We start from the raw sequence: 127,836 nt of genomic DNA on the forward strand, positions 1-127,836 counted from the left end.
CAGACAAAATGAGGTCTATACTAAAGATAGTGTTCATTTTAAAGAATGATTTAAACGTTATGAAAAACAAACCGTATTTCCCGATTTAAATCATTAACTGAACTCATCATTCGTCTTTCAAGTTTTCTTTTGTCTTTCTTTCTGATGTTTCTTTTTTGTCTCAGCAGGAAAAATGGTCGTCTTCCATTAACAACTGAATAGCATTGTGATTTATAGTTTCAAATTCTATCAACAAACAATCAAAATTCAACTCTCAGGACAGACGATCTTCGCAAGAAAGAGAAAAACAAAACCGGAAAAGTTCATGCATCATAATGACGTACAGAAGTTGTTATCTTTTATATTACCGAGGTTTTTAATTCTATTTATATGTTAAGCAACAGACACCTTAGTCCAATATTCTGTGATACAGTCTAAAATCTATATAATGTCTTCATTGCTTTGCTTTTATTTTATTTAGGATTTCGTATACTGTAATAAACTAGTTTTTTTATTATGTAACTGAGTCATTTAAAAGGGAAAGCAATAAAAATAATTATATCTAGGCTGGTCTAAAGAAATAGTGTTCTTAATCCTAAACAATCAATGTTCGCGACTATTACACAGACACGCTATAAAAGCGTAGACTATTTGATGTGATAAGAGTAGCCCAACAAAGAGTTAACTGTGGATTTTGCTCATTAACTGCTTTCCTTCTACTGTTTCAGTATAAAATTAAGGTACGAATATTCGTAAATAGCCCCTGCGCAGCTATACGCAAAATGTTGACACAATTAAATAAGTAGTTTTATTTACTGTATGACACCAAATGAAGAAATTAACGTTACGACTACATTGATTCAACAAAGCCAGTTGTAGTTGACCATAATCTGTTGGAATGCACAAAAGCGATATAGAGTATATGGACGTATTTAATGATGTTAACGCACCTTGATTATAGGAAAACGAAATATTCATATTAGATGTGAGAAAATGGAATATAAAATGTAATAACTTTAGTTAAAAGCATTAGATTATGTTCTTACTTAGTAGATGTTTACGTATTTGTAAGTATTTTTTTACCAAATAAAACGTGCGGGTGGTGTTTGCAAATATTTTAATTATTTCATTTTCGAGCCCTGTCATTACTTCATCATCAATATATAACAGAAGGTGAATGTTGTTGATTTATTTTAATGGAGTAATTTATTTACATGAATTACACATACTTTATTCATTACCAAAAAACAACAAAATTTTGTAAACTAATTTTCAGATGACTTTAGTGGTAACTAAGTATGTTTACTGGTAAACGATTTTCACATTACTGAAGCAGACAGCGTTTGTTTTCCAAAGTCTGCTGGCTGTTCATGAGCTTAGTCTGAGTTTCTCATTGTTATCGATCCATCTTCAAAGCGTTAACACGTTAAAAAAATAAGAGTAACTCGAACAACACAGATTAAACTCACGATATGTATTGTTAATTGAATCCAGAAATGTCATACTACAGAAAGCCAATAAATTATTTATTCAATAAATTATTCTCAAAATTCTGGTTTGAGAATATCAGATTGTCATGTACCTGAATTTAAATTGCCTCTTGAACTAAGAATATCACTAATGGATTCTCTAACGAATCTCTAGTTTTAAAAATTTGAACTCCGCCATTATAAATAACACGTCTTGGCATATAAAGCCACCGTCCTGAGCATGTAATGCAACTCTGCCAACGTTCATTGTCATTGTCCAAACGGTTATCCGGTTGTTGTAAGTTTACTGTCATTGCTATAAAACGTATCTATCGTTACTAGACTAAAACCTTTATATAATTTTTGGAATAAATATTATTAAAGATATACATCATCATTTGACTTGTGAGTAATGTGTTTTAAAATACAATGTTGGCTCTATTTTGTATCACGCCATTTCAATCTTATGTATGTATTTATAACCTCCATTATCGAAAATATAATATACATACACGTTAAGCCAACAAAATGTTGTCATTTAAAAAGAGTCCCCGGTAATATTTGTCAATTTTAGCTCATAGTAATTCCAAGAAAAGTTGGTAGGAATAATGAATTAGAACATATCTCATTTTATATAACTCTTTGTCTGCTCAATATAAATCTCGCTTTCCTTACTTAATACTGTATTTTCTAAATCTGCTAAGAATTACCCCTACCTACTCAATAGGTTTTATTTTATTATTTAAAACTAACTTTACTTGCTTGAAGATTTTAACATCGCCAACCATCGATAAAACTATTTTTATTTAATACTTTGGATATTACTTACTACAATGCTATTGGAAACTGTCTTCAATTTTACAGTAGTTTTTAGTTTTTAATTAATACGTGTGGAAAAAACTCGGTATTCACTCAATCCTTTTCTTATTATTAACAATGATGGAACATTCTCTTTAATTACAATATACTCTCGGTATTACTTAATACTGATAAAATACACTCTTTATTTATTTAACTTAGTTTTACGTAATATTGACTTCCATATCATTAAACAAAAATATAAATTTATCTTACGTATTTCATACTGTTGTCATTACCTAATTTTGAAGACAATTTACTTTCAATTATCTGATAACTTCAGAATTAGTTAATGTTTTCAAATATTATATTTATTTAATATTTTAATTTGACGTAATACTGATTTTGATATTGTATAGCATCAAAGTTTTTCTACTTATCCTTTAATTCGCCTTAGTTTTTAATTAATTTTGTTTCTACTTAAAAGTCCGACATGGCCAGATGATTAAGGTGCTCGATGCGCAATCTGGGGGTCGTGGAATCGAATCGCAGTTCCCCAATTACGCTCGCCCTTTCAGTCGGTCAATCCCAATATTCGTTGGTAAAAGAGTAGCCCAAGAGTTGGCGGTAGGTGATGATGATTAGCTATCTTTTCTCTAGTCTTTCACTGCTCGTGTAGTTTTGTAACAATTTTAAAAATTGACTATCTTACCTCATATGTTGAATTTTATTTAATGTTAATGGCAGGCTATCTTTACTAATTTAATGATACAAAAATATCTTTAAACTGAAAGAAAAAATATTTACTTACTTAATATTTTATTACTTATTGTCGATTGCACTAAGTCTAGTTTTTATTACTATCGATTGTATTTAATAAATGCTAAAGATTAATTTTATTTTGTTGTTCAGCGTAAGGACACACATTGGACTGTCTGTGCTTTTCCCACCAGGGTTATCAAAAGACGATGTTATAAATATTTTGACTTACTATTTAGCCAACCGGTGTGTGTGTGGGGAACTATTTTTATATAACCAATAGTTTTGATATTGTATCACTTGATATTTTCGCTATAATTTGGATATTTGGTTTTTGAAAGCTGGCAGTTTTATTCAGTTCAGATTAAAACTAGTTTCGTGTAGAAACATTTTAATTTTTTGTGTAAGATATGTAGTAAATGTTTACGTTTTATAGCAAAAGTGCGCATCTTTTATGATTATTGAAGATTTAAAAACAGAATGATATAGACTGGTGGATAAGGTATTCAACTCGCAATTTGCTGATTGGGGTTTCGATTCCCATAACCGAATATGCTAACCCTATCAGCCGTTGGGGCGTTATAATGTTACGATCAACTTACTTTTTTAAATAAAAAGTAATCCAATAGTTGGGTGTGGGTAGTGTTTACTAGCTGCATTCATTCTAGTTTATTACTATTAAATTAGGGATGGCTAGCGCAGGTAGTTTTGGAGTAGTTTTACGCGAACTTCAACAATCATACAAACCATTTAGAACTAAAGTTTAAGTTTTAAAAATACAAACAACAAAAGACCTGATCATTAGGAAAGAGAGGGGGAGTTTGTTTATCGTGAAGCACAGAGCCAAATAATGGTGCAAAATGCGCTCTGTACACTTCAGGTAATGAAACTTTATTTTTCAGTGCTATAAACCCTGAGGGGAAGTCTTGTACCATCAAAGAGCACAGACTGCAAGTCACCGTTTGTTCGTAACAAATTAACAGCTCGAAGGAATAAGAGCGGCTTATTAAATGTACAAATGTTTTAAAAACTTAGGAACTGTTAACAATTCAGACTGTAATAACGCTAATTTTAAAACTGAACGTCGATAATTCAGGCTTTTCTCACAGAACAATAGATCGATTTGTTGATCGTTAAGTGGATAAACAGTCTTCCTTGAGCCTTTATTTTACAAACATAGTGTTCAGTGAGTGAAATGACAGCATTATAACTGAATTTATTATTTGTACTATTAACATAGTGCAATGAAATTGGAAACTTCGCATTAACTTATAAAACTTGCAATGATGGTTAGGCATTATTTTGGATTGAGAAAACTAAAAATACTTAAAGTATTCTCAGAGTTAAGGTATTCAAGACAAGTATAATTATTTAATGGGAGTTAGTTTTGCAAATTATATCATAATAAAGTTTATCCACACAATGAACAGCTCGCGTTAAGGCTATGTATATATGAATAAATATGTAACAATCTTTTCTCTTTTTATATATTTGTCTGTCTAAACTACATTTTATATTCAAAAATGATTTAATTCAAGCATCAAATGTGAAGTCACCTATAAGAAGGTATTTTCAAGAAACTTTTATGTGTTTTAAATCTAAATGATCATCAAAAGTTCTAATACTAGACACTTCACCTCATTTTCTGAAATCTTAAAATATTTGTAGAAATTAGGAACAAAATAATAGAACTATGAGCACCTGAACTAATTCAACAAGAGAAACAATAAAACTATGTATACAGAACTAGTTTTAACAATAAAAACAACAAAATTACGCACATCACGTCTGATTCAACAAATAAAACAATATATGTATACAACAGATAATTCAAGAATGAAAATGTTTGTTTTGTTTTTGAATTTCGCACAAAGCTACTTGAGGGCTATCTGTACTAGCCGTCCCTAATTTAGCAGTGTAAGACTAGAGGGAAGGCAGCTAGTCATCACCACCCACCGCCAACTCTTGGGCTACTCTTTTATCAATGAATAGTGGGGATTGACCGTAATGTTATAACGCCCCCACGGCTGAAAGAGCGAGCATGTTTGGCGCGACAGGGATGCGAACCCGCGATCCTCGGATTACGAGTCGAACGCCTCAACCCACCTGGCCATGCTGGGCCTCAGAATGAAAATAATACAATTATGTACATCATATGTAGTTCAAGAAACAAAACAATAATTATATATATATATATATATACACCACATTTATTTCAAAACTTTGAATTACTTTTGAAATTAACAAGCATTCTAGCGTAATTAAATATAAATCATTCTCAGTCTGTCAAACCCTTAATAATGATTAAAGATGATAAACTAAACGTTAGGCTTTCAGCTGACTTTAGTTTAAATTGATTTACAGTTTGAATTGTTCAAGCGGTTTACCTTCTTGTTACTCCAGAATAATTATTGAAACACTTACAAAATGGGTGAATAGATGATTGACAATCAATAAACACACACAGATATTATGTGAAAATTGATAAATATAAATAAGTTCAGTCTTCTTTGAAAAATAATTTGGACGTTACTGTTTTTAATCTACGTTCATCTCTAAAATGATCAATCGCGTTGAGATCCAGAAGTAAAAAAAGATAACAGAAGTTAATGTCATGCCAGCGTTGTACAATACAAATAAGATGAGCTGTTGTATTATTGTATAAAACAGCTTTTTTTCATCCAATAAATACAACAATATTCAGGTACCCCTGTCTTAAGAAGATACAGAATCGACCCATGTCGTTTTATCTATTATGTTAACTCCACAGACTTACAATGTCGAAGGTTTGTTTGTTTTGTTTTGAATTTCGCGCAAAGCTACTCGAGGGCTATCTGTGCTAGCCGTCCCTAATTTAGCAGTGTAAGACAAGAGGGAAGACAGCTAGTCATCACCACCCACCGTCAACTCTTGAGCTACTCTTTTACCAACGAATAGTGGGATTGACCGTCACATTATAACGCCCCACGGCTGAAAGGGCGAGCATGTTTGGCACGACGGGGATGCGAACCCGCGACCCTCAGATTACGAGTCGCACACCTTAACACGCTTGGCCATGCCGGGCCCACAATGTTGAAGGAATACGGGAAGAGCTAAATGCTACACGTTCACTAACTAAAATTCGCTCTCTGAAATGAACAAACTTGTAATTTTCGTGTGATATAAATTTTTGACGGGCTAGTTGACTTTTTATAGACCCTAATAGCAGATTGTTTTAAACAGCCAGTCAAATTAACAGTCTTTGATGATGCATTAGCTAAATTAGAATTCAAAATCCTTTTCTTTTTTAATCTCATGGTGATTCTATTTCTTATCCATGCAGTCTTTTGAAAAAAGAATCAGTGTATTTTAGATGTGTGAATTTGTGCAGTGTTCTACAAATGTGTATGATTAAAGTGTAGGTCCTAATGTAGTTTAGTCAATATTTGCAAGAAACATTTGTCATTTTTTTTAAAAAAATATCCTAGAACACAATTAAGTTTTTGTTTGAGTATTAAATCACTCATATATGCACATTATTATAAAAAACTGTTTTTGTAATTAAAACAAAACCCGGAGTTATATTTTGAAGTTATGTTTCTTTAAAAGTATATTTTAGTATGTACTTTTGGATATCTTAACACTCTTACGAAAAGTGGGGCCTAATAGGCCCCAGAGCAACTTGATAGGTTATTAATATTAGGCTAATAATTTTGTATTTAAAGGAAATTGCCATTTAAATCCATTAATGAATGGATTAACGAGATTCCCACTGTCCCTATCTACTATCTAGCAAAACCACAGCCAGGGGAACGGGCTTGTAGATTTCAGGACTAGAAACGTCTTTTCGTAGGAGTGTTAAACGTACCATATTTCACAAAATAGGAACTGGTGCGGAGATTCTGTGGTTTATTAATTTTCTTGAGGTTACTTAAAAGGACACTGAAATCGCAATATATGGGTAGCAGGTTCAAATTCCTTCCCCGAACATGTTCGCCCTTTCAGCTGTAGTGGCGTTACAATATAACACTCCGTCCCGCTATTTATTGGTAAGAACCTAGACTGAATTTAGCCTCAATTAGAGGATTATACATCATAGTATATTTGATAACTTAGTTAGATTAAAATGCAAATATTTATATGATCAAAGTTATAATTTTGATACTTCCAGAAAACAAGGTGCTGTGATAAATATATCTACATATCCTAAATATCATGAAAAAGCTAGTCAAGTATTTGACTCTTCTATGTCAATCATATAACTTCATTTGAGCACGTGATAAGAGTGTTCTTGACACATCTATAATTACTTTATATTACCCCAACTACACCTATGTTGTTTTTCTCTACGTAAAAAAGTACTGAATGTGTCGTTAAAAATAAAATTCATATCTCCAGTTTTGATTTTAAGATCCTACAACAAAGCCATTCATTTAGTATTGTTGTTAAAAAGTTGTTATAGTATTATATTTATTAGTTTAATTATTCTCTAACGTAGTTTCGAAATAATGGAATGGATTGAAAGTAGCTAATCAACATAATGTCCATCAATTCTCAAGCTATACTTTTCAGACTAAATAGGATTTAACTGTCACTGTTAACCTAGAGATAGTTTTGTTTTGTAGCAACAGGACGCGAAACATGGAACCTCAGACCAAACGTCCGGCTTGCTAATCATTGTCCTGTGTTCTGCCAATGTTTTAATAAAAATTATACTGCATATAATTTATTTGTTGAAAATTAAGAATAAATTTGGTTTCTTTGTTTGTTTTGAATTTTGCGCAAAGCTACACGGGAGCTATCTTCGGTACTCTTTTACCAACAAATAGTGGAATTGACCATCATATTATAACGCCCCTAACGAACGCCCTAGCCACCTGGTCATGCCAGGTTATAATGGATAATAATCCTGTCAATGGGACATAAGCAAATATTAGTGAAATTTCTTTTAGCCTTACAATTAGGGAGCTCTGAGTTTTTTGAATATGCTTGTCTTTTCAGCCGTGAGAGTATTACGTGACAGCCAATCCCACTGTTCGTTAGTAAATAAGTAACAGTAAGTAGTGTTGACTAACTGCCTTCAATCTGGGCTACTACTGTATATTTGAGAAACTTTATTACCAATCCTCATTCCTTTGATTTATCAGTGAAATAAGACAAAAAAGAAGGTACAACTCCAAACAGTTGCTTTGAATTTTCTAGACAGGTAAACAGAGCCTTCTGAAAACTGTTTACTTTTGTAAAACATATTTTTATTTTAGTTATTCTTTAGAAGAAACAAATATAGTGATATACTAGAGTGTTTTGTAAAGAATATTCACCCGAAATGAAATTGCAAGCTTTGAGTTTGTGCAACTCGATATGAGTATGTTTAGGCTACAGGAAAAGGCAAGTATTATAGACTAGATTGATTACTATCAGTATTTTATCAGAGAACTTACCCAGTTTATTTATTTTCTGAATTTATGCGCTAGCCTTCCCTAACTTTGAAGTGGTAGAGTCAGATAATCAGCCCTACAAACCCTTTTTAACTAATCTTTATCAACAAATCGATGGATTGACCATCACATATAGCGCCCTCACGGCTGAGAACGAGATTCGAACTCACGGCCGTGATATTGCGAGACGAGTGTTCTAAATACTAGGCAATGCTAAATCGAATTTACTCTGCAGTAACAGATTATATATCATAACGTTTTGTATATCTTACTTAAGTTAAAATGCAAGATATTATATGAACAAAAAATGTTATAATTTAGTCGAGTTCCAGAAGACAATGTACTGTGAAACATACGTCTGCCTGGAAAGTTTAAACATCTTGAGAAAGCTAGGGAGACACTTGATTCTCCTAGATTGATCATACCAAATCACTTGTGCGTGAAGATATTTACAGGTAACTAGTGCTTCTCATTAGGTTAAACAGCATTTTAATTAATTCCAAAACACAAAATCTTGTATTATATACTGACAAAATTCTGATTTCATGAATGTCTTTCACAACATATCTTATAGATCTTACTATAATGTTGTTTGGTTGCTAAGCTTGTGGAATAAATGTTGCAGGTACAGTAAAAAATAAGCATCTTAGTATTACTTAGAGTTCAGATGTTAAGAAAAATTAAGTTATTTTCTAAGTTACTATAAATTATTATTTACAGATAAATTTAGGTTTGAGGATGTATAATGCTAAAAATTGGATTTCAATGCATGCGAAAATAAAAGAAATTAAATAAGATATATGAGGTTATAGAAGAGGTTTAACACCATTAAAGATATTCGCGAAATTTTGTCATGTTAAGACCAACATAGAAGAGGGTGAACAGAGTTTTTGCTCTCAATATCAATTGGAAGCTTCAGAATGCAGGTTGTAAGAAGTAGTTCAGACTTTTAAGATTATGTTCTATTTTATAAAAAAAATAAAAAACAAAAGAAGATACGAACGTAATATCATGTGTTGACTATTTATACTGAAATGATTTTGAATATGCAAGTGCTTAAGCCATGGGAATGAAACACAACAGATATGAACTTGTGATGGTAGTGTACGTATCAGAACTACATTTTGGCATTATTTGCCATTTTATAAAGGGTATCTAAAAGCCACTTTCCGAAACAATATATTTATAAATTCAGATTACAGAGGTATGTTCAAGTCGAGGATTTACAATTTCCAGGACAGGAATATCTTGTGTTTAATAGCAGCATTGAAAAACAAAGGAAAATGAATTAACCTCTGGAATCAGGATTACCCAGAAAAAGCTTCGCAGATGTTCACGCGCCACAGATAACAAAATGAAACGTAATCAAGAAGAATCTCCATCTAGAAAAATTACACAAGCTGCTTCCACGATACTGAATCGTAGCATGCCTTAAGCTGTTGGACATTAAACGAGTATTTATGTCATTCCGTACCAAGGCACACCGATAAAGTAGTTAAATGTAGTAGCGATTGATTTTTTATTTGGACTTGTCAATACATCATCAACATTTCATTGTCGATCTTAACGTGTGAACTACTACGTCAATATTATTTACGACATTTATATCGTAGCAAAGATGCTGTAAATATTTTGCAGAAAAAATATATGGACATCAGTTGATAAGTTCTATCACTTACTAATTAGCTCCATAAATTAAGGTTAAGAAAACGATAAATCTGGAAAAAAATTATAACAAAAAGTGAATTATAAATAACTTATAAAAAGGCCAATAGAAATATTTCGATTTTGAACAAAAAAAATCTTGTATTGAATATTTATTTTGAAATAAAGGAGTGGAAAGAGAAGAGTTGCTCTGCTACTAATGCCCCCCCTAGTGGCACAGCGGTATGTTTGAGGACTCACGCCGCTAGAATCGTGTTTTGACACCTGTGGTGGGCAGAACACATTGACTACACCCTTAAATCCATCTCACCAAATTCAGTCATGCTCTATCTGATGAACATGCATTTTGACAATAGCTCTGCAGCATATACTCCACTGCAAAAAGCTCTGTCATAGGGTGTTTATGTCCAAAAATACCATTCTGCCCTGTAGGCTTTTCACAACCCATCCAGCAAAAGAAGACAACAGTTTTGTAGTATAACTTGAAGCCTAATCTTGGTGAGATCATAGCCTATTGACTTTATTTCTACATGAAAAGTCTTCTTGATTATGTTGTTCACTACTGCTTGTGTAGGTTTGTGCTTAATTCTAAACAAGCAAACATTTGTAGCTGATATTATTATGTGTCAAAGAATAGAATGCATTAGTTTCATTTTTAAGAAAATGGTTAGATGTACAGTCGAGATTAATATCACCTCGCTTCATTGACAACGATATGTAGACAGATAGAATTTAAGGACAAATAAAGATACAGTGAGTTTAAATGTGCTAGAACAGGGCCCCGGTGGGACAGCGTTAAGTCTTCGGATTTACAATGCTAAGATCAGGGGTTCGACTTCCCGCGGTGAACATAGCAGATAGTCCAATGTGAGTATGCTATAAGAAATATCGCATCCACACATACTGTTATGATGGCTCGTCTTACGTAAATATTGTAAGAACAATTCTGTGAAGTGTAATTTGTTTGGAAATTCACGTACCTATTTTATTTCAAAAAATGTCAACTTTCTTATTTATATGTGGAAGTCAAACTTGACCACAACCAATAACGTATTTACAACCTGTGTCTGAGTGAAGATCACTCCTGAGATGTTACAATGTCATGTAAAAGATCGTGGTTCGTGTTCCCACGAAAGCACCTGAACCACCCACCACCCTTGATGCGGAAACAACGGATACAATATCGGAAAACTACATGTGGTTATATTAAAACAAATGCTTATGAATTTGACAACGAGAAAGCCTGTTAATAAGGCTGAGTGTGAAGAAGCTATACTGGAGTCGGACATGGATGCTTCTTAACAACAAGATAGATTCTCGGCCTTATCATGTAATATACGAAATGACGACTGTTTTGCAGGTCTTGCAAGTTTAGACACCCACACTCCTAGAGACTTCTGTTTCACGACCGAAGGACATGCGTATTCTGAATACTTGATTTAACTGTCAACATCAACGTTATTTTAAATAGGAAGTCACCCAGAAAACCCAGGTGAAGGCAAGAACATAGGGTGTGACGACCACGAGTTAATTTCTAGTATTTACCAATTGATGATTTTAATTGCAACGGTTTGAGATGTTTAAATAAATTACGTAAACATTTCGAGTATTTTGAATGACATTTTTTCTATAGTATGTTTACAAAAGAGCTTTAGTAACGAGTTTAATTCTATTTTGCGACGTTCGTAGCTTGGTTTTTTTTTATTATGCTTCAGGTAGACAAGGAATAATTATTTGTTGTTAATAATAATTTTTCTCGGTCGACATCATTATGTTTTTCTTGATAACATCGCACGTATTATAGCTCTTAAATGTCCTACTTTTAATTATACGATATACGATAATATAACATAATATCTTCTAGGTACAGAGATATTATGTAATATTATCGTATATCTAATATAACCGTCTGTTAGTTATTAGTGTTCTAAGCCATTACAATGTTTCTCATCAGTTTCCGTTCCGCTATTCCGCCCCCCCCCATTGTTGTAGCAATTTACTCGTGGTCAGTTTGTTTCTGGTGAATTAAGATAACGTTCTTGCTTCTACATCCATGCACCATTATGTTTCCGATTCCATTCAGTTATGGTTTCCCCAGGGTGAGTCTATTCTTCAGATAGACTTTCAGTTTCATACGGTTGTTCGTGGCTATAGTTATTGACATTTCAGTAATAAATTTTTGTTCGGTAATAAGTTCGTCAATACTATTTTCAGCTTAATTAGTTCTGGTACGAAGTGGGAGAAATATCTTATCGACCTTATTAATGTCTATGTTAAACGTAATGGAAACATTTGTACCGTTACATCAGATCTTAGCTTAACCAACGGATGAAGAAGCGTTCTTCCCGGTGATTGTTGTTAGACCGGAGTACTGAACGAGAGTTACGGCTTTTGAACAGTTGCCCTTCTCGCTCCCTTTTACCACTGTATGGTCTACAGGATGAGATTTTCTTGGTATCGATTTTGATGTTGTTAGTTTAATAGTTACGTTCTCGTATTCGTTGGAGGGAGGCGGACGAACACTCCAATATTTTTTTTAAAGTTCGAAACACTGTCGTTACTTCAAGCTTGAAATTCGGAATTTGTTTAATGGAAAGAGGACAAAAGTTTCTATTCACCGTGAGTTAATCTTGGTTCTGTTTCAGTGATATTCACAGTTGTATCGAGATGAGAAGATGGATATTTACAACATGTTCTTACACAGGTTTATAAGTTTCTTAGAGATGAGGCATGTTCTTACACAGGTTCATAAGTTTCTTAGTGATGAGACATGCTCTTACACAGGTTCATAAGTTTCTTAGTGATGAGACATGTTCTTACACAGGTTCATAAGTTTCTTAGTGACGAAACATGTTATTACACAGGTTCATAAGTTTCGCAGTGATGAGACGTTATCACACAAGTTCATAAGTTTCTTAGTGATGAGACATGCTTATTACACAGGTTCATAAGTTTCTTAGTCATGAGACATGTTATTACACAGGTTCATAAGTTTCTTAGTGATGATGATCAAATTCTTTCTGATTCTGATATTTCTGTTGAAGAGGTTTTTTTCAGTTGTTTTTGGAATGGATGGTAGAAAATCTCAAGGTGTGGATAGTTTTACTTCCGAGTTTTATTTTTTACCTCTTTTATTGATTTTTGTAGGATTACTTAATCTTATATTTCGTAATGGAGTGTTTTTTAGAAAGTATGAACCATAGAAGTAGTAATCAAAGTTTACTTCCTAATGGCTGTCTTATTATCTTCTTTAATGTGGGTTATAAAATGTTGGCATGACTCTTGGTCGGGTGTATTTATGAGATTATATGATCTGTTGTTTCAAAGGATAAAATTGGGCGTGTTCTGGATCGGAATATTGTGAACGTCCCTACTTTATTAAAATTGTTGATAGCTTTTCAGATGGTCCAACGTAAGGGTTGGGTGTTACTCAGGTTAGATCATATGAAGGCCTTTGATGAGATTGAACGTGAATATTTGTTTGTTTTGATTGAACAGATTGGTTTTCGTCCTCAGTTTCTATGTTGGTTACGACATTAACTCTCAGAGATGCGACCTCCTTATCTCACGTTCGAAGAATTTAAAAGGTTTACGGTAAGACTTTTAGCGATCAGGTAAATTATAAAAAGAGCAGTTGGTTGTGGATGGTTAGTTGGATTAGAAGGGCTGATGCTGTTTATGAGGGTTTTAGGATAGATAATGATAGTCTTGGTATCTTGGGTATAGTTTCCACGGCAATCCTGAGGTGATGGCTCATCTTAACTGGTCAATAGTACGAATTAAAATCACACGTATTAGAAATTTGTCTGTGTAGGGTACATTATTGGTTGTTAATTCTGTTGTAGCGACATTTCGAGTGTTACCTTTGTCAGATACTTGGTGTGACAGTTTATGTAGGGATATTTTGACATTTATTTGGGAGGGAAGCATTAATAAACTTTAGTATGAGATCTTAACACTCCATTCGTCAAAGTGAGGTATTAATTTAATTACGTAATACATAAGTATGCTTTTTGCTTAAAATTATTGTAGAAATGTGTTAATCGGCATTGTCATGAGGTTTCGATATAATCAACTAATAATTTTCTTGGTACTTACGCGAATCTAAGGATTGGTTTCGAAGTATTGAGGTGTCGCATTGTACCTCAGCTCTTACAGTCTTTAAGTCCATTTGTTCAAGAAACATATCTGAGTTGGATTCTTTTTAGTGGCGGATCTTGCTTTTGATTGAAAAGATTTTCAACAAGCTTTTGTATCGTAATACATTACTGAGCGATATTCAAGAACATGTGCTTTATTTTAAAGAGTTTGTACATACTGGAATTGTATGTGTTAGGGATTTATTATATGAGATGGTTTCATGGTTTCTAAGAAAGGAGGCCATACTTTATTTGTGCAAGGATGTTAATGTTTCACATAATCCAAGCACTTATTTTCCATTTAGACGTGTTACGTATTGTTCTTCCTCAGAGTTGGATGGCTCTTCTTTATACCTTGCCAATGTCTGACTCTTTTCAGACGGTAACTTTGTCTCTTTATAAACACTCTTTACATGGATATTTCCATTTTGTGGGGTTCTTTATGAAATACAAGTATATCAAATGTCCATATGCACCCCTTGTTAGCTCATAACTTTTGAAGTTCTCCTAATGGAAAAATATTGATGTCATGTTTTCATCCTTTTGTTGGGTTTAAGTTAGGAAAGTTAAATTTTTTACTTTGGCATCAGTGACTGCAAATGTGAAATTGATTCGTATGGACTTCTATCCAACGGGTTAGTGTTCACTTTGTTATTTATCATTATAATTTATTAATCTTTTCTTTTGTGTGATAAAGTTCTACAATTGTGGGATTTTGTTTTTATTTCGTTTCAAATATGGTGGGTCAGGTGATTGCAGATTGTGAGAAATGTCTATGTGTTTTGCGCTCTTTTGAGGTTGTATATAAATTTTATGCACAATTGTGTCGTAGTTTTAGTTCATTAACGAAATGTTTTTGTGTAATTTTTATGCAAATAAAGCATTTTGGTCAAAAAGTCAATTTATTCATTGACTAAGATATTTTAAGTCTAGGCTATAGAGATTTTGATTTCTATAATCACAGAAACGTAATCTTGGTCTCTTTTATATATAATACATGGTACAGGTGGTAATTTGGTGGAGCATGGATGCATTGGGTGAATACTTGTGCCATGTTTCACTTGGCAGTATTTATTGTATACTTGTATGTTTAATTTCTTTTGATACATTGTCTTTATTAGTTCTATTACTAATATTTTTTTAAATGTAACAATGTGTATGACTGTATTTGTTTTATTTGTACAGTTCTCATTCACTTTTATGAGGACGGTTAAATAAAGTGAACAAAAGACTTTGCAGAAATCTCGTGTTTTTAATTTTGGTATCAGTATCATCGAGAAGTTTAGAATTAATAATAGCGAAAATGACTTTGTTTTAGGAGTAAAAGAGTCTGTTCCTTAAAGGCTTTCATTCGAAATAGAATGTAGTAGACTATTGTTGAGCTATTTTAAAATGTAACTGTAATGAATATAGTACATTTAAAATGTTCTTATTTGTTCTCAAACAAGAGTAACTAATGCCATGTAGTTAACTATACTGATCATTTCTCTCAGAGAAAACTGCAGGGAGCTGATATAAGAAACTGATCATTTGCTTTCCTTGGTATAATATCCAACATAAATGACTTTAAGATCTCATTGATTATTAACCCTTTAGAAAATAAAACCGTAACATTTATACTTTACCTTTAAAACTAAAGGTTATTAATATTAGGCTAATAATCCATTTAAAAAATTGCATTTAAATCCAGTTCAGAGGCTGCAAGAGAACGGGCTGAGAAATCAGGACTAGAAACGCCTTTTCGTAGGAAAAATACACAGTAGGAAGAAAAAGAGAAGAAAAAGTAGGAAAAAAGTAGCAAGGTTAAAAGCTGATAACTATAAAAGCAGATAGTAGGAGAAATAAATCACAGGAAGAAAGAGCCTTGAAGCTTGGAAGAGCTGAAATACATGTACAAGAACCTGATGAATTAAGAAACGAAAGACTTAAAGGAATTGGGGAGTCAGTTATAGCATTCAAAGTAACTCGGCGAGGAAAGAGAGAGAGAAGGGAAGTATCAAATTTGGCAGCTCATCAGTATGATTCTCAATATCAAGAAGCTTTAATTTAGAGTATGTAACTTTCTGTCTTAAAAACAAAGGTGGATACAAATTAGATGTTATGAATATTTAATTTTTTAAAGTAAATGTTCATAAAAGAAAGCTCATGTGTGTTTTTAAATATCTATTTCAAGTAACTTTGACAATGGTGTAGCCAGTAGGATATATTGTGTAGTATCAACAGTGTTTCAGAAATTGTAGATTTAATATTTTTATAAACTGAGGACAAATATGATATGGTTACCATAACATGCACAATAAGAGTAACAGTCAACTTTTACTCTTTATTCAGCGGTGAAGCTAACTAGCTGTCAGTTCTATTAGCTTAAAATTAATAGTAGCTGCATAGCTTTGTATGAAATTCTAAAAAAACATATTAGCATTTGTTGTGTTTTTGTTTACAATCATAATAAACATAGTTAAGTAAATCTGAAAGCAGGAAATTCAGAAGCACTTAAGTGCACTTAAAACAATCGTACATTAGAAACTGAATTTTCCTTAAACACTTTAACGCAGCACAGTGTGTTTGACACTTTTTCAACTCAGATAAATTTACAAGTAGACCCTTTATAAATTAGTTCAATTGACTACATAATCATTAAAAATACAAAAGTTTATGATGTGACTCACAATTAAGGATCCCTTTAGGGGTGCTGTTAGTGCGGGCTCTGTAAGCAGTTTTGTAATCAGAAAAAATCATAATGACAGTTTTAAAATACTATGTAAGGGCAATGTGTAGTCTGGCATGTTTTTGTATGAAAGATAAAGTATAATGGTTGTTATAAACTTAAACTATTACGAACAAAAATGTTATTAGTATATTCACAAAGTAATAACATAGAGAACATATAGAGAATTAGAAATCAACTGTATTTAATGAACAAAAAATTATTGTTAGCACACATTTATTCTTCTATATTGTTCTGTATTATTTCCCAAAAGTTTATGTTAATTTATGATAATTACACATTATTGTCCATAATACTTAGATAAAGATATATAAAACAAATTTTTTTAATAGTGTAGAGATTCATAATGAATAATGCACTTACACTTTTTGATAATTCTGTAAATTTATTAATATTCAAATAATTATTATTTCTTATAATTTTGTTATGGTCTTTATGAGATGTAGAAACATATTATGAAATTGGAAGATAAATTGATGGATAAGCAATTTAACTGAATTTAAATTGATGTTTAAGTATTTTAAATTATAAGATAAATGGCTATAACTTTAAATACTACAATAACCCACATATATTGTGAAACTAATGATAATAAAACAATAAAGTTTATGAGTTTGTAATAAGGAGTCTAATGAAAATGAAACTTGTAAGAAATTAATAAATAGTCAAACAGTACTTTTAAATTTTATGAGAATGAGTTACATAATGAAAACAAAAATTGAGGTTCATGTTCCAGTAATGAACATTTGAAAATTATCATATTTCTTTCCTATTAAGAGTTGTCAATAAATCTTTGTTTCACTATGTGAGAGTTGTTCCAAAAAATGACAACAAACATATGAATGAAACAGATCCTTGGAGTCGCAATATGTGTTTTCTCTAACCTTGATAATAAAGAAAAACAAGGTATGTATGCTGTTTTGACCTGTGTTTTGTATTTTGTACTTTTAGTTTTATCCTTAAATATTTTTAAACTAAGTGAAAATTGTTTTATTTTTAATTCGAAAAAAATCTACTGAAGTAGGAATTTATGGAATACATAGCTCGCAATATACGATGGTTTATGTTGTATTTTGAAACATACAAATTAGAAATCATGATATTAAAGATTAACATCGACTGCGTCAATTTCAATAAAAAAACAACATACATTTGCTTCATATAACATACAATGAAATATTGGTGCCCTTACACAGTTAGAAAATATTCAGAAATTGTAAAAAGTGAAAATTTTATTTTAGTGTGACATTTGAGATGACCAATATTTACTTGTTTCCTCAGACAAAAACTTGAAAGTATTGAAGAATTGAATGATAACATTTTGAATAAAATTAAACAGTAATTTACTGGATAACACTACTACACAATTGATCATTAGCAAAATGAATTCCTTTTTAATCAATGACACCTTGTAGTTGAAACAAATTCAAAGCTAGCAATATTTTGTAGTTGGATAATTTTATGTTTCTGCTATCAGTATCTAAGGATAACATCATATATGAGCAGAAACCTTCATTTAGCTGTTTTTGTTATACACTATAGTGTTTGCTGCCTTGAACTAGGCTAAAAAAAGATAAAAATCAAGTCTCATTTGCAGTGTTTGGTTTACATTTTCTTCTTACTGATTATTTTCTTCTCAAACACTTGAAAAATATGGAGATATCTGACATAATTTTATTGAAGTGACTACTACTGTTTATCCTCTGGTCTTCTCCACCATAATACAATACTTAGCAGTGAGAAAAATCACATCAGAAACATAAAAAGTATATTTTCAGTTAACCAAGTACAAAATTAATATTGTCATGATAAATATTATCTTACAATTTGTTGAATTAAACATTGACACTCTGTATTGTGTGTTGAATTGAGACCTCCCTAAAGGCACAGTGGTATGTCTGTGGACTTGTACCACTAGAAACTGGGTTTTCACACCTGTATTGTTTGTTGAATTGAGACCTCCCCTAAAGGCACAGTGGTATGTCTGTGGACTTGTACCACTAGAAACTGGGTTTTCACACCTGTATTGTTTGTTGAATTGAGACCTCCCCTAAAGGCATAGTGATATGTCTGTGGACTTGTACCACTAGAAACTGGGTTTTCATACCTGTATTGTTTGTTGAATTGAAACCTCCCTAAAGGCACAGTGGTATGTCTGTGGACTTGTACCACTAGCAACTGGGTTTTCATACCTGTATTGAACAGAGCACAGATAGCCTTTTGTGCAGCTTTGTCATTAATAACAAAGAACAAAACCAATAACTGAAATACATGATGCTGGTTTTAGGAACGTTATCTTACTGTTTGGTAAAGAGAAAAAACGATTGTCACTGTTTTGAGAAACCAGTATCATTTTTGGTTAAATAAAGAATTGGACATTCTTTTGAGCAACAGTTCTTAAAGTTTGTTCAAATGAAAATTATTACATTGTTTTAAGCAATAATGTAGTGTCATCTGGATAAGTGCATTTTATGACTCTGTTTTGCTTAATTGTACCTTATTTTTAGTTCAGTACAAATATTAATTTAAACACAATGTGAATATTAGTTCAGGATAACTTGTTTGTGTTTGTGTTTCTGTGTTTTAGGTGACACATTCATCTATCTGTCATGTTTTAGCAATAAAATGAGCATCTAATATAAAATAAGGTACAATTTATTTTGGTAAAAGTTTTTAAAATCCAAAATGAACGTATTAAGATATCATTTTATAACTTGTACTAATGGTTTATTTTCAAGATTTAAAACGTTTGCATATCTTTTAGTGTAGTTCTATACGACTATACGTGTTTTCTTCCTTGGTAGTTAATGTTTTAGAATTACTTTACATACTGAGTTTATGTAATTTATATAAAATGTCACTCAAGGAAACAACTAATTTCCTCTCACCCTAGTTGTTCATGGTACTAGGTTATTCAATTATGGTTTTCTGTGAGCTTTCTTATGGAAAAAAATTGCTTTAGTATCTAACACATAGAAATTAGCAGTTATATTATCCAATGGCAAATTAAATGATGCCCAAGAAATACAATATCCCTTGTTTTGAATCACGAGTGACTGTCTGTCACGCGGATAGCGCCTGCAACTTAAGAAAATTAGTATTGTCGTGATTAGTGTGTTATGCCATAGTCTTTCAGTTTAAAATACATCCATACACATATAACTTACAAGAACTTAGCAACATTTTTATTAACCACATTATACAATATTTACTGCTTAAGTAAAGTCGCCACACCTTATATTTTACTTTAACTTTGATTGTGTTTGAATGTTTAAAATAAATACTTTTTTTACTGTGTGTAACTCATGTCCAGTTTCTTTTTTTTAATATAGTAACACCTATTATATAATTAATAACACTTGTTTTTGTTTTCAGGTTTGTTTTCAAGTTACTGATTTTAATATGTAAAACGTTTTATATTTAACATTCCTAAAGATTGTCCGATATACTGTTAAAGATTGTTCAGTAAAGTCTGATGTTTGGTATGTGTCGTGGTTTGAAGTATCTGACACATCTGAAAACTACATGCACTTTTCAAACACTGTTTTAAAATTTGACATAATTTTCATGCAATTATAAATTACCTTTCTCTGCTTTTGTATCATGATTAATAAATAGACGTTTACTCATGCTTTTAGTTGCAAAGAATGCTAGAGTTCGTTATAAAAATTGCATAAGAGTAAGGGGACCAACCAAAAACATTGAGCTTATAAATCACGATTTCCTCTTGAAAGAACAAAAAATTCGTCACTAAAGAGGCTTACGCTGTAATTATCTACTGAGAAGTATTAATAAAAGAATGATCCATACAAAGTTTTATCGTTGCTGTTATCTTAATGATCCTAGTGTTCAAGGAAACGATCATACATTATATACAGGCTAGGAAGTTCTTCATTATTTCAATAATGTGTATGCTTTCCTCACTTTCAAGAACCAAAGAAAAGAAATGGGAACAAGTGATAAAAACAACAGATGATCTAGCATTTTGTTTTCAATACTTATTATGACTTCAAGTACGTTATAAAGCACTTTTGTTTGTTAGAGAATAATCTATTAGCTCTACAATATAAAACTGTTAGCAGAATAAGTCTTAGAGTTCTAGATGGAGTAACACAGAGAAGATATCTGGAAAGTAGTTTACGTTTTTGTAATTAAATTCCAGAGCTCAGTGTTAACAAAACTTTTAAACAGAAGCATGATAAAAATCATGGTTTTGTTTCATACTTTCACTATCTTTAATGTATTTCGGTTTCTATGGGTTACAACATAGTTATGTTATTGATTATTTCATCTTGTCATATCACTCATACTTTTCTTTTTGTTGCACCTGTGAGCATGTTTCAAAATTTTCAACTTCGATTCAGTTAAAAACTCAAACTGACGCTTTCAGCTTTATAACAGTAACATTAGTAAAGAAACAGCCGATAATTTTAAACGCGATAAAAGCGTCTATTGGCTGAGCTGTTCTTCATCAAAAGAAACTTCAGAAGCTGAAAAAGTGTGGTTTCTTTTGAACTAGAAGTCCATTCATACAGGAGATTATCTTGAAGGTATTTTGAGCTACTACTAACTCTTTCTTACCGTAACAGGATCTGTTGTTAAGGGTAACTCTCGTATGCTCGTTTAATCGCATAGCATTGTCGGAATCGAGAATACGACTATTGTGCAACACAACAAATTCCATTAAAACAGTCCTCAGCTAGTACAGCGGTAAGTCTATGGATTTACTGCGCTAAAATCAGCAGTTCGATTCCCCTCGGTGGGCTTAGCAGATAGCTTGATGCGGATTTGCAATAAGAAAAACACACAAAACATACCACTGAAACAAAAATGATTTAGGCAAATTTTTAGGAACTTTCTTCGATTAAAATTTTTCTCTAAGTCATGGAATTTATAAATAAAGCTTTAAGGCTTGACGTATTTACAGATTTTTAAGTGATGGAGTCCCATTCTTTAACCCTCCAGTGGCACAGTTTTATGTCTGCAAGTTCACACCGCTAGAAACTGAGTTTCGATACCAGTGGTAGGCAGGGCACAGATATCCCATTGTGTAGCTTTGCACTTAATTCGAAACAAACAAACACATTCTTTTAAATTGATACACATTTAGTCTAAGCAATTTATATCTTATTCTATATAATTCAATCAGTACTTAAGAGACATTTCTTACGATAGTTTCAAGTGATATTGTTTGATGGCGAAACGGTTTGGCATGGCCAAGCGTGTTAAGTCGTGCGACTCGTAATCCGAGGGTCGCGGGTTTGCATCCCCGTCGCGCCAAACATGCTTGCCCTTTCAGTCGTTGAGGCGTTATAATGTGACAATCAATCCCACTATTCGTTGGTAAAAGAGTAGCCCAAGAGTTGGTGGTGGGTGGTGATGACGAGCTGCCTTCCCTCTAGTCTTACACTGCTAAATTAGGGACGGCTAGCGCAGATAGCCCTCGAGTAGCTTTGTGCGAAATTCAAAATACAAAACAAACAACAAACTGATGGCAAAACACGTAAACAAATACTGTTTTTTTCGTGAAAAAGATATTCTTTTACGACGAGAAAAACTAATTTCTATGGCGATAACACTTCTAATTATGCTGGAAACCAGTATAAGTATATTTGTTTCAAATTATTACATTTCAAAAGTGCAAAAAAAATAAATGTATCCAATAACAAATAATAACATACTCAGCTTTAGACATTCTCTTTTTGACTCACTTATTTTAATTATTCTTTAATGAGATGTTCACTTTATTTCAGCTATGCTTATTCCTAAAAGCTGTGCCATATTGAGAAAGTGTAAGTCTCGTGTGTTTTATTTTATTAAATATCTCTTATCAGTTATCTTCCATTATATTTAGTAAACATGTATTTTTCAACCATTTCTTCTATAGATCTTAAATTATCTTAACGAATGTTTCTCTCCATTCATATACACTGATTGATTAAAGAATATAAAGTAATATAAGGTGTTTACGTGTCAGGGAAATCTAATTATGCATTTTATATTATATATTTTATGTACGCTGTCTTGTTACATATTAATGAGAAACGTTTGATAGATATATTTTAAATGTTTTACAATGTTACATTTTAACCAGTAAGTGTATTCAAGGACTGAGGTTTTAATAATATGAATTATTGTGAAAGTGGCTTCATTTTGTGTCCAACAATGATTTTTTGTTGAAAACGTAGCGTCACTAATCACCAACATAACCATTTATGAATATATTTGTAGGATCAACTAATGAGATTTCATTTTATAATTCAGAGCTATTAAACCAAAGGGCAGCAATTCCTTGTAAAACAAAACCCAACAGCTATGTAAAACATATGTTTAAAACAGACGAAAAATGTCTTTGTATGTAATTACATTACAAATGTAATTTGATATATATTTGGCAACTAAATTTTATGACGTTGTTGCTATAATTTCCTGTTCCTGCGCTTCTCTTCCCGAACAAAACTGTGAATCAAGAAACATTGCGATGGAAGAAGAGAAAAATATAATTATACTTTATCTGTTTGATGGGCCACTTGAATGAATAACTCAAACGGCTGGGCTTGCGATTAATTCCCACGAGATTATATATGTGCATATCTTTTGTAAGTGCCTTAATCATGTATAACAACTGTACATTGATTTTGTTTTTCTGTTCTTCTGTTTCTCAAAATGTTTCATACGCCTACCTTTTCTTTCGAAGATGCTATAATATTTGTTTAAATATTTAGAACACTTTAATTAACTTTAGTATAACGACGAAACATGGAGAAATGGGAAAAGATTTAATAACTTATTTATGAAACGTTAATAAGAAAACTTAGAATGCACAAAAAACTTTCAACGAATCTATGTGTATTGAAATGTGTATTTGTTGTGCTTTAGAAAAACTATGAAAACTAAATACTGTTACTTTTATTGATTTGTTTTTGTTAAAAATATATTTAAATATTTATAATTACTTCAGAAAATGAAGTGTACATTTTAGCTCGTGCTTTACAACAACTAATATACGTGATTAACTTAGTAGAAGTGATCACTTTAGTGTGATTATTTTAGTATACGTTATCACTTTAGTATATGTGATCACTTTAGTATACACGATTACTTTAATATACGTGATTACTTTAGTATACGTGGTAAATTTAGTATACACGATTACTTTAGTATATGTGATCACTTTAATGTACACGATTAGTTTAGTACACGTTATCACTTTAGTATGTTATTACTTTAGTATAAACGATTACTCTAGTATACGTTATCACTTTACTCCATCTGTAGCTGAGTAATATCATAAAATCTGTAGTTGGAATGGTATATTGTAGTTGTTTTGGAGAAAAAGAGAACTTGAATTATAAATGTACTCTCTGAATAATTAGAGAAAAGTATTTTTTTTATAATAATCTAAAATTACTAAATAAAACTAAATAAAGTGAAATATCTTTAAGATCTAATGAGCTAAATGCTGTTTAGTCGCTAACAATCTTAACTTCTTAAACCAGGTGAGTCGATTCGTTAGTTCAGCACACTGTTTGGTAGAAAACGAGACTAACAAACAAATTGAAATACTAATTGGAGAAACTATGTACTTGATTAGCTAGGAAATGTATTTCACTGCCTGCTCGTTGAAATGTAAAGTATAAAACGGTCCTCTACCCCTGTATAACAATAATAAAATACTTAATAGAAAGATAATTATTCAGTTAATGACCCTAATTGCTCAGCTGTAAGTCAGTGGGCGTATTTGAAATATTTATGTATTTGAAGAAGCAGTTTATTAACTGACTGATTAATGATGATAAAAAGCTTGAAATGCTAATTGTTTCTTAAGATTTCAAAATATATAAGCATTTCATCATTTAAATATTAACTAATTATTTGCTCAATAGCAGGCTTTAGTTCACCTTGCAGAGCAAGTATCAGTAACAAATTATAAAGAGACAAACGTATGAAATAATTTGTCGAATGTTCAACTTTGTTTCGAAAATATAAATACACACTAAAACTGACTTACAAAGAACCCTGTGAATTTGTTCACTTTACGTACTGGGTTTGTGAAACGTTTCAGCAGAGAAAGCAAAGTGAAAGTCCTACTGATTAACTGTAGTTCAATGGTTTCAGATTTTAGAATAAAACGTGAAAATAAAATACTTCTTAGCAACCTGTTTCCAAAAGTTGGATGATATTAGTTTAATGCGTTTGCAAAACACATGCATGTTAACAATAGCAGTAAGTTGCTTTTACGAGCCGTAAAAATTTTGCTAACCTAGTAAGTTAATTAAATATAATAGCAATACATCGTGCTGCAACTAAACTTATAAGAGTCACAGTGAAGACATTAATAATACAGAGTGAAAACATTAATAATAAGGGAGAAAACAGAGACGTTGAATCCTTTCAACGAACTTATGTCACAAATTGCGCATCCTTGTGCTTTAGTCCTTCAATAGCTCTGGCTTTAGCTTAAGGTAACACTCATAATTAAAGACTCTCAATGTTGCTTTTATATCCTATAGCTGCTCAAGTAGGACAAATGTTAACAAGATTGAAACACGGAGACTAGAAGATTCAATGATATAGCTGTGGTTATTGTTTCTTAACTTTATGAGAAGAATATAAATACCCTTGTCGGTATCTGTTACTATTGAATTTCGTATAACATATTTGTCAAACATATTGCTGATTTTTAAATGTGTACAGCTATTCCAATGTATATTCTCCATTATATACTGTGTGTAATTTAATATATAACTGATACCGTGTCTGATCAAATAATTTCGTTTATTTATTTAGTCTTTAGTCAGTGAAACCTACGATTAGTTATAAAAAAAGCGTTCAAGATAAAAAAACACACACGTAGACAGAGTTGTTGAAATCTAAATCGCGTAACAGATAAATTTGTAGAATATAAGGAAATAAATCATAAACACTACAGGTACGATCTGTTGAACATAATTGTGAAAGAGAAAATAGGAAAATAGCATTTATGTAGAGATATTTGTTAAAATACAGTTTAAACAACTTTAAGAGTATGTATAAATGTAAAATTATTGAATGTACCAGGTGTAACTAAAAATCTACACATTTGATGTGTCACAGGCACATTATGATCAAGAAGGAGAACAATACCAGGAGGAAGATATTTAAAGTTTGTTACTTTGTGTGATGTATTGATCAATCAACTTACAAGAAGCTGTCACTTTTCATTTCTCTCCAAGAAAAAGAATCCTAAAAATAAATTTATACAACTCCTGGTTTGCCTCATGTACTTAAAATTAATATTTCGTATCACTCATAGCAGACAATATGGGATGAATGTGTGAAAAAGGTAACTATTTGAAAGTTTATGTTTAAAATTTTTAAGTTTATAAAATTTACGTTATTTAATTATTCCAGTCTTTATGTGATGATTGACCTCGTACATGCTTGAAAAGTACACTTGACTGCATTATATGTCAATATAATTATCAAGTTAAAAGACTATTTGTATAGTTGATATAAAAATTGCCTCTGTGAATATTGATAAAGAAAGGCTTAGATGGGACGATATGTTAGTAAATTCAATGTATAATGTATGAAATGTAAGGTAAACCATTGTAAGTATTTTACAATGCAACTAGTACTTGCATTTCAAGTGCCTTAATCATGTATAACAACTGTATATTGCTTTTGTGTTTTGTTCTTCTGTTTCTCAAAATGTTTCATACGCCTACAAGTTTAACTTGTACATCCTTAGTACAAATTTCACACTAACTGAAATCATAAGATTTGCTCAGAGTTTAGGGTTCTTCAGTTTCTAGATACCTCGTTATACAAGCTATTAAATAAGAACTTATTACTTATTGTTTTCACACAGTTAATACAATAGTTTCTAGATACCTCGTCATACAAACTATATCCAAGTTTGAAAAAACGCAAAGCAAGTTAAAGCATAGCTGCGTATACAATCTTGATTTATATAAGCAATTAAAGCACGCTTTCTCTATTTAAACCTTAAATAAAAAGTTACAGCGAAAGGAAAAAAACACGTTGTTATTGTTATCTATCTGGCGAAGAGCGGGCAACTGAATCGAGCCTTTATATGTAGCAACCAATCAAGTGAACCTCTGACACTGAAACTGACAATCAAATTTCACCCACAATGTAAGAAGAAATGCAATATCAATCTAGAAGACTAAGTGTAATATGAAACGAAAATGTGCACTTTCTCTCTTGGACACGTAGTGAACACACTAGAGAGAAAACGTTCAACGCAATTACGACGTATGAAGTCAGCACGAGTGGTAACGTATATTTTGCTCAAGAGATATTTAGGTTCAATGGATGCCAGATTCACTTGGTCTCTACTGGACAACTTCTTACTGGCTCTAGTTTAGATTCAAGCTTGTATTGTGTTAATTGTTCTGCTATGTCTGTTTTATTCAAACCTCACAGAATAAAATTTCTTAAAATACATGAATTTAAAGAATGGTAGTTAAATAAATTCACGAACTTATATAAAAAGTTATTATTAATGTTAAAGATTAAAAGCACCTAGTGAGACAAATTTACAACAATAAGTGTTAACAAAATGCTTCTGAGTTATCTTCAGTGTTATTTTTTGAACATGCTTTTACTTTTTTACTCTGACTTCCCGTTACCCTAATATTTTTGTCATACCAATATTTTATTGTATTGCAGTCAATCACGTATGTTTAAGGCTAATTAATAAACCGAGCCCCCAGTGGCTCATTTGGTAGTGTAAAAACTTATAACGTTAAAACTGGGTTTTGATACCCGTAGAGGTCACAATGCAGATAGCATATGGTAAAGTTTTGAGCTTTAACAACAAATTAACAAAATATAATGAAACATTAATGTTTACTGTCTATGGCTTTTCATGACGGTGTTCATAGTTCAAATATTAAATTCGACATTATTGACATTCATAAGTTGCATTTTGTGCTAGTCTCTCTTAGACTAACAAAAACAGCACTGTTGGTGACTTACATTGGTTCGCAATCTATACGAACTGCTAAATTATTATTAAAAAAACAAAACGTTAAGACCGAAGTTTTCAGAAAGGTCTTAACGCCTGAAACACATGATGTAAACCTATTCTTTTCTCGCATGAATTTATTAAATTTCCCTTAGTATATTATGGATGTCAAAAGTCAGTCTAAACAATTCAGTATTGTTTTAGCCTAAAGAGATTTCTTGCTTAGAAAGTGAAGATAATTCGCACATTAAAATCATCTTTTGGTTCTACTATGTTGAATTAGTTCGACTGGTATCACTTTAACTTTTTTTTCTTTATTTGAGCTTACAGCTGAAGATACCGTTTAACGGGGAAGAATCAAACTGATAAAATAATTCGGTTTAAATTTGAAGATATATCTATACAAAGTTATTCATTTTTATAAGTGAGGGTCGACTAAATTATTTGTTTTAAATACGTTTAATAATTATCATTAATGTAAGTTTTCATACATGCTCACTTGTGAGCCTAAACAACTTGAAACCCACCATTTAACTTGTATCATTATGTCCAAACCTTTTTTTTTCTTTTATCCTGCACGATCAGCTGAAATAATTAATTTGAGAAATTTAACTTCAAATATTTTTTAAAAAATATATTAGCCAATCACTTGTCTCTTTCCCTGAGTGTATGTTTGTTTTTCTAGATGTTCTATGTGTTTTTCTCTAATGAAATGTAACTATCAGATGTACAACCACTTCTTTCTTATTCACACTATAATGTGATTAGATTAAACTATTTCTTTGTTTTTCATATTAACAAGCCATACGATGAAAATTTTAAAATTTGAAAGTGATAAAATATTTCAACTTTTATATTATGCTTGAATTAGCTGGTATTAAGCTCAGAAAAACGTATCATTTCATTTATAAATTAACTATTCTCCTTAATAGCTTAGAGTTGATTACGTTTCAAACAACGATACGTTGGTTATTCAGAAAACGATAATATTTCTATAGAACAGCATAAAAGTTCTTAGATAACTTGTACCAAAATGTCTTGGATGAATATTATAGATTTAATTAGTGGTAAGTGAAGCGCCAAATAGGAAGATAATCAGATTTTGCCTGTCACAAGAAGCTTATGAGTGAGCAGAGGAAAGGGTTCATAGTGATTTGCTTCTTCAAGGGAATATTTTAAAATTAAGATTAAAATTAAGGCATAAGTGTTAAAGAAATAAAAGACCGTAATAGCAAAATAAATAACTCTTGGTAGCGTATTATAATTATATAAGTTGAAGAAAAAAACTTGTTCGTCTAACATGAAATATAATGAAACACTCTCAAAAATCATTTTGAGGAGTTTTGATGTTTAACTTATTGGATTCACTGAGAAGTATAAATATCACAAACCAAGGTAGTGTTTCATAATAAGGATTGATCATTCGTTCTTCTGTTTTACAGTTTAATATTGTTCTTTCAACCCACATCAAAAGTGGATCTGAATATTCTAACAAAACCTGGGCAGTGTTACTAAATGTATCATTGTGCATTGTATCGGGCATTCTTTAACATTATATAGCTACCTAGTGAATAACAGCAGCTATATAACTGTTAACACCCAATTATTTTAATGTAGTTTGTGGCTTATATGGAGTCTCATAATCTACTATATACATGCGTGTATAGCTGTGTGCAGATCATGTATTTAATTTAATGTTTATATGGCAAGCATGACTCATGTACCATAATTATTACCAACGTATTGTTGTAAATGTATTAACTACGCATATCATTGATTTTTATATAAGGTTCCTGCATTTTCAAACACAATGCTATTGATAGGATAAAAGGTTGTTGTTTTTTTAACCGTTACATAATCATGTTACACAACGTCTAAAAAGTTACATAAACTTCTAGACCGTCTCTTACAACAGAAATCTTCTAGCCATATTTTAAAAGATAGCACAAAGCACACTTTCGAACATCGGTTCGACAAATAATGATTGGTGATAACTGTCAAAGTGTAACCACCATTGCATGATTGTTAATTTTATAATCATTGCAGATAGAGTAGCCATCTTTTAAACTGATTAAAAAGAATAGAAAGAATCATACAACCAGGAGATTGCGAAAATGATGGCGATTCTAGATGAAAGTGAAACAGACATTTTGTAGCTTTATTTATTATTCAGAACATATTTAGTTTTAGGTAAAGGATGCAGTAAAGGCGAGACACCAGGGTTTAGGATCGTCACAGTAGAAGAGGGTCATAAAAGTGTCACGACCTAAGCTTCATCAAAAATGGAAGGGGAAGGAACGTATATTAATATAATCAGTTAATAATTATTAATTAACACGTCTTGAACTTTGTTGAGTATGCAAATGTCACTACAAGATAAAATCGAACCAGCTACAGCATATCGTGACTGGCCTTACTTTGGCCAATGCTGTTATAGTGGCACAGCAGTATGTCTGTGGACTTGTACCGCGAGAAACCGGGTTTTGACACCCGTGTTGGACAAAGCATTGATAGCCCATTGAGTAGCTTTGTGCTTAATTCCAAACAAGCCCCAAAACAAACTATTATATTATGATGGATTGTCTTATATTTGTTTTGAATATATATGGATACATCTATACAATTTGAAAAATTCATATGGCTATTTATATATATGCCGTTACAATTTCAAAAACTATAAAGCCAGCATGTGGATATATATATATGTGTGTGTGAATAATATCCAACGTCTATTGCACGTGCATGCGTGTAAGAAACTCAAGGGGTTACAAAATTCAGTTCACACAATTCATTATAGTTCAGTTGTCCTTCAAATATAATGTTTACAGAGTCACAATACAGCTACAGGGTATGAAAGTGTCATTGTTTTCTTAGAGAATATCATACACAACCTACGTATTTCTTCAAAACTAAACTGTTCCACATTGGACACTACTGTTATTATACAGTAATAAGTGAATAATAAACATAACAAAAACTAAGGAAAGAACATCATGAAAAGTTATGAATTTAAAAATATGGATCTTTAAACATTACAGAAACAAGATAGGTGTTTTAAAGTAAAAAATGCAATTGCAAAGAAAATAAACAAACAAACATTTGACATATAATGTTGACACTACTCCTTCAGGATACAAATCCGTATTTTTGCTCTTATAAATATCACAATTTTACTATATAACTATACACCCACCTACCTACACTCACTTTGTCATGTTGATCTCAAGAACAAATTAAGAATAATAGAATTTCATTCACTTACCTGGGCGTGTGTGAGGTTTGTCCTTTATGTTGTGTTTTAGTGAAATATTTCTTAAAAAGGTTTTGCCAAGGCCTGGTGGTTAGATGGTTCAACTCGCAATTTGTAGGTCACAGATTTCCAGTCCTATTTTTTCGTTGGTAAGGAGTATCCTAGGAGTGATGTTGACTAGCTGCCTTCTCTGTAGTCTATCATTTCTAAATTAGGAAAATCTAACAAAGATATACCTCAAATAGCTTTGCTCGAACTTCAATAAACTAATAATAACAGAAACTTTCATAATAAAACAAATATATTTGAAACGAGAAAAGACAAACAACAACATTATTACCCGTAGAAATAAAAATTATGTTTCTTACTTAAGCTTAAAAGCCATCTTCTGCCACTTAATCAGAATAGCCTAAAAGCTGTGTTATAATTTTAATATATAACTATACAGACTTTATAATATAAGACTATGTAAGGAGATTTTTGACTCAGATATTAACCTTAATATAATTATATTATGATTTAGAATTAAACCATACGTTCTACAGATAAAAAATAATCTGTCTAACTTATCTTAAAAGAAGAACAAAAATAAATCAGTCAGACTAGCTAAAATTATGCTATTTTCTAATGTTAGCAAACTTCTATATTTTTTTACTATTCTGCATTATCTTTGCCCCAAAAACATTTTCTTTGAAACCACTTTGCTTCCCATTGGCAGAGCGGTATGTTATGTTTGTGGAATTCCACAGCGAGAAATGGGATTTTGATACCCGTGGTGGTCAGAGCACGGATAATTCATTGTGTAGCTTTATATTTAACTACAAACAAAGAAATGAAACCAATTCACTACCAATATTAAAAAAAAAACAACTGTCCATGTTATATTATGTGTTCAGAAATGAAAGTTTTTACTCACACTGTATGAGGAGCATTTTATGAATAATTAACTTATTTGATCTAACCAAAACATGAGAACCACTCATTCATGGGTAGCAATATATATATGTACATTCACAGGCATATTTCTTGATACAGGCAGAAAGTAATATTTGTTACAAACATTTTCTTAGCTGAACATATACTCACTCTTTACGGCCGATTAATTTACATATAGAGCACGTAACCTAGTTGTTATCACCCAAGCACGTACATGGTAATACTGGTATAAGGTTATCCAATTTATAACAAAGAACCGAAATTCAACGGTTCATATGTTATTTTTGACATTAATAAAAAAGAAAATATTGCAACCTCATCTACTCCTAGTCTTCAAATCAGATTCTGTCATCGGTTTTCTGCTCCAACATCATGGAAGAAATTTTCCTTACGCATGTGAGGCTTACAAATAAAGGTTAAATCTGACAGGATGCTGCACAATGGCTATTTGCGCTTTGCTCACCACGAGAATCAAATTCTGGACCGTAGTGTTTTAAACCTTCATGCTTACAAATGAAGACGACTGGATGTGCATGTCATTTTTACAAATACCTCTTTTACAGGAATACATTATATCATTCCCACTTTATAATCTGTTTCTTTGTTTAGGCTATTTATGGGTAGTGGTCAGCTTAGTTTTGTCCAGCTGACTTTACGTTCGATACACAAAATATTGCTATTTTGGGTGAGTTAAAATGTGACAATCAATCCCTTAGTATAGATGGTGGGCTGTAATGTAATGATAACTGGCTGCTTTCTTTCTGGTTGGCCCGTCATACCAAACATGTTGGCTCTTTCAGCCGTGAGAACGTTATAAAGTCACGGTCAATCCCATTATTCGTTGGTAAGAGAATTGGCGGTGGGTGGTGATGAGTAGTGTCTTACCTGCTAAATTAAGGACGGCTAGCGCAGACAATCCTCATGTAGCTTTGCGCAAAATTCAAAAACAGAAAAACAACTCCCTCAAGTCAATATTTCTAAACTAGGGGCGGTAGCAGATAGCCTTACTAGCTTTGCCATAAATACAATAAAATGCAAATACAAATTTTCTTAAACATTATTTCTTTGCGACTTTCGTTATTTGAAGTTCTATCTGTCTTTCAACAGGTAATGTTTCGTGCTTCTAGTAGACAACTAGTTTTATGTAGAATTCAGGAAAAACATTTCATTTTTATTTTCACTTAATATTTTTAAAGTAACATTCATGCTATTTTGCTTCGCTTTATTAACCTTCTGTACAAATGCCCTTCATTGTTTATGTTTACAGCTTAGTTTAAGGTGACTATATTTTGTGGATCAGAAAAGAAGACACTTTTAGAAATATATTAATTACATTTATAGTTCCAAACGCAGGTGGAAGTGGAAAAACGTGGTGTATGTGTTTTAGATTTTTAACGTTTTAAAAACATAACAGGAAAACTTAATTATATGTACGGTTTGTTATGTAAGAAAGGCCCATCCAGTACAGCTGACTCTGTTCAAACCTCGTTAATTGCAAATATTGAGCAATGCATTATGCGTAAGTGACTGTGCAGTCGGAGCTAAGAAAAAATAAACTTACCATTTCAGGATAAATTCTGCAACAACATATTTTAAAATTTTGTTTAACAATAAAAGTTTTGAATGTGAAGCTATTGAAAAACCTTTTACAGGACAATAATGTAAACAAATTAGATAATATTACAAGGAACTATAAAGTCTTCATACATTTATTACAAGGCGCAACTCAAGACAATATTTTTGACATTATAAAAGCCTCTTTAAGTCTGCTACGGAGGTAATGCATCGCGAGTATTCGAAGGTTTTTGGGTGTGTTTTTATGATAATTCTTAATTATACGAATCAAACAAGCAAGATAGTCTTGAACATAAAAAAAACCAACACGTAAAAGTCAAACCGGTGGTCTTAACCCCCCTGTAAAAGTTGTGGTTTCTATCGTTTTACCTGTGATATGACATGGCATTGTTAGAGTTCCCAGTTCGGAATGGTTGTCCTCAATATTCGTACTTCGTTTGTGTTGATCCAATACTCAGATTTCAAGCACATCAAAGAGCTTAAGCCAACAAATTTGTACTGAAGTTACTGATGTTGACAAATTGCTTAAAATTCAATAATTTATAATTCTCGTGGTTATGGTCATACTTCTTTGCTCAGTTTGTGAAAACAGTATTTTCTTTTCTGATCTAAGAAAATATTATCATAGAATAACCTCAAGGGTTGGAAGATAAAGACGCGGAAAATTTTAAAGTACCTTCTAAGAATTCGCAGTAACTAGAATCTGCAGGAGAAATAAAATTTGAGTAACAAAATTTAGGTTCAGTGGAATATTCATATAATAGTGCATTAATTATAATTACAGAAACAATTGGAGAATACAATTAATTATTTAAATTAAATGGAAATTCCATTAAAATTAAAATAACAAGACTGCTGTTAGGAAACGCGAGATAAGAAAATGAAAAGACTGTTTCCAAATAATGTTTCACAGAGTGAAATGCAAGTGAGTTTAATGAGTCTAAGTGACTAAACTGTTGCCAAAGGAACACGAAGAATTTCATTAGCAGCGTTCAATTAAAGTTAAATTAACTCCTGAAAACAGCGATGAAAACTTATGTCCAATCACATAGCTCGTACAAGGAATGAAGATATATGAACAAGCGATTACTACCAATAAACAAATGGAAAAACCGAAAGTGAAAGAACAAAAATATTACGTGGAGAGTGTTACGTAAGAGTTTTACGTGTGAAATCTAATAGTTAAAACTTTCAGATTATAAATAATTATTTACCGCAAGGTGTTGATACAGCGCATGAATGTTTAAATAATATTTAAAAGGATTTAAGTAGAATTGAAAATAATGAATTTATATATTTAGTTGGAGAGTTAAATGACACCTTAAAAACAGAAACTGACAAACAAATTTAAACCAATACACACAAATCAAACAAAAACACACGGATCGCAACTAAACAAATTACTACTAAAAATGAAAAAAGTCAACACAATTTCAATAACAGTTTATTCCTATCTACGCAAAATCGACACAAGCACGTCACAAATATACGACATCCCCAAAACCGCATAAACCAAATTGTCCACTACGACCAATAATGTCCGCATATGAATCGTTTAATTACAAACTTGGTAAATACATAGTACAAGAATTCTCCAAATATGTAACATCAGCCAGCTCATTCATCAAGGACTCTTTTAATTTCAAATTTTACCTTAATCAACTTAATCATAAAGTCTTAATGGCCAGTTTCGATGTTATATCCCTCTTTACAGAAGTCCCAACCATTGAAACCTGCAAGATAGCCTTAGAACACTATATCCAAGACCCTAACCCATCAATGGACATTCTCAGCAACCAAGTAGCAACCCTCATAGAAATCACCACGATGAAGACAAACTTCATGTTCAACAACACAATCTATATACAAACAAATGGCCTAAGCATGGGCAGCCAAGTATCACCAGTTCTAGCCAATATTTTTATGACACAAGTTGAAACACAAGCAATTAACACAGCATTACATCCACCACTATACTGGTACAGATATGTAGATGACACAGTTGCGGGATTCACATCTACAGAACATACACTTAATTTTTTTCAATCACATTAACTCTATACATCTCAACATGTGAACGGGAAAAAAGCAATCAAATATCATTTCTTAACCTCAAAATTACAAGAACCGATACACAATTTAAATTCAGAAATTCACCGAAAAATCACCCATACTGGACTATACATTTCTTGGGACTCAGCACATGAAACAAAACAAAAACTCAACATACTAAGAAACCAAATAAACACAGTCATAAAACTATGCTCACCAGATAAAATTAACGATGAATTAGACAAAATAAAACAATACTTCATCAACATCAATAAGTTTCCTCCACAAACCGTAGAAAACATTATACGCACACACCTAGACAGAAAGCAAAATCAACAAACAAAAGAAAATATATCTTACGAATCAAAAAATCACGAAACCATATACTGCTGCACACCATATATTTCCGACATCAGCAGACAAATAACCAACATTTGGCAAAAACTAGTAACAAAATATGACATTCAAGTTAATACCAAATCTATTCCAAAACCAGGCACTGAGGTCTATACTACATAAAAACTACAATGACAAACACCACACCAAATTATTTATAAAATGCAATGTAATAACTGCCACGACTTCTATATTGGAGAAAAAAAAGAAAAATGGAAACCAGATTCACAGAACACAAAATGTCACCTTCAAACGTTTTCGAACACTGCAAATCAAATAAACACAACATAACCATAGAAAACACCCAAATTCTAAATAAAGAAACAAACATAAACGCAAAATTAAAGAAGCCTTACTTATACAACAACTCTAGCCCAAAATAAACCAATGCAAAGGAACACCTTTATACCTATATTAATGAATATAATCCGACATGTAAGCACGCCCTCTACATTCCTACACTCAATTATACAACCATCTTCAAACATGTGGTCAGCTATCGGCCAGTTACCTTTTCTTTGCGAACCTGACGATGACCGAAGAGGGTCAAAACGTTGTTTCCATGTATGCAAAATTTGATCATTCATCCATCCCACATGCCGGGAAACATAAGCCTGGAATGAACAAAAATTAAACGAACGAGTGGAGCAATCAGTGTTGTTGATGATTCAATATTTTTGTTCAAATAAAAAAAGTGTTTACATAGATTGCTTATAGAAGAGGTAGTATTTCAAATGCTAGATTATTTAAATAATTTTAAATTAACCTATGTTACCAAGGTGGTTTTAGTTGTTATCATATAAACTCATTCATTTCACTAATAGTTCTCCGCCGTGTTAAAAATGGTCTAAGTCCATTTAAGAAAAGTGATGTTTTAATTGATTGAATTTAACTACAAAGCAACACAATTGGTTGTCCGCGCGCTGCCCACCGTGAATATAGAAACCAGAAACCATCGTTCTAATTTCGCAAACATGGAAGGGGCCACATTTTAATTGCAATCTGTTGAGTAGCATCACCTATATCAATGAGGCTAGTGATGTTATAGTAAATTATTCCAAGAACAAAATAAGAAATTTCAGTGTCAAACCTTGGTGAGTCCATTTGTAGAGAGAAATTTAAAGTACACAATCACGTATTTCAAAATAAAGTTTTATAAATAAAATTCTAATTATAATTTAAATATAAATTAAATATTTACAAAATAATTATCTACTTTGTCTTTCACTTATGTTGAGTATTATGTTCATACAAAGAAACAAAGAATTTTGCAACCAATTTATTTGTTATTAAGTACAAAACTTCACAAAGAGCTATCTGTGCTTTGCCTTCAGGGGTAGCAAAGCTGATTTCTAGCAGTAGAAGCCGACAGCCATACCACTGTGTCACTGGGTTGATTTATAATCAAAGAGGTGAATATTTTCCACTTCAAGAAAGTAAAATTAGCGTATGAAATGTTTCCTGCGTAAACGTATTATTTTTCAAATTAAAGCAGTCTGTGCGTTTACTTATAACAAAGCCTCATTGAGTTATTTACTATATCCACTGAGGGGAATTGAACCGCTGATTTTAACCTTGTAAATCCGAAAACTTACAGCTGTCTCACCGGGAGAGGATTAAAATGCTCAATAAGCACAATTAATAACTATCAGGAATTGAGTTGAAATGTTACTGAAGGCTTAAAGAAAAAGGGATGAAAATATTTTTAAATCAACAAACGATATTAAAGCCCTCATTGTAAAGTTTTATAATACATTTCTATTTTGAAAATATAATGAATGATGATAGTGATACCTGTTACGTAGACTTGCTGTAGATAACACACCAGGTCAAGGATTTCCTAGATGTTGTTGTTTATAATTAATCGCAAAGCTTCACAAAGAGCTATCTGTGCTCTGCCCACCACGGGTATCAAACCCTGGTTTCTAGCAGTATAAGTCCGCAGACATGCCACTGTGTTACTGGAGGGGGAGTGATTTCCTGGATGCAGTAGTCTCACATTATAATTAACTGGTGCTTGTTATTCAATGTCAAACAAAACCCTTAGTGGCGACGGGCGCATTAATTAATTCAGTTCCATTCTCTTATAGGTACTTCTGTGTCGAAGAGAAAATTGAATTCCATTTTTCCCTTATGTAGCGCATAATTACAAGGGTTTGTTTCCAAAGTATTAGCAAACAGAATGAAATCTATCATAAACCGTCGTTATTCTTGGAAGTCAAACATATTTGTTTATCAATTTATCTTCAATCCCATAACTGTTATGCGAGACATGCTGGGTAGTTCTACATCACTGTTAGTTTTCGATAAAGAACATTGTTGTGTTTTTCCCTTCAGAACGATATTGTAAGCATAGTTTTGCATCCTTTTAGCAGATTTACTCCTTACTTTCTGAGAGTCTGCTGTCGGTTAAGTTAGATATTCCAAATGATGAAGAATACTTGAAAGCGTGTTGGTGTAAATAAACTACTTCATATACGTGAGGTCTGAAAATCTCTTCTTTCTTTTGTTTACTGATAATCTCACCAGGTTGGATAAGAAAGGTACGTATATGTTAGGAAAATAGACTGCAAAATATCCCCACAATTAGGGTTTTTACTGTTTAATGAAAAAATGTTGAACATCCATAATATATTCCATGCCTTAACATTAAATACCATATAATTGTTTATAAACTTAGTAATATATCTTGCTTCTTTAGAATTATTAAATTTTTAAAGGACTTTATTGGGGCTGGCATGGCCAAGCGCGTTAAGGCGGGTTCGCGCCCGAGTCGCGCCAAACATGCTCGCCCTCCCAGCCGTGGGGGTGTTATAATGTGACGGTCAATCCCACTTTCCGTTGGTAAAAAAGTAGCCCAAGCGTTGGCGGTGGGTGGTGATGACTAGCTGTCTTCCCTGTAGTCTTACACTGCTAAATTAGGGACGGCTAGCATAGATAGCCCTCGAGTAGCTTTGTGCGAAATTCCAAAGAAAGAAAAGTAGGACTTTATTAAAACTATAAGAAAATGATAACCACATTTTCAACAGTTTTAGATAAATAGAGATCAAACTTTTTTCCTTTTATTGATCCATACTTACAAAGTAGTGGAGGAGATTGTAGATAGTACTATCTATGACCATCTCACAGCAGTGGAATGAGATTGTAGATGGTACTATCTATGACCATCTCACAGCAGTGGAATAAGATTTTATGATACTATCTATGAGAATCTCACAGCAGTGTGAGGAGATTGTTGATGGTATCATATATAACCATCTCACAGCAGTGGAGGAGATTGTTGATGGTACCATTTATGATAATATGGTTATTACTAGTTTTACTAGCTTGCAAATGAAATAATGGTCAGGAAGTCTTAACAGTATGCAGATAATACGGATCGTATGGTAATAACGTTTCCAAGTATATGATTCAAGTATTCTGCACATCTGTTTCCATATATTTTTACATTTAATGCCATGAATTAATGGCAATTATCTGAATATTGAACAATGACAGTTTGAAAAATAATTAAAACATGGCTGATAACCTCCTCAGCGATAAGCTTAAGAGCTTGCAACGCTAAATTTAGGGATTGGATTTTTCAGTGGACATAATATAAATATTTCACTGTAAAGCTGTGTGTTAACATCAAACAATAGGATATTAAGTTAAATACATTCCAATGGCTCAGTGGTAAGTCGGAAAGCTTATAACTCTAAAATTTGGATTTTGGTACCCATGTGGGGTACATCGCAGATAGTCCATGGTATATTTCCGTGCTTAGTAACAAACAAACTAAACGTTATGTAAGTCAAACGTTTTACAATACATTAGAGCTCTTATTTTTTCTATAAAATATATTGGTTATAATAAAACGAGAATGGGAAAGGTATTTTTTTTTACAAATACGGTAATAACACTTTGATTTTTTGTGAATTTGTAAAAGTGTATGCAGTTATAATACGTGTGTTGAAATCAGCAGCCTTATATAACTAATGATTAAACGTATCTGTAACTTTGAAATGCATATTTAGAACTTATAAAAGTGACTCTGTTTAGTCAGCTTGCATATGCTAAAATATATGTACACTGATGGCCCAAATCTTAAGGCCAATGAACATAAAGAAAAAATATGCATTTTGCGTCGTTAGACTCAACCACTTATTTGAGTAGAGCTTCAAAAGATTAAAATAAGAAAAGGGAAAATAAAAATAAAAAACTTTTTTTATCATTTAATAGGAAAAACGTGTACACTATAAAATTAGCCTAAGTACTAGCTGGTCAAAAGTTTAAGACCATACTGAAACGAAGCGTTAATCGGTAAACACGTAACGAGGTCTACTCATTTGTGTTCAAGCATTAACGTTGTCAACATCTCCTGTGTTACATTGGGTAAAAACATGGCAAAGGCTAAAAAGTTGACAGAGTTTGAACGTGGCAGAATTGTCGAGCTGCAAAAGCAAGGTCTCTCTCAACTTGCCATCGCTGGTGAGATTGGGCGTAGTAAAACTACTGTTGAAAATTTCTTAAAAGACTCTGAGGGGTATGGAACGAGAATTTCAAGTGGCCGGCCCATGAAAATTTCACTGGCGTTGAGCAGGAGGATTCGATGGGTTGTCCGACAAGACACCAGTTGATCGTCGAACCAGATTAAGGCCCTTACGGACGCAGAATGCAGCTCAAGAACAATAAGACGGCATCTATGAGAGAAAGACTTTAAAAACCGTAAACGTTTTCACAGTCCACGCCTCCTTCCACAATATGAAACAACTCAGTTAAAATTTGCTGAGAAGCACCAAACATGGGACGTAGAAAAGTGGTAGAAAGTTTTGTTCTCTGATTAGAAAAAAAATTAATGTGGATGGTCCAAATGGCATCCAACGTTACTGGCACGATAAAGATATCCCACCGGAGACATTTTCTACACGATACAGTGGAGGAGGTTCCATCATGATCTGGGATGCTTTCTACTTCCATGGAACAATGGAGCTTCAGGTTATACAGGGGCGTCAAACAGCAGCTGGCTACATTGGCATGTTGGAGAGAGGATCCTTATTGACTGAAGGCTCTCGTTTGAGTGGAAATGACTGGATCTTTCAGCAGGACAACGCTGCAATCCACAATGCCCGCAGGACAAAGGACCTTTTAATGGCGAATAACGTGATTCTTTTGGATCATCCAACGTGTTCGCCCGAACTGAACCCCATTGAAAATGTTTGTGGGTGGATGGCAAGGGAAGTCTATAGAAATGGACGTCAATTCCTAACAGTGCATGTTCTTTGTGAAGCCATTTTCACCACTTGGAATATCATTCCGGCCAGCCTTCTGCAAATGCTTATATCGACCATGTCGAAACGAATGTTGGAAGTTATTCGCAATGACGGCCGTGCAGCTCACTGTTGAGACCTCTTGTTGGGCATTTCCTACCCTGTTTAGGACTTCTCTTTGGTATGGTCTTAAACTTTTGACCAGCTAGTATTTAGGCTAATTTCATAGTGTTCACATTTTCCCTATTAAATGCTAAAACGTTTTTTTATTTTCCCTTTTGTTATTTTCATCTTTCGAAGCTCTACTAAAATAAACGGTTGAGTCTAACAACGCAAAATGCATATTTTTTCTTTATGTTCATTGGCCTTAAGATTTTGTCCAGCAGTGTATGTCTATAAATTATAGTATAACTCATTCACTTTTATGGTAGCTCCTGTAATTAATTACACAAGCAGATGTAATTAACCTATATAGTAGTGAACTACTATAAACATAAACATCTAAATGCTAGTAAATGATTAAAACATGCAACGTAAATAGTAGGTCTTTAAACCTAATAAATACTCCTAAAAGTATGCATAAGACTGAAAACTTTCACGTGTACATAAATGGAAGGGTTACGTAAAAGTTTAGCATGTTAATGTTAAATTTGTAATCAGTCTACTATAAATACTTTAGTTTTACAGAAACATGATGAATTATATCATTATTTAAACACTACAGACTGCACACACAATATTTCAGAAAAGTATGCCCATATTGTTCCTTTTATAGTGAAAAATGTACAGACTAACGTCATTATTCCATGAATGAAAATTTAGTAGCCTTAATTAATTTTCTTTGAAACATAATTAGTAGCAAATGTTAGCATAAATTTAAGAAATTACGAAAGTGAGCAATTTTACAGGTAAAAATTATAAAAATATTGTTCATGAGTATCTTCGTGGAGTTACTGGAGTTTGAATTAGTTTAAAAGATTCAGTTCCTTACATGGTTTTTTATGTCTAATATAATCAAATGTTTCCATTTTTAATATTCTAAATTTCAAGTAAATGTGTAAATCTACGAATTAATAAGTTTTTAAAAAATCAGCTAAAAGTGGGCGAGATAATGAGATCTAAAAGTCTGCTTCGAATCTGAACACATTGATCTGTTGCTTAACCCAAGAACAAAGCAAAAATATATAAATTAACATGCGTTGACAAAATGAAAATTTCGTTTAATAAGTTTTCTAAATGTGTTTGCTATTTTTTATGAGCATTATGATAAATTTCCATCTTTGTTTTCGTTGGATTAATTCGATTATACTGGTGTTTAATTAATGCGGAAACAACAAAGCAAATCTAGTAAAATTTAACTTGCCATTAAATTATTTTTTCTTCTATCATTAAAATGTGCTCAAGTGGTAGAAAAAAATTCATAACATTAAAAAAAATAAAAATACATCAGTAAACTTAGTGAAATAGTATCTCATGATTCTTATTAATGATCAAATATACTGTAAAAATCTCTAAGTGAATGATAATCAACTCTGTGAAATAACAAATTATGTTTTCTTATCATTATGGTTGTGCTTATCGTTTAATTTATCCATGAATTTTTAGTTGTGTTAAAACGCTATCTCACCTTCCACTGACGACGTGCAGATGCTGTTAAGAGTATGATCACACAAGGCGTACTCTTGTGAATAAGTATCCTGCCAGAAGACTAAGAGAGAAAGTCACGAGATAGTTATTGTTTTCTTATAGCAAAGCCACATCGGTCTATCTGCTGAGTCCACCGTAAAAAATCGAACCCCAAATTTTAGCGTTATAAACCCGTATACTTACAAATAGTTATTGAACGATGCAATTAGTGAATTATTGCTGCTTATTGAAAGTTTTTAATTTTTTTTCTGGATTTTTTTCCTGATTCCATCATTATTGATTTAATAATATGTATGATATATTATTTATTAATATTGGTGTGAAGTTCTTTTTATGCACTTCAAACTGTCAAAATAGTGTGTTTTGGTAAGTGCTGAATTTATTTTTAAGTGTTGTTATTATGAATAAACTGTTTTATTATTGTTGTTGAACCCTAAGTGCATGAGCATGCTTATTTTGGACCGGCACAAATGTATTGACATTAGGGTATAGAAATTTATTTCAAAATCACTATTAGCGTGTACAATCTTTTATGACTGTCAGCTACATCTTCAGCTTTTCAAATATTATATTAAGCTACCTATTTAGTAATAGAAATAGATAACGGAAACAAATTCATTCTCGCTTTCTCACAGTATTTGATCTTTGACGATGTTTGGTTAGTTGTTTTCCAACTTTTTAACACGATTGTATTACAATACTCTTAATTTAATAAACAAACAAAATCTAAAAATTAATTTCTAAATGTAATACGTTTTTGTTAAATTAATTTCCAGCTAGCAATTTCCACTAATACGTAGTATTACTTGTTGAATGTACTGTATGTTAATGTTTGATTCATGGATTTTATCACTTAATATATGTCGTTTAAGAATCCAAACTGTGGTATTTGGAGATTTAATACTTCATATGTATTATATTAGTGGTTTACAACCTTTTTTATGCCCCGCACCCGTAAAAAAATTTAATTTGTTCTCGCACCCCTCAGAGTAATTATTTATTTAAGAATAAAAGTGAAGGTGCCCAAAACAAATTTTTATTATAGTTCTTAATGATATATAAACGAAAACGAAACATTTGGAAAAGAAAAAATATTACGATAAACTAAAAGTTGCATAGACTGAGATATCTCACACCCCTGGTTGGGAACCAAAATATTAGATCGATACGTGACGTTTAGTACACTGTGTTTGTTGCTTTTCGGTCAGTACGTGGCATTTTGTACATGTTTAATTGTTCACTAGGTGGGGTTCAGTACAACATGCATTTTGAGCTGATACGCAGTGTTTATTGCAACGTGTTTGTAAGTTTAATAAGTGTTGAGTCAACACATAGTGCTCACTGCAACATGTTTGATGGGTTAGTGTCTATTGTTCGAATTTTATTAATTTGTCTTTGAGAGTTTAAAATGTATTCCTGATGAACTAAATACATATTATTATAAGATTAATATATCCTGTTTTCGAGTTTAAACCTAGTGTTTTTGATTAATACATGGTATTTAGAGGTTAATTTAAATTAATATTAACATTCATGTGTGTGATTTGTCTGGATCTAGTGCTCGTTCATTGGATAATTTAAAATGTTGTAGGAAATGATAGTTAGTTTTAAGAATTTGTTAGTTGTCTTTATGATATGTAACCCATTGACTTTTAACCTCGTTTAAATCATTCGGCAAGTATAACTGAAGAAATGACTATTTTAATGCTCTTATATTTTATCCCTCTCTATAAAAACAAATACGACAAACAAACACTCAGATTGTGACAATGTAGGTGACAAGTGATTTAAAGTACTCAATATTACACCCGATATGTTTGTCTTCAATAGCGAGTCGATGTATTTTCCACATATTGCTCGTTACAACTTTGCAAGTGAACAACCAATTAAATAAAACGTCATTGACGAAGAATACAATAACTATTGTACGATAAAACAGAGGAACAGGAAAGATGTGTCAAACACCCCCGCACACGAAAAAAAAATTGAATCCAACTTTTACCAAATGTTTATTCTACACTGACGAAAACTGTTAACATTCTAATATGAACCATAAATGAAACTAATTACGAATATTCTAAACCATTTTATTTTAGGAGATTTGGTTTTTAAACAACTCATGAACAGTTTCCCTTTTAGTCTTTTTTTTTTATTATTTGTAAGGCCTTTCCCGCATGATGACATTTTCTTATTAAAATACTTTTAATTTTATTTCGATTTCTTAGAAAAGTGTGAAGAACCTTATTTGGAAATGCGTTTTCCCTAGTTTGGATTATCAGAAATTTCAGAAGGAAATCATTGTGTGTGTGTATATATATGAAATCTTTATTCAGTCTCAGGAAAGAAATTGTACATGTGATATCGATTTTTGCACATTATACATTACAAATATACTAACGAAGTTAAACTTGAAGAAATGATAAAGAATAGAATAGCTCTGATAAACAAAACAGAAAATGAAACTGACACATGTATAGATATATACAACAACTTAGATATAGGTGATGTAAAGTACACAAAGAGAGCCTTGATGCAACAGATGTTGAACCAGAGTTCTATATTATTTGTTGTATCCTTGAAGTTAAAATACATTGTCTAGCATTAAAATTCTTTTAGTTCTTTATCAAAATGGTTTTTGTTGTTTAAACTACCAACAGAATAAACCAGTACATAATACGGTTTTTCAGTCTGCAATAAAGGTTTGTTTTTAAATCTATATCTCTTCATGTAGTTGATTGGAAAATTTAAATTTTACGGCAGTTTAAAATGTATAGTAATTTAATTGCAAATGCGAATGTTAGTTTTGAATTTTCGCGCAAAGCTACACGACTGTTATTTGCGCTAGCCATCCATAATTTAGCAGCGTAATAATGGAGGGAAGGCAGCTAGTCACCACCACTCACCGCCAACTCTTGGACTACACTTTTACTAACGAATGGTGGGATTGGCTATTACGTTATAACATCCCCACGGCTGAAAGAAAGAGCATGTTTGGTGTGACAGGGATTAGAACCCGCGATGTTCAGATTACAAGTCGAGCACCCTAACTACCTGGCCCATTAATATTAACTACACAACAGATTTCTGTCCTGTGTGATCTTGTGTTTAACCAATGTTTTATTAAAGTTTAAATTTAAAAATTAATGGACATATTTGAACCGAACGATACACAACCTAGGAAAAGATAAAACGGTTACTAACATTACATGAAACGAGAAGCATTTTGTTATAGCATTATAAACCTATAAAGCATCAGAAACTGGAATTAGAATTCTGAACCTGAACAGTAAGTCATTAAATTAGTAATCTCCTAAGTTCAAATATAACGATCCATTGTTCCAAAATTGCTAACGGTAAAGTAGCCAATCAGCATCACCCACAACTGCTACATGGACTTTGATCGGCTCTTTGATGCTCACAGATGAAAGTGTAGAACATGCTTAATCACATCATGGCTCGAATCTTGAACTCTCCTATCCATAACCAGACACACTACTTACTATGCCATGCCCGGTGCATAAATTTCTTTTAAGTATATAAACATTTTTAGAAGTTATTTACTACTAAAATCTATGTTAACTTTCACATCAGCTAAAATGTCTGCACATGATTCTATTTTCTTTTAGGATTATTAATAAAAAATATTTAGACTTTGAAGTCTAAAATAATCTGGAATACAAATAGATTCCGAATTAGCTGAGTGAATTATCTCGGAAGATACTGAAGTGAAATTAAAAGCGAGATCAAATACTGTATTTTCTAATATCTGTAGTGTGCTTTATGTAACCATTATGAAAATTATGTTCAGCATTGCTTACAGCTCTTGGTGTAAATACGTTTCGTATTACTGTAGAGTAAATAATGGCGCCTCCTTCACTTTAAAATAATTTTCACAAGTGATAACAGCAAAATCAATATTTTCTTTACTTGTTTTAAGTATTTTTAATGAAGAATCATGCTTGTAAGGAGTGAATATATTTGCTTGTTTATTTGTAGCTAAGCACAAAGCTACATAATTGGATATCTGTACTCTACCCATCACGGGTAACAAAACCCAGTTTCTAACGTTGTAACTCCGCAAACATACATACCACTGTGCCATCAAGACAAGGAGCGATTAACAGCAAGAGACGAAAAAAAAATTGAAAGCGAAGTGATATTTTTTGGTCATCGTCGTTTCGAACTATTCTGTTTCCTCTAATATTATATTTTATCTACCCTTCCAGCCGTCGTTATGAGACCTCCTTTAGGGAAGCGCCCCACAGTTTCGAAAACACTGGTTTAAAGTATTAACTCTTTAATTGTAAAACGACAAGCAAAAGCATATACTAAGACCTCTATACTTCTACTTAAAATTGCTATTTATATTCATTCCTAGTAAGACTAAATAAGCTAAAATAAATTATCTTTCCGTTTGTACATACACGACTGTAATTCATTTAAGGCATATTTTGCTAGTATATTTAGAGTAACAACTACAAAAATGTCGTTTTTTGGCACAATAATAAGTATAATTATTTAATATAAATATAATTTACAGCCAACTATTTTTCATGTAGAATTTTGTGGTGATGCAGGTAGTCCATAATCTAAGAAGAAAACATGTTCGCCCTTTCAGTCATAGGGACGTTATAATGTCATGGTCAATCCCACTATTCATGGGTAAAAGAGTAGCCCAACAGTTGGCGGTAGATGATGATGACTAGTTGTTTTCCCTCCAGTCTTACACTACTAAATTAGAGACGACTAGCGCAGATATCCCTCGTGTAGTTTTGCGCTAAATTCCAAACAAGCCAAACCTGATGTAGGTAACGCGTTTTCCGAAATCTAAATTGCTAAAATAATTATGCTAAAAAAAACGTTTTTTTTTGCAATTGTTACTATTTATATACGACTGTATAAGAGCAACGTAAAAATAATAACATAACACTCGCTAACAACTCTTACTGTTCTAAGTGCTGTCTAGTAGTTGACACTGAGGCTGTGGAAAAGTCAAGGCTAGAGTCGCGAAATGCCACTGGACACACCGCTAAAATTCGGAGTTCGATTCCCCGCGGTAGACATAGCAAATAGTTCAATGCGGCTTTGCTCTCAAAACAAACGTACAAGCCATTAAACACGCTGAACACTTTCAGCTATGGAGTATTACATCACCTCTAATCAGTCTAGTGCTGTTAAGTGGTTGTCTTCTAGCTAATCAGCATTTAAGGAGGTATATTCTTGAACTTGGAGCAAAGTTATTTCTCCCTAAGTGTCGCCCTCTCTGTTTCAAAAGTATGATTTTAAATGACATTTTAGAATTGTAAGGAAAACAACTATTACTGAAAACCTGGTTCTTTGTAAGTTAGTTACAGTATTGAGCAGAAACTAACACAATAGATCTAAGCCAGAAATTCTGTAACATGGACTGTGAGATTTTTTCTATAATAATTCGTCGTACCATCAGAAAAACAATTTCACTGATATGTACTGAATGTACATAACGAAACTTCTAACACATAGCATTTATCAAAATTAATCCAGGGAGTAGACACATGAGTGTTGTCTTAGAGTCCATTTCTTATTACTTAGAGTAACTTTTATGTTAAACAGTAACGCAACTTTAAACCTTTTGAGATACTCAAGAGCATCAACTAATCCATCCCATTTTCCAGGTTTCAGAATAATGCAACTTAAAGAGTATCATTCGACAGAATAAAAGTACCATTCAAAAAGATCGTTAGTTCAGGACAAGGAAACACTTTAATTTTGTGCCAGATTTTTCACATATTGATTTTCTTCGTTACGCCAGTACCTTCCAGGGCACCATATTTGTCCTAAATTTTATTGCCCTGCTTAATAACTTTAGCTTGATACTAAAAGCTTCCGGATTTCTTTAATCACGTGTCGGCCTGGTACGGCATATTATTTATTATACAGTGTGTCTGTTTGATATGCTTAAGGCTAGCACAATAGAATATCGTACAAGCAAATCACTTTTCTGCATCCTTGACTTTTATCATATTTTTAAGTCATTAAAATGTATTTACGTAATTATTATTTTCAACAATGTTCAAAATAAGATTTTCAATATTAAAGTCGAATAGGCTTGATAACCTCTTGATATAAAGCCAAATACCTTAATGGTACTTGGCCATAAATACTGGTTAATATGTTACTGATAATTTATTTTTGGAATACAGGACATAATAAATTGAAAAAAAATGCTAAAGTCAGTAATTCTTGAAATCCATGACTGAACTCAATGGTTGATTTCTAAATAGCTTTTTCCACTTAAACATTGAGAAGATAATTTAACGAGAGTGTATTTTGCATAGGTAACATTGCAGTTAAAATAATTAGTTTCTTATAACTCAAAAGTTAAATCATAGCCTCAAATTTATCCAAGGCAGCCCTTTCTATTAAAAACACTACAAGAATGAATTCCAAGTCCATCGAAAGGACACGTATGCAATGACTGAATTTAACTTAAGAACTTAAAAATATTAGTTAAGCTTGTTTTGTGCTCAAAAACTGGATGTATAGTTTCGTTCTTTATCTGTAAGAAAATACCTGCAAATTAAATTATTTTTTTACAATTTAAAGAAAATTGCAGAATTACCTTTCATATTCTTAATAAGAAAGAAAACATTTTTCAGTATACAAAACTCAAAGTAGTAGAATAAAATAATTATAGTTGAATCCTAAAGAAGAGAATATAAAGAATAATCGAGTAAGATCATAAACAGAGACATTAAAGCTGGAACCATTTTTATCCTAGTAATGATATGTACAGAACTGAAACAAACTTTCTATTTAGTGAAACATTAACATAATTTATTATGAACGTTGAGACTGTTTCTTGGATCTCATGAGGGTGTTCGTAAGCTTTTATAATTATAGTTCAAATATATCGATTACCGCATAAAACTGTAAGAGGTTGTGACATAAATCGTTAAAATGTATTCATTAACTTGCGCTATCTAGACTGAAATTATATAAACTCGCAGCGGGAGGTAAGAATAAACTGGGAGGATTGAATATATTAAAACTTACACTTTTCAACATGCGTACTGTAAAGTTTAATCAAATATCCATAAGCAAAAATAAAATTGCTAGGTAAGTAATTCGAAAGAAAAGCAATTCTACTTAAAGTAGTTATTTTTCGCTTCAAATAATTTCTTGCATAAATGTTCCCCGACAGTTATTGACCGAATGAATCTAGAATGTCACCGTATTTTAATTAACTAAACGATGGCGTTGAACATCAATCGTACAACGTTTATCACTACGCTAGTCATTCAAGTTGTAGTTCGTATCCCAGTTTGTGTGTGTAAATAAATCATTATCCAATGAATGGAAATAATGTTATCGATATTTCGATAAGAAGCGGTTGGAAATGGTTTCATATACGATAAAACTCCTTTCTTTTATTGGTCATATTTTGAGTGTGCGCTATGCTTCCATATACATTTTACTTAGGCGTTAAGCAACTATTTTACAAGGTAGAGTTGTGCCTCATACAAACAAAATGATAATCTTAGTAAAAACAAGAAAGTGTATCATTAAAACTAGTGAACTGAAGCATGTTACATGGAGTTTCGTGCAGTCCATCATAGCACCACATTGTAGCTTCAACTGATTTACATTAATACTGAAACAGCAATCGTAAACAGGATGAGAGAGTTAAATGAATGTAACTTAGTCAGGACTATTTTGTTAACATTTGATGATTTTTCGTCTAAAGTTGGATCAATGACTTATATTTACAAAAAATGTGAAATTAGAAATCTCTGTTCATGAGAGTAAGTTCTTTCGTACACGTACATAAAAAGTCTATCAAAGAAAATGTATCGAAATCAACACTTAATTCGAAAATAAGAAATAATATTTACAATATCAAAGTAATTAAAAATTAGTAATACATAGTTTATCTATCTTAACGTATATTAGAATACAGATCATACATCTCTAGCAACTGCACATGTTTTGTAAATAATTCCTATGTATTAAAATATGTCACACGCGGTAATTTTCCTTAGTTGAATTAATGTGGTAAATTAACAAACGAAATCGTCTAAGCGTTTATTCAGTTTTGGAAAGCACCACATGTTTTCAGCTTCATAGATGAGTTTTGCAAAGGAAAATATTTTAAGATAAAACATTTAAGGCCATGCCACTAAATATACAACCCGTAGAAACAGATGTACGGTATAGATCTTAAAACATTATTAACAATTAAAACATACTCTTAGTACTGCCTGGTTAGGTTGCATCTAGACAAATAAAAATCCGTGTGAAATATTCTTGAGATTTCTTTCGACATGTACAAAGACATTCTTAAACACGAGTATCATGCTAAATATTGTATATAGTAAACTAATAATGTTAATTACTGAAACCTTTATTAGATCTCTTTCATGATCCAATGTTTGAAAACCATTAATCATAACTAACTGTCAAAGCTTAAGATAGTCACTAAATACAGATCAAATCACAGACGAAATCATCAACCACAAGATCCCTAACTATTGACTTTACGATAATAAACCCAGGTTATTTACTCATGTACCAAAATAATTCCAAAGTTAGAATAGTGCTTCAAAGAGAATATCTCATTATAACAGAGAAAGTTTGTTAGGAATTAAACACAAAGATACACATTGGGCTGTCTGTGTTCTGCCCACCACAAATATCAAAACCCAGTTTATAGCGTTGTAAGTCCGCAGACATAACGCTTTGCCACAATATTACACAATATTCTTAGAATGCAAAACTTTTAGTTCCTTGAAGAAAAAAAAGCAACAGATAATCGAGACTTGTTTCATGGTATATTCCACACAGGCTTTCAAGTGGTTTCATGGTATATTCCACACAGGCTTTCAAGTGGTTTCATGGTATATTCCATACAGGCTTTCAAGTGGTTTCATGGTGTATTCCACACAGGCTTTCAAGTGGTTTCATGGTATATTCCATACAGGCTTTCAAGTGGTTTCATGCGCAAGCTGTACAAATTCAACCCTTTTATTGTAATGTTTCTCAGTCCCTAGCTTTTTCTACACCATTAGTAACTCATAAATACATTTATGGATTTTCCTGCTTAAGTAGCTTTACCTTATATTTTGTCTATAATCACTGTTGAAAAGCATAGCCTCCATAAAGTTAAATGTTAAACAATCTCATGACCACAGAAAACATACCAACAAAAACAAAACGTCATAGTTGCAATTTTACTAGCACAATATAGCATCTTCTGAACAATGGGTTATCACAAAATAACTAAGCACTCTAGAAATAAAATAATAGTTGATAACTTCACATATTTGAAAAAAAACAAACAGTTATTTACTTACCAGTCTGTTTTTAGATCCGTACTATGTTATATTTAATCGAGCGATATTATCATAAACCTTTCGTATGTTACGAGAGGGCGCACCACGTTGGTGTCGTCACGAGTTGATAATCCTATCGTAAAGAGCAAGAACTCTTCAGTTGGTTGCAAAAGTTTAAAGCTAGAGGAGCAGTCAGTTCAGCACGCGAAGTAACATTTAATTCATTTATGCACGAGGACTGAAACTACCAAACAGACCTCGTGTTCAAAAGACTCCCCGAAATCTATTTGTTTTTTCTCATTTTATTTCTTTGCATTAATATTAGTACAAAAAAAAAAAACTAGTACAACGTCGAACTTACAGATCATGCTGAGGTCACTTAAAAATTACCCACGATTTCTCTTGTGTTTACTTGCAGGCTTTTCAGCAATGCCGCTAAGCTTATTAGCAGGTCATTTGTTGCTTATGTCACTTTATCACGCTTCCTCTGCTTCCCATCATCATCAACCAGTAAATATCCGACACTTTCCCAGACCGGGTGAGTTGACTCATCTGTTGTCCACAAATTTTACCGATTATGAACTTCTTCTACAATACTTGAGCTTAGAAAACGATGACTCTTGGAAACCTAGATATTTAATCTCTCGTTCAGTATTGGGCTTGAACAAAAGAAATTCTAGTTTAAACTACACGTGGCCAGTGAAACGGGTAGCTGTAGTCGAAGGGGACATCATACTTGGTGGGCTCATGATGGTGCACGAGCGCGAAGACACACAGATCTGTGGACCAATCATGCCCCAGGGTGGGATTCAGGCCTTAGAATGTATGTTGTACACTATTGACTGGGTGAATAACCAGAAAGATTTTCTACCTGGAATCACCCTAGGTGGCTATATTTTGGACGATTGTGATAAAGACACGTACGGGTTGGAGCAGGCGGTTGATTTTATTAAAGGTAAGCGGCGAATAAATTCAAAGAACAGTTTTTGTGTGTGTGTTTTTTGTATAAAGTTATCTACCGTTTTGAACAAAATTAGACAAAAGTTTTAAGCAGTTATAGCCGAGTTATTGTTTGTATAGAAAATTTGATGTGTTGGTTAATACTTGGAACAAATTAGACAATATGGCATATTAAGCGAAACCACATTATGGAATCAGTACACTATGTGTTTAACAGCTGCGTTTAAAAGTATGTACTTTGTCAACATAACTAGAAATGAAATTTTTGTTTTATCAAATAAGTCCATAAAAACAAATCACACAAATATTTCTTCATTTTTTAAAGCAAGTAGTTGATGGCAGGTGTTCTGACGTAAATATAGACACTAAATGTTTTACATAATACGGTGAAAGAATTTCAGACTACAAAGAGTAAAGACTCTTCTAATATACAGACTTACTGCCCCAGTTTGGAAGAACACCAGTTTATTCTCGAACCACACACACACACGTATATATAGCACTGGTAAAATATGAGAGAAGTTAATACACTGTAGTGCAGCCCTTTGTCTTATGAAAGACAACAACACGCTTACAGATTGTGTGAATGAAATCAGCATTCCTGGTCTGCTAAATTTCAGCTCATTCTTGGCAAAGAATCTGTATTATGCAGTTCAGAGAAATGGGTTTACTGGAGCACATGCTCAAGGATCTTTGAAGGATTAACCCAAACGTGCTCAATGTGGTTGATGTCCAGTGAATGACCAGACCATGCATACACTTTTTTTTTTTCATATCAGAATTGTCTATTTACATATGTCGAATTTCTGTATATAGTGCATGCAATGAGGTTTTAATTTATTTACATGATTGAGAGAGAGACTTATTTTTAACTGGAGTTAATTGTGGATAGTGTTTGAAGTAAAGATAAACAGTGAAGTGTTCACTTGGGTTTCAGCGAGAGGTTTACACAGAAAATAAGAATATTAAAACAAAAGTAAATAACATTGAATTTATATCTCAGTTCGGCTATTCCGGTGAGGAACGATTGCCAGTTCTAGTGAACTCGTTTAATATTTTGTCTTAGAACAGAATTTCACTCGTAATGTATATCTATACATGCATGATTGTGTTCCAAAACTGTTTCACTTTCAAAGGAGACCGTTTAAAGAATCTTGTTCAACTGGAAGATAAGAAAAGATAAAACGTTTTGCAAATGAAATGTTGCATTTAAAGATGTGATGCTCATATTTCTTATTAGGATTCCTCAGTAACAGTCATGTACATTTTTGCTAAAAATATTAGCTGGATAATAGGATAAAACAAAACTATTCTGAAATGTTTCATACGTTCCTTAATATTAATAAAACATACATATATCAACTAAATGAGCTCTTTAATATTAAAATTCCGAAAAATTCATTTATTGAATTTGTATATGCAACATTGAAAAAAATAAAGAAAGAGCTGCTTTAGTTTTGAGGCTCACTTGAACAGTTCTTACTGTGGCACAAGTTCGTCTTATTAATCAAAATTCAGTTTCCTTCTTAACAACAAACGCTTTCTAGTTATAAAAATGTCATGAAATGGCGCCGATAAAAGGTATTTTAGACAAAATAATTGGTTTAATCATCGTAGTGACTCAATCAAGCTTTAATGTTTATTCAAGAAAATAGTTGCTCTGTATTAAGTAATCCTGGAACGTACCTGAAAATAATCGTATATATAAAACACAGACAACAAATCTGTACGTCTGTCTGTCTGTTATCTAATTGCTCCTAGTTTAGCTAGACCACTCTGAACCAAACTTTGTAGGATGACAGCGTGGAATAAAGAACATGTTGATGGGGGTTGACAATTGCTGCTACTAAGCATTTATTACTTTTGACATAACTTTATTTAATTACATTCATAGATGGTGCCACGTGCTTACACCAAAAACAAAAAAAATGTCTATAAAACAACAAACTGTATATGAGAGAGGAAACACGGATGTCTTATATATCATAGAGAACGCAATAGCACTCTCTATTGGGATAACGAAAAAAAAATGGCCACCACTATTGCAATAATACATAAACTCAGTTAAAGTTCTACTCCTACAGCCAGCCACCTTAATGATGATATCAAAAGAAGTTTGAGTTATACCTGCTTTGACCCTAATATTTCAACTTTGGATTTTAAGACTTCTGCGGCCCACGATAATCAATTAACTAATCACGCGAAACACAATGGAAGGACAATAAGAGCTGAGTGTTGAAAGTGGGAAACATAAAGCACCCAAATTCCCACTACTTTTTCTGCTACCTCTTCCTACAAAGTCACCTTGACCATCAAACAGTGTATGTCATATTTTAAGTATATTGCTATCGAGTTCTTAAATCTTGTAGTTTATTAATATCTAACAATGCTCATAACAAACAAAGTTTCGTATACATTGTGATAAACAAATATTTTTAATTCTTTGTTCATTTTGTTGTACCTGAAGCTTAATTTTGAAAGCATTTTGTAAATACATTGGTAAATGGAACGGACTAGTCTAACTGCGTGTACGTAGTGCTTAACCAGTTTAGGATCAGCTACATGTATGTTCAAATGGAATTGAAATACTCTTGACTGTAAAACAAAACATCGATTAAGAGAAAAAAGATGCATCTTAAATATCTTCAAAATGGCTTGAATTTATGCCGTTTACTTTAAAGGCTTTTACATTATGACGCGTTTCTGAGAGTTATAGACTCGACTTTCTAAATACAAACTGTTACATAAAGAAAGTTATTAGCTTTAACACATGGCGATTGGTGAATTTGAGGAACATAACTAACAAATGTTGCTAGAGCTTAATTTTGATGACTTAGATAGTTGCTTATATCATTTATGTTATCGTGGTCTATCTGTGAGTTTTGGATATACCATCGAGCTTTGGGTACTTTTGTAATACAAATATAGGGTTTGTTTATTTGGAATTAACCACAAAGCTGCACAATGGGCTATCTATGCTCTGCCCACCATGGGTATCGAAACTCGGGTTCTAGCAGCATGAGTCAGCAAATATACCTCTGTGCAAATGAGGACAAAATATAGGGTGTTTTTAAAAAAGTTATGTATTTTTTAATTTGCAGTTATTTATTTCATGTTTTAATGTTAATATATGCAGATAAATTTCTTTTTTTATTGACAACTCAGTTTACTTACAAAGTTCAGAACAAGTTCGGGTGTATTTACTGTTAAATTATTAACTTTGTTCTTTGCCAACAATGGCAAACAAAGATTTGTTATGTCTATTATGTTACAGTAAAAATCTTACAGCCATCTTAATACAATAGCGCTCTTACATTAATTCAATTAAAAAAACCTGATTAATTAATTAAATAATTATTTAACCTCAACTCAATGGAACTTCACAGGTTCTATTTCAATCGTGAAATGGCGGTGGATGGTGATGACTAGCTGCCTTTTCTCTAGTCATACACTGCTAAATTAGGGATGACTAGTGCAGATAGCCCTCGTGTATCTTTGAGCGAAATTAAAAAAAACCAAAACAAACCTTATGTTTTGGGCTACATTATCTTACCTGCACTGTTTTAAATTGCACTACTCTGTTCTTCACTGTACTACTAATCTCCAAAGTTACGTTACATTACACTACTAATGTTCTAATTTATGATACTGTAACCTACATTACTCTTTTGATATTTCAAATTAAATCATACCTTATAACAATACTTATATTCTAATTACTTTATAACATACAATGTTGCTTATCTATAAATATACACCATTTTACACAACTTCAGTTATTTTTATTTTTTTTTACTTTTTACCCTTCTTCTTTAAAACAATACCAATGAATATTAATGAATGGCAGTTACTATTAAAGCAGCAGTTTTAGCTTGGTGTGATGAGGTGTTTTGATGGACATCATGAGTTAAGTTAGTGTAATGCTATACTGCTGCTGCATTTCTCTAGTTAAGATGCAACATTTTGGTGTGTAAGTCATCGGAACAGCTTTAATCAGCGATGAGCTCGCCGGTGTGATGCCAGAATCAGAATAACCAGTAGAACATTTGGATGCTACGCTACCTGCTGGTCTTCTATTTTAAGGATGTTTCTTTGGCTAAACTGAAGCTGTTAATAGCTTTTAGAAACCTCAGTTAGATTGTTATAAAAAAATTTGATACTATAATGAATGATAAATAATACGTGATGGCCATTTTTCGCGGCTCATCCATACACACTAAGCACTACCGTCCTCAGTGATTAAGCTTGACAATAATATATAAATAATTAAAGTTACATAAACAGATGTAGCTGCATTCTTCACGTTTGTTCTCGCCTCATGGCTTCTTCAGTGATTATCTATAACACATACACAAACATGCATACATTGTTTTTCTCTTAAATTCCTGAATACAAGTTTATATTCTTCGTATTAAGATACTAAAGGTGTATAAGAAAAGTACACTGTTTGAAATTCGAGCTTCAATTAAACTTTAGTTCGATTATTCATCCATTTTATTACACTTCCAGCCTGTAGAACGTTTCTCTTACGCCGCAGCACTAAATATCCAAATACATTAGAAAGGGTAATTGATTAGAGTTCACTAGGTAATGACCGTTACTATAGCAACAATTATCTTTTCCTTAGACAAAACCCACCTAACATTGAAATGAAAACACGAATTTTTCAAGAAAGAACGAGAACACACGTGGAACTCCGAGATAAGTAATGCCTGTGTTTACTGTTCCTACTCACACCAACAGCCAAATCAATGCTTATCGGTAAACTACGTATGCCTTGCGGTTCCGCTTTGCCTTTCAAGGCGACGTTACAACACTCATCAAACAAGGCAGGAAAATACGAAGGTGGAGAGAAATCAATTAAGGTTCTTTGGTTACACACAACACTTTTTATCACACCAAGAAATACTTGTTTCTAATGATTTTTTTTTCTCAATTATTACAGGGCTCGATATTTAGTATTTCACGACACGTTATTGCATGTTTTTCTTATTTGTTTTCTTTGAGTACTCGAACAAAGATACATAAGGTGTATACATTAGGTGTTTCTCATTTTGAACTCCCTCGGTGGGCTCAGCAGATAGCCCGATGTGGCTTTGCTATAAGAAACCATACACACACACACACACACACACACATTTTGAACTAGTAGGGCAGAGGAAAGGAAGTCTTAACAAAGCTACGCTAATGATTAGTGAATTTTGATTGTCACCCTTGTAACACACGCACCAAAATACGAAGTGCAATTTTACGAACTACACCTCTTTTCACAGTCCAGCACTATAAACACTAAGCCACGCCTGGCCTATTTCATTTTAAATATCATATCAGTAAATGCATTATTTCTATTCAATAGTTTCTCACATTGCAAATAATAGAAACTAGGTACTGTTTAATGCACGATCTAACTTTATAGATTTATAAAACTTTGATTTATTATAAATAACAATATAAATGTGTATACACTTTGATATTTATGTTTCCATGCATACATATAATATTCACTCATAAATATCGAATTAAATATATTTTCTATTACACCTAAAAAGTTATTTTTACAAATAATTTCTCTTTCTAAAAAAAAAGTAGCCACAGTCCATCAATGATAAATACGAACGCTTATATCGATGAAAGTCGGGTTTCGATACCCGTGACGGACACAGGACAGAGATGTAGCTTTGCGCTTCACTGGAAGTAAACAAACGAACTGAGGACAAAAGTAGAACACTGAACAGTTTCTGAAAAAAGTCAACTATTTCGTGCTGCCTAAATAACAATATAACCTATTTCGTGCTGTCGAAATAACACAAAGATCGATTTAAAGGAATTTAAATTGGTCTCGTTCTCGAAACGTAGTTAATATAAAGTACACCAGAACACAATAAACATTTTGTAGCTAACAAAATAACAAGTTGTCTAAAATAACAAAGACTATCGAAACATTACTGCTTGCAATCCCAAATGGCCGCCAGCGGGTCAGCGGTAAGTTTTGAGACCTACAATGCAAGAATCCGGAGTTAAATTACTCATAGTATATACACATAGTGCATGCAGCTCATTGTGTTTACAAAACAGAAACAAGAAGTTATAAATATGTTTTTATGACAAACTATGGGAAGTAAACATGGCATAACCTTTTAAAATCGTATTATTATTGTTCTGAACAGATAAAGGATGGGAGGAAGAAGCCAAACGTGCCTAACCCTTACAAGTAAAAACGTCTAAGCTCTGATAAAGATCCAAAACAGACAGACAGACCGTTTTGCAGTGATTTTAAGCAAAATTATAACAGAAACTAGAAGAGTAAACAATATATAAAACTATTTAAAAAAATTTGGTAACTGAGTAACTACCAGCATATGAAAGTGTTATAAAGATACTTGTATGGTATTTGGGTAACTATTTTTCGTCTTAAAATTAGAATTGATAAAAATAAACGCGATTGCTTTTTAGATTGGGCTACATATTACTAAGTGTTCTGTTGTGTTATAAGTAACTACTATTGTTTGTTTTTTTGGACTAAAACATCAAGATAAACGAACAAAGAATTTGACAGAAGGTACAAGTAGGTCCACAATAGCAACTCACCATATATAATTATCAAACCTCAGATGAAATCATAATTAGAAAATACATCTCACTTTTCGTTTGCAACACTGTATTAAAAATTCAAAATATTTAAAATGTATGTCAAAACAGTAATATAACTTTTAAAGTTTCCACCATTTTTTATAGTCTGTGACAAAAGAAACTTGTATATATAAGAAAGAAGGCCACATCGCATTACTTTCCCAGTGAGTTAATAGTAAGATTACAGATTAAAATACGGAGAGCGATTCCTTGTGTGGACATTGTGTAGGTTTTTGCTAAAATAAAAGAAACACCACAAAAACTTGAGTAGTTAGCATACAAGATTTGTGGTCTATGCTCTTTTCTCCAGTATATTAATTTAAAATCAGGGATAATTATACACAAATAGCTCTGGAGTAGCTTCTGACTACGATTTTCAAACAACAAGAAAATAGAACAATCTTCTAGAGCGAATTTAAAGATTCGAAGAAATCCTGGTCATCTACGTGGACAATTTTTTCACGTGCTTCAGATTCTCCAATATGTATACACAAAACAAACAATAGCCACCCAATCTTTATCTATAAGAAATTTCAAAGTTTCATCTAAAGAGTCTTCGAAAATTAACTTTTAATCATTCAAGGTTCGTAGATTGCAGATGAACTCCCAACTCTAAATAATAATCAATAATGGACTGTCTATATATAAACAAGTCACGATTTGCACTTTGGGATGTCAGTGTGTTATAAGAGTGACAGTTACATCTCACATATCGATTAGGGTTCGTTGTGAGTGCTATTGACGAGATGTCTTCTTTAATCTAGTAGTTCAAACTTGTTTGTTTGTTTTTGAATTTGTCGCAAAACTACACGAGGGCTATCTGCGCTAGCCGTCCCTAATTTAGCAGTCTAAAACGAGAAGGAAGGCAGCTAGTCATCACTTTGTTTGTTTTGGAATTTCGCACAAAGCTACTCGAGGGCTATCTGTGCTAGCCGTCCCTAATTTAGCAGTGTAAGACTAGAGGGAAAGCAGCTAGTCATCACCACCCACCGCCAACTCTTGGGCTACTCTTTTACCAACGAATAGTGGGATTGACCGTAACATTATAACGCCCCACGATTGAAAGAGCGAGCATGTTTGTTGCGACTAGGATTCAAACCCGCGACTCTCAGATTATGAATCAAACGCCTTAAGCCACCTGGCCATACCGGGCCAATGTTCAAACGTAAGAACGGGTAGCAAAGGTTCTTCTTATATTTGATTGCGCAAATATCCTGTTACAAAGGTCTTTCAAGCCATCGTCATTATAATTTATATTGTCTATGACAAATTTTTCTAATTATATGTAATTGTACTTCTGATTGTTTTAAATTACAGATATTAGCATATGCTGAATTTGTATAAATTGCTATTTTTGTACTTCGTATCACTCTTCAAATTTATTTCCGTTATATCTCGCTGATGATAGAGTTTTATAAATTGTGTAACGTCCAATCAGAAAATGTTTCTTGCTATAACTTTCGTGTTTTTGTGTATCATTAAACCTTCATTTTCTCCAGATGAACCTGTCTGTTATTTCCCATTCAAAAACATTCCTATTCACTCGTGTAATGTTTTTGAATAAACATATTTTGATATGAAATGATATCACTACTAGTTATTCAGTACCATTTATAAAACTAGCAACATTGATAAAAGTGTGTTTACTATTGTGATTATCTGAAATCGCGATCAAAGGAAAATTCGAAATGTTTTCAAAACTAGTAATTTAATAAAAAATAGATTTAACGGCGGTCTTGCTATATAAAATATACAATATTTTTGAATAGAAAATTGTTACTACACAGTATTAAAACGTGATCTATATTCTGCATTAGGATTATAAACAGAAAAATAATATTTTAAAGGCTAGTAACTGGTTTGCTTTTCAATGCCAGTTGTTTTATACTTGTTATTTTAATTGTGTTTCATGTTTTAGGTATATGTATTTCATGTTTTAGGTATATGAAACGCGTATTACGACTGCATAAAATATTTTGAGATGGTTATGTTTCTTTAAAATTTGCTTTTGATTATTAATCTAAACATCACATTAAAGGCATAAAATTATTGAGTTTTAGTATTTTGACTTTCAAACTGCGCACATTCTATATTTGATCACAGAAACCTAGAACATTCCTTATCAGAACGTTAAGTGCACAAAATAAAATCGAAATTGATAAAACATTAAGGAATATCGTCAGATCTCGTATTAGTTGGTTTTATCAAACCTATCTTTTATTTGCCTGTAATGAAATAGAGTAGAGAAATCTTTATTTAATATTTCTTTTGTTTAAAAGGATCTTCTCTTAGTGTACTGTCTACATGGAAAGACAAGCATTTATAAGCATATGTACTCACACAAAACACGTGTAAATAGTAAAAATCAGTTTTTGGTTTCTGTGTGTGATTAAGAATTCTCCAATATTTATTTATTCATGACTATATATACACAGTGTTTATATATATATAATTTCCATGAGTTAACATTATTACCAGTTTGAATAAATTCTCTTTCATTTGTGCTTTCGTGCTATTTTTATATTCATACGTGACAAAGTCATACGTTCAAAATCTCTTGTGCTTCAATGATACCTTTCAGGACCTATAGCGCTAAACTTCGAGGTTATATTTCTACAATGAGTAAAACTACTGGATAAAATTCATGATGAGATGCTATTGGTTGCCCGTGAACTTTATCCACATTGCAAATGGTTAAGTATGCTATATTAAAACGATTTCGAATATGCAAATCAGCAAGTAACCTGACAAACACAGCCAACATAAACCCGCGCCGAAATGACGTGTATCAGAGCGAAATCTTCAGAATGTTTGTCATTACGTAGGTAGTGTAATGCCTCAAAACGTGATGTGAGAAGGTTTGTTTGTTTGGAATTTCGCACAAAGCTACTCGAGGGTTATCTGTGCTAGCCGTCCCTAATTTAGCAGTGTAAGACTAGAGGGAAGGCAGCTAGTCATCACCACCCACCGCCAACTCTTGGGCTACTCTTTTACCAACGAATAGTGGGATTGACCGTCACATTATAACGCCCCGACGGCTGAGAGGACTCGGATTACGAGTCGCACGCCTTACGCGCTAGGCCATGCCGGGCCTTATGTGAGAAGGTGATGTAATATATTTTTTTAATACAAAATGCTTATAGACTCAGATCGTGGAAATGTGCTCAGATGAAGGATCTAGAACTTTCAAGATGGGATATTCCTTACACTTAATAGTTCTGAAAAACATTAGAATGTGGATTAATGTGTGGTGCCAAAACCACCCTGAAACAGACGTACAGCAAGTCATATGCCAGCCGTGGTAAGTAACGTGCGACGGCTTGTAGCAATTGAAAATCCACAAACATAAAGGTCAATAGCGAAAGTCATCCACATGTCACAGACAACAGTAAGCAAGATAATTAATTAGGATCTCCGTTTGAAAACCAGATCGATGGAGTATAGGTTATCCAAGATAAGATTCATATTCGTAACTCCTTTTTATTTGTCACATACCTGAAACAGCGGAAGAATGAATGGAATATTCATGCTCTTCCGTGCAACTTCATGACAACCTAGTGGCCTGTGAATTTTTATGTAATCAAACTGTTGTAGAAGTACTAGAAGACTGCAGTTCTTGCATACTAGGTAGATGACGGAAAGTAAGCAGGAAGAAATGGTGTGCTTCGGACATGACAGCGTTATAACGGAGCCTTTCGAAATGTGAAACACCCTGCAGGGCTATCTGGAAAGATGCAGTAGTCATCAGATATCAAATGATTGATGAAGCGACATGGACCGTATTGACGCGTTGAAACTACAAAATCATTTTAATATAACATACTGTATTTAGTGTGTGACTACGAACAGCATCATTCTGTTATCTGCTATAGTTTATCTTTGCAGTGTATATGACATTTTACTGTATGATCTACTAACGATAAACTAATTAACCTTTTAAGTAAAAAAGATGTAAAACTAGTACATTGATAAAAACATGAACCTCACATTCCAAACACATTAATCAATAGACCACGCCTTACACACGGCGACTTCGAAACAAGCGAAACAATACGAGGAATCATTACAGCCATGACTACGTGAGTAATTTCATACATGTACAACACTTATTCTATAAGAGAACACTTCAGTTGATGCTCACTTACTAGAAGTTAATTGGGGCGTCTACACTTCTAGAGTCGTCCATCTGTTTAACAAGTTAATCTAGATTATATGTTTTGAATGCTTCCAGATGTCTAGCCAAACTATATTATTTAAAATTATGGGAGTGGCATTGTTTTATACATTCATAAAAACCGTAGGCTTAATGGTGGCAAGATGTTTCGGTTTTTATAAAAATCTTCGTTCGTCAGTTTGTTGTGGTTAACAAAATAACATCAAAGTAAAAAAAAAAACCAAAACAGTTGTACCTTGTTGGACAGTTACAGGTGAATGTAGGCTTGCCACTTTTATTTCGAGCTAAAATCACATCTTAATTAATCTCACAATAATGTGGAAATGATCATATTATAATTATATTTAGAAACTTCTTTCAAAGCCAGTAGTATCAAGCTTAGAACAACGAATAACACGAAAGTGGTGTAGCGGCATCTTTCACTAAAGCTAGTAGTATTAAGTTTGGAACAATTAAGAACACGAAAGTGGCGTAGCAGCATCTTTCACTAGAGCTAGTAGCATGTATCAAGTTTGGAACAACTGGGAACACGAAAGTGTCGTAATACCATTTTTCTCAAAGTGGACCAAACATTTGTTTGTATTAAATTAAACCTGGAATGAAGTTGTTGTTTCTTTATAAATTAAAATATTATAATTTACAACACTACTCTGTGACTGTAATTATAATTTACAACACTACTCTGTGACTCTAATTATAATTTACAACACTACTTTGTGACTCTAATTATAATTTACAACACTACTTTGTGACTCTAATTATAATTAACAACACTACTCTGTAACTCTAATTATAATTTACAACACTACTTTGTGACTCTAATTATAATTAACAACACTATTCCGTGACTCTAAAAGAGAAATTAGCTAAAATCGTTTTGTAAATGAAAATATACGATATAGATACTAGATCCTTCGAAAGAATAACTATTTTGATATATTATTGTCGTTGCTTTTATATTTGAAAGATGTTTTCTTTTCCAATATATTTTTTCTGTTGATTTAGTAAATTTTTATAAGTAGATATTTTATAATTCAAACTTAACAATGCTACAGATATATAGTATAATCTGATTCTCTTTTTAGGTTCTATACGCAACATTGATGATGGTACATACCGATGTCCAGACGGCTCTAGTCCCGTTATTCGACAAAAAATTATATCAGGTGTGCTCGGGGCGGCATCTAGCGTTACTTCTATACAAGTAGCAAACTTACTTCGACTCTTCAAAATTCCGCAGGTAATGCAGATATATATATATATATAGTTAGATGTATCTTTATATTATGGTGTTAAAATTTGTTTGGGGAGTGAATAATTTTTTTATGTATATTTGAGGTTGATATTGAAGACTTTCACTGGCATTGGTTAAAAAAGTTATATGAATCTCAAGAAATTACTTATTCCAGTAAATAAGAAAATATTTTGAATAAATATGCAAATAGGTCATACATTATAAAAGTCAAATAAGAACTTTCTGTGAGGTACCATAAAATATTTTCTTTGATTTAGTCCCCGCTGGTAAAGCAGTAAGTCTACGGATTTACAACCCTAAAATCAGGGGTTCGACTCCCCTCGGTGGACTCATCAGATAGTCCAATAAGGGTTTGCTAAGAGAAACACACACCATCGCTTTAAGCTGTCAAAACGATATAAGACTGAAGGTCAATAAATGGTGGATGGTAGGGTTCTGATATTGAGTCGTAATACATTGTCTGAGTAGGCTTAACAAACACACAATACAAATACAAGTCTCAAAATGTTTTTCGGTCGAAGTTCGTTTATAAAAACGAACTAAGTTTATCTTCATACTGAAATTAATTTGGACAACTAGCGCTCGGGCTTCGATTTCTTAGGAATAACAACAATGTATAGACATAACAACATAAGTAGTTTGTTACCATGCTTTTAAACTTACTTGGGATGTTTGTTGATTTAAGGTTTTTATCGTGAAGATGAAGGCGGTTGGCAGCATAAAAACATTCTAGTTACAAGATTCGAACGTTTCGGAATACATTCATTTCATCTGAAAATCGTATTACAAAGATGATTATTAACTAAGACTATAATACCATAATCACTAGTTTACTTAGTTATTAAGATAAGTGGTAAGCGAAAGGATAGAACAAAAACAAACGATTATAGATACTGGCAAAACAAAACGTCGCTTAAAAACTAGTCTGTGAACATTTAGAAGTATCTAACTGAGCTCTCCGTCAACTACGTAATTCCAACCACTCGTCCATTTATTCACATTCTGAAACCACAGGTCACATATAACGATTTATACGTCATCACCACAGGATCTTTATACATTTAACTCTACGTTAAAGAAAGCTTACTCATAACTAACGAGCGTCCGAAGCTTAACTTTTCACAAAACTCTTTACATCTAAAATTATTCTAAATTTACACTCATAATTCCCAACTGTTTTCAAATATGTCTGCAATCCTTTCTTTCTGGTGTGTTTTTTCTATCCTTCCGTTTACACTTTTTCTTAATAACTAACTAAGTAAACTAGTGATTGTGATATTATAGTTTTACTTACTAATCATCTTTGTAACATGATTTTCAGTTTTCCCTTTAAATGAAATGAATGTATTCTGGAACGTTTGAATTTTGTAAATAAAATGTTTTATCTTTCGTCAACCGTTTTCTTCTTTATTATCAGACTTCGGTTTCTACATGATTAATCCGTTGCTATGGTTTTAATGAGACTTATATGCGCCGAGACAGTTAAGGTTCGTTTTATTTATAAACGCAATAGTGTTTTTCACAAGCAAACGCAACAGATGCTGAGTGGAACATAGTTACGTAAAAGAGTCCTAACGTGATAAAACATAGCAAGTGGAGTACATAGCAAAACTAAGAAAGAACTTGCGATAATGATCACGGAAGCAGGAAAACAGAATTATCCATAACACTGGTGCCCCAACCTTGAAAACAAAGGGTTGTAGAGTAACAGTTTGGTGTTAAACATTTGTTTAGTTGTTTTCACTCTAAAAATGACATTATGACGTTCTTCACATCCAGAAGATGGTTCAAACTCAACACTTATTTGCTTAAGTGTTTTGGCTGTTTCTTTTGTCCCACTAATGTCCATGCTATAGGGAGGTTTTTATTTTTACATCTGTTTCCTTGTTTGTCCATGATGACTATTTTAGGCTTCCTGAACTCTGATCACTATGCAACTACCAGGAATCATTGGTGGTAAGGAGAACAAAAGGAAATATAGAAGGGTGTGGATAATAAGGACATTATAGTCATAGGTGATTTCTTGATAGGACATGTCAGTAGGATGGTCTGTGGGGTAGATAGAGAGAAAAGAAACAGATTATGCTAACTGGGGACATAGATAGAAGATATAACTGACAGAGCAAGAGATATAATAAAGAGGGCTAGCAATAATGGAGTTTTTGTTGTCCACGTAGAGACAAAGGATATAAGAAAAGGTGGGTCAGAGGAGCTAATTTATAAGTACAAGAAGTTGATACAGATATTTAAAGAAAAAAGGCCATGACTTAATTATCTCAGGAATACTGCTTAGAATTAATTATGGAGATGAAGTTTTCAATATTTCACTAAAGCTGAATGATAGTCTTAAATTAATATTAAAGATGGTCAAATTGTCTGATTGGACTTGCGAGATAAGTTCAATGGAATCAGAAAACGTTTGGAACGGATGGCTTACATTGAAATACGATGTGGGCTGCCCTGTAGCGCTATTAACTCAAGTATAAGGAAGGTCTTAAACTAGGACTAGACAGTAATCAGGGCCAGAAAAAACAAAATAAGATGTAGAGAAAAGTTTGGCATAGGAAATGACTACAGACATAATTACAAGGATAGGCTTAATTGCCAATACTGTAATGCTAGAAGTATAAAAAATCAAATAGATGACTTTAAAGCATCGGGAGGAATGGAACGATGATTTTGATGACAGAAGTTTCTTTAAAGTACAAGCTTACAGGTTATTTAATAGAAATAGATTACTAAAGAGAGAAGGAGGAGTGGCTTTATATGCAAAATGAGAGTTAAATCCTGTTGAAGTTGAAGATATCAAAGAAAACAGCAAAGAGACAGAATCTATTTGGGTTTCTAATAGCGGATATAAAGGAAAATATATCAGTTGGAACTTGTTGGAGACCGGCAAATGATACTGGCGAAATTAATGAGAAACTTTACAATGAAGTTTTAATAAAGAAATGGTTTATATTTGATGATTATTTGATGTATAGATTAATAAATAATCAGTTTCTTTAGTTTTTACTAATGAAGATTTAAGAAATATTCCTCATCTTGAGCAGAGTATATATTGAAACAAGATGGTCACATTAATTCTGAGCTTGTTAAAAATTAGAAGTCTGAAGAACAATAATATTTTTTGAGACAGGTAATATTTTTCCAAGTGTTTTCAGGCAACTTAAGGATTGGATATGTGACCCACTTGTTACCATTTTTTTAAAATTCTTGAATAATGTGATGGTGTCAGATGATTGGAAGTTGGCTAACGTTACTCCTAATTTCAACGGAGGTGATGAAAATTGTCTTAGTAATTATAGGCCTATTAGTCTTACATCAGTTGTGGGAAGTGTTTCCGAAAGTTTGATAAAAGATGCTTTGTGATGTCATTTAACAACGTTTAGAATTTTATCGGATATTTAACGTGGTTTTGCTAAAGAAAATTATTTCCTTACAAATCTTTTGGCATTCTTTGAAAAGTTCTCTGCTCATGTAGAGAAAGTGAAGAGCGAAAATTTGGTAAATTTTTATTTTCAGAAAACATTTAAAAAGTACCACATAAAAGACTTGTAAAAACTTAATTATACAGATGTGAGGAGTACTTTGGTTACTTGAATAGTCATTGATTATGACTGGATGAAAAAGTAGAAGATTTTTAAAAAACGGAATTTAGTCAAACTGGATTAACGCTGCAAGTGAGATACCTCAGGACTCAGAATTAAAACAGCTTCTCTTTTTTTCTTGTTTCAGTCACATAGATGAAGGAATGGTCAACAAATAAATTAAATTTGCTGTTGATATTAGAGTCATAAATATTGCTGACTGTGAAGAAGATGCTGCTGCTTCTTTACAAAAGGCTTTAAATTTGGAAGAATAAATAACAGACGGTTTTAATTATAAAAAAGACAATATAATGCATATAAGTTACCAGTTATCATAAACTGAATTATAAGTATAATTTATATGGTGGTAATGTTAATAATGGTATGAAATTGGTGTTAAGGTTGATTTGTCTCTTAAGCCATCCAAGCAGTGTGGTGTGCTAAAGATAGGGAAAACAGGATTTTAGATTGTATCTACAGAAATACTGTATGTAAGTATAAAACAAGTTATAATCCCATTAAAGAAGTCACGAGTTAGGCCACATTTGAAATATTGTGTTCATTCTTGAACGTCTTACCTCAGGAAATACATTGTGTTGCTGGAAATGATTCAGAAAAGAATCATATTCTAGAATGGTGTGATTGCCATACGAGAAGAGATTAAAGTATTTGAAACTGTTTTCATTTGAAAGAAAGGAGAGTCTTTAAGATTATAAAGGGAATTGATACTGTTTATGAATCATCTTCTTTCGTATTTAACAGTGAGACTGTGAGCTGTGAATATAAGTAGTGGCAAGATAGGAGTCATTTTCAATTAAGGCAGTTTTATTTTTCTAAAAGAGTGGTTGCTGTTTGGAAACGGTTGCCTTCGAATATTGTGGAGGCAGTAAATTTAAGTGAGTTTAAGAAAAGCTTGATAACTATGTGCATGATAAGGAGTTTGAATTTTTTTTATACAGTTTAGTTTAGAGATTGGAGCAACCTAGAAGAAACAATATATCCCTTAGTGTCCCTAAACATTAACTTATGTTAAATACTAATATTTAATCGTAGTTTTATAACATTTGCATTATAACTGGCTAGGATAGAAATGCAACTCTTTTCTTTTTACCTTATAAGTTAAATAGTTGCTCTTTTGTTTTTTAGATAATCATTTATTTATCCATGTTATAACTGATAGTCGTGGTGCTGAAAACTTGGTAAAAAACAGAATTTTCTCATTTGCCATCATTACAATACAAATCATCAATTGATGATGTGATTTTTTTGTTCTTGTAAATCATGTTAATATTAATCAGTCAGAACAGGTTCAGTATTCTCTGGGTTTTATATTGATTATGTGATTATCACTCTTATTAAATTATTATGGTTTCCCAACCAACTTTTAAGTCTGTTTTCTTTCTCTTATTTTGATGTTGTAAAATAGATAAAATCCCAAACATCCATGTTTGCTTAGAATTCCCGTGCCACGTTAAAGAAACTTAGACTTTTGCGGAATGTTAATGTCTCTTGTACTTTCCCTTCTGCTTGCTTTAGTAAGAACCTATACAAGCTGAAAATTCTTTTCTGAAGTCTTTTAATCACAAATGTATTTTTTTAAAATGTGAACATTGTATAAACAGTAAGTATTAAGTAGTTGCAAAGATATATATAACAAATCCCAAGCTGTTGTGGAATATCTCTAGCCACACCTTCAACATTAGATAGGATAAGCGTAAATTTCTTCATAGGGTAGATATTCCATTGGTCTGTCTTCATGACTATATATATTTTTACCCCAATCTAACGGAAGGAATATTATTTTTCTCTTCTGTGTGTACGTGAACGGTATAATTCGAAAGGATTTCATCTGATTTTGATCAAAGTCGATAAAAACAATTTAATGTCTCATAATGTTTAACTGATTAAATTTTAGATTGAATGTATCTCAAAGGTCAAAATAACATTGAAACTCAATCTAAGTCAGTTTAATGATAGCATATTGAAACTCAAATCCCGAGATCAGGTGGGGATGAAGAGAGGATCTTGACACATTAACTCCATTTTTAAAGGCAAAGAATCTTTTGATGTATAATTTAAACTATTTACTCCAAATATTAAGACATTGTTCGACGAGGGTTTTACTCTCCGACTGCTCTTCTAGTCCATTTTATCTTTCTTCATATCAGTTTCCCTGTTTTCATTTTCATATCTATTAATCATTCCATCGCTTATGATGAATACGTAGAACTAATTTTAAAAAAAACCTGTTAAACGAATTACTTGACCAAATTATATACTTTGTATGTCATAGCTTGCAATATTATTGACCTTATTTAATTTTGATACTTGTGACATTGATCGATATAAATACAGCTTTAATAACTCGCTCTTCTGTGATCACTCAAAACGTCTATCATTGAAATGTGGTACAGTATCGTGTTGGAGTTTGAAATCCATGCCTTTTTTTTCCCCTTTAAACAACAATGTGTTGGCTCACAAACATACAGAATTTAAAAAAAAAATTAATTCAGTTTTTGATTACAAAATCTCCAGCTCTTATTTCACATCAAACTTACTGGCATCACTAATGTCCAAAAATACGTCAAAATCATCATGATGAGTCACAAATGTCCTTGACTTTTCAAACCATCATGGTGATTTCAAAAATGTGAAATTATTTTTCTTTCACAATATAAAGCTTACATTATGAAACATATTCTTGATGTTTCCTACCTTTTGCAACACATTTCGTATGTCACAAGCATACCGACATTTTACTGCATCGTGCTGACGTCATGAATGTCTAACCTTTATTTTCATTTTGAAAGAAAAAGTAGTGCAGAGAATCACCATGTGTTTTAAAGGATAATGAAAACAACCCATTAGCTTAAAAGAGAGGTCAAAGTTGAAAGTGTGTGAAATCTATATATATAAGCGCTAATGTCTCTCTGAATGTGGATTTGTTCCTTATGCATAGTCACGTCTTTAAAGCTACAAACTCCAAACTCGTAATGACGAGAAATCCATTTGAAATGAAAATGTATCTCAGGACGGCTGGTATTGGTATTAACACTTTTACTAATAAAGCAGAGATAAACGTGTGATTAATATGGCTGTTATTTACGTTTCTTTTTTGTGTGAGAACTTTTCCTAATCATTTTATTCATGATCAGTTATGTGTAAAACGATTTAAACATTTCACGAAGTCTTCACTTGCTCCTGTTTTCATTCTATCTCTTTACTTTCACTCTATCTCTCTGCCTTTTCACTCACTCTTTAACTCCCCTTAACTGAATAAAGGCTGATGATTTCAGCGCATAACTAAACTCTGAACTAAATAAGCTTGATTCATCCTTCTGTTTTGTTTTGCTTGTGGGTTCTTACAAGACTTAGCCATACGATGACTTTACAACATCTTTTAGTGTCAGCAAAGTTTCATTTATGTTGTGTTGAAACAAGAAGAGGCTAAATCAGTTCTTCATTGAATGGAACGATAATAAAGTCAGAATACCTTGCAAACGACACTTGACCACACAGCAGAAATCAGAACACCAAAACGTAGGGAATGTTGTTTTAGAAACTTTAAACGTCTTGCAAAGCAGACACAACAAACACAAGCAATGTACCCAATTTTGCTTCGATTGAAATAGCTTTAGCAAATTGTTTTGTTTTTCACACATTGTGCCCCCATCCACACAGTTGTATGTCTATTTACTCACCCGGGTTTCGATGCCCATGGTAGGCAGATCACAGATAGTCCAATGTGTAGTTTTGTGCTTAATTCCAAACAAACAAACAATTCACATATTGTTATTCTTATTGATTTTAATCAAAATATTTAATGGGGTGAAGAAACCATAGGGTTGGTTTAATAAAAAAAACTCAGGATATTTAAAGCCATTTTCATCAAAGTAATGACCAGTACTCTGCTAGTTGTTTTTTTTTTTTTTTAGAAACAGAGATATGTCACAAGGGTAGGAAGTATTTGTCAGCGTGACTGTTGAAAAACTAACTGATTCGAAGTTGTCCATTAATGAAATTGTTTTTCATTCATAAATCGTAAATGTACATATTATTTTGTACTTGGCGTACATACTCAGGTGTTTCCACATACACATGTGGTATATGAGTGGTAGTATGCATACGGTTATACTCTTTTATTTACAGACTTACTTTTTATTCTTCTTTAGTTTCAAACTTCATATTCTCCCATATCTTGTTACTCTGTTTTATTCTACTAGTCTAACTTTTCTGCTAAGGTAACGTTAAGAATAGTCCCTTTTTCATGGCTTTTCTTTCTTTCTATACAAATACTATTACACTTCTCAGGTTTTATTCCTTCTTCACTAGAATGAACAAAAAGAGTAATCGAACTCCTGGGCCGTTTTAAACGTTTCTTTTGGTTTGATATAGATCTCGTTTGTCAAATGGTAGTGTTTTTATTGTTTTCTTTTCATCTTAGGTGAGCTTCTTTTCGACAAGTCCTGAGTTAAGTAACAAACAAAGGTTTGAATACTTTCTCCGAACAGTGCCCTCAGATACTAACCAAGCACAGGCTATGGTAGAAATTGTTAAAATCCTCAACTGGACCTACGTCTCTATTCTATATGAAGAATCCACCTATGGCATTAAAGTTAGTTAAGCCTCTTTTTATACAAGTACTTTTTGTTGTATGTTTTTACTGTTCTGTCTCTTAAATATAGAACTAATAGTAAAGAAATATAACCTTTTCTTATTTATTATAAATTGCTGTTGTAATTTAGGCTGATCATTGCGAAACTATTTGTTATAGTTTCTATATTGTTTGTATAATATACGAAAAAATGAAATCTAATATATTTTCGGTCAATATGCGTAGATTTTGATCTCCTTGTTTATAAAACATTTAACCATAAACTTATTTTTGTTACTTTTTTAGAAAAAAAAGACAGCAAGTTACCTTAACCATGTCAAACCCCCTGATATGTCGTGACTGGCTTGTGATTATTTATGTAAAAACCGAAACATTTATACCATAAAACAATAAATGTCTTAACAGGTTTTCTTTTTATATAACTATGAAATTAGATTATATACATTTAGTGTGATTTTGAAATATTTTTAATTATGAAAATATTTTTCACGAGTCGTTTTGTAGTCACGTTTGGTTACCTATCTAAACGTGACAGAAAATGTAAGGACGTTTTCCATTTTCACGCAAAATATACTACGCATATATATAATAGTTATATACCTCATGCAACAGAGAAGGTTATAAACTTACAGACATTTCTTTTCATATAGAACTGAACTTTGAAATATGGAAAAAATATAAAATTTTGAATGTTTTGAATGGAATTAAAACATATATTTCCACTTCTCAACTATAATCATTCATAATAAAACAAAGTGTGCCCTTGGGTACGTAGGTTTTCTCATATATATATTAGTTGCAAGTTTCGTAACTCACAAGCACTTCATTTGCTTGAATTTAACTTTCAATTAAAGATAAAACTAAATTTCTATCATTCAAATGATTGTACAACAACAAATCAAAAAGTACAAAACATTCAAATGAGATCAAGTGTATGTGTTGTAAAAGTTATAATTTAACATGTGACACATCGTCTATGTTACTGAAAACAAGAATCAAATACGTTTGGAGTGTCCCTTCACGGAATGCGGTAAGTTTACGGACTTACAACATTAGAATTCGAGGTTCAATTCCCCACTCTAAACAGAGCAGATAGCCCGTTATGGATTTCCTAAAACAAAACATATGCATTTAAAACTTTATGAAAAAACGTGGACTGAATGTATTCTGTACTAGTACCATTGTATTCTTATAAAAAGTATCTTAATTCCTCTAACTGTGTATTATTGGTGTATTTACGTGAGCTATTATTCGTACTAAAAATGTAGAACAAACATGTGAGATCCTGTACATAAATATGGCATGGTGGTCAGGGCAGTCAATTCACAACTTGCGAGTCGTGAGATCGAAACCTGACGCCGAGCATGCTCTACCTTTTATCTGTGGTGTCGTTAATAAAGAGAAGTCCTGGAGTTGAAGGTGACTGCTGCTGGCCCGGAGGTCAAACACTATGACAGGTAGCCCTAGTAGCTATACCGTAAACAAACAAAGAATTAATTAACTGTGTGTTGAAATGGTGTGAAAAATGTTTGTAATTATTTGATAGTTTTATTATGTATTTTGTTTATCGTTTTAAGCAAATTAACTTGATTAACTGTTTTGATTTCATTTTGCCAAAAAGTAATTTGAAATAAACAGTATAAACTAATCGCCAATGAGGAACTTGTTTTTAAGTATATAGATGGCGTACATTTATTCTCAAGCTCTATAGTTGAAATAAACTAGAAACTGCTTTCAGTATAACACAATGTATAAAATATATATAAAGAATAATTTTAAAATGTTTGATAGAAACGCTATGACGAGAAACACATTTCTGTTGGAGATACGCCCATGGCACGAGACCCTATGATCAGCCTTGTGTGTGCCAGTTAAATGATCATACACGGTTGTTATAAAATAACTACATAAGATAGACTGTTCGTATACGAATATTAAGATTATCGGTGGTTAAACGTTTTTATTGAAACTTCCTCTACTAAAAAATCGCTAAACGTAGCAATAGGCTTAAAGGCTCTGATAATTTGCGTTTATCAAGAAGAAGTCGCAACGTTTTAACTATGGCAAAAAATAACAGTAATAACTAAAATAATAATATTTAATTACCAATAACATTTGTTAAACTGTGCTGTAATGTAGAATTTATGTGTAGCCGTCTTGTTCTGTTCTATCTAATTATATTAGTTTGATTAACATTACTTGCCGAACGTATATTAAACTGTGTTTGAATAGTTTATGAAATGTTACAGTTTCTCCCCAGTCCTCATGTGTATTACGTACTGATGTGTAGCAATAAAATAGTCAAAACGCTAACTACAAAAAAAAAAAAAAAACAGAAATGTGCGCCATTGTATATACAAAGTAAAACCGTTAACATACTAAGAGCACCTAGTTTCTGTTAAAAATGACCTGACAAAGGACAGTTTATTGTGAATTAAAAATTTTATTTTTTATTTCAATTTACTTAGGGTAATGTCGTTATATAAATATGTAATCAAACCGTTGACGATACAAAACTGTATATAAATATTACATATAGAGTTTTGTGTTTTATTTAACAATATTTACATTAGTGTAACTGTTTCAAATCTATAAAATAGACGCCTGAAAAAAAATTCCAATGAACCTTATTTAATTTTGTACTAATTATTTCTCTCTTATTCGTCACAAACATTTTACAGGCCTTCAACGTGCTGGAAGAACGCTTGGCTCAGAACAATATTTGTATCGCAGTGAAAGAAAAATTAACAAAAGATTCCGGAGTTGCATCGGAAAGAGTCTACGATAAGATTGTCCGGAAATTACTGTCCAAACAACGAGCTCGAGGTCAGACCAATTCATTTCCTTCGGAATCTAAGTTACTTCTATTCAGTCTATTTCCTTTTTTGTTATCTTGAAATAATTAGAATGTTTCAATATCTCAAACAACATTTACAAACACTGGATAAAGGTAAGAAACAACCGTTAAAGATTTCGTAACCTAGGAAAATATGTGCGTCCCACACTTTAGATATTTAGCACATTAAACTGCACTTAGAAAAAAGTGTCACCTAATATCTATAGAGAAGAAGATAATTTTAAATTATCTTAGTGATTAAGAAACACTTTTAGTTGTAATTCAATTTTAGCAAGGAATATACGTGATACAGTGATTAGCATGCTCATAATGTGTGTGTGTGTCTGAGGATTCTTGATTCGTGTCTTATTGCCAAAAGCAAAAAGTGGTTCATCCTGTGGGGCAGTATTTGCACTATAATAATGATGGCTGAATCACACTATTCGTCAGGCGGTGGGAGGTACTGACTAGCTACTTTTTCTCTAGTCTATCAAGTTAAAATAACTGATAACCATGCGCAGATAGTCATTGTGTAGCTTCGTTTGCAAATTCTGAAACATGCAAAAAATTTTAACAAAAAGAACATGAGCGAAAAAAATCTTGTAACATTTTTAACAAGATTGAAATAAGCAAACATCTATTTATTGAAAAGAAAGAGATAAAAAAGATCATATAATTTTACAATCTTTTTGCGTTATTCTTTTATTAGTCAGGAAGAAACAAAATATTCTGGAATACCTACACAACACATTAAAATAAAACGTTTCTGATATTTTCTTTTTTTTACGATTTATTAGCCTCTAGTGGGTTACAACGCTAAAAATAGGTCTATATATACCTGATAGGTACAGCTCAGATAGCCCATTGTTTATCTTCGTACTTAAAAACAAACAATTAATTAATATAAAACTTGAATTCTCGGGAAAATTAGTAAAAATCAAAAGATGTTTCTTCTCAAGCACAAACCTGGGCTATCAGCACTTGTTCACCGCAAAGAGTCGAGCTCCACGTTTTACTTACAGCTTACCTACAGGGTGACGGGTAATAAGCGTAATTAACGAACAGTTATAATTTGTCTATATTATCGGCAAGAATACAAATCTTTATTTCGGAGTCGGAAGTGTAATAGTGACCAATGAATTATTTTAAACCTGGTTAAAAAGTAATAATGTAGTAGGAGACAGTTTTCAAACGGCACAAAGGTTTTCTAGAGTAGGTTATTTATTGTTTTGTTTGAATTAATTCGTAATTTTACACACGAAGAAATTTTTTGAAACCAGGCTTATTATAAGTGTCTCAGCTAAGCCTTATTCACTTATGAATTGAGACACTTCTAACGTATATTCTTTATTCCGTTCACATGAACGTACTTCAAAGAACCTGTCAGGTAGGTAGGTATTTCATGTGTATTGGCACAAAGCTACTAGGCTATCTGTGCCAAACCTGTCAGATGTGTGATCAACGTTTTGAGATAATGAATAAATTTACGTTAATTTGGTATATACTACATAGTTTCTCACTATTTTCAACTTATGTGCTAGGTCTTTATTGTGTGATTTTATAGTTAATGTCTTAAATATTTATATGCAAAAACGGCTCGTTTAGGCTGAGAAAACACTTTACATAGAAGAGCGAACAACGTTTCGACCTTCTTCGGTCATCGTCAGGTGTTTTCTCAGCCCAAACGAGCCGTTTTTGCATATAAATTTCTCAACAAGTGGGTTTCTCGTCATCACTGAATGTCTTAAATAATTCTGTTTATTTGATGAATCGCTTTACTATTTAAGATAGTTTATATTAAAAACATCATTTTTGGAGATGAATGATTGACCCTTTAAACACTTTAAGGAGATAATCTAAGCTCGTCGTCACATCAAACATGCTCACTTTTTCAGCCGTGGGAGCATTATAATGTGATGGTCAATTTCACTATTTATTGGTAAAAGAGTAGCCCAAGAGTTAACGGTGGGTGGTGACGACTAGCTATCTTTCCTTTAGCTGCTAAATTAGAGATGGCTGGCGCAGATAGCTCTCGTGTAACTTTGCGCAAATTTTAAACCAAACCAATCTGAGCCTAAACCTAATGGTTGTTGAATAGAATGTAATTACTATTACATAAAACACAATAACAGCATAATGCTCCTTATAAATGAAAATGAAACTCATAACACAAACTTTACAAAGACAATTAAATTCACGTTTTTCTCGTTTTGTTATTTTTTATTTTTGCGTAACATGTCAATTCTCATATTCTGAAACTCGTTTTCGAATGACGTGAAAATTATATTTTTTCTGAAGGATTTTAAAATTCGAAACTAATTTTTGAAAATGTAAACTTATATGTCTCTTAAGAACATTTTAGTGTTTTTACATGGAAGGAGAGTAAAAATATATATATATATAAAAGACTGTAGTAGCTGTATGCAATTTTTAAACCCATCACATAGGTTCCATTTTAGTAAAATAACATACAGGTACGACTAAGCTAAATGGGTTACGTTTTTTGGTAAGTATAATATACATACAGGGTGTCCCAAAATAACGTTTACACTTTTTGGATCATTATAATTTGCCTTGTTTATTGATTTTAACAATGAAACAAGATACATATGACAGCCAAAGGATTTATTTAAAGATTTAATACTGAAATCACGAGAACAAGTAACAAATAAAATTCTTCCTAAGGAAAACTCTCCTTGGTTTAAATTGTAAAATGTCACAATATGCTTGCTTCACTGCAGGTGTTCAAACTGAAATCCGTTCTGCTCCAGACACATCTCATAACGGGAAGAAATGGTAGTGCAGACATCAAACACCATCTCATCTGGTATTAAAGCACATTGTTCTTAAATTGCAACTCTAAATTCGTCAATTGCTGCCTTTTTTGTGCTGTAAACTTTGTCTTTCAGAAACCCCCACAAAAAGAAATCCATGGGTGTCAAATCTGGTGATCTAGCAGGAAGTTCTACACTTCCTCTTCGTCCAATCCATCTGTTTGGCATAGATGCATCCGGATAAGCTCTCACGTTGCGATGAAAGTGGGGAGGAGCGCCATCCTGCTGGAAAAACACTCTTCTTCTCCAAATTGTTCTTGGATGCGTGGCATGGCAAACTCTTGTAACATGTTGAGATAATTCAATCCTGTTACGGTGTCTTGGAAAAAGAATGGTCCGATGAGTCCCCTAGCGGACAGACCACACAACACAGTCACTCCAGACAAATTCAAGTGATGTTCCTCTGTAACATGTGGATTTTCTGTTTCCCAGTAGGTGCAGTTGTGTCAATTTATTGAGCCATTCAGCTTAAACGTTGCTTCGTCACTCCAAACAATTTTGAGTGGAAATTCATCATCGCCTGCACATCTAACCAGATACCATTCACAGAACTCACCCTTTGATCAGAGTCATCTTCATTCAGAACGTGAACAAGCGATGGGATGAAACTTTTGAATTGGGAACGCTTCAAAATGCGATGAACGCTGGACTTAGGGATACCTGTTTCACGAGACAGTTGGCGCACTGAATTTCTTGGAGAATTCAGAATATTATCAATGACTTCTTGCTCTCTTGTTGGGCTTGTTGATGATCTTTTTCGACCAAAGCAACCCTTTCTCATATGGTGGAGAGTTCCGTGTTCATCAAACTTGGCGATGATGCGTGAAATGCTGGGGCGAGATGGCGCATCCATATGGAACTTTCCAGCAAAACGTCTTTGCACTTCAGCTTTGTTTTCGACTTTCCAAAAAGTTTTGAGAATGAATATTTTGTGTTCGATTGTAAGCTGATTATCCGCCATTCTTGGACACAAGTCAAATCTGAAACAAAAGAAACAGTTTATTAGCTATACACAGTCAAAGAGTGTAAACGTTATTTTGGGACACCCTGTATATAAAGTAAAAACAAAATATGAAAATAAACACACACATATACACATTGAACTATTTAGTAAATTTATGCACCTTCTAAGTATTATGATTACTTGCAGGTTTATGTTTTTATTTTACTATAAAATAGTATAGTGGTACAGTTACATTTCTCTCTCTTTTTACGTGTGGTGACAAATTGTTCTACAAAACTGTAATTAACATGGATGGGTAGAACAAAAAACGGAAACATCTCGTATCTTGAAGCTAAAGTTTTGGTATTTCAAGAGTGGAGATTTAGCCACATGGTAATTTAACTGTACATTAAACAATTATAAAGTTTATAATATATTACTGTTTTTCAGGGAAAGATAAAAATCTCAAACTAACATATGTCAAGGGTTCTAAAGAAGTAGTACTCTAGGTGAGCTTTCAGATACGAACATTTAAAACGTCGTCAAAAGTGACGTCAGTACGGATATTAAAAAATAAATCTGAATCAAACAAACATGATAGTGGTCGAAAAACGAAGTTGACAGATAGTGACAGCCGAGCATAAACTCAAGTTATTACTTGAGTAAACAAAAGAATACAGCTTCAAAGTGCCTACAAATCTTAACGTTAACTACAAAACCCAGTTTGTGTCAAAAGTACTTGAATGAAATTGCAGATATTGGTTCTTATGTTAGATCTGAAATTCACAAACCTCTAAGAACAACAAAAAAATAGAAAAGCCCAAATAAAATGGTGTCAAGAACACGTAAGATAGCGCTGAAGATCAATGGATGAATATAGCTTGGTGAAAAGAACCATTTTTATATCTTTTTTTCTATCCAACTGAAGTGTTTCTGTGTGATGAAAATTAAAACAACTTTGAAGGTCTTATGCCATCAGTTAACCACGATGGAAGTTTTGTGATGGTATTGGCAATTTTATTTTTGTTGGAATAGTTTAAAGCCTCTGATTTCACTGATAAGAAAAGTGACAGCAAATCCTCCCATAGACCATGTTATCACCCTATGAATAACATTTTATTTTCAAATGGACTTGGTCTGTTTAAAGAAGGCAATGCACCAATTTGTATTTCTGGAATTCTTAAAGGCTGATTCAAAGAACATGAACGACGAGTGTGGACACCCAACTTGGACACAACAGTCACGACTACGAGGTTTAAAATTGTATTGTTAGTTCTTGGAACCAACTGTCGAAGCGTATTGCGGTTCCCAACACAACTTCAATAGTTCAATAGTTACAACAATCTTTGAACGAAGAATGATCAATATATTATTCTTTGATAGATTGTTTAGACATGGTATTCATGATGAAACTTTATAGAATGGACGGCAGTTGCCTGTTGTGGAGACACAAGTGTAGAGGACGATTGTGGATATCGTGTTAAGATTGGTTGGATTATCACTGTTTCTGATTGGAGGAGAGATTTTCTGTAGATTCAACCAATGATAGTTACAGGTTACTCATCTCTAATTCAGAATCTCTATTTAGTGAAGGTTTAATAGTGTTAATATAAAATGATTCCTTGATTTTTTCTTGTCTTTCAGAATTTGTCTCTGTCGGTGATTCTAGTTTTCTCTCAGTTTATTCTGTGTCCAGTTGACGTAACATGCTCTTCAATGGCTGAATATTTGATTTCATGAGTCTTATATTATCTTTCTGTTCTTTTATTCTTGTCTCGAGTTTTCTTCCCAACACACACACACTGACTTAAAGACAAAAGGCGGAAGACTTTCGAAACTTCGTCCTCTGCACTTGTGTCTCCACAAGAGGCAGTTGCTGTCTATTCTACAAAGTTTCATTAAAATATCATTGACCGTCACATTCTAACGCCCCGATGACTGAAAGTTCGCATGTTTGGTGCGGCGAGGATTTAAACCTGCAACCCTCAGATTACGATTCGAGCGTCTTAACCACTTAGCTATGCAGGACCATCAAAACAGGTAACTGTATACCAAAGAAAATGCGAATTTTCTTTATTTTAATATCTTCAATATGGAAACGGTGGACTAAGCAGATAGCCAGATGTGGCTTTGCTATAAGAAAACACACACTAAATATCGAAAGATTTATTCTAAATGGTAAAAATAATTCTTGATATACAAAACTCAAAGAATAACTTATAGTCTATGTACATATAATGTTTCATCTTTGGTTTTCTATGGTGCAGAACAAGTGAAATAGTTTTCCCCTAACATTATTCAAATGTTCAAGAAAGAAAAAGGAGTAAGAGAGCACACGATCATTAAACATACTCAAACACAAGTTGTTGCACAAATCTTTATCATTACGCTGTTACTAAAATAACGTCTTTACTCGGAGCTTTGTGAGATGTACGTTAACAGTATTGAAGACAGAAAGAGTCAGATATCAATTTAGAAGAAACTTTGTTTTTCCGATGGTGTTTTTTTCCGTATGACCATTACAGAGAAACCATTACATGCTTCGCCGCTGTTCATCATACATATGTATCTAGGCCCGAATGACTTCAGCTTGGATCGCTTGAGAGTTAAAACATCTTTAAATGTTATCATATAGACTCATAAACTGTATCACGATGTACACTTGCTTCGTCGATTACTTTGGCATTAACCAACATTTCTTGAGCAAGATTAAACTCCAATGACGAAACTGCAATAAACTTTCGTCAGCATTATTTTCATGTAATTCTATAATTGTAAAGCTTAAACAGTTCAGTAATTTCCACGAAAAGTAATACTGTGCTTTTACAGAAACTGTGAATCATCTGTATTTTTCACAAATGGTGATAAGTTTTCTAACTTGGCATATTATTTATAAGAATGAATTGTGACATAATAAAACAATTGATAGATTCTTTTGTATATTTTTTATCATAAAAAAATTAGTCCGTTTATGATCACATGCTGCAAACACTATCTAAGTAAGTCACATTAATACATAATTACATTAAGTAAGTCATTAATAGTATTGAGTAAATTGTTTAATATGTATAAATTATTTACTTTTCATTTTACTAATGAGTATTATTTCGCATCGTCAGCTTAGTATATAGAATTGCAATTAACCTAAAGTTCTAGCTTGACCGAATCTTGAGAGATGTTATTGGGGTCGTGGCCGAAAATATCGCTACAGTAAGGTATTCAACTGATGAATCAATGTCTTCTAAACATTACGTGTAAGACGGTTGAAAAACATACAACATTTTATTTACAAGTCATTCCGAAACATCCAAGTTCGTATGTTTTGTCAACCATTTTCATCTTCATTGGTAACCTTCGGTTTCCCGTCATGAATTCATCGCTAGTATTACGTGTAAGAATGTTATATTAACTTAACGATATGCATTATTGAGTTAATGTTTAGTTTTGATCTAAGTAGGTAACTTGCTTACAACAGAAAATGATGATGATGCAGCAGTCTTTATAGCTTCCTTTAAAATTAAAATACTAAAACGCGAAATATTTATAATAGACACTCTTAAGTTCGTTAATGTTTAGGTCAAATGTCAATTATTACTTATTGTAGGTAGTATCTTCTAGGTCGAAGATTAAATATTTATTTAGCACATTATAATGTATATTTTCTTATGGAAACGAATACAATTTCTTTTACATAATCATTAATTGATTTCAATAGAATATTAGTCATAACTAGCAAAGAAATGTGTTTTGGTGGAACTCTCACGTGCTATGCTTTGGGTAAGCTGATATTTACATGTGAACAGCAATGATCGTTATCCACTCAACAGGTAGTAACGGCAACAGTAGATTTAGGTATAGATACCCGAGTAACTCAGGTGTACTCTTGATATTTGCCAAACTCCATATTATTATTGTTTAAATTCACTAGTTTAACTTGATTTATACGATATAATGATGAATATTTTACTTAAAAGAAAAATATTACGATAAAACTTATTTTCTGCCTCTGGAGGTACATGGGCAATCAGGACGGCTTCTTCAATAATAGTTGTCAATTGTTGTTGAAAAATAGCATCAGTAATCGACCTCTGGAAGCTAAAAGGAAGAGACTAAATTAATGTCTTCTTTCTCTGCAAAGTCGTTATCGTCATTTTGTCCGGGTTCGATTTATATTTCCCTGGTTTTTAGTTGGTATACCATTGTTTGGAGGAGAATAAAGTTTTAAATTTGCCCTGATAAATACTTCATGTTTGACTTGATTTCATGTGATATGTTCAAGTCTGATAGTATGTCTGCCGGTACTCATAGTATTCTTGGTATTTTGCCGGTTTTCTTGGGGTTCTTTCGTAGTTTACAGATAACTTACCCTTTAGTTTAGCTATATATTGCTGAACTACAGTCTTGAAGCTACAGTCTTCAAATAAAGTGTAGAAACATTCTTGTAGGAGGAATGCTAAATGTTAAAAACTACCATAATACGTCTGAGTTGTGAGTGTGAGTTTTTACGTTGTTGTTGTTTATTATATGGTAATATAAACATGTGTCAGCAAAGAAAGGTTTAGCTATAGACCATAGGTGAAGAAGCTAATAGTCTGTCGAAACATGTAGTATGTTCTCTCTAAAAATAAATGAATTTATCATACTTATAAACTGTTGTTTACCAGCTTATTATAATTATCAGTAAAACTCTGACGAAAATGTGTTTTCCTCATGAAATATTACTAAATATTTCATGATTGGAACTATTAAACTGCATCATTAATTACTTGATTCATAATAAACAAAAATATTCTATCTGTTGCACCTTCAACAGTATGTTATTAAAGATTTATGTTTTAGTCGAGGATCACCTAAGCAAATGTATCATATTTGAGATTTCTTTTTCATATCACACTGAACCTCTAATTATACGGTAACTTAAGACTGTGTAGCACTCACGCTACTAACTTATTCTTTTGAATTATTAACCAGACAAGCTGTTCAGCTTACTAAAAGTAACCTCTAGGCCAATCTATGATTAGTTTTGCCATTGTACATTGGAATTCCACTTTTCATTAGTAACCTGGACAATGACAAAACAGAAGTTCAAGATAACACTTCATATAGTAATAAGATGTATGTTATATGTATAATGATTTGAATAATACTTCATTCCCCACAATTAACATATGTAGTATTGATGTTACGAATTTATTCTTCAAATTATTCAGCAGAAAAGCTAATTAAAATATACAAAAACATGAATATGAAGCCCAGTTTATCATTCGGTTCTTCACTCGTTATATCGATTTCATGTAATTAAACCTATCAACGGTAACCTGGCATGTCTAAAGAACAAGACTGGACTTCATATAGTGATTAAGTGTATGTTACATTTTGACTCATGTTTTACTCCATACAGTGAGACTATAAGTGTATATAATTTGACGATTAAGTGTGTAACAGTGACGCTAATATTTCATGATCCAGGATTATTCGTAAGACGACTGTTTCAAATAAAGAAAATAAATATGAATCGAGTCTATTATTGGATTCACCACTTTTTTATAGGTTTGTTATTTTGAACAGAGACGGGAATTCCGCCCTTCATAAGAAATTCTGGACAAGGGCAAATCGAAAGAATAAGTCTAGTTTCAATTTTATGATAAAGTCAGCAGCCCCCCTCAGTGGGACAGCGATATGTCTGCGGACTCACACTGCTAGAAACTGGGTTTCAATACCCCTGGTGGGTAAAGCGCAGATAGCTCACTGTGTAGCTTTGTGCTTGATTCTAAAACAAACAAATGATAGAGTGTACAGTTATATTTTACTCATCACAATGAACCCATGCTTATTTTTAGGTAGGCATATAGGTGTAATCAATCTAGCATTTCACTGAGGTTTTCACGATATATACGTTCAGCGTTAAGTAAATATGTGTAAACACGTTACTTTCTTACTAAATGTTTGCGATGTTAGTTTATGGTAGTGTCTTCCTGTATTTGTGCTTTACGGTCCAGGTTTAAGTAAATAGCTGGTATTTATGGTCGATTCTTTTTACAGTTTTGTGGTATTGCTCTAGGTATAAATAGACTGCTATTATGCATCTCAGAACGGCTGGTATGGGTATTAACACTTTTACTGAAGGAAGGTCGAAACGTTGTTCTCTCCTTATCAGTAAAAGGGTTTCTCGTGATCAAGAAAGACTGCTATTTTCACGACAGTCTCTGAGTTGAACAAAAACTCCGCTTTTACGTCATGGAAGTTATCCGTTTTGTCTAATTGGGTTTGCGGTTTCTGATTGAAGTGGAATATTTAAAACAGTTTCGACACCAAGTTCGAAGCGTATTCCATCACTAATCAATGAAGATGTCTTCAGATTAACTTTTTTTTGTGTCTAGGGAACAAATCACCACCTAAATCTTTCGTTCTTTGATAATTCTGTACACACTTGTCAAGACATTTATTCTCTTTCTATTCAGAGTAGAATTTACTGAGCGTGTGTTAAACATTTATTAGTAAATACATAATTAGTAATTATATTGCGTACCCTGTTGTTAAAAGACGCAGTTTATCCTAGTGGCTCTAATATGATAGATGCAACATTTTCAGAAACCCACAATTCATCACGCACCTTTGTCTCGTTATATTACGAAAATAAATAACAAACTCTTTTGTGCGATCCGTTTCTGCAATGAAATTTTTGCATATATATTTTTTTCTTTATTTGAATTTCGTTTTACTATAAAGTCGCTAAAATTAAGATTGGTCACCCTTAAATATACCGAAACAGTGAACGTTACATAAATTTGAAAACAATCTGAAACACATACACACATATATATATCCAATGTGCTTTATTTTTTATTAAACTGACTCGTTTTATACAATTAAATTCAAAATATGACTTTTAGAATTATTCAGACGCTACATAACGTGTTTTTTTCTAATTTTTATTCTTGAAGGAGTGATTATATTTGGTTCTGATCAAGAAGTTGCTGGAGTGATGAGGGCTGTCAAGAGGAACAACGTTACAGGTTACTTCTCGTGGATTGGAAGTGATGGCTGGAGTGCACGTGCTCTCGTATTTGATGGAAACGAGCCTCAAGTAGAAGGAACGTTGTCAGTACAACCTCGTGCTCATGTTGTGGAAGGTTTCGACGATTATTTTCTCGGTTTAAATGTGAAAAATAATCAGAGAAATCCGTGGTTTATAGAGTATTGGGAGCAATATTTTCAATGTAAATGGATAAACAGTACAGTTACACCTTACAATCAAAATTACGATAAATTCTGTTCTGGCGATGAAGTAATGACTTACAGTAACGGCTACGAACCTGAAAGACAGCTCCAATTTGTTAGCGATGCTGTGTTGAGTTTCGCCTATGCTTTTCGGGACATGCATCAAAACTTATGCGGTGGTAAACCTGGCCTGTGTCAGGGGATGAACCCTATTGACGGAACGGAGCTTCTTAAATACATGTATAAAGTACACTTTACAGGTAATGAAAAACTAACAATATATCTGTACTTGACAATCATTCGGATGTAAATGGCAAATGTTTGGCACTCAGTTATTTGTATCTGACAGTTAATTATTTGTTGTGGTTTCTTTTTGAAACTTAGTGTTAGATATACATATATCCAGATAAAAATAAATTATTTTTTTTAATAACACAACAATTCCAGTGAAGTGGTTATTACTCATTCTGTATGTTTTTGTTTGTTTTGATTTTGTCACAGAACAGACTTCAAGGGTAATAAACAACACCTTTCTTTTTATATGCCCTCCAGTGGCTCAACGGTAAACTTGAGGGTTTACATGCTAAAATTCAGGGTTTGATCCATTTTACTGGCACAGTACAAATAACCAATTACATAACTTTGTTTAACAAAAAAATGCATAAAATATTTTTTACACATTTAACCAAAACTCAGACTGAACCATCATTGTTCTTTATTTGTTTCGTTTTTGTTTATGAGAAAAAGTAGAAACTGTTTGACAATTAGCAACCACATTTACAGAGAGTACATATCTTTCCTAAATCATAGCCGCTTATACTTCAAGTGCTTAACAGTTCAAGTTATCTTATTATTAAAAATAGTCATAGGCTTACATTTTTTCATTGAGTAAACAAATTAAGAGTGTTTTGTAACTGAAGAGTTAAACTAAACCACAGATAATATTTTACACGTATCTTAAAACCGATGTAGCTTATTCATGATTCTTTGTGTAAAATAAATTACAAACATCTTTTAAATAAACAATAAAACATAAGGTCTTCAATAGGCGCTTATGTCTTCATAAATATTAAATGCAGAATGATGCCTATTTCTTTGATCAACATGTCTGTCTGTTGAAAGTGCAAGGATTTTTATTGGGATTTCGAGTGTAATATACTAATTTTTTCATCTTGCTTGTTTTCTGTTATCATAAGCTAATATAAAAACATTTACGCGGTACGCAACAGTAAAGTCAAGGCAATTTTTATGCTTTGGGATTTAGTTACAAGTGTTAAATATTAATTAATTCCTGATGTTCTCCTGTTTATTTTTACTTGATCTAACTGTTTTGTTGTTACTGTCTTGTAGGCCTGAGTAAGGATGAGTTCGAATTTTCTAAAAATGGTGACGGACCAGCTCGCTACAATATCATTCATTTCAAACAGATCAAACCAAGAAGTTATCAATGGGTTAGAGTTGGCGAATACCGAGATGGTCAACTGACCCTCAATCTCTCTCAAATCCAGTTTCGTCTATATGAAAAAGCTATGCCGTTGTCTGTTTGTAGTGACCCTTGTGAAAAGGGGCAAGCTAAAAAGTTCGTAGAAGGAGAAAACTGCTGCTGGCATTGTTTCAATTGTACAAAATACCAAGTACTCCTCTCGGAAACTCAATGTGTGGAGTGTCCTTTAGGTTTCCTCCCAGACCACAACCACGAAGACTGCATCGCCATTCCAGAGCTGTACATGAGTCCAGATAGTTATTGGGCCATTGGAGCGCTTGCCTTCTCAACAACAGGAATCTCTGTCACAGTATTTGTGATTTTAGTGTTTATTCGTTACAACGATACTCCTGTTGTCAGAGCATCTGGTAGAGAGCTTAGCTACGTTCTTTTGGCTGGTGTATTAATGTGTTACGGCATGACGTACATATTGGTACAAAAGCCGACAAACTTCATCTGTGGTGCGCAGAAAGCTGGTATTGGTTTATGCTTTGCTGTTGTTTACAGTGCACTTCTGACTAAAACCAACAGAATTGCTCGGATTTTCAAAGCTGGTAAACGAAGCGCAAGAAGGCCAAGTTTTATCAGCCCTAAATCCCAATTGGTCATCTGTGGAGCACTGATCAGTGTCCAGATATCGATCACAACCGTGTGGTTAGCTTTCACGCCTCCTCGGGCGATTTACCACTATCCAACACGAGAAGATAATCACGTCGTATGTGCAGCTTCTATTAATGCTAGCTATATGGTAGCTTTCGCTTATCCAATTACTCTAACCCTCATCTGTACTGTGTACGCCATTCTTACTAGAAAGATTCCCGAAGCTTTTAACGAGTCCAAATACATAGGCTTCACTATGTATACCACGTGTATCATATGGCTGGCTTTTGTGCCGATCTATTTCTCCACAGCTGAGCACGTGGCTCTTAACGTCACCACAATGTCAGTAGCCATTAGTCTTAGCTCTACCGTAACCCTAGTGTGCCTATTTACACCCAAGTTGTATATCCTTCTTCTACATCCAGAAAAAAACATTCGTCAGTCAATGATGCCTCAGAATAAATATGGAACTTTAAAGAATAACATTTTAATTGTTTCTTCATCAGCAAGGGTTGAATCGGCTACACAGTCTGACGGTAAGGACCTTTTGTTGATAAATTATTCCTTTGACATGAATAAAATATTACAGAAGCAAACATTATAACCTCGTGTTACCTATGGATATGTATATATATATATATTGATACACTGTAATGTTAGCACTCTTAAAGTGAACTCAACATCTGTAAAATTTTTCTTCCATTTTCTCAGTGTTCACTCCTTTGGAGATTATTTAAATTATTTAACGGTGAATTACCCTTAAGATACAGTTGTAACACCTGTTTTACATAGAATATTTTAACGTCGTGTCTCTGTTGTTGTTTTTGCAAGGGGTTTATTCGCAGAAGATTTTAACATTTATGTGTATGAAAAAATAAACGAATTAGTAATATGTGAAGAGAATATTTTCAAAAGAGATAATTATTAACTCTGGAAAAGAATTTTTAATATCACTTTTCATTCCAGTCCCATATGGCTTCTGCTTTTTGTCATTGGAAACGGAACCAGGTTAAACAAACAGGTTGTTTCCGGCTATGTGTAAAAAGGTGGATGAGATTTTGTTATCACGTTAAAATGACTAACGTTTCCTGAGACTTCGAAAATATTTTGATGAATATGTTAAGAATAAAATATTCAGTTAGCGTTCGGTGATAATGTAGATACTATTTATGTGAGAGGCATTTTACGTTTACATGGGAGAAATGTCCACAACAGTGACCATTCAGACATAAATCTCACCGATAAAAAGACAAGCAGAAAGACGAGTACGTCACCAACACCCGTCGTTAGAGCATATTTATGCGGCTTTGAACCGAATAACGAGATTGACTATTACTCTTTAAAAATGCACCCCCACCAGAAAGAACAAAGTGGTATCCCATTAGACTTCAGTGAAGCCCGATGAAAGCTTTCTGTGTGATTTTAGAACATTTGATTGATTTATTTAAAACATATTACATTCTAAAATAATATAGCAGAATGTGAAAGTCATTTTTTATCTTAATTATCCTCAAAGAGTGCTAATTTCTTTAACATAGCCTTCAAATGTATTTTCAAAGACTTCTTTATCACCCATAATTGTGACAAAAGATTTTCATCAGTAAAATCACTTTTTAAAATACTGAAACAAAAATTATAACAAAATCCAATTATAACGAACTGATTTTTCTAATGTCTGTTACGTTTGGTATGCCCTGTGAATATGTGCGCAAACTATTATAAATTTTAAGTTATCTTAATGACATTACATTCACATTTTAGCCTTACTGATCATTAAGTTGGTAGCATAATGGTGAACCAATATCAGCGAATCTCTTTCATGACCGTAATACTGAGCAGCAGTACAATCACTGTGACCGTGATTAGAAACTGTACGGAGCTACGACACCACGAAATATTTTAATATGATAAATGGTTCGCCAAAGTATAAAAATATCGATTTTTGTGACTTTTATATATAATTACCATTATGATATGTGTCCCACCAGAGGGTAGGAGAGCAACTAAGTCGAATAAGTAAAAATACGATATTCAAGGGAACTGAGTCGACCATACAATTTGACGGTAGGGATTTCTTGTTGATAAATTATTTCTTTAAGCTAAATAAAATGCAACCACTATAAACCATTGTTATCTATGGATGTAAACCGGTGCGCAATAAAGCACTCGCAGGCACAAAGTAGACTTTTGTTTGCTTGTTTTTGAATTTCGCGCAAAGCTACACAAGGGTTATCTACGCTAGCTGTCGCTAATGGGCCCGGCATGGCCAAGTAGTTAAGGCGCTCGCCTCGTAATCCAAGGGTCGCGTGTTCGAATCCCCGTCACGCCAAACACGCTTGCTCTTTAATCCGTGAGGCCTTATAATCTGACGGTAAATCCCGCTATTCATTGGTAAAGAGTAGCCCAAGAGTGAGTGGTGATGATTAGTTGCCATCTCTTAAGCTACTCTTTTTACTAATAAATAGTCAGACGGGTGAGCATGTTTAGTGTGAAGGGGGCTCGAACACACGACCTTCATATTATGAGTAGAGCGCCCTAACCACCTGGCCAAGCCGGGCCAACAAAGTAGACTTAACACCTGTGAAAATGTTTTGGCTTTTTCTTAGTTTTGACTCAATTAAAACAAAAGTTACATTTTGCTGCACTAGAATCCCAAATCAAACATTTTTACCAAATGCAACTGTACGATTTCAATGATGTTTCTTTAACTAACCTCGTCTAATTAACGACTAAATAAGTATAATAATATAAAATAATCTAGACGAATTATTTATAATTAATACTTTATTTACCGAAGAGTGGCCAGTTCTGTTGTGACTGTTTGGTACGTATTGTATATTCTTGCATGTATAAAACGTTCATGCCATTAGCATTATGGTGTAACTTTCTCGTTGTTTATGTTCATGTCATTAGCTTTATAGTGTAACTTTTACGATTTTTACTTCTGTAGCTTATGTGTCTATCTCTTCAACACAATATCTCAGAAAACTGCAGTCAATTAAACTTTGATAACAATAGGTAAAATGTGAAGAGCATATTGGAGTGATCAATGTTAATCGGATTTTATTGTTATTATTATTATTGCTACACGCCCAAAAATGAAGAAGAAAAAACTTACTGAGGAATACTAAAGTTTTTTTTTTAAGTACAAGTGTTTTTATGTATAAAACTAATATAATGTATATATTCTAATAAACTTAATGTCATGAAATGACAGCACGAGTTGTACTTTGTTTTGCAGATTATGAAATGAATGAGAAACTTCATTCGTTCTATACGTCTGTGACTCGGATCAGCTGTGCTACTCAAACTTCAAATGAATCATCTACTGAGTTTCAGCCCAATCACGCAGATTGAGATGCGCTTCTATGAGTTTGAGAGTCTTCCTCTACCTTGCTACGAATATAATGACTGTCTCTAATGTTCAACTTACTCACAAACTGCCAGATGAACAAGCAGAACGTTAGCGACTTCTTAAACTCAGCATGAGCTCTGATGTCGGAAGATCGAAGTACCTTGGAGGGTCGTTCAGAGACTATTTTTCAAATTAGTTAAGAAAGTGAAACAAGTAGAGAATATATATGTATATATTTGTGAGTTTTTTTTAATTTCGCACAAAGCTACACGAGGGCTATCTGCGCTCGCCGTCCCTAATTTTGCAGTGTAAGACTAGAGGGAAGGCAGCTAGTAATCATCACTCACCACCAACTTTTGGGCTACTCTTTTACCAATGAATAGTGGGATTAACCGTAACATTATTACGACCACACGGCTGAAAGGGAGAGCATGTTTGACGGTGTGACGTGGATGCGAACCCACGACCCTCATATTACGAGTTCAGCACCCCTAACCACTTGGCCATGCCGGCCCGAGATGTATTGTGAATATCTGTCTATGTTACGTGGGTTCTGTTTCGCTTCATTACAACTTTGTAACATCTCCTGTGTCGAATGATGAAGAAGAGTTTCTCATGCTTTCATATTAAAGAAAAACATAATTATCTGGATAGTGTGTCAAGGACATTACAAGACACGTATGTGCATGACGTACAGATACTGTGGAAACGAACAAAATTCAGTAACTGCACTTGCTTCTTGTATATTATACTAGTTATCAGAGCTCTATGTGTTGTATCAAAAGATACGATACGTTCCGCGCGTATGTGATTACCTGATAGCTATTATAGTGAATTTTCGTTGTTATTAATGTTGGAAGTAATCAGTTGCTAAGCGGTTACTATTTTCGACAGGATTTCATTACTTTCTGAATGTGTAAGTTACATACTGTTACTCTATGTGTATAGCAGGACATATTATAATTTCTTACTCATAATAAACCACTTTTTAACTATTTATGGAAGGGTAAAAAAAGCCTTTAAAACCAGGATGTGTTTTATATAAAGCGTCGCTGAGCATATCAGTGAGATTTGATTGTTGCCTGTGCAATAACTCGGTTTTAAAACCTGAAATACTGTCCATTGATGGAAATCTCAGTGCTGTAAACGATAGTAAAACTTAGTAAAAAAATAAAATAAACTGCAAAATGGAAAATGTATCATAACATTTTGACATTTTTGTAACCAGACATTCAACAAAACTACACTGTTTTCAACACAGCTGACTGTTTCCAGTGGGGCTCCAGTCAAAATCCTATTAACAACTATCTCAAAACTGCGTAGTTTAATAAAAGAATAGAAACAATACACTTTGTTCTAGAGTATCTATCATTTTCAAAGAATATTTTAAACATTCCTCATTTTGAATGTTCTGTACACATTGGATATACTATTTTAGGAATATAGAATAACACCGACCTGTTGAAATGTGAATTACGTTTGAGGTATTGTTTATGTAAGGCTATTAAACAATTGTTAAATGATGGCATAACGTTAGTGTGATATCTAAATAATGACTTTACATGTACCAGTAGCAATAAAAATGAGAAACCTGAAGAATCAAAACGTTTATTCGTGCATTGTTTACAATATCAAATGACGTAGACTGATGGTACTAGAACGGTTACAGTCTGGGAAAAAGCTGTATGTGTCATTCATGTAAGATAAATATATATTGTGTCTTAGTTTTGCATATTATGTAGAATGAAATGAAACTGCGTTAAAACAGAATTATATTTCAAAATAACTTCATGTTATTTTTGGTACAAATTATACTACTTGAACCATTTTGTGAAAGAAAAAAATCTAGATAATTCTAGAATTTGAAACGCATGTGTATAAGGTTAGGGCAGGTGTCTCTTCTATACGATAACATTGAAGTATCACATGTATACAGTAAGCTGATATTGAATGTTTCTTATAAGTGTTAAAATGTTAATAATTATATCATTTGTGTAATATAAAATTGAAAAGATCGTCCTACTGTCGTTTGTGTATGACATTGAATGTGCTATTTTTTCAAAGCGAGTGATAACACTATGCTACTGATGCATTATGTTCGTTTACTGTCGCTTCAAGAATTATACTAGGTAGGTAAAGTTTACAATGCTGAATAAATCTAAATGTATAGCAGAGATATCGCTTTTTATGTCATGTTTATTAAGAAAACAGACTTCATTTTAGGTATGTATGTTACTCTATACTACAGTAGGTAAAAGGAACATTGATTTTGGGAGTAGTGCTGCGTGCAATGTTAGTTATATTTTACTTCTTTCTCTGTAAAACAATACCACTATTCTTCTGGTTACAGTAAACTAGTATCTTAAATACCTGACTGTATGACTAATATTTTATCCATTTTTTATTGTACTATTAGAGAAACTGCTGTTCGAATTCTAAAATTATGACTCCAGATCTATACAGCTTTACAGCAATATATACGGCTGTAATTCTGATTAGCTGTTACACTAGAACTGTTACGAAAAACAAACTTGTGTTAATCCAATTTGTTACTTGTTTAGAGTAGATTAAAAGTTTGATTTTGGTATGTAAACAAGAGATAAAATATAAATTATTATGGACTGTAGACTTGATTATTTAATATTTAAAGCCGAAGAATTTCGATTTTGATAATCGTAACATCTCAAATTAATTTTCGAAGTTGTTTATTTATATTGTAAAAAATATAAATAAATATTCATAAATAATAAAATATACGATTTGTTAATAGCATTGGAATATATTCAATGAGAATTTTTCTAGCCAATGAATCCCGTGAGTATTTTCAACTATAAAATCGATTAGTAGTAGAAATACATGAACTGAAATATAGAAAGATAGTAAACGATTTTGTAATCCTTTATCAGTTACAACTTTAAATTATGAATAATTACTATGAACAGACATTTGCGCTAACTTAGATCTAGCGTCATTATTGAAGCTTAGGTTTACTTCCATTTATTATATTTAAAAATATTTTAAATTTAAAGGGGACTGGTAGTGTGGAATTTTCTTTAACGTATGCATTAATAGAATGAAGATGTAATTACAAAACTGTTAATTTTCCACTAGTTCTTTGTTTTTTTGTGTGTCTGATAGTAACGTATATTAATTATTCTGTCAAACACGTTTTTTTTTCCTGTTTGGTATATATTTAATATCCACTCTTAAGTTTTAAGGTGCATGCCAAAGTTAATATTCAGAATTATTTTTTATTATCAAGGTCTAAATACCTTATCCGGTCTTTTTCCTCGTTCACATCTTTTTAAATATATATATGAAATTAAATAATTACATTTAAAGAAGTTAAATAAGTAAACAAAATCATAAGAAGGACTGCGTTAAAAACATCAAATCCAAACACCTAATTAATTATATAATAATCATAAATTTTAGGCCAAAACAAAACACATTAAATTTAAACAAAATACTCTACATTTAAGAAAAAAAGATCCTCGGGTACAACCTACAATGTAGGATGATAAATGATGTATCCCCACTGTAATGTGGATTCAATTTCCTCAGTCACCTCCAAAACCAAGGATACATTTTATAATCCCATGTTGTAGCTAGAATCTTTTTTATACAAATGCAGCGTATTTTGTTTGTTTTTAATGTGTTTTGTTTTGGCTTAAATATTCATGGTTATAACATATATATTTAAGTATTATGTATATTTATACACATACATCAAAATAATGAAAAGCTTGGTTACATTATTAAATTATTGATAGCTATTTTGGAATATGATACTTTGTAACTTCTTACACAATGAAATAAGAAAATCAAACCAAGCATTTTTGTAGAGTATATTAAGCAATTGATTTCTCTTAATAAGAATAGATTTCATTACTGAGTATTACAACATTTTAATATTTGACGTTGAATCCAAGTGAGAACTTGCTGACGAATTTTCTTGATCCTTGTTTTTTTTGTTTTTCTTACAGCAAAGCCACATAGGGTTATCTGCTCTCGAACCCTGCTTTTAGCGTTGTATTACCGCTGTAGTTTGATCCATTTCTTGATTATAGTTTCGATGTTTAAAGACAAGAAGTAAATTTATAAACAACGCGTTTTTTTTTTACTGATAGTTGAAATGACTTCAATACTGGAAGTAAGGAGATATAAACATGTGAGAAAATTTGTGTGGGTGGGAAAAGGATTAAAATGGACAGTTGTATTGAAATCATGTGATAGATTTTGAGATATGAAAACTTTACATATAAATGTATACCAAGTGATGACGGAAAAAGACCAATTAATGTAAATATTAAATTATTTTGTGAAAGAAAGAAATCTGAATAATTCTAGAATTTGATAAATCAAAACCATTACAGTTCTGTTGAATGTCGTCATAAACCTTGAAAAAATCAAACATATTAATAACAATCATTGTTTAAAATTACTTATATAAATGTATTAAATATATAGAAGGATAGATCTGAAATGACAAAATTACTTTTTCAAAGTTGTTATTGAATCAATTACTGAGTTATGGTTACACAGTCCCCAGTAACATCTCGTCGAATACACTGAAAGGATCAGAATTCGTCGAAATGTAGGTCTAAATTTCGAAAGTACAAATGAAATATAGCTCACATTGAAAGGCCACGATTCACGAAAAAACATATTTCCAAACAGAATGTTTTTTCGTATTTTTTAGTTCTTTCTATGTTTCCAAAACAATGAAATTGTTCTGCGGTAGCCCTGATGGAGACTTTGAGAAACATTTTCAAAACTTTGACTCCAACCACGAAATATTCTGTGAGAATTAATTTTTCATATGACTTTGCAACACGCTGACTCCAATAAAAGAGTACACTAGTGGCACAGCGACATGTCACTTACAACGCTAGAAACCGGGTTTCGATACCAGTGTTAGGCAGAGCACTGATAGTCCACTTTGTAACTTTGTGACTGATAACAAACAAAAACCAATAGAAGGTAGAAAATTTGTAATCAAGCTACACTTGATAATTTCATTTAAAAGTATTTTGACAGTGTTACCAAACACATTAGTATTTTGACAGTGTTACCAGACACATTTTGAAGAAACATAATAGGTGAAACAATAAACGATGTATCCCCACTGTAATGTGGATCCAATTTCCTCAGTCACCTCCAAAACCAAGGATACATTTTATAATCCCATGTTGTAGCTAGGATCTTTTTTATACAAATGCAGCGTATTTTGTTTGTTTTTAATGTGTTTTGTTTTGGCTTAAATATTCATGGTTATAACATATATATTTAAGTATGTATGTATATTTATACACATACATCAAAATAATGAAAAGCTTGGTTACATTATTAAATTATTGATAGCTATTTTGGAATATGATACTTTGTAACTTCTTACACAATGAAATAAGAAAATCAAACCAAGCATTTTTGTAGAGTATATTAAGCAATTGATTTCTCTTAATAAGAATAGATTTCATTACTGAGTATTACAACATTTTAATATTTGACGTTGAATCCAAGTGAGAGCTTGCTGACGAATTTTCTTGATCCTTGTTTTTTTTGTTTTTCTTACAGCAAAGCCACATAGGGTTATCTGCTCAGCCCACCGAGGGGAATCGAACCCCTGCTTTTAGCGTTGTAAATCCGGAGACATACCGCTGTACTAGCGGGGGGCCTTCTTGATCCATTTCTTGTATTATAGTTTCGATGGGTTTAAAGACAAGAAGTAAATTTATAAACAACGCGTTTTTTTTTTTACTGATAGTTGAAATGACTTCAATACTGGAAGTAAGGAGATATAAACATGTGAGAAAATTTGTGTGGGTGGGAAAAGGATTAAAATGGACAGTTGTATTGAAATCATGTGATAGATTTTGAGATATGAAAACTTTACATATAAATGTATACCAAGTGATGACGGAAAAAGACCAATTAATGTAAATATTAAATTATTTTGTGAAAGAAAGAAATCTGAATAATTCTAGAATTTGATAAATCAAAACCATTACAGTTCTGTTGAATGTCGTCATAAACCTTGAAAAAATCAAACATATTAATAACAATCATTGTTTAAAATTACTTATATAAATGTATTAAATATATAGAAGGATAGATCTGAAATGACAAAAATTACTTTTTCAAAGTTGTTATTGAATCAATTACTGAGTTATGGTTACACAGTCCCCAGTAACATCTCGTCGAATACACTGAAAGGATCAGAATTCGTCGAAATGTAGGTCTAAATTTCGAAAGTACAAATGAAATATAGCTCACATTGAAAGGCCACGATACACGAAAAAACATATTTCCAAACAGAATGTTTTTTCGTATTTTTTGGTTCTTTCTATGTTTCCAAAAACAATGAAATTGTTCTGCGGTAGCCCTGATGGAGACTTTGAGAAACATTTTCAAAAACTTTGACTCCAACCACGAAATATTCTGTGAGAATTAATTTTTCATATGACTTTGCAACACGCTGACTCCAATAAAAGAGTACACTAGTGGCACAGCGACATGTCACTTACAACGCTAGAAACCGGGTTTCGATACCAGTGTAAGGCAGAGCACTGATAGTCCACTTTGTAACTTTGTGACTGATAACAAACAAAATAAACAAAACCAATAGAAGGTAGAAAATTTGTAATCAAGCTACACTTGATAATTTCATTTAAAAGTATTTTGACAGTGTTACCAAACACATTAGTATTTTGACAGTGTTACCAGACACATTTTGAAGAAACATAATAGGTGAAACATTTTTTTGGCACGTGTTTGTTGAAACTTGTTTCCTTGTGTGTGTTGGGTTTTAGAAAAATGTTATTAGTTTACAGTATTTAAAGAGACGAATTGAGAATAGATGAATACAAAAGTAGCTTGACTACTGTTACAGCGTATTCTTGTGGTATACAAAGAATATAAAAGAAGTTTAGGTTTGATTTGTTTTGAATTTCTCGCAAAGCTAATTGAGGGCTATCTGCGCTAGCCGTCCCTAATTTAGCAGTGTAAGGTTAAAGGGAAGGCAGATAGTCACCACCACTCACCGCCAAGTCTTGGATTACTCTTTTGGGAATGAATAGTGGAATGGATCGTAAAATCATTACGTCTCCACAAGTGAAAAAGCGAGCATGCTTGGTGTGACGGGGATTTGAACCTACGACTCTCAGATTACGTGTCGAGTGCCTTAACCACCTGCCCATGCCAAGTCGAAAAGTGTAGGACTTTAGTGCGAAGTTGTGCTTTTCCGGTGGTTAAAAAGCGTTATTGTAATGAGTAACGAAACAAATTCAGGAAGTTCTATAAAACGTAGTTAGTTTATACAAACTATGCTCAAAATGTTTATGCATTTAATTTAGGACATTTAATGTCAAGGAACCACTCTAGTACCAAATAAAAAATATAACAAGAAACTGCATGTGAGTAATGTAAACGTCGATTTTAAGCTGTACTTTTCATAGATGATTTAATACAAAGGAAATACTCTTTCTACAAACAAGCAAATATTGAAACAACGAAAAGGTTTCAAAAAAAGGAAAAACTAAGTTCATTAAAATTAATGCTTAGAATCAAGAAAAGAGAAATCTCTTTACAAGAATTTTATAACAAAAATAGATACTGTTAAACTAAAGGAAAATTGTTATCAAAATATTAGGATTCAGCATAGAAGTCAGAAATAAAATAATTAAAAAATATCCACCTCTTGCAAAGTCGAGCTGTTTTGAATGAAAGCTATTCATCGCAAAGCATTATATGTTTATTACCGTCTCTAGAAGGCATAAAAATTAAGTATAAACAAAGGGTATTAACCAACACCATAATTTTCTCATCTTTTGACGAAGAATTCCATGTTAAATTATGGAGTTTTTTTTATATTCATACGTATAAACAAAACGTTTTATTCTTAATTTATCTTAGTTCATAATTCTTCAGGTTCTGACAAATGTATCCGACATCCTTTTTAGTGCAGCCTACCCCAACCTCATTCCCATATACACCATAGTAACTTACTTTTAATCAACAATTATCTTTCGTTTTCTCGGTTCCTTTCTCCACAAAAAAAGATTTCAGTTTGTTGCTACAAGCAACAGCCCTAACTTTCTCCTCACTATTAATACTCTAAATTTCTTTCGACATAGTTGTCGTCATGATATTTCTGTCACAAATTACACTACTTAAACCCTTACAGTGACTTTGAGTTTGTTCTTTTTTCATGATAATTTTTATATTTTATATACACACAGTTATCTACATTTTTCTCCAAAAATATAACTATCTTTAACTTGATTTATTACACAAAGATACCTAAATTCCCTCCTTACACCACAGTCTTTAACTTTTTTCAGGGCCCAGCATGGCCAGGTGGTTAAGGCGTTCGACTCGTAATCTGAGGGTCGCGGGTTCAAACCCTCGCTACACCAAACATGGTTGCTCTTTCAGCTGTGTGGGCGTTATAATGTGACGGTCAATCCTACTATTCGTTGGTAAAAAAGTAGCCCAAGAGTTGGCGGTGAGTGGGGATGACTCGCTGCCTTCCCTCTAGTCTTACACTGCTAAATTAGGGACGGCTAGCGCAGATAGCCCTCGAATAGCTTTGCGCGAAATTCAAAAACAATATTCAACCCTATCTAACTCCTTACTTCAGACAGCCGTTTCCGATTTCTTTCATTGAACAATAGCCTCTATTTACTTTCTTTGCAGAGTCGTTTTTAAATTCTTTCTCATACGAAGATTTTTAACAGCTTTCCTTAAATAGCCGTCTTCAACGTCCTTTATTTAGCAACCATCTTCAACCTTCTTTATTAAACAACCCACTGGTCGACTTTTTCTCTTGTGATCATCATTAAATGTGTGATTCATACAAACTTTTTAAGCAATTCAATAGACCCTTTCCACGTTGCTGAGAGATAAGTTTAAAGTTGTTTTTTCTTTTAAAAATTCTTACTAACAGATGTTGGAACTTGCAAGGTTTAAAACGTCTAAAAACTGCAAAGAGATAATTTTAATAATATTTCTATTCTGTGTTTTAATTTTAACACTTGGTCAAAAACTATTAAGCATGCATTGTGAAAATAATTTAAATTCTTAACAAGATCATCAAAGCCTATGTGTGTTTTCTTATATCAATGTCATGTTGGGTTATCTACCGAATTCACCGACAGGAATTGAATCCCTCCTCGTAGAATTGTACTTGCGAAGACGTATCGCTATACCAGCGGAGAACTCTATCCGTTTGTGTTCAAAACTGACTATACCTGTCTAATTATAAACAATATAGTGAAGTTTTGCAGGGGGCGCCGGGATCTAAATTCCAGGAAAACAAGTATCGGATTCAATAACTTTAAATGTATTTTCGAAACAAATATTTTTTGACTGGGGAAAAAAACTATCTGTTTTTTAAACAAACAAAGTTTAACATATGATAACGTGTAGAGTTTTAAAAGAAGTTTCCATTCGTCTTTAATCGGAAAGTTAAACTACAACAAATTGTAATTACAAAAATTTGAATTTTGAACCTAGACAATAGGTCAAGGGCATGTAGGCTAAATGGCTACATTAGAGATAATTATTTTCAGATATATTCGACCATAATATTGAACTACTGACCAGAGGAAAGTCAACAGCTGGAGCAGACGCCTCAAGACTCTGATTGACTCTTTTTAACTGTGTACCTCAGTTTTAACTGTCACTTTGACATGTCGCCAACGGCTGAAAATGTAGGATGTGTTTAGTCCAATGCATTCACCACTGGGTTAAGCCTAGCCCTATCAATTATTTAATTATTAGGGACTTGGAACGTTAGAATATTTTGTAAATTGACACTATATTTTCCACATGTTCTCAGACTGGTATCATATTTCACTTGAAATAATTTTAACCTGCATTCATTTCTTACAAGTATTTTTAATAAAATTGTTTATTATCTTATTTATGAAAAATGCTCATAGTTTAATTTCAAAGTGCTTTCCAGCCATGTGATATAAAATTATAAACAATTGCATTTCTATACTATTCATTATTATTTGATACTCAGTATATATATATATAATAACAATCTAAAATGTTACTGTAAAATTTTGGATCAAACAAAGTAGCATTTTAACACTCTGCAAGGTTTTGATAATTGAATTCCAGTTGATATTTCATTGTAAAAAACAACAAACAATTCGTGTTTGGTAAAAGTCTTGATTTCACTGTAACCACTAACTTTACAAAACTCATTTCAGTCGAAGCGATTTTGTTTCTTTAAACTCTGCTTGCCTTACCATTTAATAACGTTGACCAATTCGAAGAAATCGTGCAGAGCGTGTAATAACTTTAGGTTTGTATGCCGAGACGAGGATTAGGAATTTTGGTAGCCGCTATAAGATGTGAAATCCATCGTATAAAAATGGAACGTTCTTAAAGTCTTTATTATTGTAAAGGTATGGATCACAGAAACTGCTGTTTATGAAGTTGGTTTAGTGGCAGAGAACAAAAAGCAACAACACCATGAGATCCCTTTTATTACACTAGCAGCGTTTCAAAAGAAAACATTTCCTTGAAACATACCTTGAATGATCACCACTCTCTGGTGTTTTACTACGTTCGTTCTACGTGTAGGAATCTAATTTTCTTTACAATCTTGCTTGCATGTAGCTGGGGAGAATGTGGCGAGAATGGTACAAGGTCATTAGTGAAGTGGAATATTCTACCTTTAACTACCGTTTCTGTAATAACATGCCTTTACTGCTGTCTTGAACCTGTATGATGACATTAAAACTTACCTGAATGATATTCTTGTTATCAAGAATATATTTTTATGTCTTTAATGCTAAATCATCGATTACTTTGGATCTAGTTTCAAGTTCTCACTTTTCTATTTTTCGTCAATTTATACTGTCTTCTAAAAGGTTCATTTGACTTTAATGACCAGAAAGGTTACCTCTTTTGAAATTGTTATCCTGAGATAAAGATGGGCAAAAAATTACTTTTATAAAGCTATAGTTAAGTTTGTGTAAGGTAAACCTGTGGAAGTCCCCAAAGTTGAATAGTTAAATTACATATATGCGTTGCAAATACGAGCTGCATAATTTGTTGTTAGGGCTACAAAGTAGTTACTCTGTAAATTCGAATTTATTTTCAAAAAGTTAAACCTAAGTAGTCTAGTCAACGTGACAATAGTTATACGAAAACGTTTACAGAGTTGTATGACAAAACCTTCTACTTTGTTGTGTAAAGTCTGACTTCTCGTGTCTCTTTATTGCTATTCATAATACATGTCTGTGTGATTAAATGCATCCCACATTTATATAGTCACAGTTTTCGTTCATGTAGTAGCTAAATCCTATACTTCCCTTTTTATTGTGAATTAACCTTTCCTTTTAGTTAATTCACTGTTATCGATTGTCACATCTAAAACATTTGTTTGTAACTGAATTCAGTTTCAGTTTTAGTTAGAATGAAGATTCATATTGTACTGCAATTATTATCTACGATAACAACCCAAATGAGATGTTATAGTTAAAAAACACAAACTTCCATATAAACGTTTTTATGTTGTTATTGTTTTCATTAATTCCTTCTTATGGACGAAATAACAAGTTATGTATTTAAATTTTAAATCGTGTGATATAAAGAATATAACATTGCTTACGTTGTTCTTATATTACGTTTTAAAGATATTCTCATAAAATGCGTTTTCCTGTTCCATTCTCAATTGAAATATGATATTACAAAAAATATTTGAAATTTTACATTGAAATATGCCTTGTACTTAAAGCTTAACATAATAATGACAGTTGTGTGCTATGAGATCCGCCATCTTGGCAGTTATTTGTTGGAGCAGAGTAGTATCTAACATATGTTGTTAAACAAAACGTTTTCTAATTCTACTGTATGGACACAAACAGTTACATGGAAACACCTGAATGGCTTCATCCAAAAGTGATATAAATACTAAATTTCTATTCGATACTGAATGAATATTACAGGATTATCAAAGAGACCCCAAATGTACTGAAAACAAAATATTTGCGACGGAAAAAAAGGCAACCAAAAATAGTTCTCACACTGAAAGTGAGCCCTGATCCCATATCAATCAGTGCATCTGAGCCCTGATCCCATATCAATCAGTGCATCAACTTCTAGTTAAATACTGTTTAAGAAAGATGAGTTTGAACTTAACGAAGTGAAATAAATTAACATTTTTCAAACTTTCATCAATGTACAAGTGAATGTACAATACTTTCATCATTATCAATGAATATACAACCGAGGCTAGAATACATCTCAAAATAACAAGAGACCTATATGACTCTTAATGGATATAATTTACGACTTTATACCAGTCAAGTTTGACTTTCCTTTAATATTATTTCCATGCGACGGTCACTTTTCCTATTCTATTTTTATTTACTAGTTGTATTGAGTTTTTCAATCCTTGCCTTTTAACTGATTATTTTGTGAAAAAAGTCATGTGAACATGTAACATTTTTCAGTTTAAGTTAATCATTCTCAGGGAGTAAAACTGCCAAAACACAATTTAATTAGCAAAGTACCTAACCTATTTTTCAACTTAATACATCGTGAAGTGAGGTAACTACTTTAACAAATCAACTTAAAAGAAAGGAAAGATTTATTTCCATCGGTATAAGGAGTTCTTTAAATCAGGGATGTGACATCACGTCCAGAAAATGTTATCCTTTAGAGGAGAATTTGGATTCACAGACTTAAAGTAATTGAGCAAACGAACCCAAAAAAAGCTTTCCAAAGTTCTACGAAACAACGATAAAAAGCCAAATATTTCTGTGTTCATAGTTCAATACCACATTCAATTTATGATTTGGTAACTAACATCAAAACAACTCATTGAAAAATACACATTATTACAAAACAGATCAAGTATATTCTACACTCCAGGTATAAGGCATAAAAAATACTGTTGAATGTGGCTGTTTGAAAGAAAGCAAAATGTGATTTGAATACACAATGATTAAATTATAGAACACTATAGACTTTATTCCTAAATAGGATTTTTTGTGCCATTTTTCTCTCATTGTTTTACAAACTTTAATCTTTTTACTTTGTTTTCAACATTAGTTTGTCTCGTTGTTCATACGAATCGGAAGGTTCAAGGTTTGAGCCAATGAGCGCACTCTGGTCTATCAGCTGTGAGTTTTTATAACAGTAATCTTTATCCATCTAAGATTAATTTCGTTGACAGCGGATGCTGATATCAATTTATTCCCCTTCTGATCAGCGGAACTAATTTGGAAATGCTATGACAGAACCTTGGAGTATTGGATCTGGCTCTTTAGTCGATGTGTCATATAAAGCGCTGTTCATGTGAGAAAATACCGAAAATTGTTCTGATCTCTTATGTTTTCCAGTTTATTTTTTTCTTGTATTTACGAATTTCTCTCGTTTATCTAAATTATTCTTGTTTACGTTATTTCATTATTGTTTTGCCTTCAAACTAAACTTACTGTCATTTACTGTCGCTTAACTTTTGAATTCGATCACTGTCAACGTTTTTGGTCACTTTAACTACCAATATTTTGCTCCATCACATTTTCTTCCTGCTCTTATCTAGTAGTTGATTTCTTTGCTGTTATTGTGTTCTGTGTTTATATCTCCTACATCTTTCCATATTCCAAATTGTTATACTGCAACGATTTGATTATATTTCTTGGAATTCTTCGTCAAATTATTTTGTTTCTTATCATTATAGGGAGTTGTTAATTCTATACGAACCATTTTAGTTTAAGTAACCAGAGCTAGTAACTTTGCAGAAAATATGGGCACTGTCACAAAAAATTAATTTAAAAAATAAACTACTTATTTACTAATGAGTTTACAGCACCTTCTATAACAGGGCTACAGATTTACTTTTTATTTGTTTATGATACAATACAAAGATGCTTATATTTTAAAAACAACTAAGGAAAGGCTGCTTTTATAGCAACAATCAAACTAAACACCCTCTAGTGGCATAGCAGTATGTCTGCGGACTAACAACGCTAGAAATCGTGTTTCGATACCAGTGATGAGCAGAGCACAGATAATCTTTCAAACAAACAAATCAAAATAAATATTTTATGTTTAACCATTTAATTCTATTAAACTAAGGGCAATTAATTAAAAACATCACCAGTTCTAAGAAATCACATTTCAATATAGTTTATTCATTTTCTTACCTAAACTTTACTAACATCTTTGAAGTAAAATCTATGTAAATATTTAAGTAGTTATAATAAACGCATTAGAAAATCTTATTTAACATTGGTATAAACGAATGTAGGAAATCTTGTTCACCATCACCGACATTTCTCTTTATACGATAGAAGGCCAGGCATGGCCAGATGGTTGGGGCACGCGACTCGCAATCTGAAAGTCGCAGGTTCGAATCCCCGTTACACCAAACATGCTTGCCCTTTCAGGTGTGGGGACGTTATAATGTGACGGTCAATTTTTGCAGTTAAATTAAATTCATGATTTGTAGAAATATATTTGTCTTTTAAGTGCAAAATTCTACTCTTTAAATAATTCTCACGAAAGAAATAAATTCCTATCTTCCCTAATTTTAAAATTTAGGAAAAAATTACTTAATACCCTCATTTTTAAAAAAAAGCTACTAAATACCTTTTTTTTCGAAAGTTGTTTGTTATGACGATTCTAGTGAAATCCAAACTCTGATTGAGAAGATTGATGCAGATGATTCTGTGAACGCGGAAAGTTTTGTGAACGTTGACAAGAATGTTTTAACAGAAACTGATGAAATTGATATAAAATTTATTATAGAATCGCAAGATGGTAACAGTGTGAGAGATTCAGATGAACAATATGGAAAAGGTAGTGAGGAAATAAAAATTCCTACTTTATCGGTGCCCCCCGCTAGTACAGCGGTATGTCTCCGGATTTACAACGCTAAAATCAGGGGTTCGATTCCCCTAGGTGGACTGAGCAGATAGCCCTATGTGGCTTTGCTATAAGAAAAACACACCTACTTTATCGAAAGTGTTAAGTTAAATTAACGCTATCAAATTGTATGCAAAAATGAAAGGAGGAAATGAACTTCATGAAAATGCAGTAGAATTGTTGTTCTCTTTTAACCGCATGAAAAAACTATTAAAAAAATGAAACAGTTGAAACTGGACACTTTCTTCAAATAAATTTGATTAATATTTTGTGTACTCATGTATATGTTAAATGTCTATTTTTGTTCTTATTCTAATAAATTTAGCATAAACAGTATAATAATTTTATTTAGAAACGTCCAACTTCCCTTGAGTCAAGCAAGTATAACGTTCCGCTCAAAAATTATATATAATTAAGGAAATGTGTGTTCATTGTCTAAGCTGGAAAAACTGCTTAAGCCGGAAATATTTTACTCGGTCCCGTGCGATTCCACCTTAGACAGGTTTTACTGTATCTAGTCAGTTAGTTATCTTATTTTACAAAATATATTGTTAATTTAACTCCATTTTTTATAGAAAATAGGGTTATAATTATCAAGAAAGTTAAAATAATGGTGAAGTTTGGTTTATTGTTAACACTTCCTCTGATTGCCAGTTTTGAAACTCTTTTTATTAAAGCATGGTGAAAGCAGAAAACTGAAGTACCGTATCCATTGATGTATAAGATGCACCCCTATTTTCAAGGCTATCTTCAGGGAAAAAATACTTTTCACAATTATATATTTATTTGTTCAACATCAGTATAATCTTTTATTATTCTTTAGAATACTTCAAATGTAGTGGAGACATAAAATTTTTTACTTCCGGTGTATAGGACGCAGGGGAGTTGAGACCCCTTCTTTTGGAAAAACGTGCGTCTTATACACTGAAAAATACAGTAGTTACGGATAAAGTTGTCAAGCTGCTTGCTAGCCAAGTTCGATGTGCATAATTAAAATTGATTTTTAAAAACAAAAATAACGTTATTAAAGAAATTACAAAATTAAATCAACGTCCTTAAAAATATTTAAAAATTTGTTTGGATTCTGCTCCATTAGTCCAAGCTGTGTTTATTGAATTACAAGTTTTATAAAACTTGAGGTAATAGATCCCCATTGGCACAGCGGTATGTCTGCAGACTTACAACCCTATGATTTAGGTTTCGATGTCTGTTGAGGAGAAAACACAGATCGACCATTGTGTAGCTTTGCGCGAATATCCAAAACTAAAAGGTCAGCTTCAACAATAAATAAGTAAGATTTTCTAAATTGATTGATCGATTTGGTATCAAGCACAAAGGCAAGAGGCCAGTTGCATCATTTATCGCTAATTGTGAAGGTGAAGAAAAGCACCATTAGCTCTTTAGCTAACGCTTACTTCAAGGAATACTGGTCCGGCATGGCCAGGTGGTTAAGGCACTCGACTCGTTTTCTGAGGGTCGCGGGTTCAAATCCTCGCTACACCAAACATGGTTGCTTTTTCAGCTGTGTGGGCGTTATAATGTGACGGTCAATCCTACTATTCGTTGGTAAAAGAGTAGCCCAATAATTGGTGGTGGGTGGTGATGGCTAGCTGCCTTCCCTCTAGTCTTACACTGCTAGCAAAGATAGCTCTCGAGTAAATTTGCGCAAAATTCAAAATGAACCAAACCAGTGAATACTGGGATTTAACTGTCACAATTACGGTCCCAAAAGTATGAATTTCGAAAGTGTATACTTGGACCCATAGCCTGGAATGTTAACCCCAAACTACTCGTGGTCCATGTTTAAAATCAAACGTTTATATTTCAATAATTTGTTCTAGCTGATACTGTTAAGCTGAGAAGTCTGATAAAAAAAAAGGCCTAAAATAGCTTTGTTTCTTTTATTACTGTTGTCTTCTCAGCCAGAGTAATCTGTTTGAGCGTCTCAACACGCATGGTATTGATTTTGAAAGAGATGGCCTCATAACATATTCTGTCGTAAATCATTGTGAAAGTACAAGTATTTTTAATTGAACTTTTTTCATTAAATTATATTAAAAAAGAAATGCAATCTTTCATTACTAGCTACTGTCAACTGAGACTCTTAATTAAACACACTCATATTTTCTTTTCAATTTGACTATAAGAATTAATAACATTACAAAATTTTTCCAGCAAAGGAAAATTAAGGAAATGTTTGATTAATTTCTCTTCTGTGAGTAATAAATAGTTGAAAATTTCAGTTACATAACTTTAACATGGCTAACAAACTAATGTTTCATATTGCGTCAATTCAAGTTTTATAGCGTATTGAAACTTTACCATTTGCTGAACAGACCCATTAAATAACACATAACGTTACTCTCATGTAGGATGAAGAAAAATTGTCGTTAAAACGTGTTTTTTTATGAAAATGGAAGCGACAGGCTTTCTAACTGATAATTAATGGCATTTCTGTTTACAACAAACTCTCTTGTCAGATACAGAGATTTAGGCTTAAAATATATTTTCACGTAGTAATAAGAAAAAGAAGTAAAGAATTTATAATAAACTCGTGAAGAGATTTCTTTAAAGAGTCTTATGCTGCATGTATTGTAATTTCTTCCAGAATTCTTATTTACACACTTATTGTGTGAATCCATACTATAACGTTGGTTACCTAATAACTTCTTAAAATTTATTTTAAGACTTTTTATATTCCTTCAGTGATTCCTTAAATATTTTTGTACTATACATTGGTATGTGTTTCTTCTTATAACAAAGCTACATTGGGCTATCCGCTTTGTCCACCTAGAGGAATTGAGTTCCTGAATTTAGCGCTGTAAATCCGTAGACTTACCGCTGTTCTGGTGTGGGACAGTATGTATTTGATTGTGTCTGATTGTAAGCAGGTTTCGATGTTTTTGATGTATTTATACAGAACGGCGTGGTCAGTTATCAATGTAGGCATACTATGAATCCAATAATTCATGGCCCATGTTCCATTGCAACAAATATTCTGATCTGTGAGAGGAGCCTTTCCTCTAGTGTATGTATTCATAATTATGGATATCTACGCACAGACAGCTTTTGTGTAGCCTTGTGCAAAAATCTATAGCAAATAGAACTGTATATTATATTGCATTCCGGAAAAAAATAACAAGACTTAAAATATTTTCCTATATGTATTTTTGCTCTAAGAAGATTAGGGATGGTAACCTAATTTCTAATGTAATATCTCATTTTTGGCATAGGTAATTTAGGTACAATTTTTTTATTGTTCAGAATTATTTACATATGCGTCTTAACTAAGATCAAGAAAAAGAAGCTGACAACGTATTTCTTTAGATTTTGTTAACCTATAGGTTAACCTTGTATGTTTCAAAATGTGTTTCAAAATATTGTAAACAAGAATTTTGAAATACATTATGTACCTTATAAAATCATCATGTTTACCTAACATGAATAATTTTACGTTTAAATATTATAAAACTAACTTTATAATAATATAACAAATTAAGCTTGTTGTTAACAATGTATCAAGTGATGCTAAAATATAGAAGTTATTAATTTCACGTATCACCATATTTCCCACTGTTTTCTCAGACTAGTTGGTAAAATAAATAACATTGAAATGAGCAAGAAACATGTCTAGTTGATGATTACAGCTCAAACAAAATATGAGTAGAAGACAAGAAAGCAGAGGGGTTTCTATTACTGACGGATACTACAAGTATTTTAAGCCCTATTTCTTCAGGTGAGACAATGTACATTGAGTACAACAAATGGAAAGACTGAGTAAATAATCAAATTAATAGTTGTTGTTGTTTTTGAATTAAGCACAAAGCTACACAATGGGCTCTGTTCTCTGCCCACCACGGGTATCGAAACCCGGTTTTTAGCGTTGTAAGGCCGCAGACATACCGCTGAGCCACTGGGGGACATCAAATGAATATTCTGTACATTTTCCTTTAGTAAAGACCACCTATTATATATTAGTGGTAGTTATTACTTGTTTCTCACATATCTTTAGCAAATGGAGGGCTAAATAACATAAGCAGACATTAAATATTCGAATTAGTATTTTGTGCTATGGTTTTATACCACCGTCCCTACATTTGAGCTACTGCCCAGAGGGAAGGCAGCCAATTAGCAGGTTTCTTTCAAGCGCCATCCCATTATAGATTGAATAACAATAAATTGGTCACAAAAGCTACGCAAAATAATTATTAGATGTACATTAAAATCCTTAGATTTTTGTATTACTTTTTATCTGCTATATATATCAGGTTTATTCAAATATTTAATAAAGACAGAGACTAATAAGAGCTAACATAAATAGGCATCTATAGATATACAAACAGAGGAATTAACAATAATTAGTGTAAGTAGACAGACGCTAAGAAGCAGCTTAGCTTTAGGTAACATTAGAGATGGCTAAAAATGTTTAAATAAGCAACTGACAGGAAGACAAATAGCTAAAGATATAGATAAAAACAAGTAGAAGGTCATATTATTTATGCAACTATTACCAAACGAGTCTGTATCTGTCTTTTTATTAGACAGCTGAATTTTAATAAATAGGCATTGGACAGAAAATGTCAAGTGCGATCACTCCTCCTTCATTTTTTAGCACATGTCAGTCAAACACTGTTTAGTAGTGTGATCAGAGAAAGAACAGAGAAAAACGTGTTATTGACCTATTCTAAAATTTAATAATGATTTTGCATGCAATCATACCGTAATCTAGCTTTCAATCTAATAGTCTCAACTGCATTAATGATTCTACGTAGTTTTTTATTTTTTCTCACTTTTGGCTTATAAATGTTAATAATTCTGAGTAATCTATCAAGAAGAGGCTTGTTTATCTATTGTACGTTCTTTGACTTTATTAACACTTATTTACTTAATAGATTCAGTATCCCTATTCTTAGTTTAGAATTAAATTCTTTTGGAAGTAAAGTTTAACATATTTTTGGTGCACAGCTAAGATTTCGTATATAATGTTGGTTTCTCTGATTTTTGCTTATTTTTTATTATTCTCGTCTTTATTCGTTTCCTTTTTCTGGCTTTCTTTGACAGAGAATGTCCATTCCACAAATACCTGTCTATAATTTAAATATCGTGGCCTACTTGCAATTATAATGAGGTCAGAGTGTACATTATAGGCTAAGAGAAAGCCTCCTCTACGATGTGAGTTCTCAGTGTCACCTTATTAAGTTCTTCATGGTATTCTAGTGGCCTATAGTTGATCAAATTAAATATAAGCGCAAAATATCTAGGACTATCGTTATCCTCAGTGGGCCGAAAGACAACAAACCAAATCGAATAATGTACAACTTAGGCACATTTGAGTTTCACCACTGTTTTACTGAGCTATAACAAATGCACTTTCCATCAGATGTCATAGTGACATTGTGATAATACTGCTAACTGCAAAGAGCAGCAAAGCAAAACAGATTACCAAACCAATCGTTGGGTAAATTTCTCAAAACGATTTCACCCAGTTTCAGACAAATTACCATGTAACCAGCATGGACAGAATAGCAGAAAATTCAACCAATGCAAAATGTAACCTGAATGGTTTATGGTGGAGGGAGATAGCATATAACATTAAAAGTGTGCTTGTTTATCACCAGCAGTAATAGCAAAGAATAATAATAAAGTGTAGAATCTCTCTTGACTTTTGGAAGGTAAAAGATATGTTGTACTATGAACTGTGATAGTGTCAGTGGCCTCTAGGTCTATTAAAAGAACTATTATCTGGACTTATAAAGTATAAGTGTCCAGCAGTTTCAGCAACTTATGTCAAAGAGTATACAGACCACATTACATAAGCTGCAGTGACATCTTACTTTGTTAACTACTCAGAGCAGAGGTAACCATGGCAAAGAAGACTCTAACAGAAATCTGTTTGTTCTTCACTCTAGAAAATATTCGTGTGTATTGGCAATTGTCTTTTCTAAGACTAAAAGAATAGATCAGTATGTTCTAGTCACAACTGATTACTTTACCAATATAATGCCTTAATCTGTAATTAAGGTACTGATCAAGCATTTTAGAGACCCAACAGAAATTTACCCTAACCAGGGATGAACTTTAATAAGCAGTTGATTTCCAAATTATAATAATTATTGAGACCATTCAAGTCTCATTATTCACCTTTTCAACTGAGGTATAATAGTGTTGTTGTTTAACATTCTATGTTAGTCAGTCCAGCATGGAAGTAGAGCTTTTCCTTCCTCTTTTCTCTCACTTTATTAATTCTTTCGGTCAGTTACGTCCTTTCAAAAGTTTTATCTTACCATACAAAGCTAATAATTTAATCATGTCTGTGCAGAGAGACATATACAGTTCTTTTATTGTTTCTTTTACTTTCTTTCATATACTTTTCAGTCGACCATCGTTCCTTCATTTCTTAGCGGATTGACATGAACCTTAATACAATCACACCTTGGTCAAATATGCCGATAATTATTTCTTATTTGTGTGATTTTAGACTATTTTGAAGGATTTTATTGTATAAAAAGAACACACAACCCAAAACTATATATTTTGAACTCTTTTGCGATAATATTTACAGCAATGAAAACGAATTTTCATGCAGCAAACACATTTATTAAAAAACGATTGTATTTGGTTATAGCACACAATAAAGCATAATTTTAGGGTTTGAGATGAATTACTCGGTCGTATTTTAACCATTTTAGATCCAATTCAGTACAACTATAGTTTTATATAGATCCCACACTTTGAAAAGCAAAACGTTTTTCTAGCCAATTTTAAGTAACTACAGGGATCAAGATGCTACAAAATTAACTGTGTGGTTTTGACAGTTTCGTTGCCAGTTTACATAGGAGTTGGTAAAAATATATTATTTTACAAGTCTGATACGTATACTAATGTGAGGTATGTCCATTATTGGCCATTTTAGAAGACAAAAGTTTAAATAAACCCAAATAAACACAATGACTTTAAAAAAGTTGTAATTGTCTTTTTATGGAGGTAAGGATTCACAAAAAAGCATAATTTTTGGGTTTGAGCAATTACTTGGCCGTATTTTGACCATTTTATATGAAATTTACTACAAAAACACTTTCCTACAAGCAAAACGTAATGATAACCAAAAATGTTGGACTTATCAATTTTTGGTAATTACAAGAGGGTCAGGATAGCGTAAAAAATATAATTCTAAAATTGTAAGGTTTTTTTTACTATTACTCTCTCGTATTTTGGCGAATTTACATGGAATTTGTCACAAAAATACTTTTTACAAGTCCCAAATAAAGTTATAAATAATTTTGTCGTTTCCTCAAGTTCTCAGTTATGCCATTTAACTTGCATGGGGTTTGGTACAAAGATACATTGTTTCAGGTCACAAGCAGTGACATAGATTTTGTTTTTCACGATTTTTCTATTGTCAGAATTGAACATGTTGGGATTTTGTGGTGGAGGTATGTTGCATTCATACGCGAATGTTAACTCCTTTAAGGTATATCTCTCAAATATTTCAAGTAGTAGTGAACACCTGCACTAAAACTGGTGTCCCAGGGTCCACCTAGTAATATTCTGTTTATGAGTACTAAATTCAACTTACAGGCTTTACTTATTCTGATGAGTAACCAACAAGTTTAATATCCTCTTTAAAATAATATAACGCAAATACTGTTCTTTTAGAAAGGTAGATGTGATCACAAATTTTAAGCTCAACCTTAAGTTTCTGCAGTAAACCATTATGTTAGATTTTATTATTTGTAATCGTCCCACGAAACATGCTCTCTCATTCAGCTGTAGGGGCGTTATAAAGTAACAGTCAATCCCACTATTCGTTGCTAAAAGACTACCCCAAACGTTAGCGGTAGATGGTGATGACCAGCTGCTGCCTTCCCTCTAATCTTTCACTGATAAATTATGGACGACTAGGACAGATAGCCCTCGTGTAGCTTTTCGCGAAATTTGAAACAAGCCAAACCAATTGTTTGTAATTGGATATACAATAAAACTACATATAATTTGCAATTGAATATACAGTTAACCTTAAAATTCGTGATCACATGACTCTCTAGAAGAACAAAATCTTTCACTGTATTATTTAACATATTTCATGTGTTAATATTATGATGTAAACCAGTGGCTAGTGTGCTGCGCTAAGTATTATAAGGATGTCAGTCAAATCCTTCTTTCTTGTCAGACAAGAACAGTCAAGATGTTGTTAGTGGGATTTATCGAGTAACTGATATTCTCTTAATTTATCCTTTCAAAACTGGAATGGCTAGTACAAATAACTCATGAGCAATGTTGCATTAATATACAAAAATAGACAAATAAACATTAAAACTTTAACTTTGTTTCAACACGTTTTACTCAAAAATATTTAACGATTGATGTTTCCTCGTTATATAAAATATAAATATTAAACAAAAATGTTCTGACTTTTGTTCTGCACATATTCAAAGTTGTTTCGCCTGTAAACAACGCATTTATCGATTTCTTTATAATTTTCTGCCTATCTCAAAGTGTAGTTTTATATGGGTTAAGAAATTATCAACCCTAAAAATATACTGGCTTGTGTTTTCTATTATTATTACAGATTTCCGTTGCTACATTTTTGTAATATCACAGCATGATGTTTAAATGTTTCTACTGAAGCTCAGCTTTGAAAATAGCTAGAGCTAACTACTAACAAATTAGCATCTACGAACACAAGAGTTAGAAGCAAAAGCCATCCATGTACCCCAGGCAATATTATGTGACATAACAAAGAAAGATCTCATCTAGAAAAGCAACATGAGTACCTTTACTCTAGTTGCTTCCATGACATATACGTTCAACCATTATATAAAGAAGCAGCTGAAAATAAACATCAATCAAGTTGCCGGATACAACACCTATTAATTTCCGTGCAATCACGCTATAAATATATACAGCTGGAAGCTATCGTTGTTGTATACGAAGTGGAATATGAAAAGCATTCAGGAAACAGTGGTGTGCTTCTGACATGAAAGCCTTATAATGGATCATTTTGCAATAGAAGCTAAGCTGCAAAGGTATTTTCAAGATGCATGGTTGTCAGACAAGGCAAAACTTAATGTGGCAACATGGACTGTGATGATGTGATGAAACTCAGAAGCTGTCTTAATATAGAATGCTTAACCTCTGTACAACTAACCTCATTAGTAACTAATGGCACTGAAACATTATCAAACTCTGTGGAAAAATGGTCAAATTTGGAAAAAATGGTAGTGGGGTGACGTCAATTCTAACCAAATCAGGCAGCGGATTCAGAGATTAGCAACTCTTCTTCCTAGGAATAGAAGAGCTGGAATGTCTTTCTGTGGAACCAATAAATTTATTGTAACTAAAGAACAACATGATTATGCATTTCAGAGTAACTTCGCAATGATTTTTCATTTAAAATCTGTCAACTTACTTAAGTCAAAAATATATATTTCGTAAATACTCGCTGTGTTCTATATCATTACAAGTTACATTTATCGGCCCTCATTCATGACATATAAAGGTATCTATATATATATATATACATGTGTACGCCATTTGTTATACATTTACTGTGCTTTAGCGGATAGATGTTTCATAAACTGAAACACATCGAAAGCATTACAAATAAACATGATATAAACATTTTAAAACTTATTAGTACTTGTGTGGCCCGGCATGGCCAAGCGTGTTAAGGCGTGCGACTCGTAATCTGAAGGTCATGCTCGCCCTTTCAGCCGTGAGGGCGTTATAAAGTCACGGTCAATCCCACTATTCGTTGGTAAAAGTGTAGCCCAAGAGTTGGCGGTGGGTGGTGATAACTGGCTGCCTTCCCTCTAGTCTTACACTGCTAAATTAGGGACGGCTAACACAGATAGCCCTCGAGTAGCTTTGTGCGAAATTCCAAAACAAACAAATAAACAAACATGCAGCCTAATGATGAACAGTACAACTACATAAATGATGAAAACAATAACGAACTTTTCGAAATAAAACACAAACAAACTAGTACTTGTGTAATGATCAATGTTAAGAAATTACAATTTTTTAAATACAAAGGTTGTTTCATACTCAATAATACATCGAAACATTATAATGTTTTAGTCTCATCGAAGTTAATTAGTAATTTTATCCTGTACAGTTAGTTGTTTTTATTTTATTGTAACTTTGAGACTATAAACGGTCTCATTTTTAGAATTGTGTATAAAATAATAACTGTTTTAAAAGTTGTGAGTTTTTAATGTGATATTAAATAAACAGGTTATATTAAGGTTTTCACTTCACAAAATATTTTTTGTCGAAAAGAACGCAATAAACCTACTGTTTATTTTTTATATATATAAATATTAATTTCAAACACTTTCTTCCAGTGAAACTGTTTTAAGTAGAACTATTCTATATTGTTCAATGCAATCGATCGCTCAGCAACATATTAGCTTTTATTCTGTTTCTCGCATAAATAAATTCATTCACACATTTGCTATGTGGTAGAATCTAGTCTACGATGCTTCTTTCTTTCGGTTTTTTTTCCAAAAATAGATAGAACCCTGTTGCATTTCATATTAAATTCTAAGATCTCAATATCTCCGAGTGCAATAAATATAAAATCAGATAATATTAATAAAAGCGAAAGGGCGGAATCAATTTGTGAACTTGAGTTACGAAACTGCTTTTCAGAACTGTTCGAACAAAAGGAATTTACCTTGTTTGAAGACGTTTTAGAACATTTCTCAATACGGGAGCGAAATATATAATAAACATCAAGTGGTCTTTAGTCCAACTACTCCATTGGTCTCGAGTTTAGTGTTTTTTCCTTCTTCCATTTTAGAATATATTGATTTATGCACTCAAGTATTCTTCTGATTTGTTAATATAAATTTTTTGGTAATGAAGGGTTCAATTTCTTTCTAGATAAAAGCGAATTATTTCACTCCTTTCATTTTCCATTTAGTTGAGTTTTAGAAAAAAACATATGTGAAAGGTGATTTTTATATCAATATTTAAATCACCTATATGGTATACGAGTTGTACCGTCTTTCAGTTAATGTGTAATGTTCAGAGGTCCAGATCGTGCAGACAATACTAAGATTTACTCAAAGTAGTAGATGGTTGCTAAAAGTAACTTGATCATTGTTTGATTCCTTCTTTATCAAACGATTTCCCTCACTAGTAAAGTTATGTAAGGCTAGGGTTTATTTAAATTTTCTGAAAATTTGGTCATTTGTAAAAGCTTTATTCAAAAACGTTTATCTTAAACCTTATCTATGTCCATAGGTCATCGTAGGTTATTTTACATTAATTCATGCCCTACAGTGGTATGTCTGTGAACTTACAACGCTAGAATCCAGGTTTCAGTACTCGTGGTGGACACAGTACAAATAGCCCATGGTGTAGCTTTGTGTTTAATTACAATCAAATAAAAACATTAACTCATATACATGGTTAAGAAGAATACACTAAAATGTAAAATAAATACAAAAAAGCACATTTTTTATCCTAACCTACTGGGGCATATGTATACATGTTTCTTCAAAAATATAGTTTATTATTATACTTTTAGCGATTATTGTTGAAACTCATAAATTAACATTAGCAAGCTAATCCAGTGAACGAAATTTCAGACAAATAAAATAGTGAACTTTATTATTTCCTCTAAGTTTTAGTTCTATCAAGAACCTACCAAAAATGAATATAGTCTGTTTGGTTTTTTTGTTCAATTAACTCACCCTTGTTAAGTCATCTTTGTTTTGTGTTTTCTTTATTTATTATTTAAGAAGCTATTATAGGATGAAAGAACACTATTTCTTTAAAGTACTTTTAATTTTGAAACTATTTGCCAAAGGACAACATCAGTAGACTAAGGGTTTTTTTGGTAACACTGAATCTGAATGTTATATTGAGTTTAATAAAGTAGTTATATGAGCTAAGATCTTAAGAGAGTAAAGACTGATAACGTAATCAACAATTTTGTTTCGTAACCAGCAATATGGAAAACGTTGTGGAAATTACTCTAAATAAATAACCCTTTATTACAAATTAGATTAGTTCTTTCAACATTTTTCTCCAAAATCATTTGTAATGGTTTTAATTTCTTTTCAAAAACATCTGTCGATAAGAACTATACAATGATTTTATGATAACACTAAATTATACAATATTGTGCCAGCCAACAGCCAGTAGTAGGTTATTATATAAATTATTAATTAACGTATATCATTTTCCAGAACTGATCTCATGCATATTTCAAAGCAAATTCTGTGTTATGATGTATCAATGATGTAAGTTTCTAATGTTGTAGTTTCATAATGTAGAATATTCTTGTTATTTGTTAAAATTAAGCTAAACTTTAATTAGGAAGACTTGATAAATTCTTATTGTTGTCATTACGTTAAATTGACATACAGATACTACATGAGTTACAAAGTTTACATCTGCTACACTCCTTTTATTGTTTTAATAAATCTGTAGGTAATAAATATTATACCCAAAATACAGCTATAACATGGCGATAATTAAGAATAACAAATGTTACACGTTTATAAGAATTCTCTGTTTGTTTTAAAACAAAAAGTTGTACAATGGGCCATCTGTACTATGTGTGCTTTACATTGAATTTTCTGTTCTCTGTCCATCACGGAAAATCGAACTTTGGATTTCAACGTTGTAATTCCATAGACTTAACACTTATCCCTAGAAAACTATGAGAAAGAAGACATGTTTAGAAAATTTCGGGAATGTGGTCTTCATTATAGATGGGAGAAGTAAAGGTATGTAAATATATAAGTACTATAAAATGGAAATGAGACACCGTATTGAATTATGATAGGTTAAGAGTTTAAAATGTACAGGAATACATTAAAGTATTTGTAGGCAGGCTGGGCTGAGTTTAATAACAAAGCTTTCAGTAAGGTAAAGAGAGACAATCTGAGTACTTGTTTTTTTAAATCAGTTCATTCTGCTTAAAAAAAACTAAATATATTCAAGTGAACTTACACTCAGTGGCCACTTTATTAGGTACATCTACTCTTTAACGCAAATAGCTAAATAGCAAATCATGTGGCTGAAACTCAATATATAAAGCATGCAGACAAGGTCAAAAGTTTCGGTTGTTCTTCGCCCAAACTTTAGAATGGGGAATATTCGTGATCTAAGCAATTCTATTCGTGGAATGATTGTTGGTACCAGATGTGGTGGTTCGAGCATCTCAGAAACTGCTGATCTCTTGGGATTTTCACACACTACAGTATCTAGAGTTTACAGAGAATGGTGTGAAAAACAAAAAATCCAGTGAGTGGTATTTCTGTAGGCGAAAACACCTTGTTAATGAGAGTGGTCAAAGAAAAATGGTCAGACTTGTTCAAGCTGACAGAGAGGCTACAAATAAGCAAATAATCACTTTTTACAACAGTGGTGTGTAGAAGGACATCTCTGTGCGTTCACAACTCGTTGAACCTTGAATTGGATGGGTTACAGCAACAGAAGACCATGCTGGGTTCCATCCTTGCCAACTAAAAACAAGAAGTTGAAGCTACAGTTGGCACAAAAACACCAAAGTGTTTGGCTGACAAATTTGCAGAAACTGCGTGATGCTTTCGAGTGAGCATGGACCAAAATCCCTGAAGTGTGTTTACATCGCCTTGTTAAAACCATGCTCGGTACTAGATAGGTGTACTTAATAAAGTGGCAGTGAGTGTACGAAGGGTGATCAAAAAGTCCCAATATTTCACTTTTATTCCAAAGATTAATATACATACATCAGTATTATATGCTAACCCCCTTCAAAGTAATCTCCCCCCAACTGATACACACTTGTTCTAACGTTCCTGCCATTTTCGGAAGCAATGCTGGAAGTCTTCGTCTGTTATGTGACTAAGTTCTGCTTCACATGATTATAGATGGTTGGAATGTTACTAAACCTCTTTCTTTTCAACTTAATTTTGACTTTAGAAACAGAAAAAAAACACACAGAAAAAGATTGGGTGAATATTGGGAGTGGGGTATCGCAGAAATGTTTTTACTTCCAAAAATTCTTGAACAACCACACCAGTGTGTGTGAAGTCATGATGAAGAAACCAGTGAACATTCTCCCACAGCTCACGATAGACGCTTCTAACTTTCTCCCTCAAGCGAATTAAGGCCTCTTTATAAAGGCCTAGTTAACTGTCTTTCTCCCTAGCGACCGTTTCATCAGTGGACGATGTCGACGGTCGCCTAGAACGTGGGTTATCTTTGACCGATTCCCGGCCTTCTTGGAAGCGTTTTATCCACTGATAAATGACAACATTAATTGAGCAGTCATCACCAAAAACAGTTCTTAACATTTCGAGGATTTCTCTTCCTCCTTTACCATTTTTCACACAAAACTTGATGTAAACACTTTGCTCTTCTTTTCTGTCTATTTTTATCACAACAAGAGCAAGAGATATGTTTGTCTTTGAACACGTTTTTCACAACATGGGTATAAGGTCTGGAAAATGGCTTGTTCGTTGGGTAGATCACTATTTGTACGTTGTACATACTTCATCACTGCCTCTGTACTGGTACCTGTAACAGAAAAAGAATAAAAACTTTTTTATCAGACCTGATAGAGTTTGAAGAAGTAAATTTTTCAATTAATTAATGGAACAAATAAATTTGTGTAATTTGCTCTTGAAAAGGGTATTTTAAGCACGTTAATCCTATTAAAAAAGCTTGTTTGAAGTTAAACACAAAGTTACACAATGGGCTGTGTGTGCTTTGCTCCCCGCGAATATTGGATCTCAATTTTTACGTTATAAGCCCTCAGATTTAATGTTCAGCCACCAGAGAGCTAAGGTGTCAAGTATTGTTTAATACATATTCAAGTATTTTGCCAGCTGAGAACGTTCGATTACATTTTCAAAATCGTTCCACTTTCATAAGCTAATAATGAAATTAGTGCGTTGTGAGTAATATTAAATTTTTGTTTGTAGTTAAGCATAAAACTATACAATGGAATGTCATGTCTGTACTCTGCCTACCTCGACTATCAAAACTCGGTTTCTAACGTTATAAATTGGCAGACATGCAGCTATGCCACTTGTGAGACTAATAAACGAGTGCCAGGATATTTGTTTTGAATACATTCATACTTTTAAGACTTATATTCAATAATTTATAACTACATAGAAACGACAGAAACTTGATGAAAAAATGGCATATTTTCAGTGCAAATATTCATCAGTTACGTATCCTGAATCTTGTTTGTCTGAAAAATGTAAAGATACAATGAATTAGTTTCGAAGTATTCTTTAATTAAGAACATGCTTAAAATGTTTCACATATTTGAGATCTGCATATGAATGTATATATTTAACATTTTAGAAGTGCTACAACTCATTAGGTATGTACATTTGTTTTTAAGAACTTGTGGTATCTATGGAATGCATTTACGCCTCAATATAACTACTCTAGATGTTCGTTACGGATAACCATTTTTCTGTTATTTCGGTACAATAGAGAACTATGATAAAAGGCTTATTCATCCAAGACATTGTTAAATATTTAAACTGAACATCTCGTATAGTAATCTTATTATTTCAAAACAAACTATATGAATATATATATATATATATCCGTATGACAATAGAACGTATCTATCTCCACAAAATGTAAAATAAGATACTTGCATTCCTCGTTCTGTGTTCCACATTTTTTTTTATATTATAGTATGTCACTTAGAGAAGAATTACAAGAGCATTATTATAATTTTATTTTTAGAGCTTCAACACAGATGCGCCTACACATAAAAATAATTGTAAATCTGCATTTCTTGCTAACAACATTAATCATTCTCAACTAAAAGTAATTTCGGTTACTCTGTGTTTTAGTTTTATTCACATATCTGCGCATAATCTTCAGAAAGACTTAGCAAACATACAAATGAACAGTTAATTTGATTTACCATTTTTATTTCGCTTTCATAGCATCCTGTAGGTTTACTGTTTGTTCGTTTTTAATTAAAAATTTGCATTATACATCGTGATCGAACATCATTTACCAACAGCTCATGTGGTCCGGAAGCGACTCAGTGATAAATCTGAAGGTTTACGACATTATAAACTTATTGATACGTGTGGTGAGCAGAACACAGATAGCCCGTTGCACTTAACAAAAAATGACATTTCATACGTAAGAATTCGAGACATTTCTCTTTTCAAAATAGTCTATAATAAATGAAAATCAAGAGTGCTAACTATAAATTTTCTTCGACAAAGGAAACTGTTACTAATCAAAGAAAATAGTTTGAGACGGGATTTTTAGGTGCAAACACTGATAAGCTATAACAAAACTAAACCCCTGTGCTAACCTTTGATGGAGAGGCTCTAGCAAAACTAAACTAGAAAGCAAGTTATAACCATCCTTTAATAGGATGAATAAATTGTGAAATGACACAGGAATGGACATATATCGTGTTAAGGTCACAACCATAGCACAGCACATTTAACAATAAACATTCTGATGATGAAGAATCATCTTCTGCAGGCACTGTTGTTTTTCAGGAAGAAACACTGAAGTACTTGAGGTAACCACTGAAAAATAACTAAACTTCATTCGCCACTTAAGCACCATAATAACCAGAGCTACCAAAGGCATCAATGTGCTGAAAGTTGTGTTAGTGAATATAACTGAAGAATGCCACATGTTTGTTATGTCCGACCTAAGTTTTATATGTTTTATGTTGTATTATATACTATTAATGGCCACTATGAGTTTTAGACAGGTATACAGGGTTGAAAAGTTATAGAACACTTGTTTGTGAAGGGTACTATATGCACTTCAAACCTACCCTACAATTAAAGCCATACTATGCTTCATAAGTTTCAGTGGGATCACAGAACACCAATAATACTTACAAACAAGTACCATTCTTCACTAGAAGTTTGTTATTCAAATACCATGAATTCCATAATCAGGCTATTGCACTCTCCAATTTGGATATTCCAATTTCACATTCAGCTACCAACCAAATAAGAGATTACACAGAATCAAACTCAAGCCATAGATAAACAGATGTCATGCAGCCATAACTAAGCTAATTTGTCAAAATTAGAACTCAGATGCCTTCGCGTGGAATGAAAAACTGGACACACAATGGAGACGTGAAAGTTATTTTATACAGAAAGTATAAAAACTAGACAGTACTACTGATTTCGAATATAAACATAAAACATACCTTTAGTGGTACTTAAAGGGCAAATTATTGATAAGAGATGACTGATAGTTCATTTTGCACCTTTTACAGTGTGTTAAGAAAGTAAAACAATAAAAAGCGAGATGGTTTACCCTTGTTATGCTTTTCAAAAATGCCAGGTGTCGGAGTGTCGTAATAGTATGGACCTTGATGTTCTTACTAATAAGCACTTGACTCTGAATGGTGAATTTCAACACTGATGAGCAAAGTCTCTTCAAGATGGTACTGAAAAATCCTACAGTTCTCACGTATTCACTACTCCTTATGAGATCACAATAATTACTTTAGTTAGCATTCTTAACCAGTACAATCACTGCATCTCAGTCCAATAGAATAATGAATGGGTGTGATTATGGTTAGTGTGTTAGGTCTGTAACTTCAAGAGTTCATGGCACTATTTCCGTTGCACTAAAAGTATGCTATACATTCTTTGAAGTCGTGTCCACATTATAATATTGATGATAAAATTCCACTACTCGAGCAGAAAAGAGTGGTCCAAAAAATGGCAGTGAATAAGTCAGATTAGTTGTCTTCCCTTAACCAGTTCAAAACTATGGACTGTTATGTACAAATAGATATTTTGTAGCTTTGCTCGAAAATTCTGAAAAGAAAACAAAAATACTTTAATGCTGTTAATGAATTTAAACATTACAATTGCCAATATTTTCTAAGTATAGACCTACATGCAGTCTTACAGAACTGTCAACCTTCGTAGGTTATATTTAATGATTTCCTTATAAGGAAAAACTGTAAACATATGGTTTTCAGTTGTTCGTTAAATAGTATAATGATTTGCATTGTACCAGTACGCCGTGTTGTGCCATTTCATGACACACTTTCTTTATAGCTTGCGCCTATCATGGTGGTTTACCATCAAATTCCTGATAGAAGTTCTGCTTATATGGCTCTTCCCAGGTCCAGCAGTCGCTGGTCAGTAATGCTTTTACAGCCTCCCAGAGACGCAGTTGTATGTCTGCTGACTAACAACGCTAGAAACCGGGTTTCGATACCCGTGGTAGACAGAGCACATATAGCCCATTGTGTAGCTTTATTCTTAATTACAAACAATGAAATATTTTACTATAGTTTAGTACTTTTTATTTTCACTGCTATTATAAACTTGCATCTAGTTTTATTGACTAGTTTTTAACTTTAAAAGCCTTGTGTTTTTTACACGCTAAGAATCTTGCTTGCATTTCAGTTCATTAAACTTATAAGTATCTTGATTTCTTTAATGAATTTTACCTAGAAACAGAAAACAGAAATATTTTACAGAACAATGATATTTTGCCCTTTATTTACAAGCAGTGCCATAACAGAACTACAAAAGTTTCAGCAGTAAAATTTACAACAGCAGTGTCCTTCACGAGATATTATGTTTTCAGTTTAAATTAGAAATTCAGCATTTTGTAGCCTATTTACTCTCAAGTGTTCCTGGATGGGGTTGAAACCTAAACTTCAAGTATGTAACTCCTTCACTATGACATGCGCTTTCGCTAGCTACAAAGTTACACGTTTTCTCAAGTATAGCTTTATGATTTTCAACAGCAATTAGAGATTAAGACTCTATCTAACTAATAAGATTCTATTATTCATTTGCTGAAGTCTAAATAAACAAAATTTTCATTGTTATTGACATGAAGTGTGATGATATCAGTATTCTGGAAAACTGTACTATTGATCGAATGATTTACCAATAAACTGTACATGTAAGTTACATGAAAGTGAAGAGTTTATTTTTTTAAATAAATAAAGATACTGGACATTTTAGAATGTCAGGGTGATCGCTCGACACTCTCCCTCGAGACACCCTGCTATGTCAGTATTATTAGTTCACTACGTGACTAACTGCCTTTTATAGGAACAGGTGAACATTATTAAATTTTTACAACATTTTATTCTAATGCTCTCCAGTGGCAGAAGGTAGACTGCGAACTTACAAGTCTAGAAATAGGGTTTTGATACCCATGGTGGGCAGAGCCCATTGTGTAGCTTCGTGCTTAATTTCAAACGCAAAATCAAACTTATTCGAACAAAACTAACATAAAATATTTTGTTTTCATTTATAAAACTGAAAGCTGTAAATATTAGAATTAATATTAAATAAAATAAATATGTATCTTAAAATATAGTAGTGTTCAGATAAGATGTTTTGAATTTCGCGCAAAGCTATTCGAGAGCAATCTGCATTAGCCGCCCCTAATTTAGCAGTGTAAGACTAGAGGGAAGGCAGCTAGTCATCATCACCCACCGCCAGCTCTTAGACTACTCTTTTATCAACGAATAGTGGGATTGAACGTCACATTATAATACCCCCACGACTGAAAGGGCGAACATTCTAGGTGTGGCGGGGATTTGGACCCGCGACGCTCGGATTACGATGCGAGTGCTTAAACTACCTAGCCATGCCGGGCCAATAGTGTTCAGATAAGATGTTCTGAACACATAGAGATTATACAAAAAATGAGTTTAAAGGAAAAAAAACAATATGATATAATTTCGTAGCTGTGTCGTTTGGAAAAGTGAACACGTCGTTTTTAAGTTAAATGTCTCTAAAATTATCTATATATTTGTAAGATTCATGTTACAAGTGTGAGTGCTCTTGACCAAGATTTTTATCGATCAAGGTCTTTATGTAATAAACATTAAATGTATGTGTACTACAGGATTAAATTTTTAATATCTTGTTTAAAAATTCTTAAGCTAATTAGATAGACAAGATCCACAAACAATTTCTACAAGAAAAGAGGAAATAAGGTTCGTTCTATACATAGACAGTCAAATAGAGTCATGTAAAAGTGTAGATTACATACACTGAAATAAATAATAAAGAATTAACCGGCGTTATTAAATAAACACGTTTTACACAAAACAAGGCTTGTCATGTTTTCCGATTGGCGCATTTGAGGTGT

The 127,836-nt window shown here is 32.6% G+C and overlaps 1 protein-coding gene across 1 annotated transcript; it reads left to right on the forward strand.

The window, feature by feature from the left end:
• Positions 1 to 52,523: 52,523 nt before the first annotated feature.
• LOC143223054 (metabotropic glutamate receptor 2-like) lies at positions 52,524 to 95,462 on the forward strand. The gene is made up of 7 exons (XM_076450454.1): positions 52,524 to 53,300; positions 65,195 to 65,349; positions 73,399 to 73,569; positions 76,251 to 76,395; positions 87,127 to 87,663; positions 88,754 to 90,022; positions 92,728 to 95,462. Exons 1-7 carry the CDS (start codon positions 52,712 to 52,714, stop codon positions 92,841 to 92,843), a joined length of 2,982 nt encoding a protein of 993 aa, XP_076306569.1. The 5' UTR covers positions 52,524 to 52,711; the 3' UTR covers positions 92,844 to 95,462.
• The last annotated feature ends 32,374 nt before the right edge of the window (positions 95,463 to 127,836 follow it).

Source organism: Tachypleus tridentatus, chromosome 8 (genome assembly GCF_004210375.1).
Source record: "Tachypleus tridentatus isolate NWPU-2018 chromosome 8, ASM421037v1, whole genome shotgun sequence".
Classification (NCBI taxonomy): Eukaryota; Metazoa; Arthropoda; class Merostomata; order Xiphosura; family Limulidae; genus Tachypleus; species Tachypleus tridentatus.

What these genes read in the sequence shown, in the direction of transcription:
- LOC143223054 (XM_076450454.1), top strand. Translation starts at nt 52,712, where the DNA reads ATGCTGAGGTCACTTAAAAATTACCCACGATTTCTCTTGTGTTTACTT. An exon ending in GGCGGTTGATTTTATTAAAG is followed by an intron (nt 53,301 to 65,194) that starts GTAAGCGGCGAA and finishes TTCTCTTTTTAG; the next exon opens with GTTCTATACGCAACATTGAT. An exon ending in ATCGGCTACACAGTCTGACG is followed by an intron (nt 90,023 to 92,727) that starts GTAAGGACCTTT and finishes TTTGTTTTGCAG; the next exon opens with ATTATGAAATGAATGAGAAA.